Source organism: Balaenoptera ricei, chromosome 4 (genome assembly GCF_028023285.1).
Source record: "Balaenoptera ricei isolate mBalRic1 chromosome 4, mBalRic1.hap2, whole genome shotgun sequence".
In the NCBI taxonomy this organism is placed as follows: Eukaryota; Metazoa; Chordata; class Mammalia; order Artiodactyla; family Balaenopteridae; genus Balaenoptera; species Balaenoptera ricei.
Window position 1 is genome coordinate 5481065 of NC_082642.1, and position 144179 is coordinate 5625243.

The 144179-nt window shown below is 36.8% G+C and overlaps 1 long non-coding RNA gene and 1 pseudogene across 1 annotated transcript; both read right to left on the reverse strand.

Moving 5' to 3' along the window:
* Positions 1 to 23855: 23855 nt before the first annotated feature.
* Positions 23856 to 92130, reverse strand: LOC132365166 (uncharacterized). Its single transcript, XR_009503049.1, has 3 exons — positions 92000 to 92130; positions 25033 to 25118; positions 23856 to 24765 (listed from the first exon to the last, which is right to left on the reverse strand). It is a non-coding gene; the product is annotated as an uncharacterized LOC132365166 (long non-coding RNA).
* LOC132365671 (U6 spliceosomal RNA) lies at positions 24680 to 24777 on the reverse strand (annotated as a pseudogene).
* Positions 92131 to 144179: the final 52049 nt, after the last annotated feature.

The following is a 144179-nucleotide window of genomic DNA, read 5'->3' on the forward strand; positions in this document are numbered from 1 at the left end:
CATTGTTGCTGCTTGTGCCCCTGGAGTTGCTGGTGGCTTTCTGCTTCTGGTGTCCCTGATCTTGCTGGCGTTGCCACCAGGGGCACCAGCATGGTGGGTGCCTCTGTTACATGTGGGGTTGTTGGGTATGTGGGTATTGCCACCAGGGGCAGGGAGACCAGAGTCAAGGGTGCTGCTGTGGCTGAAGGGACCAGAGTCACAGTTTCTGCTGCTGCTGCTGCCCGGTTCCCTGTGGCAACTGATGCCGCTCTAGCTGGGAGGCTTGAGTCGTGTGCTACCCCTTCCCTGCTGCTCACAGGTTCTCTGGAGCTGCAGGCTCAGCCGCCGTGACCAGGGCCTGGATGATGGGCACTACTTCCACCATTCCCCCACCTCCTCTCTGTGTTCCAGTTGCCCACCTTCAGCTGTACAGCTGTGTGAATCTCTCTGGCATCCAGGTGTGTTGGGCAGAGAAACCTGTGCTGAATAGGGTTATTTTGCTAGTTGTAGATTGAAGGGGAGAGACAAAGGGAGAATCTCAGGCTGCCACGATGCTGATGTCACTCCACACACTCATGTCCCTTTGCCTAGACGAATGAAATGCTAGGAACTGAGCGAAACAGTGACTGATTCAGACTGCCGAAGCAATGACAGTGATCCATGACAGCGAGAACTATTCCTGAAGCCGAGGGACTGGCAAATGTAGTTGAAAAAAAAAATGCAGTTCCACAAATAAATAAATAAATAAATAAATATTTACACTGAAGTCTGAAGAGGCAACTTTTGATTGTGTGCAAGATCAAAAGTAGTTACCAAAAGCGCAGTTTATTAGCACTTGGAAATGGAACCAGGCCTTCCAAATGTAAATGGCAGACTGAAGATAGCTGTTTATTTCCATATATTTCTTGACTCAGAAATCACAATAAAGGATTTTAAAATGCATAAATCTGAGTATATATGGCAGTCGATGAGAGGAACCCTATATTTTGAAGCTAAAAATGCGATACACACATAGTTACTGATCTAGAAGTCTACAGAAAGTGAAACCTAAGTTTGTGATAGAATAAAGCAGAAGAGTCAAGGAGAAGTAAGCCTATCCACTATAAAAGTGAAAAGGCTTGGGAAAAGGGGGGCAGAGGCGGGGGTAGTAGTTACCATGCATAAAAGGGGGAATAATAAGTACAATTAATAAGGACTGCTTTCACCTGCTTGGATCATATAATTTGACATCCAACAATATACCAGCCTAACCTCTACTACACATGAGACTGGAGTATTCCTCCCTGGGGAAAATTACATATACTCAAGAGAAGAATCTACTAATTATGACAATCAGAGATCTCAAAATAAAGCAGGTGGCTTGCTGGCCAATCATCTAATAGAAAAGCCTGCCAGTTGACAAGGTGCTTCACTTCCAGCTCAAATACAGATTTTCCAAATAGCTTTTTCAGTGTCTTGTCTCTTTTGCCAAACCAAGCTACCGTGTGATGTCCTTTCTATAGTCACTCCCCTACCTCCTTATCTGTTTGATGGACCCTCATAATGCTTCAGGACTCAGCTCAAATGACAAACCTTTCGTGGTTTCTCAGAGAATAAGCACATCATCCCCCTCTCCCTCATGCTGTATTATGCATTATGACACCTTATTGCTTTCATTACTTGGATCTAGGTATGTCTGTCTCCTCCTCATTTGGCCATGGATCTTTCAAAGATAGGGACTATATTCTTTTCAGGTCTGTATTCCCAACCTCTATCCTAGTGCCTGGAACAAAGAAGGAATGTATCTTAAACTATTTTTAATGTTAGGTAGGTACAGTGAGAATTTATACTAGCTAACTTAAAAGAATTCTCTCTGAAACCTGAGACACTATGATCATAAAACAAAAATTTAATTTCCCAAGAGATTATCAAGACTGTGTAAAATGGAATGTGAACATTATAATGGTATAATTGAGAAAGTGGGAACCTGTTGGGAACAGAACTGGTATAATGTACAATATAAAAAATATTGAATAAAATTCAATTGTTTCCTCAAAATACTTATTTTTTATTCTCTATTCATATCTTTTTTTCTTCATGAGTCCCTTTACATTTAGAGACCATGTAATTTTGTTCTGTATATATGATGGGTATTATACATATGGCTACAACTCTAAGTCTTTTATAAACCAGGCAGTGTCCTGTGTTCACTGGCTAGCCATTCCTTGTGTTTGGAGTTGAGGATTTTGAGAACAGTGTTAGGAACCACTGTCTATTGGGAAACTTTTGTGACTAACTTTGGGGAACTCTTGGGGTTTATGAGCTGTGTTTCTAAAGCTTGATCTTTAACACACAGAGGTCTCAAGGAATTGTTGGAATAGAATTAATGCTATTTTCCTTATTATAACTGGTAAGGCTACACAACATTTCTTCCTAGCTACATAACCCCATTGATTTTTCTCAATCATTATGCTTATTCTGGGGATAATTCAACTCCATAAAATTATGTAGGCCTATTAGAAAAAAGTGGGTATAAATATAATACATGTAAATGAACCATATTTCATTTAACTGGGAACTTCATGAGGGCAGGAATCGTATCTATTGTGTTACTCACTGTTTTTCTAACATCTAATATAATACAGAGTAATACAGAGTAGGTGCTTAGTAAATATTTGCTAAATAAGTGAAACACATAATCATGGTAAGCATTTCATTATCTCCTCAGATATAATTTTTACAATGCTCTTCTAAATTTTGAACCAATTCAATAGTTTTGATTATTGTATGAATTTTTAAAAACCTTCCATAATCAGAACAATGTGGTATTGGTTAAAGAATAGACAAATCAAGAGAATTTGATTTGAGAGAATTTCAGAATTTGATAAGAGAGAATCCAGAAATAGACCCACATATATATAGTCAACTGATCTCTGACAAAGGAGCAAAGGCAATAATAACTGTCTTTTCAACAAACGGTGCTAGAACTGGACATCCATTTGCACAACAGCAAGAAAAAAATGAATCTAGACACAGACCTTATACCCTTCACAAAAATTTACTCAAAATGGATCATAGACCTAAATGTAAAATGCAAAACTATAAAACTTCTAGAACATAGCATAAGAGAAAACCTAGATGACCTTGAGTGTGGTGATGAGTTAGATACAACATGAAAGGCAGGATCCATGAAAGAAAGTACTGATATACTGGACTTCATTAAAATTATAAATTTCTGCTCTATGGGGGAAAAAAAAAAAGGCCAAGAGAATGAAAAGACAAGCCACAGACTGGGAAAAAGATATTTTTAAAGGACCCATTTGATAAAGGACTGTTATCCAAAATACACAAAGAGCTCTTAAAACTCAACAATAAGAAAATAAACAACCTGATTTAAAAATGGGCCAAAGACCTTAACAGACACCTCACTAAAGAAGGTACACAGATGGCAAATAAGCATATGAAAAGATGCCCCACATCACATGTCATCAGGGAAATGAAAATTAAAGCAATAGTGATATACACTACACACTTATTAGAATGGCCCAAAATCCAGAATACTGACAACACCAAATGCTGGCAAGGATATGGAGCAATGGGAACTCTCATTCATTGCTGGTGGGAGTGCAAAATGATACAGCCACTTTGGAAGACAGTTTGGCAATTTCTTAAATAACTAAATATTCTCTTACCATGTAATCCAGCAATTGTGCTTCCTGGTATTTACCCTAGCGAGTTGGAAATCTATGTCCATACAAAAACCTACACACAAATATTTGCAGTAGCTTTATTTATGACTGTCAAAACTTGAAAGCAACCAAGATGTACTTCAGAAAGTGGTATATCCAGACAATGGAATATTATTCAGTGCTAAAAAGAATGAGCTTTCAAGCCATGAAAACACATGGAGAAAATTTAAATGCATAATACTAAGTGAAAGAAGCCAGTCATATTGTATGATTCCAACTATGAACATACTGGAAAAAGCAAAACTGTGGAGGCGATTAAAAGATCAGTGATTGCCAGGAGTTAAGGGAGGAGCACAGAGGATTTCTAGGGCAGTGAAAATTCTCTGTATGATACTATAAAGGTAAATACATGTTATTGTATATTTGTACAAACCCATAGAATGTACAACACCAAGAATGAGCCCTAATGTGAATAAAACACCTAATTCTCTTTCTGCAGGTCTGTTTTTGGACATTCTATTTGTTTAATTTGTCTTTCTTTTTATTCAGGTATGATTGCCATACTACTTATTGAGGCAATATAAGATGTTTTAATTGTCTGACATGGTAATGCATTTCTCCTGCATTACTTTTCTTTTTTCAGAGCAATTCTTAGGACTCAGAATTTTTTTTTTACAGCTGCCTAGAAATTCATTGTATGGATATACTTAATTTATTCAACCAATCCCCCTTTTACAGACACTCGTTTATGCTTTTTTGATTTTACAGACAATGCTGCATGAATATAATTTTACAGATATTCAAGTATTCCCAAACAATAAATTTAAATAGATAATTATTAAGTAAATGTTTATTTTTCCATATGAACTTTAACATCACCTTAAGTAGTTGAAAATATTAGTGTTTTATTGGGATTTTTCTAAGTTTATAAATTACAGAGAATTGACATTTATGATATTGATTCTTCTTATCCAAGAATAAGGCATGCCTTTCCATTTATTTGAATCACTTTTGTATATATGCTTCATAAGTATTTTAAAGTTTCCTTCTCATGACACACATTTCTTATCAAGTTTATTCCTAAGCATTTTGTTATTTTTGTTATTTTAGTGAGGTATTTTCTTTCATTATATCTCCTAAGTGACAGTTGATTATATTGTTAAAAAACAAAATTCAACTGAGTAAATTTGAAGATCTAATTTGGTTTTATTCAATGATTTGTGAATCAGGCAGCATCCCATCTAGCAAGTAGAAAGGAGCTCCAAAGAGCTGCAGAAAAAGAAAGTTTTTATAGAAAGAAGTAGGCAGGGACAAGGAAAAAAGTGAATTATCTCATCTTTCTTTGGGAGGTGGAAGGGGTCTATCAGGCAGATTACCTCAGTACTGCCAACCAGGAAATTCTAGACTGGCTGGTTAAGATTACATTCCCTGGGCGAGATTGAAACTGCAATTAGGTTAGGTATTAAATTTCAGTTTGGTGATGTGGGCTGAGCACAAGTCACTCCATTTTGAGCCTATTGTCTCTTTTTAAACAATGTATAAAAAGCTGCTGATTTTTGTGTTTTGTTTATGTACTATGCTTCCTTATGAAATTCTCTTATGTTTATGGGAATTTTCCAATCAATTCTCTTGGGATTTCTAAGAATTCAATCATATCATCTGTAAATAGTGATAGTTCCTTCTCCTCTCCAGTGTTTATACCTCTAACTTCTTTCCTTTGTCTAATTGCATTGTGTGGTACCTTCAGGACAATCACACAAATAATAGTGGTGATTGAGGATGTACCTGACTTGAGTAAAGACAGACTTATTTTATCTGCTCATATTTATTCATATCTATTTGTATTATTCTATTCATATTCCATAATCCATTTTCATCAGGAATGGCTGTAAACTTTTATTTTAAAATGTCTTTTCAGTGCCTGTGGAGATTTTTATATGATTTTGTCCTTAGATGTAATAATATGGAGAATTATATTAATAAATTTCTTAATATTAAAACATTCTTGCATTTATGTGATAAACTTCTTTTGCACATAATATATTTTTCTTTACTGAGCTGATGGATTCCAGTTGGTAAAATTTTATTTAGGATTTTTTTCATTTTATTCATTAGTGGGCTGAATTTCTTTCTTCCTTTCTCCCTTCATTCCATCCTTTTCTCCTTCCTTCCTTCTTTTCTTCTTTCCTTTTTCAATCTTTTCTAGTTTTGACTTTAATCTTGCTTTCTCAAAAATAATTGGGAATTTTCCCTTCTTTTTCTCTGCAACAACATGGATTTATCTGTTATTTAAAACTTTGGTTAAACTATCTGTGTCTTGTGTTTTTGTGGGGAAAGTTAGTTGCTTAACTTTATTTCTTCTATGGATATTTGTTTAGATTTTATATATATTCTGGAATCAGTTTTAGTAAATTGTTTTTTCTTAGAATATTGTCTATTTAACCCAAATTTGTGAACCTTATTTCCATGGATTGGACCAAATAACTTTCTCATGGTTTTTAAATTTCCTCTCTTTAACTGGTTATTAATGGGCAGCATATTTTTTTTCATTTTTCCTATGTTAGGTTAGCTAATAATTTATATATCTTGTTGTTATTTTTATCTTTTGTGAAACAATTTTGTGGTTTACTTTTTAATTTTATAATTCTATTTATCTTTTGAAAAATTTTCTTCCTTTCTTTTATTTTACTTATTGTTCTTTTTCCAAATTCTTGAATTGCTTGCTAAATTTGTTTTATTCCTTCTTATTTATTGGTATGTGTGTGTATATATATATATATTTATAATAGTTTGTTTTTATGTCTATAATATGCTTCAGTAATTTTCTTCTGAACTCTGCCTTAGTATGTCATCAGTTTAGATATGCAGTGTTTTCATTATAAGTTCTTTTAGATCATCTTTATTTTTCTTTTTTATTTCTTTTTTACCTAGAGTTATTTTTAAAAGGTGTTTTAATGTTACTGTTTTTGAAAAATTTTATTGCAGTGAGGTCAGAAAGTGTTGCCTGTATCCTGGGTCATTTTTACTTTCTGAAATTTATAGATTTTTTTTTTTGAAGCCAATATGTAGCCAATGTCCCTGAAAGTTTCATGAGCACTTCAAAGGAAGATGTATTCTCTATTTTTGGCAGAATTGAAATATAATATTTATATATACTTTATTAATTATGTTATTTAGATAATCTATGTATTTACTTATGTTTGTCCATTTGCTTTGTTATGTTCTGAGAGAGTAAAATTAAAGTCTCATAGTAATATTTATTTCTATTTCTCTTTACATTTACTCTGATTTTTCCTATATATATTGATGCTATGTTATTTGGTTCATATGATTTTTAACTATTTTAAGTATAACATATTTACAGAAAAGTGTTATTAATCATATGTGTACACTTTGATGAATTATTTCTAAATGAACATACTTGAGTGACCACCACCAAAATAAATATTTAGAATATTTCCAAACAAGGCTGGCTAGCCAATTTTTTTTAAAAATTGAAGTTTAGTAACTTTACTGGGTAAGACATGTTTCAGTGTTGACCATGTAGGAGTTCAGAATACGCCACCCCAAAATATGACTCTAGGAAACCAGAATATGCCTCTTTGGCATAAGGATTATTTTGAGCTGATTATTTGAAAAAGAGCAGACACAAGAGAAGCTCTGAAAACAGAGTAGGTTACCATTTTTGTAAGGGAAATTTACATTTATAAATTTACGTTCTCCTCTTGTAAGAGTGTCTCTCTCTCTGTACCAGGGAGAGAAGGATGACTTTAAATTACAAGAGACTCGTGTCAGTGGAGAAGGCAAGGGCTTAAATCTGCATAATAAGCCTTATTCTGGTTTACCGTGCTTTCCCTGGTCACCTTCCCCTAACTTACCTCCTCCACACCCTTCTTTCTTTGTTTTTGCTGAGATGGTATTTAAACCCCAATTCTAAGCCACCTTTTTGAGTTACTCATTCTCTGGGTTTTCCCATATGTATATATAGGAGATATACATGTTAATACCTTTCTGTCTGTTTTTCTCTTGTTAATTTGTCTGTTACAGGGTCCCCAGCCTAGAACGTAGAAGGGTAGAGGGAAAAGGATTTTTTCCTCCCCTTCAACCATTTTGGCTCAGTGTTCTCTGGCACCTCACTCTTACAATCTCACATCAGAGAACTTGGCTTGAAGTATATCTTTTAAATCGGCTCTGTTTTATTCTTTTGTTCTTCTACTTTTACGTATTACAATTACGTATATGTTGGATCTCTTGCTGTCTTCTGCATTATTTTCTTTCTAATTCCTTTTAGCTCTCTATTTCCGTTTTATTCAGCTCATTTTTTTTTCCATTTCTACCTTTTTGCCCCTTGCTTTGTTTTCTGGATATTTTCCAACTCTTTGCTTTCCTTCTAATTTTGCCTTCATTTCTGTTACAATTTTTTCTTCTTCTTTTCTTAAATCTGTCAGACTATATTTCTAATCCTCTTGTAGTTTTTATCATTTCTTTTCTGAGTTCTTTTATTTTTTGCTTAAGGCCTTCTTTCATTAAGGAATTAATGTATTAAGTTTCTAATACAATTCATGGTGAAATATATGATCATAATTTTCATCTTCTTTGTTGATTTTTTTTTTTTTTTGGTAAATGGTTTTTGTTGTTACCAAATTTTGCTGCCATATCCATTATCTCTATCTTAAAGTATCTTTGTGTCAGTTTTTTGTTAGTTTCTTCTTAATTCACTCATCACTGAATAAATTGGGTTGTCATGGTCTGTTCAAGTTACTATAACAAAAATACAGTAAACTGGGTTGCTTATAAACTGTAGACATTTATTTCTGGAGGCTCGGAAGTCCAAGATCAAAGTGCTGGCAGATGAGGTCTTGTGAGGGCTACTTCATAGACAGCTGTCTTTTTGCTATATCCTCACATGGCAGAAGGGATGAGGGAGCTCTGTGGAGTTTCTTTCAAATGAAGCTATTTGTTCCAATTATGAGGGCTCTGCCCTCATGACCTAAGGTCCCAAAGACCTCACCTCCTATTACCACCACTTTGGGGGGTAGGATTTCTACATATGAATTTTGGAGGGACACATTCAGTCTATAGCAGAGGTTCTCCCTGGATTTGCTGAGTATGTTTGGGGATGTAGAGAGGGGAATGCATAATGTTCCAGGTCAGGTCGTTATCAGAGCACAAAGGTTCTGTGGTGCACCATTGCCATGACCATGACTTTTGTTAACAACTGAACTTCAGAACTCAGTGCTAGGGCAGGAAATTATGTTACATTTTGCCAAGGGCATAAATTTGCAAATTCATTTGTTAGTCTGTCCTCTGCTTTCTCAGTATGTCTTAAAGTATGGAAAAACATGTTTGGTCTCTGTGTGCTACACATAAAAGTGTGTGTGGGTGTTGGTGTGGGTGTACATATGGGTATGTGTGTATGTGTGTGTGCACTCATGTACTTCAGCATGTAGTGGCAGGACAGAAAATGCAACTGTGCCAATTTGGTTGGTTAATCCTCCATACCAATTAGAATGAAGCATATAAATAACTGATTGAAATTGAAAAACCGCAGATGCAAAGGCAATATTAGACAAATACTTATCCTCTGTCCTCCCCCGTAGCTCATATGTCAGTGGTTGCAGCACTTAAGATGGGCACACTGAGCTTTGAAGTATTCAAATATAGAGTACTCACCAGAGAATAATCACAAGTGGCTGGAAGTGAATGAATAGAAGACAGAATAGCTTTATTTATTTCTGACTTAAGTAGTGATAAAATGACTATATTTGATTTTAGGGCTAGTGGTTCCAACTAAATTTTTTCTCATTAGGTTTCACTAGGAAAACAAAACAAAGAAAAATCTTACTCAAAACAATAGCTTTTAAAATGTAATACAAATTTTTTGACTAATGCATAACACAGAGTCCAATTTTAGTCAGCTAACTTTACCTGAGATTATATTAATTGTTAAACATTGTATGGAGTGGCTTAGGATCACAAATATATAAGTATAGTGTCCTTTCTTCCTGACCTCATAATTTACTAAAGCCCATGAACTGTAATCTAAAAATAACTTGGTTGAAAGATGAATATGGGTGAAGGAGAGATTAATCCTGACAAGGGAATCAGAGAAGACTAGTGTTGGGAAATGTGGGTAGGGAAGGTAGGATTTGCAAAGCAGAGTTAAAGGGGGAAAGATCTCAAGTGATCCTTGGGTTGGAGTCTGCTGGGGGTCCTGGGAGCACATAGTATGCTCAAAGAACATGTCTTCAGGTGATGGCTTATAGCATGGGGTACATCTTTATAAGCAGATTCAGAATTTTTGAACTTTAAATGATCATAATGCTCATTAAGATTATTTTGCAAACGAAGAAACAGTGCAAGAGAAATTAATGGATTCCCTGAATGTCTCAGGGTTATCAGAGACTGTGCTGGGACTGAAAACATGAACTTCTGCTCAGTGTTTTTCCCAGTATACACACTCCCTCTAGAAGACAGTGGTCAGACTGAAGAAGGCTTTGAATGCCGGGGAAGGAATATGGAAAGGATCTGGGATGATTAGATCTATAATTAGAATATATTGGAGAGAAGAGGAGGTAGATAAAGGAATCAGTTAGGCAAAATCTGGGTTATCATAAGAAAAGTGTACCTCAGTTCCATTTTGTGGTCTCACACTGCCCTGGGTAGATGGCATATTTGCTAGAATGCTTTCTACCCTTCTGTTTTAAGGAACTGTATGGGCATGCAGGATAATAGAAGTACTTATGGCTGTATTTCCTGTGTGGGGCCTTAGCATGAATAAAAGAATGAATACCTGCCCATCTAATATGAAGATATGGCTTTGCCCTCCTGAATTACCCTGACCATGTCATGTATATGGCTTCCACTCTTAGCTCATTTGTCCAGCAGGTTACTCCTCCCAAGGCCACCCTTTTGAAAGGAAATAGTAATCTAAAACAAATGAGTATTTTATGCAGGCATAAAATCAACACATAATTTAATAATCAGACTGAAACTCATTGCTATGGATTTCATTCAGTATCAGCATATAAGTACAGCCTTTCATATTTTATCACTTTTTTCTCCTCCATCAACAGCTGAATATGTTTCAAGTTCATCTTTTGTACAAGCAATCAATTCTCAGAAAAACTAGCTGTCAAGCCTACAGCTTGAAGAAAATAAAAAGAGAAGAATATCAATAAGCTTCCTGCTGCTTTGTCCTTTATAAATGGTCAGATTTATGCCTGCTACCTATTTTCTGAAGCTAAGCAGTTGGCTTCCAGGAGGGAATAAAGCCCATGAACCATCTACTTTAAAGATCTTGGCATTTACCTCTAGGACTAGTTAATTAGCTCTTTGGGTTTTCTCGTTTGAATTAAAGACAAATTAGAATAAAGAGGAAAAAATACATTCAATGGCCTTATGTTTCTGATTTTATTATTGCTTCAGTCTTGCTTGGTGTTGTTGGCTTGAAGTCAAACAGCCAGAAAGCAGAATGCACAGTTGAGATGATAGAGTGACCATAAGAAGTATAATTACTTCATAATTGGGTTTTTACATTCACTGCTATTTACCATGCACCAGAATTGTTACAGTTCAAAAGTAGTAAAAATAATGTCCATAGTTAGGAGCTTTTCGATGAGATGCATATGTAATTTTCTAATGGTGGGAGCTCTTTGGTGATGCCAGCCACAGTGAATTTAGCAATAATTACAATAACTTTGCATTACAGTCAAACAGTTACCTTTGGGAACTGATGAAAGCCCATAATCCACTTTATTTCTGTTACAGTCATGCTCTCAGTAAAAGCTTTTAAAGAGTTACCAAGAAATATACTCTCACTGAACGATCAAAATTTTGAGGCTTCAGAGAGCATATAGTTTAGTCAACACCTAATCTGAAAGTAAGTAACATCTTTTTGAAGTTTTATAAGCCTGAAAATGTGAATACCACTTAAGTTATTGATTTCTCAGTAAATTAAATAAAGGAAAACAGAAGATACCGTGACTGCATTATCTTCATCCGGACAGTTTAAGGCAGCAGGCCTCAGCCTTTTTGGCACCAGGGACTAGTTTTGTGGAAGACAATTCTTCCACGGACCGGGGTGGGTGGGGGGGTGATGGTATTGGGATGATTCAAGCGCGTTACATTTATTGTGCACTTTATTTCTATTATTATCACATTGTAATGTATAATGAAATAATTATACAACTCACCATAATGAAGAGTCATTGGGAACCCTGAGCTTGTTTTCCTGCAACTAGATGGTCCCATCTGAGGGTGATGGGAGACAGTGACACCCGAAGTGTGTTGCTTATGTCCAGTCTACTCCGTAAGATGCGGCTTAATTGTCACTTGCTACTCACTGATAGGGTTTTGATATGAGTCTGCAAGCAATTGATTTATTATGGTCTCTGTGCAGTCAAACCTCTCTGCTAATGGTAATCTGTGTTTGCAGCCACTCCCCAGTGCTGGCATCACTGCCTCAGCTCCACCTCAGATCATCAGGCATTAGATTCTCATAAGGAGCTCGCAACCTAGATCCCTCGCATGCGCAGTTCACAGTAGGGTTCATGCTCCTATGAGAATCTAATGCCACCGCCGATCTGACAGGAGGTGGAGCTCAGGCGGTAATGCGAGCGTTGGGGAGCAGCTGTAAATACAGATGAAGCTTCGCTTGCTTGCCCACTGTTCACCTCCTGCTGTGTGGCCCGGTTCCTAACAGACCACGGACTGGTACCCCTGGTTTAAGGCATTCAGTATGTAAATCAGATATCTCCATAGCAGCTGCTTGCTGTAGTGGATCACTCATTGAGAAAAGATAGGGAAATACGCATAATCATACATTGAGAGAGTTCAATACCATCTTTAGCAAGTCAAATACACCTTTCACAAATATTCCTATTTACTAAGAAGATCATATACTACTTACTCTAAGGAAGTAGATTCTGAGTAGGAAGAATAATGAAAGCCACATGATTGCTTCTCTTTAATTCTCTATTACGTTCCCCATTTGCAGAAAATCTCTCTCACCTTGATTAAGTAGTTTAATTTTCCAAGTCTGCATCTCTCTTTGTGCAGAGCAGGAGAGTAATACTGTTTATGTACAGGAGTAGAGCCAGGAGAGAGTGGACAGTTCAAAAGATGGCTGCTATGATTGCACTAGAACATCAGTTAAAGGTTCCAGTCCTGGGACCCAATAATACAGAAGCAAGTGGTCTCTTGCCACTCTTGATATCAATTTTATGATTCATAATTTAGTTTTACCATGGGTTAGGTGGAGAGCATTAACTTTCTAATCAACCTTTGCACCTAAGCCAAGAAGTTTGATTTTTGCAATTGTTTTGAACATAAAAATAATTACTTCGCAGGAACTAGCAAACTACATCAAGTCCAGCTTTAGCTGGACTAAATCTGTTTTACATTTTTAAAGGATTGCAAACAAAGCAAACAAGGAATATGCCACCAAGACTATGTAGGCTTGCAAACCCTAAAATGTTTACTATCTGACTCTTTACAAAGTTTGTTTACCCCTGCTCTATGGGCTTATACAGCTTTCTAGGATCCTTGAATGAGAAGTACTGAATAATGTATTTTTATTGTTTATTATTTCAAGTCTCTATTGTAAATTACTTTCCTCTCCTCCAGCCTTTCAGCATTTGCAACCAGGGTTATATCCATTCATGCTTCAAGGATGCTATGTTTGTTAAAGTATAAAGGCAGCTCATTGTACGTCAACTGTTGTAAGATTTAAGACACTCATCATACTGTCTCTTGTAGTTTGGAGCTATGAGATTTGTATGTATATCTCTTCTTTAGATGCTCAACATTAGAGTCAGTTAATTACTGGAGCAACAGTTTGACCAAGGATAAAAAAAGTACATGGTGTTAGAGGGTCTGATTTGTACTCCAGCTTTCTGCTCAGATGTGTCACCTTGGCCAGTGTAGCCAAGTTCTCTCAGCTGTGGTTTACACACTAGCCATACCGTCTAGTAGCACCTTCCAGAATTGTGTGACTTAAATTAAGAACTCATAGTTAAAAGCATTTTCCTCAGTTTCTAATGCGAGGACTCTCAACAGTTATCAGTGGACTCTGAATCTGAGGTCAGAACAATGAATGTACATTCACGGATTTAACTCCAAGTTGGACCATAAAATAGTAATACCTATAAAGTAATATACAGTAAGGAATTGATTCATTTTTTTCCATTCAGGTTAATCTGTACCATTTTCCTTATACCCCTTGCATTGGCTGAATTTTTTAGAGATGACAGATTTTATGACTTAGATGTGATTGTCTATATTCTGAACTAAGAGAATCTTTACCTCGAAAAGTTACTTATGTAAATGAGCCCAGTTATTAGGCACATTATTTTCAACTGAGAAACAAATTTATGAAGTGAATATTTAAGGGGACATATCAATGAATATTTGTGCAAATATATTGTTGATGTAGGGTTAATGAGTATCTCAGGAGGATCTATTTCTTCATATATATATTTCTCCATATATATATGTGTGTATATATATATGTTATTTTTTTTTTAACATGGCTTCATTTGGAAACATGCCCAGTAGCATGGTAGCTGTGATTGCTAGTGGCTTCCCAATATCTATTATCTCCCTTTCTTGTTAGTAACAGAATCCTTATTTTTAACCTTGGCACATTGCTACCCACTACACTTGCAGCTAGATATGATTATGGGACTAAGTTCTAATCAATGGGATGGTTGCAGAAAAGTTGAGTGCAGACTTCTAGGTAATCTCCTACAAGAGAATGGCTGTATCCTTCTTCTTTCTTTCCTCCATCGTGCTTCCTGGAATGAAGATATAGATGGCTGGAGCTCTAGCAGGCATATTGGAACATAAGGATGAGGATCACACCAAAGAAAAGGGAGTTCAGGGAACTACAAGGTCCCTGAGTTTCTGATGTTTTGAAAGTTTCCACAAAACCTATACTATCTCCCTCCAGACTTACTTTATGTGAGATGGAAGTTAACTTATATCTTTTTAGTTGCTATTATGTGTTTTATTTTCTGCCATAGATAGTAGAATCCAATCATATCTAATATAGATACCAACAGATTTTATTCGTTCATGGTAAAAGAGAAACATCCATTTATTAAAAATGGGGGAGCTTATTGATTCTATAGCAAGGATCATGAATATGTATTTAAATTTGCATCTTGAAATTGTCTTCAAACACATCAAACCTACCACTAAATAAATAATTGTAAGATATGTGTGTGAATATATATATATAATATATATAATGACAAGGAAATATATATATATACATATATATGTATATATATAAAATCACTAGGATACAACCTTCTCTAGACCAGTGTAACAAACAACTTGAAGTTCCAGTATTGCATCAGGTCTTGGGCAGAACTGATTAGCCAATCAGAGATCTTATGTCTGTGAAGCAAAAATAAACATCATCTAGGTACATTTCTTTAGCACAAACCAAATTTACTATAGAAAGAGGAAATTCTGCCAAAAATATGTGGATTATATTCTTTTGAAAGAAAAATTATGTTTCCTGTTCTATTTGTATCTTGTTCCTTCATTTTCAACAGCACTTGTCAGGTGGTACTAATTCATTAATTTCTATCAATGAATAAAACTGCTATTTAACAATCAATGTATGTCTTCTACAAGTGATAAGGTGTAGTTGTGCCTCTGCAAATAAAACACCTTCACTGACCATATCATAATTTTAAATGTTTGTTAACTGTGAGTTTTCACAAATTGACTAGGTGGAAAAATGTTAGACTCATATGTGAAATAAGAAAAAATACACATGCATGTAGAAAAATGCCCAGCAATTTTTCATTTTTGAAAGTAATAATAGATTAAAAGCACAGATTACTTATAAACATATTAAAATAACTAACTGCCCTACAATTAACTCAAAGTATAAGCATTAGTCTCCTAAAATAGTAAGCAACTCTTCTTTAAATATCAGGTAACGGAAGGATAGAAAACTTAAAGTCACAGTAAGTAGATACTAGAGGTAGGATAAGAATCCGTATTTCTTTATTTCCAAACTGGTGCTCCCTTGGACATGCTGTAAGGCATTTTAAAGATGATGAATTATGGATGGACGTCACGCTGTTGTTGACTCTTCTGAGCGAGAGATTTAAAATTTAATTCTAGCTTGTATAAAAGTTTTGGAATTAATTGTAGACATCTGCCACTTTCCTTGCTCTGTCCTTTAGCAGAAGAGATTATCACTAACCTTCTGTCGTTCGTGTTGCTATCACATTCTGCCTCCCACTGGGCTCCACTGCTCACTCATCAGAGCACATATATTACCTTCCTCCTGCCCAGAGGTGGCAAATAATATGGAGTCAAATCAAACTCAAGGAAATAAGAACCCTGAAGTTTTAATGATACAGCTGGTTTTGGTATTTTAAATTCTCTGGTTCATTAATAAAAACCCTGCACTTGCTGCTACTATCCTAAAGCCGATAAATACTGGAAAAGTGCAAACACTTTTTTGAAATATCAATATTATCTACTAAATAAATTATTTACTAAGTAACCAATAATATTAAACCATGGAAAATGGAAAGAGAGAGAAGTTACTGGACAAAAATAAGTCACAGTGGAACTGTTCTGGCCAACTGGTTTGGGCCAAACTCAGAAAAAAGCACTAAGGAAGTAATTTTATAAAGAGGAATGATGATCTGGACAACTCCTGGTATTTGTTTCTACCAGTAAAACCTTCTAGAATAAAGTCACATGATAGATGGCATCCAGTGGGAGATTGTAGCTACAAAGGGGGAGGAACAGAAGGCCAAGTTTTGGTTTTCTCTTTGCATCATCTCCCCATCCTCCTACAAAACTTCGTAATTGCATTCAGCCCTTTCTTGACTCCATTTCATTGTCACTATTTCTGTGTCTCTAGGCAATATATTTTCTTTTCTCAATGAGAAATAAAACTGTATTTGCTGCTTTGTTTTCAGATGGCCAATGTTATTAACCATGTGTTACTAGATGATGAGTGCTTAAGGTGAAGAGATTGTGTAGGTTATTGATTAGTGGAAGAAAAATAAAATGAGCTAATTGAGTGGTATTTGGAAAATCTGTCAGGATCTGCCTCCATGGAATGGCATAAAAAAACCAAAAGCTGGTAAGAGTTCACAAGTAAACGGGAGTCGAGTACTAACAGTTTGACATATATGATGACAGTGGGTGGAAAAAAAACAAAAGGACTGATCCAAGAGGAAAAGTAATGTTACTGTTAATTATAAATCATGCACAGACACTTCATTCAGGAAAAACTGTACCATAGGACACAGCTACAATCGTTGTTATTACAAGTGTGTCTTTGTGCATTCATATCAGTCTTAGGAAGAGACAAAAAGCTGATTGTGAGAACGGAATAGGAGCCAAGTTTTATGACAGAGTTCCAGAGAGGGAAATTTGTTAATGCCTTCTGGCAAGATAGAGAGGGTTCAGAAGGCAAAGTGTTTCTTAAAGAAGAAAGTGGAGAACTCAGAAAGGAAAAGTTGAATGACAACTTCACCTCCTTGGTCTTCAGAAATTACGTACAATTGCTGACCTCAGAGTACTAGAGGAAGCAAAACTCAGACCTACATCCCGGAGAAGCAAGTATAAAGCTCAGAATGTTTAGGAGAATTACTGGCCAAAGAGTCTGGAGAGATGGGAGAATGAGAGTAACAGTATTGAGTGCAGGTCACATAGAGTAAAGCCTTGGCCCCAGCATTCAGACATTGCAGAGTTGTAGGGAGTTCCTGGTTTTCTGTGTCATTCACATAATTAATACTTGTTGCATTTTTAGTCTACTTTCCTCCAGTTGTATTCTAACGGGTAGAAGTGGCAACTGCCCACTGTAGCGCCTCTTCGGAGATTGCTTGGGGTCTTCAAGTTCAGTGAAGCACTGGACTTTCCATCACATAACTCAGACTCTTGAGGAATATCAACACCATGATTACTATCATCAAGTATGAATAAGTCATACTCTCCAAACTCAGGAGTATAAGAAATATGATATTCTTTCTTTTCTAAAGCTCCACTTAATTTTTTTTATTTCAATTGCCTCTTTTGTCTGACTGGCAGGGGGAGAGAGGAACAAAACTCAGACTATAAACTTAATGTTGCAAGGTGTCCTTCACTCTCATTTATCCACAAGTCTGTGATATTTGCAATGCTTAGGTGGCTGGGGTGCAGGGAGTCCATTCAGCCACTGGTTACCCATAGGTCCTTGGTTACTCTGCCCCAATCTTCTTGTTACTCACCCCATCCTTGGTTACCCTGCTCCAAAATTGGTTAAATTAACTCATAAAGACCTTCACATACCTCAGTTCCCTGCCATTTCTGTGCCACTGCTGAGGGCATAGGCATCTTTGCCAAAGTTGCCTATGGTCCTACCTGCCCTAGCACATACCCAATCACTCCTCTCTCAAGTCAGGTTACTTTCTGTTGGCATTGAACCAAAGGGCACCAGACATGTTTGGTCTGAAGAGCCATCAAACTCTTATATCTCACCCCTCCTTTTTCCCACTCCAACTCTACCGTATTTTTTCAGATAACCACTAATCCTCTTAAAAGTTGTTCTAGAGTAGTAAACAGCATAATCTACTGAATGGTTTTGGCTGTGCTCCAGGTGCAAAGAAAACATAAGTTGGCAAACTGCTTGAAATAGGGTGGGGGAGGGGAGGGGAAGATAGGAAGAAAAACAACAAATTAACATCATGAAATATTATTTAGCTTCATGTTTATTTTTTAGATATCAGATAGTCCAATAAGAAGCATGATTTGTGTTTGCCTAAATCATTGTCATTACTCAAGCATCACTGGGCTGACAACCCAATGACTTACTTCCCTTTCAAATGCCAATGTTAAAGATACTTTAAAACACTTAAGTAGGTGGTTGTTACTGATCGCAATAAGCATTTTGCTGTAGATTGAAACATATCATGAGATTCAAAAGAGAAGAAAGAAAAAACTTACTGCAGGATTCCTCCAGGATTTATTGTTTTCATGCAACTTGGAGGTCTCTGGTAATGATGAATTTATGATCCATATTACATATTTTAAAATAATCTGCAGCTCCCTGAATACATTTAATCTCAAACATATTTCCTTTCGGTTATATGATAGATGAAAATTTCAGAATCTTTTTGTTGAGTTTACATCTTATGCTTCAGGATGTTTTGGCTGGGTGACTTGATATTTGAGGAATTTTTTCTGTGAAATAGCATGTTGAATTTTAAAGTGAAAAAATGAATAAAGAATGCCATTCTTGCTCCCCTAGAATCCACCAAAATGGGATTTGATTAATTTTCTTTGTTAATTTTGTCTATTTCCTGAAGTTGTCTTTTTTAGTGAAAGCTCTACTCCAGTTAAGAGCTTCGTATCTATTGAGAATGTGAAATCTTACTCAGATATGCAAAAAGATATGTTCAAGAATGTTTGCCAAAATTGTTTACAGTAATAAAGAGTTGAAAATAATTTAAAAGTCATCTTGAAGAAGAGACAAATAAAATGTTATATGACAGTGATAGAATACAAGTTAACAGAATTAGCAAAACCTATCTATCATGAATAAATTTCAAAAACATAAGTTTGAGTTATAAATTAAGCTAAGTGAGATGTAACATAATGCCATTTATGCAAATTAAAAATACCATACCATTCATGGACATGTACATGAGTGTGTATACATGTCTATATATGTATTTATAAATATACATTATGTATTATATATGTGCGTTATACACATGTACACATTTGTGAGATATATATCACACACATATATAGACACATAATTATTATATATGTATAATAACTAATCTATACACATATATGTGATATATATCACATAATACACAATGTATATTTTTTATAAACATATATACAGATATATACATTATATATGTATACATATATATATATATGTAGAAGAACCCATAATAAAAGCATTTATCTGTTGAGAGAAAAGATCGAAATTAGATTAGGAATGTGAGCCTAAGGGGAAATTAATAAAATTAAAAATTAAATTAAATATGGGCAATGCATAGACTCCTTCAAGTCAGATGTCAAATTCAAATGTCACCTTTCTCAATGAGGCTTACTTTGTCCACTCCAACTCCTGATCCCCTTAATTTGCTTTCATTACTCTTTTCTCATATCATCTAACATGATGACCAATTAGAATCTTGGCAGAAAGCAAAATATCTCAGATGACAGAAACAGAATATCTCAAGAGACTAATGAAAGGACTGATTGCGGAATTGTGGTCAAGGTTAAGAGAACTGATAAGGAATGCTGAGACACCTAGAGACCTGAAGACGGAGCAGAGGGCGAAAGTGGTTTATTGGAATCCAGAGAGAGTTAGAGCCTTGCAAGAGGAAGACACCCAAGAGGAGGTGTAGCTGGGCAGGGACACAGCTTTTGCCAGAAATGCAGCCCAAAGTAGGGAGGAAGTGGGGAAGAAGTAACCTGACATACATGTCACATTGGCCCAACTCAACCAGAAGCCAACTGGCAAGGGAGCCTGGGTGCTGTTCATAGGGCAGAGAATGGATTTGGGGAGGAGTGGGGAAAACAGAATAACCAGGATATGTCATATAAAAATATTTAATAAATAGAAAATAAATGAATAAATTTATAATAAAATGTGTTTATATTATACATTTTTTAATTTATTATCTGTCTCTCCCTGCTAGAATATAAGTTCCAAGAGGCAAGGATCATTGTTTTATTCACTGATGTATCCCAAGTGCCTAGTGAGTGCCAGGTATGAATAGGTCATCAATAAATAATTGTTAAATGAATGGTATGCCACTAATTAAGGATTATGTTTAATATACTTCTTGGAACCTGAGATAGAATAAGAAAAGATGATTAGTTTTGGGTCAATTAGACCTCAGAAAATAGTGATTTTTATAATTATGGGGAAATTTTTCTGCGTTGAATCAATTAATTTTTATATTTTATAGTTAGATGCAGCACAAATGGAGTTAATAAATTACCTTAAGATTCCAGACTAATACATCTGTACCTAAATCTTACAGATATGTGAAAGGCTGAGCTTCCTGCATATCCAGATCCTGTCTTCTGCAGACAACCCTATGTAAAGAATAGGCATTGGAGCAAGTCCTTGTCAGTGATTTCAGCGATCATAGAGACTAAATTCAAACGAAAGCATACAAAGGTTATGCTGTAGGAAAACACTTCAGAATGATTCCTCCATATCTTGAGGTCAGCTAACAACCCATCAGTTCACTGGCCACCCCTCATTTCCCTTCCTTTTTTAGCTAGTCAGCATTCATCTCTAGTAAACTTCCAAGTTCTTAGGAAGTGTTAACGACCAAGAATTATTTTAGAGGATTGCCTCTTATGAAAGATGTTCCTGACATGAATTCCCATCCCAAGGGCAGATGATGTCCAAACCCCTTATAATATGTCCTTGGTGGTTACTGTTCTAAACACTCAGATACCACAAGAATCAGATTATGCTGCTTGAAGCATGGCTTTACGTACTTAATATTACAATGAAGTATTTTGCCTAGCACCTTAATAAACTAAACTGCATGAGGCCTTAATGAGGTGAAATGTGTCCAGTGACTTTCAACTCTGGTCTTGAAAGCTTTTAAGTACTAAAATAATTTGCATATTGTCTCATCCGCTCATATTTGAACAGTTTATTGAGTAACGGGATAATTTTAGATTGCTCGGAAAAAATGTCAACTTAATCGTTGAGGGAAAGGCGATGGGATTGCTGTCTGTGGTGGTTTTTATAGACGGTCTTAGAATTCCTTGACAGTCCTCCCATTGAGAGATGGAGGCTCTGTTTCTCCCTTTGGTCCTGTGTTCTGTGACTGTTTGACAAATAGAGGACAGCATAAGTGACACTGTGCCAGCTTCTGGCTCCAAAGACTTAAGAAACTGGTAGCTCCTACTACCTGAGTTTTGGGCTAGTAGTGGCCCTTCACACCCAGCCACCCTCCTCTGAGGAAGCCTACCAGGCACATGGGAGAGGCCACGTGCACACATTCTAGCTGACAACCCTAGCTAAGGTCCTGGCCAACAGCCAGCATCAACCCCCAGACATATGAGTGAATGAGACTTCGGATGATTCCAACACCCAGCCATTGAGTCATTCTAACCTTTCAGCCACCAGAGCTGGCAGTGCATGAGCTCTGACCAAATTGCAGACTCATGAGCAACATGAGTAATTGTTGTTTTTGTCCAACGATTTTGGGGTAGTTTGTTCCACAGCAATAGATAATCAGAGCACTATTCCAGCTTCTCGATGGCTACAGAAATCTTACTCAGCATATCTCCCACTTGTGGATATCGGAATATTAAGTTAGAAAAGTTTTGCTCTGTGTCCTTCAGTATACAAACTGAAAGAAGCTGTACATTTCTTTTTAGATTAATAAATTTCAGGTTTGGTTAATCGAAGCATTTTGTGAATTAACATACTTAAGATAAAATGAGAGCAAAATTATCTAAAATGCTTTTCTGAACCATTGACCTGGTCTAAAGAGAATCTAAGGATTTTTAAGAATCCATATTTTCAGCCATTCTAAAACCATCTTCCTCCTTCTTTCTCAGAGAGAAACCTTTCATTCACTCAGCTCCCTCCACACCCACCTTGGCCTGCATAGACTGCCACTTTAATAACCATCTGGTTTTCTTCAAGTACCATCACCATATTTTCTTTCTTCACATCCCACTTCTAAAAAGTATGTTTGTCTTGTATCCATGTCTGCTTTGTTAGTTCCCAGTCAGTACTCATTTCTGGCTTGATGCCAAAGTTGATTAGCTAAAATCATTTAATTTAGTAAAGATTGTTCATTGTCAGGAAGACTAGGTTTTTCTAGCATCTTGACATTAGAATATCTAGTATTTATTTAGGTTAAGTATTTGCTGTCTGGCTTTTCTGTATTTACTTCAGTTTCTTCTCTGTTTGTAGCTTTCCTGGACTTACAGAAACCAAGAAAATTAAAATAAGGGCCTAATTAATGAAAGCAGATCAAATCATCAAGGTGTATAATTTGTTATGACAAGTTCTAACCTCTTTTGTACACAAAATTCTAAAAAATGAAAGGGAACTAGCAAACATTTCAGTTTTCAGCTAAGTACTTATTGTCCTTGGAAGAAAAAATTGAATATGTGAGTCTATACTGAATTATTTTCATACTTGACATTTTTATTTTTATTTTATTTTTAAAATTTATTTATTGAAGTATAGTTTGATTTACGATGTGTTAATTTCTGCTATACAGCAAAATGATTCAGTTATACATAGATATATTCTTTTCCATTATGGTTTATTACACAACACTGAATATAGTTCCCTGTGCTATACAGTAGGACCTTGTTGTTTATCCACTCTATATATGCTAGTTTGCATCTGCTAATCCCAGACTCCCAATTCATCCCTCCCCACCCTCCATTCCGGCAACCACAAGTCTGTTCTCTGTATTTGTGAGTCTGTTTCTGCTTCATAGATAAGTTCATTTGTGTCATATTTTAGATTCCACATATAAGTGATATCATATGGTATTTGTCTTTATCTGACTTACTTCTCTTAATATGATAATCTTTAGGTCCATCCATGTTGCTGCAAATGGCATTATTTCATTCTTTTTTATGGCTGGGTAGTATTCCTTTGTGTGTGTGTGTGTGTGTGTGTGTGTGTGTGTGTGTATATATATGTATGTATATATATATATATATATATATATATATATATATACACCATATCTTTATCCATTTATCTGATGATGAACATTTAGGTTGTTTCCACGTCTTTGGTATTGTGAGTAGTGCTGCTATGAACATAGGGGGTGCGTGTATCATTTCAAATTATAGTTTTGTCCAGATATATGTTCAGGAGTGGGATTGCAGGATCATATAGTAACTCTATTTTTAGTTTTTTGAAGAACCTCCATGATGTTTTCCATAGTGGCTGCACCAATTTACATTCCCACCAACAGTGTAAGAGGGTTCCCTTTTCTCCAAACCGTCTCCAGCATTTGTTATTTGTAGACTTTTTTTTTAATTTTAATTTTTAATTTTTTTAACATCTTTATTAGAGTATAATTGTTTTACAATGGTGTGTCAGTTTCTGCTTTATAACAAAGTGAATCAGTTATACATATACATATGTCTCCATATCTCTTCCCTCTTTCATCTCCCTCCCTCCCACCCTCCCTATCCCACCCCTCTAGGTGGTCACAAAGCACAGAGCTGATCTCCCTGTGCTATGCAGCTGCTTCCCACTAGCTATCTATTTTACGTTTGGTAGTGTATATATCTCCATGCCACTCTCTCACTTTGTCCCAGCTTACCCTTCCCCCTCCCCGTATCCTCAAGTCCATTCTCTAGTAGGTCTGCATCTTTATTCCCGTCTTGCCGCTAGGTTTTTCTGACCATTTTCTTTTTTTTTTAAATGTTTTTATTTTATTTCATTTTTTTTTTTTTGTAGACTTTTTAATGATGGCCATTCTGACTGGTGTGAGGTGGTACCTCATTGTAGTTTTGATTTGCATTTCTCTAATAATTAACAATGATGAGTATCTTTTCATGTGCCTATTGGCCATCTGTATATCTTCTTTGGAGAAATGTCTATTTAGGTCTTCTGCCCATTTTTTGATTGGGTTATTTTTTGTTGTTGTTGTTATTGAGTTGTATGAGCTGTTTGTATATTTTGGAAATTAAGCCCTTGTCAATCGCATCATTTGCAAATATTTTCTGCCAGTCTGTAAGTTGTCTTTTCGTTTTGTTTATGGTTTCCTTTGCTGTGCAAAAGCTTATAAGTTTGATTAGGTCCCATTTGTTTATTTTTGCTTTTATTTCTATTGCCTTGGGAGACTGACCTAAGAAAACATTGGTACGGTTTATGTCCAAGAATGTTTTGCCTATGTTCTCTTCTAGGAGTTTTATGGTGTCATGTCTTAAATTTGTCTTTAAGCCATTTTGAGTTTATTTTTGTGCATGGTGTGAGGGTTTGTTCTAACTTCATTGATTTACGTGCGGCTGTCCCAACTTTCCCAACACCAAAAAATATGGAATGCTTCACAAATTTGTGTGTCATCCTTGCGCAGGGGCCATTCTTCTCTGTATCGTTCCAATTTTAGTGTATGTGCTGCGAAAGCAAGCATGGCATTTATATTTTTAGATGTTTGTAATGGGTTACTTAATTTAAAAACATCAATTTAAGTCAATTATGTAAATAATTTGCATGCTATATTCTTTTCTAAAATTTTGTTTACTCTTTTTAAAAAAATCCAAAAACATATTTTAGAAAGTCCAAACAATAAAAAAGCATGATTTTAACAGAAAAAGTTCTTCTGATCCACTAACTCCCACCTCCCCCATGGAATACTTTCCAATTTGTCATTCTTATTCCTACCTGGTGCCCAGGAAAACACCTGCCAAATTTGGTCTTCACTGTGGGAAAATTCATGAATCATTTTTACATCACTCCTTTGACAGTTCCTAATAAAACAGACATGACAATTAGAATCAATCTGAAGAAGTTTATTTTAGAATTACATACTTTGTAATCCATAAAGCTAAGTGTCATCTCTGAAGGCGGAATTGAATCTGTGTCTTTCCTAATGTAATAGTCCACAGAATGATTTTTTTTAGATTTGTTTTGCAGTAAGCTTGAAAATATTTTTAAATATAAATTATGTCTTCATATTCATTATCTTAAATTGTCTAAAAAATTTATTTCGAAGAAATGAGCACAATTTTACACGATAAAATGGGGCCTCAAAAATTTAAGCAAATCTTCAAAATATGTAAATAAAAAGTAGAAATGACAAGAACCCAGAGCTTCATTGCTCTCCTAAGACTGCACTGCTGAGCTGACAGCGATTAAGTAAAAGTTATCATTGGACAACTCAGGTAACTGCAGTGTAAATAACATTGCTCCCATTCTGTCTGTTGTAATTAAAAGCTGCTTGTTATTCACAGAGTAAAACCTGTGCCCTATTGAACTCTTCTCCCAAAGAAATAAGAGACAAATTGAAGGATCACCTAAATTCACATTTTTGTCACAAGTAACTTCCGTTGTAATTTAACCCATAAACTTACATTTCAGGTTTTCCAATAGGTGATATAAAAAAGAAAAAAAAATTTACCAGAATGACATTTTTATCACAACTGAAACTTGATGTGATTCCTATAATCTTATCAGCTCTTAGAGCATCTCTTAAAGGACCAGAGGCCTTATTCTTAGTTGAGTGTACACCATCTTGCAGGGGAAAACACTGGGCCATGGTGTATTGTACTTGTTTGCTTAGCAAACTTTTATCGAGTACCTGTTATATGACAGGCACTGTTACAGGCACTGAGGATACAGCAGGCAACAAACTAGATCTAGCCTCAGCTCTCATGAAGGGAAGCAGATAGTGCAGGAGTCCCCAGCCCCCAGGCCTTGGACTGGTACGGTCTGCAGCCTGTTAGGACCCGGGAAGCACAGCAGGAGGTGAGCAGCGGGTGAGCGAGTGAAGCTTCATCTGCCGCTCCCCGGCGCTCACATCACCACCTGAACCATCCTCCCGCCCTCCCATCCGTGGAAAAATTGTCTTCCATGAAAGCGGCCCCTGGTGCCAAAAAGGCTGGGGACCGTTGAGATAGTGGACATCCAAATCAACAAACATGATAATCATAGGTAGTAAGATAATTATGGATATGAATAAATATGGATAGTCAGGAAATAGGGTGATGACTTAGGGTGGGACGGACTTGGATGTGGATATATTGGGGAAGACCTCTCTGGAAGTGAGAGCAGAACAATGTTCTGGAGGAGGGGGAGCCCCAGCCCTGAAAAGAGTAGTGGGGAGCACGCAGGCAGAGCTAATCCAGACCTTATATTGGACACACGAATGTTCCGTAATCATCTCAGAGTCCACATCTTTAAATTTGAGTGCATTGTTTTTCTTTCCATTTTCCAGAAACTAGTTTTCTTTGCCAACTATCTCATGTTCTGTCATCAATCCTCTAATTCACTTACAGAGAACAGAAGGAGTTGATCAATATACTGATGGCAGCAAACTGCCCTGGTTTGCTGGTTAGCTCGGAGGTAAATTCAGTTACTGAAAATTAACTTTCCCTAGCAAAAAAGCGTAAAGGAACTACAGAGAAAATTATTGGTAGAATAGACTTTCTGGCTACTGTTACAGAAGGAACTGATCAGGTTGGGACTCAAGAGAAAGATAATCTAAATCAGACAGAATTAGGATGTCAAAAGAAGATTATCTAGGTTATTAACAAAGACCATGCAATAAGGTGTTTTAGAATAATCTTATACTGGCACAAAAACAGAAATGTAGATCAATGGAACAGGATAGAAAGCCCAGAGATAAACCTACGCACCTATGGTCAACTAATCTATGACAAAGGAGGCAAGGATATACAATGGAGAAAAGACAGTCTCTTCAATAAGTGGTGCTGGGAAAACTGGACAGCTACATGTAAAAGAATGAAATTAGAACACTCCCTAACACCATTCACTAAAATAAACTCAAAATGGATTAGAGACCTAAATGTTAGACTGGACACTATAAAACTCTTAGAGGAAAACACAGGAAGAACACTCTTTGACATAAATCACAGCAAGAGCTTTTTTGAACCACCTCCTAGAGTAATGGAAATAAAAACAAAAATAAACAAATGGGACCTAATGAAACTTAAAAGCTTTTGCAAAGCAAAGGAAACTACAATCAAGATGAAAAGACAACCCTCAGAATGGGAGAAAATATTTGCAAATGAATCAACGGACAAAGGATTTATCTCCAAAATGTATAAACAGCTCATGCAGCTCAATATTAAAAAAACAACAGCCCAATCAAAAAATGGGCAGAAGACTTAAATAGACATTTCTCCAAAGAAGACATACAGATGGCCAAGAAGCACATGAAAAGATGCTCAACATCACTAATTATTAGAGAAATGCAAATCAAAACTACAATGAGTTTTCACCTCACACCAATTAGAATGGGCATCATCAGAAAATCAACAGACAACAAATGCTGGAGAGAGTGTGGGGAAAAGGGAACCCTCTTGCACTGTTGGTGGGAATGTAAATTGATACAGCCATTATGGAGAACAGTATGGAGGTTCCTTAAAAAACTAAAAATAGAATTACCATATGACCCAGCAATCCCACTACTGGGCACATACCCAGAGAAAACCATAATTCAAAAAGACACATGCACCCCAATGTTCATTGCAGCACTGTTTACAATAGCCAGGTCATGGAAGCAACCTAAATGCCCATCGACAGACGAATGGATAAAGAAGATGTGGTACATATATACAATGGCATATTACTCAGCCATAAAAAGGAACGAAATTGGGTCACTTGTAGAGACGTGGATGGATCTAGAGACTGTCATACAGAGTGAAGTAAATCAGAAAAGGAAAAACAAATATCATATATTAACACATATATGTGGAACCTAGAAAAATGGTACAGATGAACTGGTTTGCAGGGCAGAAATAGAGACACAGATGTAGAGAACAAACGTATGGACACCAAGGGGGGAAAGTGGCAGGGGAGGGGTGGTGGTGGGATGAATTGGGAGATTGGGATTGACATATATACACTAATATGTATGAAATAGATAACTAATAAGAAAAACAAAAAATAAAAAAGAATAATCTTAGACCCATAATACAAGTTAAGCTATCATATATATTTCTAGTTATATTTACATGTATTATGTGAAATTAATAATTGCTAAGTTAATATACAAATGAAATTGTCCATTAAGAAACCTGTACGCAGTTTATACATGGTGTTGATTTAGGTTTTTTCTTGTTTTTTTAAAATTTATTTTCTTTATTTCATATAAAGTGTAAGTCATATCTTAAAGCTTGATGATAAAAATTCAATTTAAAAATTTTAGATGGATTCGGTACTGTTGTGAGCCCAATATTCCATGGATCCCACCATCCATGATGCTAATTTTGACCCTCTGCTTAAGTTATGAAATTCTGAATGTAATCTGTGTGATTTCTAAGGTATTTTTAAAAATCTAATTTTTCATACACCTAATGATTTTAATACCAATTGTTAATTCTTGCCTGACCCAGTATTTTCATCAGGGTTTGTGAAAGTTTTGCTTCTAACATATTATTCCTTCTACATATATTAGTTGTCCTTCTTTTTTTCCTTCCTTTCACAAATAGTATCTTTCATCATCTCTCCCTAGAATTAGAAAGCAGCATCGTTTCTTCTAGGGAACATTCCTAGACCACCAGGTTGGGCTAAGTGTCCCGTATCTAAACTCTCTTAGCCCTCTACACAAAGCCATTTACTAGTCCCTTACCAAAGCATATCAAGATGAGGCTGCAAGCACTTCAAAGGCAGGGCCAGAGTATTATCATTCATTGTGTGTATAATGTTCCTGACGCCTTGTGGGAGCTTAGTACATGATAACCTGAAACAAACTACTTTCACTCAGCTAGCAATGCAGTCTCTGTTTCTACGTTCTAAAGAGAAATATGTGTTCACTGAGACTTCCTAGAAGAAAACTTGGAAGAATTCCTTTAAAATCATGGAGTGGGGAAGGCCTGTCTGAAGTATGGCTCAAAATTCAGAAGACAGGAAAGAAAAGATTGATGGATTTTATGCCACACACACACACACACACACACACACTAACTTTTACATTACAATAAATGGGAAGCAGCCGCATAGCACAGGGAGATCAGCTCTGTGCTTTGTGACCACCTAGAGGGGTGGGATAGGGAGGGTGGGAGGGAGACGCAAGAGGGAGGAGATATGGGGATATATGTATATGTATAGCTGGTTCACTTTGTTATAAAGCAGAAACTAACACACCATTGTAAAGCAATTATACTCCAATAAAGATGTTTAAAAAAAAAACCCTGGGGAAAATATTTGCATCTCATACTCCAGACAAAAAATGAATTTCCCTAGTTTATGAAGCAGTCCTAGAAAGTGAAAAGAAAAGATCTATGAATACAATAGGAAATAGGCAAAAGACATGGACAGACAGTTCACAGAACATAAAATTCAAATGGCCCTCAATCTTACAAAAAGATCTTCAAAAAAGCATTTACCGATAAAAAGAGAAATATGAAATTCACACTGCAGTCTCATTTCTTACCTATCAGATTGGCAAAAATCCACAAATCTGAGAACATACTCTATTGTCACATTGGTGGAGAAAGGATTTCTATATATTCCTGGTAGAAATGCAAAATGGTACAACCTCTATAGAAGGAAAACTGGCAATATTTACTAGATCTGAAGACGTATCTACCTTTGACTCAGTCATCTCACTTCTGGGAGTTTATTCCATAAATATATCTACACATGTATGGAACCAGTTACATAAATTACAGCACATCCACACAATGGACTATTATGCAACCACAAGAAAGAATGCTGAGGACCTCTAGTGATTGATACAGGATGATCTCCAGGATAGACTGCTAATGAAAAGAGTAGGGTGTGAGTATAAAGAGTGTAAGAGGGAGGAAAGGACTATATATATTCATATTTTCTTGTGTTAAAGAATCATGCAAGGACAAACAGGAAGGTAATAAAATCATTACCTAGAATGAGTAGAGGAAAGAATGAGAAGAAAAGGCAGTGACAGAGGCAAGATTTCTCTGTGTGTACTTTATTGTTTTGACTTGTGAATCATTCATGTAAATGTAACTATTAAAAATTATTTGTTAAAAAAGCACAGCCTTTCCAAAAAGAACAGGGCTATGAATATTAGTTTTGTGTATACACCTTCTATTTATTTTTATTCAGATAAGATTACAGTTATATATGCAGAAATAAATGTCACAATATATGAATGTACAAAGAAGAGAGCTTGATATAGCGGGAAAAGCATAATTTTAGAACCAGAGGGATCAGGATTCAAATTATAGCTCTACCATATAATTAGGGATTTGATCTTGGTTTCTTTCATTTATTTTCTTCTTCTTTAAAATGAGGCTAATGATGTCAGCCTTCTAAAACTCTTGTAAGGGTCAATTGAAAGAAGGTGTGTAAGAGTCCAAGTACATCATCTAGCTCACCATTCACACAGCTAACAGATGTAGGGTCTGGAATTTGACCAAGCTGTCTGCTTTTTAGAAGCTCTCTTCCTTGCATACACTAACATACCGTGACAGTTATGAATCAAGAATAATTCTCTTCTCTTCTGGTCATCCTAACCACTCCTTGGAAATTTAGCCAAGATCTTACTTCATGAAGATTTCTAGGGATTCTATTTCATTTATGGTTAGTACTACAAACTTTATGAGTTTCATGTTTTATATATTCATTTTTTGTCTCCTAAGAACCCTAGATTTTAAAAATTCTTTCCTGCATTTTAAAACAATAACTAAGCACATAATAAATGCTCAATAAAATTTTGTTGGTCTTGTTTTGTTTCTATATGTGACAGAAAGCCTAAATGTTAGGTAGCAAAGCCTAATCTAAGTCTAGAGTACCAATTGTTTCAGTTTTTGATCTGTACAACCTTTAATTAATGCCTTTTTGCAGACTGCTAAATGCATTTCTCTTATATCTAATACTTGCAGGTGTTAAGATTATTTTTAGGGCTTCCCTGGTGGTGCAGTGGTTGAGAATCTGCCTGCCAATGCAGGGGACACGGGTTCGAGCCCTGGTCTGGGAAGATCCCACATGCCGCGGAGCAACTAGGCCCGTGAGCCACAGCTACTGAGCCTGCACGTCTGGAACCTGTGCCTCGCAACAAGAGAGGCCGCGATAGTGAGAGGCCCGCGCACCGCGATGAAGAGTGGCCCCCGCTTGCCGCAACTAGAGAAAGCCCTCGCACAGAAACGAAGACCAAACACAGCCATAAATAAATAAATAAATAAATAATTTAAAAAAAAAAAAGATTATTTTTAATGAAAAAGTAGTGTGCTCAGGAATAAAATAAGATAATAATAATAAAATAATAATAATAAAAATAAGAAATGCTTAGATTTGGGGAATTCCCTGGTGGTCCAGTAGTTAGGACTGTGTGCTTTCACTGCCGAGTTCGCGGGTTCAGTCCCTGGTCAGGGAACTTAGATCCTGCAAGCCACGTGGCGTGGCCAAAAAAATAAAGAAAAAAAAAGAAGAAGAAGAAATGCGTATACTTGGAGCACAATATCATTTAAATATTTTCCATTCTGGTGTTTTATAATATTATTATAAGTCAGGTTATAACACCATCAAAACTGACATTTAATTATAAATATGGCAATCTCATAATTTTTCACTTGGCTACTCTTTCTTAAGAAATTATTTTTTAATAGACTTTATTTTTTAGAGTAGTTTTAGGTTCACAGAAAAATGGAGTGGAAGATACACAGACTTCCCACATGCCCTTTACCCCAATATAAGATACATAGATTTCCGTATTATAAACACCCTCCCATCAGAGTTGGTACATTTTTTACAAGTGATGAACCTACATTGACATATTGTAATCACCCAAAGTCTATAGTTTACATTAGGATTCACTCTTGGTTCTGTACATTTTGTGGATTTGAGCAAATCTATAATGACATGTATCCACCTTTTTAGTACAATACAGAGTATTTTCACTGACCTAAAAATTCTCTGTGCTCCTGTTATTCGGCCTTTCCTGTCTCCTAATCCCTGAAAATCACTGATCTTTTTATTGTCTCCATGGTTTTGCCTTTTGTAGAAGGTCACACAGTAGGAATCATACACTATGTAGGCTTTTCAGATTGGCTTCTTCCACTTAGTATTATGCATTTAAATGTCTTCCATGTCTTTTCATGGCTTGATAGCTCATTTCTTTTTAGCACTGAATAATATTTCATTGTCTGGATGTACCACAGTTTATTTACCCATTCAGCTACTGAAGGACATCTTGGTTGCTTCCAAGCTTTGGCAATTATGAATAAAGCTGCTATAGACATCCATGTGCAGGTTTTTGTGTGAATGTAAGTTTTAGTTTCATTTGGGTATATACCAAAGAGTGCAATTGTTGGATCATATGGTAAGAGTATGTTTAATTTTGTAAGAAACCACCAAACTGCCTTCCAAATAGCTTTATCATCTTATATTTCACCAGCAATGAGTGGGAGTTCTTGTTACTCCATACTCATTAGTCTCATTGTTCTCACCAGCCTTGTGGTGTTGCTAGTGTCCAGATTTTGGCCATCTAATAGGTGTGTAGTGGTATCTCACTGTTGTTTTAATATGCATTTCCCTGATGACATATGACGTGGAGCATCTTTTCATGTTTATTTACTATTTGTGTATCTTCTTTGGTGAGGTGTCTGTTAGGGTCTTTGGCCCACTTTTTGGTCAGGTTGTTTGTTTTCTTATTGTTGAATTTTAAGAGTTCTTTGTATATATATGTGTGTGTGTGTATATATATATATATTTTTTTTTTTTTTTTTTTTTTTTAATTTCTTGGCCAAGCCACGTGGCACATGGGATCTTAGTTCCTCAATCAGGGATCACACCTGCGCCCCCTGCATAGGAAGTGCAGAGTCTTAACCACTGGACCACCACGGAAGTCCAAGAGTTCTTTATATATTTTGGATAACATTCCTTTGTCAGATGTATCTTTTGCAAATATTTTTTTCCCAGTCTGTGGCTTGTCTTTTCATTCTCTTGACATTTTCTTTCACAGAGCAGAAATTTTTAATTTTAATGAACTTCAGCTTATCAATTCTTTTTTTCATGGATTGTGCCTGTGGTGTCCTATCTATTTTTTTTTTTTGCTGCATTGGGTCTTCATTGCTGCGTGCGGGCTTTCTCTAGTTGCGGCGAGTGGAGGCTACTCTTTGTTGCGGTGCGTGGGCTTCTCATTGCAGTGGCTTCTCTTGGTGCGGGGCACAGGCTCTAGGCTCATGGGCTTCAGTTGTTGCAGCACGCAGGCTCAGTAGTTGCAGCGTGCGGGCTCTAGGGCGAGTGGGCTTCAGTAGTTGTGGGCTCAGTAGTTGTGGCTCATGGGCTCTAGAGCACAGGCTCAGTAGTTGTGGCACATGGGCTTAGTTGCTCCGCGGCATGTGGGATCTTCCTGGGCCAGGGATCCAACTTGTGTCCCCTGCATTGGCAGGCGGATTCTTAACCACTGCGCCACCAGGCAAGTCCCTTGGTGTTCTATCTAAAAAGTCATTGCCAAACCCAAGATAATCTAGATTTTCTCCTAGTTTTATAGTTTCACATTTTACATTAGACCTGTGATCCATTTGGAGTAAATTTTATGAATGGTGTTAGGCCTATGTCTAGATTCCTTTTTTTTTTTTTTCTGCATGTAGATGTGCAGCTGTTCCAGCACCATTTGTTGAAAACAGTGTCTTTGCTTCATTGCCTTGCCTTTGCTCCTTTGTCAAAGATCGGTTGACTATATTTATGTGGGTTTATTTCTGGGCTTTCAGTTCTGTTCCATTGATTGATTTGTCTGTTCTTTTGCCAATACCACACTGTCTTGATTACTGCATTTGATTACTCTTTAGCATGCATTTATTATGTTTTAGCATTTGTCATTCTAATTTATCTGAAGAAATACTTAGCCATGTTGCTGAAAATAGCATATCATCAAAACTAAGTCAGAGGGGTGGGTAGATCCCTTGATGTCTATGAAATTTCCACATCTTACATGTAATTTTCATTCTCACTGTTCCATATTTCTTGACTGGCATTTCAGTGCTATTATAACATTTTCCTTCTTACCTTGGAAAAATTGGGGTTTTGTTTCCGTTGTTTCTGATAGCATAAAATTATAGTTTAATTGAAAAAACACCTAAGAAACAATTTAAAATATAAAATTAATACCAATTTTGTATAAAAATCTAATTATTTATTTTTGTTTGATTGATGGAGCCTCAAATCAGGTTGAAAAGTGACAAGTGACCATGGGGCCCAAGCTTAAAGTCACATCTCAGAACTCTTTTATTTTCTTCTTTTTAATAACACTCTCATACGGCAAACGTCTAAATGTCTTGTGTCTTTCAACACGGAGAACTGACAATATCTAGATTGTCTTTTATATTTGAAGCTAATTTTTTAATTAAAATAAAAACTTCCAGGTAATTTAGTCTATTAATAAACATAATAGTTATATTTATTAAGGATTTACCATGTTCAGGATTCTGTGCTAAACTTTGCTCTATATAACTTCGATTAAATTTCATAGCAACATAATACCTTATGAGATAGGTGCTATTATTATCTTCATTTTAGAGATGAGATATTTAATGTGCAGAGAGGTTAGAAAGCTTGTTTAAAATCTCCCACATTTATGCCTTGGTGGTACAGTGGTGAGCATATTTGCCTTCCAAGCTCTCTCACATTTAACGAGTGATGGAGCAGACATAGTCAGACTGGCTCTGGGGCCTGTAATCCAGTCACCTAACTACCCTGACTGTGAAGAAGTTGCACATATTTTGGGGTTAGAGAAATCAAAATCCATTTTTGTGCTTTCAGTGGAGACAATATAGTATCTTTAGCTTCTGAAATTTCTTATTTCTGAATTTGGTACTTTACAGTGTTTATTTTTCTGTGAGTCAAAGCAGAAAGTATAGTCAATTAAAAGTAAAGTCATTGGGACAAATTAGGTAACACATATATAGTATTTTGACTCATTCAAATTATTTTTTGTTGATGGCATAGTTAGTGTAACAACACTGAAGAAAAATTACTACATTTCACTTAAATTACTAAATAGAGATTTTAATCTATTGAATAAATTAATATGCCTTCCAGTTATAAAAATTACTGTTTTTCTTTTTTTAAAAACATTTCATGCCAAGGGTTGATAAAAGTAACATGGGAAAGATTTCTATGTAGAATTTGACTATAAACTTTGACATGAACTGACTTTACTGAAGTAAAATGGAATCTGTCTCTTTCTTTTCCCCCATGTCAATGATATTTCTAGGAGCAATTTGAACTTAAATGTCTCTTAAAGTGTACATATTGTGAAATTATCAGGAATTTGGAACTAAAAAGTCTATTTTAAATTTAAATAATTGTTTTATTATACATATTTTAAAAAAGAAGTTTTGTGTAGAGAATAAAGAAACAAGCAATCATGACCTTTATTAATAGTCAATACTCTTCCAAAAGTAATTCTTATATTAATAAATAAGTGAATGAATTGCAAGTTATGCTAGACTTTATATACATTATACCCGCTGTATGTAGGCACATTTCAGTGCAGGAGCTACTATGGTTTTCAAGACAAGTAATGTCCCTTCTTTTTTTTTTTTTTTTTTTTAAATAAATTTATTTATTTTATTTATTTATTTTTGGCTGCATTGGGTCTTTGTTGCTGCACACGGGCTTTTCTCTAGTTGCGGCGAGCAGGGTCTACTCTTCATTGCGGTGCGTGGGTTTCTCATTGCGGTGGCTTCTCTTGTTGTGGAATACGGGCTCTAGGTGTGCGGGCTTCAGTAGTTGTGGCACGTGGGGTCAGTAGTTGTGGCTCACGGGCTCTAGAGCACAGGCTCAGTAGTTGTGGCACACGGGCTTAGCTGCTCCGCGGCATGTGGGATCTTCCCAGACCAGGGCTCGAACCCGTATCTCCTGCATTGGCAGGCGGATTCTTAACCACTGCGCCACCATGGAAGCCCCTGTCCCTTCTTTTATGGAACTTATTTTCTATTTGAAGTAGCGGTGTGGGTGTTATGTCTGGTATTTACTAATAAACAAATAAGTTTTATGGACTGAATATGTTCCCCTAAAATTCATATGTTAAAATCCTAACCCCAGTAACTCAGAGTGTGACTGTATTTGGAGATAGTCTTTAAAGAGATAATTAAGTTAAAATGAACTCACTAGGTTGGGCCCTAACCCAATGTGACTGGTGTCCTTATAAGGAGGGAAGAGTAGAACACAGACATATACAGAAGGAAAACCATGTGAGAAGGCAGGCATTTACAAGCCAAGGAGAGAGGACTCAGAAGAAACCAACCCTACTCACACTTTTACCTCCAATTCTGGCCCCCAAAATTGTGAGGAAACAAATTTTTGTTGTTTAAGCTATCCAGTCTATGGTACTTTGTTATGGCAGCCCTAGCAATCTAATATACTAAGCAAGTACTATAAGATCAAATAGAATGTGATAGGATAGAGAGTGATGGAGAGGTTACCTTGGATTGGATACCCAGAGAATGTTTCTGTAAGGAGGAGATATTTAAACTGAGATCCCAGCGATAAGAAGGAGTCAGTCATATGATGCCCAGAGAAGAGAGCGCCCAGCGAAGGGAACAAACAGCGCAAAGTTTCTGTGGTTCAAAGAACCACAAGAAAGCATGTATGAATTAGATCTAATAGAAAATGATACTAAATGAGGTTGGATTCCTAAGCCAACATCAGATGATGTAAGGCTTAGACACCAGGGAGAGGAGTTTGGTTTGATGTTATTTTAAGTGCAGTGGATGGTCATGGGAGGGTGTGAATCATAGAAGTGATATGATTGGATACTCATTTTAAAAAGATGACACTGGTTGCTGGGTGAAGGATGGATTTAGGGGTCAAGAGCAAATGAAAGGAAGCCAGTTAGATGGCTACCCTGGTCATCCAGGCAAGAGATCAGGTAGCTTGTGCTGTCTGGCTGGTTGTTGTGCAGATGGAAAGGACTGGTTATATCAATGGTGTGTTTTCTAGTCGGAGACCACAGTTCTTACTGCCGGACTGTAATTGTGGTGAGGAAGAGACGGATCAATAACTTTTGGGTTAAGTAACTTGATGGTGAGATTGGGAAGGATCAGGAAGGAGTAGATTTGGGAGAAAATCAAGAATTCTGTTTTGGCTGTGTTACTTTTTGGAGATCTCAATTTGGCAGCTGGAAATATGAGCCTGAGTTTCCGGAGTGTGTCAGGGCTGGTGATAAGAAGTTGGAAGTCGCTGGTATAGAGCTGGTATTTATAGCCCAGGGATTGAATGCACTCACCCAGAGAGAGTGCGTAATAGGGAAGAGAAGATGTCTTTTCTCACCAAGGGGCAGTCATCTGGAATGGTCACTGTGGACAGAACTCAGGGTAGGCTTTAACATATGTTTCAAAGTAAATGGTACATTTAGGGCTTCTGTGGACAACATGTCTGATCTAGGTAGAAGGACAGTGTCATGTACTCCCAGCCCCTCACTGAGATGTAGCAAAACATCCGTTTAAAAAATCAACTTAAGATACTTATATCTTCATATAGTTTTTATTCCAAACCCTCTCAATACACTCAGAACTCTCTTCTTAATGCTTTTCTGCTGCTTCTTGTGCCCATCCCTCACATGAAATTTCAAGAGATCTTTGAGGAAAATGGAAGTCTGACCTAGTAAGTTAACAACTTACATCCTGCCTCCTCTTAATAGTATCCAGCCCAGTCCAACTTGCTCCCTTCTGGAGGAGGATAAACAGGGGCTGAAATAAAATGGAGTTAGTTATAATGACCCATTGAATTGAGGGTGGAAAATAATGATCTGTGACTCACATTAGCCCTTTGAAATTGTCAGAAGATCAAATGAAATTCAGAATATGGTCTTGACAACAGAAGTGGCTTAAGCAAAAGATATTTTTATCATTACACATTCAACAACTTCATTTGTTCATTTATTCATTTGCTCATTCAACATTTAAGAACCAACTATATTTTAAGCACTCTTTTGCCACCCAAGGTGGTATGGGAACATAACAAAGCCTCAGTCAATCAGATGCTTCTATCTGAAGCAAATGAAGCTGGTGGCTTCCTGTTGAGATGGCTCCTGCAAAAAGACAGTTATTTTGCTTGTTCTTTATGATTCTCTGATAACTATCCTAATTCTTATTCAATTCTCAAATCTTGGTCTCCAGCTTGTCATTGACTCCATGAGCCTTTGCTAAACTTCTTATAAAAATCTCTTCTGCTTAAGAGAACCAGGGTCAATTTCTGTCATTTGCAAACAAGAGTTCTGGTTGCTGTACGTCTCATAGTTGGCAAACTTCAAAGGGTAACATCAGACTTTCAAAGACTAAATGTATATACATTTCAAATGGCTACATATCAAGAATTACTATCCAAGTCTCACATGGATTGTAGAATGAAGGACTGTTTTCTCCATGAAACCCTTTACTGATTCAAGAATAGGTGGAAGACGAGCTCTGCTTAATATTCAATCATTTCTTTGGTTAGCTCTATTTTACTGAATCTTAAAACAGCAAATTATTTCTTGCTATCCATCTTGCATAGTTGAAGAATGGAAATTTGGGCTGAGGGATGGGGACAAGTAGAACTAATTGCTAGGTCAAGCAAAGTAAATCAGACGCAATGACTAAGCGCTATTTTAGAAACTCTCTCCAGAACCTTGGGGTTACAGAGCTAATGCCAAAGAGAATAAAACATCGAACACTTCCAATTTGATGACCAAGAAATGAAAACACTTGGGGGAGTCTATTCACAAGTTCAGGATATTTCTAGTTCTCATCTTCAGGGTAGACTTTGGGCTTTAAAAGCCAGAAGTGATAGCAAGTCATCCTAAAGTGTGCAGAAATGGAAGCATGATGAAGCATGAGCACCCGGTTTTCTTGTTAGCCTTCTGGGTGGAAAAGATAAGAAAACCAGTAAAAAGATGACGGTATCTTTTTTCCGGCAGCCATGGGCACCTCAGTTTTTTACTCTTAAGAGAAATGCCACAAGAAGACATTTATTTAAGAGGGGAAAAGAAATGTTGTTTGTAACTTTCACTGGAAGTTACAAATAAAAGTTCTACCTTGCAACTTGACCTGCATGTTAGAAATGTCTGACTATTGCACACATTTAGACCCATAAAAGCCATATATTTATGTATCATTTTATTCTTTTATATCCACAAAATTAAATCTGAAATATGAGGAAACTCTCGAAGGAGTCAGTAAAGTTAATATTATCTCCATAGATTGAAAATTATGGAAAGACTGATTTGGTAAAATTGTACAGTATCCTTACCGGGCTGCCACTATTCGTTTGTTTCCTAAAGCATTAAATTGCCCATTTTGTTTTTTAAGGGAGAAATGATTTTTAAAATTATTAACTGGAATTTCAAAATGGATTTGTATATATTGTATTGAATTATATATTATAGGTTAATATATATCAATTAAATTATCAATGGACTCTACTTCACACTGTCATAGGTCTGGATTTACCAAGAGAAGAATATATTGAGTGCTAAATTTTAAAGAAAGCTTAGAGAAGAGATGCTATCAGCTCTTGTAATAATAATAACAATAACAGCTAGTATTTATCAAATATTTAATATGGATTATATCATTTAATCCCTTTAACAGTCTAGGAGACTGGTACTATGATTCCCATTTTATAGTTGAGATAACCAAATCCCAGACAAACTAAGTAAATTGTCTAAATTGTCCAAAGTTATGCAGCTTGTAAGTAGATGAGTGGATAATTTGAACCTGAGTAGCTTAACCCCATCATCTGTACTCTTGATCATTATTGCCTTTACCAGATAAAGAGTATATCAATCAATAAAGGCACGTTCTATTTACTAGACAGAAGGGATGGATTTTAATGAGCCATTTTGTATTTGAGATAATATAACCTGAAAGGTTTGTAAATAATTGTGCACCACCATGTGCTACTGTAGTGAAAATAATTTCATGCTCTCACCTCAGAAGGCTTGGATTTCATTTTTCAACCTGCCACTTGATGTGGGTAGCCAAGGGCAAGTCAGACAAGTTCACCAGTTGCTGCTGTATAAAGTAGATGTAGTTCATCATCATCATTTTCCTTGTTTCTTATAGTATATGAAAAAATATTTTTAAACTATAAAATACTATATTATGACTTTAAGATTAATGTTTAATTTTTATTAAGAAACACAGACCCCAAGAAAGATAATGTGAAAAGGAATATGGCTGAATAAAGAAACATACTCTTAAAACTATTTGTTTTCAAAGATTCCAACTTTCCTCTTGACAGTGTTATTTTCTCACTGTCAGTAAGATTTACAAAAGTTATTTACAGTAGAAATGGCATTCATTGAACTGTTTGTTATCTGTGCCTGGAAGTCAACCAAAAAAAAGACAGCTGGGGAGGGTACTAGTGCTTACAGGCTGGTTAGTGATATCTTTTGAGAATGGTTGCCCAGTTGCATTATTCAGGTAACTCGTGTCCCAAGAGAATGAACTGCCAGTTTCATTTTCACATTAATTATTTGATAAAGGGATGGGGGAATTGGAGGTAAAGGGAGAAGAAGAGATAAGAAAGATGAGAAGTGATTTTGTAGAAATCAGGAGTAGAGAGCCTAGGAAGAGGGTTGATGAACCAAATTGAAAAAGACCTCCATGTTGCTGAGAAACAGAGAAAGGGGTAGATCAGATAGCAGGTATACAAAAATGGTAAGGTGAAGCTAACATATAAATTTGAAAACTTAAATCAAAATTGCATGATTGGCGAAGAGGCTGGAAGTGATGGGGCATCATAAATAATATGAGTGGTACTTCATCTAGCAGGGTCTTCCCATAAAACTGAGTAGCTATTGTGTGGGCAGGAAGTGTCAGCTTTAAGGTTTGAGAGATCTGGGGGGGTGTGGAATATTGAAGGGAAAAATATTATGACTCATTAACTTTTGTTGGCATTGTAAATCCCTAAGGAAACATTTTCTGCATGAGAACTAACAGCCTATTTCTCCCTTCCCACTTTATCCTAAAATACACTTTATCTCAACTTCAAAAAGTGTATGATACATATATATATATGTACACACACATATGTGCACACATACATACATGCATATACACACATATTCATCTAAGATTTCAGAGTTCATTGGGTTATATACTCATCTAGGATTATATTTTTTATAATGGAGAATGCAAGTTCTGTGAGTATAGAAACAGATTGTCTTGTTCACCGATATATGCCGAATGTCAGGCAAATAATCTTGTAAATAAAAGATGCCCTATAAATATTGGCTAAGTGAGTGAATGTCATTCATTCTTGGTTTCATAGCAAATCCTCTAATTTTCTGAGGTGGTCATCGAAATCCCAATTTCATCATGGAAGGCCTAATTTTGAACTGTAAACTTCCCTGGGAATAATGAAAAATAAACATTTAATTTATGAAGAGAAAAATCTTAATACTTAATAATACTCTTTACTCATGTAAGTAGGGTATAGTTTTATTATAATCTATATGATAGAATGTCAGAGCATTCCACTATTGAGAAAATGTTTTTATCTACTCAGACTATATAGGGGTTGTTGTGTTAATTTTCAAACAAATTTCTTTGTGAACAAAAGGATTACTGGAAGCCATTGCCTTTTACAAATTGACAATATGGAAATCTCAGTTAAATAAAGATATAAAAGAACACCAACTTTTAGAAACTAATACTGAAATGTCATTGATGTCAGTTTAGCACTGGTGGAAGATATTAAAAGCTTCTCAAAACTGACATTTTTAATCAAAGTAATATTTGTAATAATAGTTCCTCTGTGATCATGGCAATCACTTGTGTTATTCAAAATCTATTTTTTTACATCCATACAGTGGTAGAGCTCTAAAGGTGGGTGGTGTAGGCAGCACACAGACAGTGTGAACTGAAGGTCACCGAAAGGGCTGTGTCCCCAAATCCATCCACATTGTCAGTAATATGGTGTTAAGTTTGTAGAGAACTCGCTAATATTGTTTGAATATATTATTCTGTTAGTCTTATCTCCAGCACACCAAATATGTGGAGTATATAACACCAGATGCTTGAACAATTTAAGTGACTTGCTCAAGGCCATATAGCTAATAAATAATGGTTCTGGGGCCAAACCTAAGCCTTCTTACTGATAATCTAATGTTCCTTTCACTGTGACACAGTCACTCTTGGCACCTAAACATCCTGTACTAGGGACTTTCCTTTAGGTTAAGCACAATGGTGTTTCCAGAATATCCTTGTTAAAATTTAAGTTTACTTGAGAGATGTGTAATGAAATAAGCCAAAAAGAAGCATAAAACTTTGGAAAGAAAAATCAGAAGTCTAATGGGATAAGAGGCAAAAATAGGTCAATCTTGAAAAAGTAGATTTTTTTAAAATTAGAAAGTTCACAAACAGAGCACTGCTGCGGTTGGAGAAATCTGGACCATCCAGGTAACACCACAGGAGGCGCTGAATACTGGCACATAGGTCTAGAAAGCAGAAAACCTCTGGGGACTGTCCCTGGGAGCTGAAGGAACTGGAATAGGAATTGGGTCTGAGGAAGGATTGGGTCTGGCTGAGGCCAGAGAGCAACATAGACTTGTTTTTGATAAGAAAGTAACTCACATATATTTTTATCAAGACAAGTGATTTGCTTTGAAAAGAGATACCTTCTCTTCAGGCAATAAAAAAGTTTTCTAAAGTTCTAATTTTCAGATGTCATACATTTTTAAAACTCAAATTATTATTTGCTAGATAATGGGACACTTCCATCAAAGTCATGCATTAAGGAATAAAAAGGAAGGAGCGCCATACCTCCCTGTCCTCTGCTCTTCAAGGTGCACACAGGTCTGCACACAAAAGGCGTATGTATTCCTTGGGAAAAACCCACACCTGCCGTCCTTTCATGCCCGAGGTCTTCAAGTGCTCCATGGGGGGCTCCTTGCTGCCTACGGCCTAGTGTTTACAGACCTGGTCATCAGTGGAAAGTGTTGTAGTCCACGCCCAGGGGTGCCCGAAAAGGGATCTGAGACTCAAAGTTGACACACGAAGCCTTCCTACACAGTCACCTCAGGCAACCAAGTACTTGTTCAGAAAAGCCAAATAAAGAGCTAAAATTTAGTGCTTTTTAACATGGTCATTTTACCTTCGTTTTATGGCTTGATATCAAAACCTCTTTCCATTAAGATACTAACAGTTGATTAAAAGCCCAGATTAGGTTTTGCTAAAAGAAAATCTAAGTTAATGTCAAGCTCTCTTGGTTTTCTTGTGTTGTTATTTTCAGGAAACTCTCTTGAGACAGAAAGTATTAAGATGGTGAATGAGCTGTTTAGTGAGGGGAAGCTCGGGCTGTTTAATGAAACGGCTTTTATGTATGTAAAGTTTTTTTGAAGGCTGCCTGATTAAAAAAAGCAGGGTTTGTGCCTTAATTCTAGCTGCAGATTTTAATTTTTGTTTCTTTTTAAAACCAATTTTCAAATCATCTCAGCAAATTTCCAACATTTTATAAGATACTAAGACCAATTTGTTTGAAGACAGAGACTTTATTTGATTTTTTTCGAAGTTTGAACCTTTTATTTTTCTCACATATTTTCTTGAGCAACTTGTAGAGAGAAATTTAGTTAATGAGGAAGAGGATGGGATGGAGAACTGTCTGTAACATGGAATTGACATTCATTTAACATATATTTATTGAGCACCTGTAGTATGTCAGGCTGTTCTAAGAGGTAAGGATACATTAGTGAAAAAAAAAAAAATCAAAACAGAAATCTCCACCCTTGTGGGTCTTGCTTTCTAGCTGGGGGAGACAGAGAGTAAGGAATAAATAGAGAATGCCAGAAGGTGGTAAATGCTATGGAGAAAAATAAAACCTGAAAGGGAGTAGGAAGTGTCAGGGTATGGTGTAGGTTGCAATTATGAACAGGACTGTAGAGGAAAGCCACACCGAGAAAGGCATATTTGAGCAAAGACTTAAAAGAGATAAAGGAACAGTTATGTGGGAATCTAGGGGAGGAGGTTTCCAAAGAGAGGAAACAGCTGGTGCAGAGAATGAGGCAAGAGAATGCCTGCCGAGTTCCAGGAATAGCAAGGCAACCTGTGTAGCTGAAGTGGAATGATCCAGGGGGAGAGAGGTAGGAGATAATGTCAAAGAAGTGATGGATGGCTCAGACCACATAGGGCCCTCAATGCCATTGCAAAGTTTTGCTGCTGAACGAAAGGGGGGAACGTTACAGGGTTTTGAAAAGAGAACTGCCAATGCCTTTACTTACAGGTTTAACCACTCCACTCTGGCTGCTGTGTTGAGAACAGACTGTATGGGAGCAGGGAGACCAAATCGGAAGTCATTGCAGTAATCCAGGGAGGCAATGACCCTGGTATGAAAATAGGGAGAAGTGGTCGGATTCTGGATACATTCTGAGGAGAGAGGCAACGAGATTTGCTTAGGAAGTGACTGAGATGTCTGAAGTAAAGAGAACAATCCAGGATGACTCCAAGGTTTTGGCCTGAGCAACTAGAAGGGAATAGCTGCCACATACCAACCTGAGAAGGACTGTTGGGCGGAGAGATCAAGTGCTCAACTTGGACCCATCAAGTTGAGATGCCTGTTAGATATCCTAGTGTAGATCTCCAGCAGGAGGTGACTGTGGGAATTGGATGTTCCAGGGAGATGTCTATGGTGGGGATTTGGGACACATTTAGGGATTGCCTAGCTATCAGAAAGTATTATCAATAAAACAACACAACCGGATGAGATCATATAGAGAGTGAGTGAGAGAGAAGACCCAAGATCACGTCCTGAGCCGTAAGACACTCTGATATTAAGAAGCTGGGGACAAGAATGGAAACCAGGACTTTATCCTGAGATAGAACAACCAGAGACGAGTGAGGGAGGAAGAAAACAGGAGGGCGGGGTGTCCTAGAGGCCAAGTGAAGAAAGGAGGAAGGAGGGATCGGCTTTGGAAATGCTGCTGATAGGTTAAGTAAAATGGGCCCTGAGCATTGGATTCGGCACTGTGAGTTTACTTTTGGGGTTAGAGCCAAGTTCCTTTTTCTTTGGCTTTGGCTCAGTGTGTTTTTCGGCAGGGTGTCTTGCTTTCTGAAGCCAGGTCTGACTCACCCTGGAAATAGAGCTTGCAAAATCTGGCCTAGGGCCAGGTCATGTGCTTATTTTCCCTGCCTCTTCAGCTTCTAAAAGCAGCCGATCTCTCTGATAGGGTTAGGCCAAAACTCTCATCTCTCTGGTGGGTGGTAGCAGAGAAGAGGCCCAAAAGAATTGAATCCCATTCTCCCAGAGCATTTCCATTGTGGTTTACTTAGTATGCAGACTCCCAGAGAATATAAAGGACCTGAGTCATTACACTTAAGAGCAACAGAGTAGGTGGCCCACAGGTTATTTATTCAAGAAAAATGAAAAAGATGAAAAAAAGTGTGTCACAAACTTGGAATTTAAATCATAATGTTGCACATCATTTATTATGATATAGGTATCTGAACACCCAATCTCATCTCTTAGCTCATAAATCAGGTATTGCAATGCCTCTACGTTCCCAGAATGATAAAAATATGTAAACTATGGTTAAAAAGCACTTGAAAGATATGAAGCAATTTAGTACTTTAAAAATAAAATTCCCTCAGGAAAATAAAATGCTGTTTTCATCACAGTACAATCAGATAACTGAAATCTAATAAATAGTTTGTAGACTGATTTAGAGAAGGCTTTTATAGATTTTGACTAAAGAATAAGCTCGGGAGATGCAGGTCACAAATTGTTCTATTATATTTTTCTTTTTGTACGAGTTTTTCTAATTAAGGGTTTACTTCGTGTAGGATTTTAATAAGGGAAAATGAATATAAATAAATAAATTTCAATAAGCTTGTTTGAATTTCACAAATATACTATATACTGAAGATCTAATAATCAGAATACAAATTTGTTTTTCATTTGTCTATTGCTACATAATAAATCACCCCCAGATTTAAAGGCCTAAAGCTACAACTTTTCTTTTTAATCTTTACAAATCTCTTGGTTAACTGGGTGAAGCTGGGTGGTCGATTGCATTCGGCTGAGTGGTTCTTCTGTTCCATGGGATGTTGGCTAGGGCCCCAGTCATCAGGATACTTGGCTGGGCGGGAGTACAGGTTGGCTCACTAACTCGGCTGGCAGTGGTGCTGGCTTTTGCTGGGAGCTCAGCTGAGACCGTAGAGTGTCTTGGTTCCTCTCCAAGTGTTTTGGGATTCCAAGAGGCAGAAAGTAAAAACTCAGTGCCTTTAAGACCTAGGCTTGGAAACTTAAGAATGGCATTTCCGCTGCATTCTATTGGTCAAAACCAGGTACAAAGTTAGCTCAGATTCAAGGGGAAAGGAAATTAGCACCATCTCTTGATATAGGAGTGGCCTATGCATCCAAGAAGGGAAGAAATGGTTGAGGACCATCTTTGGAGATGAGCTACCACAGTTTGTCCTCTGGCCTCAACAGTTCATAACCCTGTCATGTGCAAAATACCCTCATTCTTCCCTAAAACCCCCAAAGCCTCATCCCATTATGACAGTGCTCAAAGGCCAGGATGATTTAGTCCTGTCATCTAAATCAGATCCAGGCATGGATGGGGCTCCTCAGGTGCAGTTTCTCAGGTACAGAGACCTTTAAAAGACAAAGTATATGTCATCCACATTCCTAATGTGCAGGGATGATATTGGATAGCATAATTGCAATAGACACCCCTGTTCAAAAAGGGAGCAAGTAGGTGAACCCTAGAAGTCATCAGTCCATGGCTGGGCACATGTTGCCATTTCCTCTGACACCAGGGAATTTCTGCTCCCTGGGAGTGAATTCCATGGTTCTGTGGTTCTTAGATCCCGAAATCACCCACATTTAGAGATGAATAGCTTTCTCAGCCTGCTTTCTACCCACAGGAATTAGGGGTCCACAGGCCTTTTTAAATTTTAAACTGCCTCTGTAGTATTTGGTCCAAGCTTGTATAATTCATTTTAAAATGGTGTGGGTTTTCCATGCATCAAATTATAATCTACTCCATTAGACAAAAATAACACCTATAAATTTCTTCCAGACAGGCCCCTCCCTACCTTGGGCTGTGGGAAAGTACCTTAAATATTTTTTAAAATCCCTTTTAGTGTAGTGGAAAGGGTATAAGAATCATGTCTTTATGATTCCTGGAGTCCCAATTTTTAAATTGAGAGGGTCTATGAGACATGTCTTTAAGCTTCTTAGATGTTCTGTAGTCTAGCTCAGAGGGTCTACAAAGTGCTCCATTACATTTTTCTGAGGACCCAACATGTAAGAACAACCATACCCCTGAACTGATTTTGACCCTCAGGCTATGTTTTACTGGCAGTGCCCTGGCATTGCCTCCAGGTTTTAATTTGCTTTGAGTATATTTTGTGAACTGGGATTTTAGGATTGACAAAGAGCTTTATTATCCAAACCAGTAATTCTGGGTTTGGAAATGTTTTATCTATTCTTATCTTACCGTACACAGTTAAAAGTAAACATTCAGCACTTTCAAAATACTGCCTGGAAATGTTCTTAGCCATATTTACAATTTCATTAAGAATGTTGCCAAACTTTCTGCCACTACATAACTTTCTGGAATCTCTTTTTTCCCTCTAGTTTAATAATAATGCCCTCACTGTCCAGCCACCATTTACAATCTCCTTGAGGCTGTTCTGGCCTCTGCTGGCTACTAGTCCTAATGTCAATGTCACATGTTTTAGGATTTTGTTATGGCAACACCCTACTGCTAGGTATCAATTTAAATTTTGGTTATAATGGTACCCCTAATGAAAATGCAGAGCATTTGGAAAAACACTTATCTTAAAAATACTAAGTGCCAAGAGATCCAAAATTGACAAATTTGCTAATGCTTCTCCATGCCTACCTATATCAGAGTTAGTCTTTTAGCAACAACATACACTAGTTACATAACCAGCTGTGAATTTTTGTCCACTGGTGAACTGCCTATAAAGTTAGTAAGCCAATATCAAGGTATCAAAAACTTGGTTTTAGGGACTTTTTAAAGATTGTTTTCTGTTAAAGACACTGCCTCCTCCTCTATTCTCCCACACACTTATGCCCCCAAATGTGAAACTATGATGACTTTTTTTCTGTCCTCCAGCTAATTAACTATCATGTTTTCTAGATTCTACCTTTACAGTCTCTCTCCTCATCATGCCATCTACTCCATGACTTTGACCTGAGTCCAGATTCAGGTCTCCTCATCTCTCACCTGGTCCAGTTCAATAGCCTCCTCATTTCTGGTCCTTTGCTCCCCTTACTTCCCCTCCTGACCATTCATTTAATAAAGTATGAGACATGCTATGAAGCATACGCACTAGGACAGGCTGTAGACACTCATACGTGAACTAAATATGGTACTTTCTTGAGAAACTCAACCCTGTTGACAAAGGAATTTTTGTTAAGCACAGATTGAGTCACTTTATTCACAATTCAAGACCAATGGAAAAAAATCAGTTTCTGCTTCTGGCTCCAATCCAGGATTCCGTGTTGCATTCACTTGTACAGCCCCTCAGTGTACTCCAATCTGTGATAGTTCCTCAGTCTTCCTTCGTCTTTCATGATCTTTACACTTTTGATCAATACTCATCAGCTATTTCAAAGAATTTCTCTCAATTTTTTTTTTTGTCTGATGTTTTCTCATGATGAAATTTAAGTTTTGCATCTGTGGCAAGAACACCACAAATGCCATCTTATGTCCTTCTCGGTTCATAATATCAGGGGGTACATGATGTTGATATGTCTTAATTACCAGAGATGCTAACTTTGATCACTTGGTTAAAGTGTCTGCTAAGGTTCTCCACTGTGAAGTTACTATCTCTCCCTTTACAATTTAAAAATACCTTGGAAGGGATTTTTGGGGGATTATATTAATATACTATTTCTCCTCAAAATTTCACCCACTGATTTTAACATCCTCAGTGGATCTTGCCTGCAACAGTCTATGATGTTTGCCTAATGCTGCTTTTGTATATCCTTCATTCCCTCTACATTTATTAATCAGAATTATTCTGTAAGGAAAAGCTGCCTCATTTTGCCCATTTATTTATTTATTCAAACATATATTGATGTAAGCATGGACTTATGGATATTTATTTTATGAATGACAGTCAAATACTATATTTATTTTGTTGTTCAAATTTCAATAGTCACCTTTTTAAGGAAGCTTTCTTCTTGAATTACTCCAAATGGATATTATCTCTCTTGCCTCTGAACCTGCAGGTCATATCATTTGCAGCCCTTTTATGTTGCACTCTACTTTTTGCCTTATGTTACAGATATTTATGAATACTCCCGTTCTCATAACCCCCATCTCCATTTCATGTGCTGGTTTATTGAGGATAGAGATGACTTATCACTAACCTTCTATTTCTTCTACAGTCAATATAACTGTAGCACATTGTAGGAAATCAGTAAATATAGGTGGAATTAAATTCAACTGGCTAACGTATTTTTGGCCAGAACATAACTTAGCAACCCAAGAGCCTAACACTGTGTCTCACTTGTTTTTACACCCGCTTTTTATCTAAAGGTTTCTTTGTCTTAGAATTCTTAAATGTTTTATTATTTATATCCCAATCTCTCAATGTTCTAGAATATTTGTGTTTCCAAAAAAAGCCTCTCTTTAAAATACTTTAAATTGTTAGAGAAGGATGGGAATTCTAGCAGGAACACAAAAGTTCAAAACAATGAAAAACAAAACCAAAAACTAAATTAAGTACAGATAAAGACATGGGATTAGTGGGGAAAGCAACTAAGACATGGGCCACTAAAAGAATTAGACATAGGCATTAAAACAATGACTAGAGAGCTAATTTCTATGTAGCTAGAACAATTGGGGTCTGAAATATGGAATTTGGATTCTCTCAATTTTTGATTTGGTTCTCTTGACTCATTGACTTATGAGGGACTCTATCACATTAAGGGTGAGAATTATGTCCAGGTCATAATATATAATGTGTGTATGTATGTGTGAGAGAGAGGGGTGGGTGTATGTGTGTGTACACACATATACATGCAGAGATTATTCTTCGTGCATCTGTGTCATTAGTCTTACAGAAGACTATTAAATGTCTTAATAAATATGTGTTAAATATTTGTTAAGAGCAAGATTTGAGCTATTCGTGTTGAGAAAATACAAATAACTTGCCCTCCATGTAGTTCTCTAATTTCAGTCATTTATGTACTATTTTAAAAATACAGAGCTGGTTACTGACACCTGGGATATGAACCCAGACAGTCTAACCCCAGAGACTAACCATTGATTCTAAACTGCCTCTTAGTATGTATTAAAATGATGTGTTCCTTAAGAACTGTAAAAATCATTTTGTGTAACACTAGTGGGCACATTTATATTTTGTGATTCCCTAGAAACTGGATGAAGTATATAAGTGACAATGGTAGTACAAAGTGTTATATACTATGAGAATGGTTGGTACAATGAATCACTACAGGAGATAAGAGAAGAAAAAGAGTATGTCCAGCTGGGCAAAGTGAAAAGATTTAGTGGAGGAGGTGGCATTAGAATACTTGATTTGTGTGTGTAGAGATGGGCATGAGAGGAGACATCCTAGCTTCAGGGAGAAGCACAAACTATGCATGAAATGCAGCAAGTGTTGATAGATAATTTTGTTGGAGCACACATTGTACAAGTGGGAGTGAAGAGAAGTAAAGCTGGAATAGTACTAGATGAAAGCATTAAAGGATCTTCCATTTGAGGATGATTTACTGTGCTAAGAAAAGTAAATGAAGCATCTGGACAGATGCCCCCAAACCTAGAAATGTACTCCTCAAAGTGTTTTGAGTTGGCAACATGCTTTAGATTTATAGATTGAGAGTTGTATTGATCAAGATATTTATTCAAATACAAGAAAATTTAAGTCAGAATTTGGGTAAACTACCACCAGGTGGTAGCAGATATGCTGATTTCTTAGTCCAGATGACTTGATTTAAGCCAGAAACATACGTGTGTGAGAGCCAGTTCATAATTCTCAGTTATTCCAGGATCTCATGTGTGTAGAGGTTTGTCTGCAGAGCGTATAATTACGTCATGTAATTACTATGTTTATGTAAAATAATTTACTTCTAACAGTACAGCTGCATTCCCATTTTCAGAAACAATACAATGTGTTTCTTTGCAAGACATTTTATTCTTAGAAGTAGAATGTACAGGGATATACGCTAACTCAGTGGGATGGTTGGAAATTGCTATTTCAAATATTATTTCAAACAAATTAGAAAATATGTGTTTATCTGAAAGTCTTGTGGTTGAAGTAGTGAGGCCAGAAAATGGGTTAATTAAGATTGAGAGAGATTGGGGAGAGGCCCAAATTTGGCTTTTTCACAGATAGTGGGTGGAATCTAAGGGGCTTCAGATCATAGGCAGATCTGCCTCCAAGACCCAGCTAATGTCTTCTCCTTTTATCATCTAATTTAATCCTCCCAACAGCCCTATGAAATAGAAAGTACTGTCTCTATTTAAATATAATAAGACTGTGGCTCAAAAAGCTAAGCAATTACCTAATTTATTTGCACAAGTAAAAGATCTGGAATTTGAACCCTCATCTGGTTTCCCTCTCAGTGCCCTTTCTTCTCAGTACCCAAGAGATACATGATCCACCTACTTCAGAAACCCACTGGCCTTTGCCCTCATCAAAGCAGGAAAGGAGGTAATGACAGTTTTTTAATTCTGGTTAATTAATCATTGCATTTCCCCAACATTTTATTATGAAAAATTCAAACATACAAAAAGTCAAAAAAATTTCACAGGATGCCCTTCATATAGCTACAACCTAGATTCTACAGTTTGCATTTTACCCTGCTTTCTTTATCACATATCTGTCCATCTATTCATCCCATTATTTTATCATTATCCCAATTTTATATGCATTTCATAGTAAATTGAAGACATGAGTACAACTGCACCCCATTACTTCAGCATGCATATCGTTAACTGAATTTCAATATTGGTTTATAGATTTATTAAAAATTTGAGATAAACATACAGTGAAATACACTGATCTTAAGTGTATCATTCAATAATTTCAGACAAATGCATACAGCTATGCAACCTGAATTTCTCTCCAGATACAGAACATTGCTCTCAGACCAGAAAGTTCTCACATGTCCTTTCCCGATCAAGTTCCATCCCCTCCACCCCTTTTAGGATACTATCATTCTGTTTTTTGGATGGTTGATAGTTTATTTAACTATAGATTAATGTTGCCTGTTATAGAATTTTATATAAATGGAATGAAACAGTATGACCGTATGTACTCTTTTCTATAAGGGTTCTGTCACAGCAGCATAATGTATTTTGAGAGTAATTCATTTTGCTCTATGTATCAGTAGTTTATTCCTTTTTATTCCTGATGATGGACAGCTGGACTGTTTTTTATTTTTTATATTTGAATTTTATTTTATTTTTTTATACAGCAGGTTCTTATTAGTGGACTCTTGGTTTTTTATCTGTTATGGAATAAAGCAGCTGTGAATATTCTTGTACCAATTTTTCATTTCTTTTGGTGTAACTACTGGTCACAGGGTAAGTATAGGTTTAGTTTTACAAGCAACTGCCAAAACTTTTTCCAAAATATTTGTACCATTTTATACTCCCATTAACACTGTATGAGAGTTCTGGTTGCTCTACATTATTACCAACACTTGGTGTTATCAATCTTTTAAATTCTTTCCTTCTGGAGGATTTGTATTGTTTTCTCATTGGGGAAGAGAGCCATGTGCGCAGTCAGCCTTGGTTGGGCCCTCTGTTCCTTTTGAGTCAACTTCCATTATGAGCTTTCCCCATATTGTTTTGTCACAGTTTGTAAATATTCCTCAAGTTCCTCGTTCATATTTTTTCTGCTTCTCCATAACATTTTTGCTTTTCCTGAATTCTCTGACTTTATTTTATTTCTACTAACTAGCTCTGATAATGCCTCCTCTTTCATTGCAATAGATTTTTCCTTTTGACTAATATGACTCTATTTAATTGTTGAGTTTTTTTATCGTTTGCAGTCAAATCAGAGGATCCATTTATGCAAGCTCTTTGTAGCCCAAGTTGGACAGTAATTAAGTAAGGAATTCTGCCAGACTTTGCAGAAGAATTTCAGGCTCAAAGTTTTTAAGTTATGTAGGCATGAATTGCTTTTATTTGCAATGAACTTCTTGGGCCTGGGTAGAAGTAGGATAGTTTTATGGTGAAGTTGTGATTGGTGGTTGCTTAATCAGAGGACTTTGGTAATATGTGGAAAACTGGTAAATCAAAGGGTAAAAGGCAATGAGCAGTAGGTTTTGTTTGTTTGTTTTAATTTGGCAAGACTTAAATGAACAGAAGAGCAAAACCTAGGGATTGCCTATTTTTTGGGGGGAGGGGGCGGGATTGCCTATATTAAGCGTTGTTGGTTAATCCCACTGTACTTGTAACTCACTGTGAGTGACAGAGGTTCCTTATTTTTTACCTGTTTGATACCTATGAGAGGGAAAACCTGCTGGAAGACTTCTTGGAGGGCATTATTGAAGTTTAAATATTACTTTAAAAAAGTCATTACTGATAAGTTGCAATAATTTATACTCTGCCAGTGATTAACATGGTTTAACTGATTCCAAAAGGGCAGGTCCCCTGCTAGAATAAGCATTGTTTAAATGACATTTAAAGGCGATTTCATGAAATGGACTTTAAATTTAGGAATTCTCAAAGAAGGTAGTAGCATAAATTCATTTCTATTTTCATTAGGTAGACATTTCTCAACAACTTATGCTTGTGTTCATATTCATTAAAAAAAGAAAAAAGAAGAAACGTGAAAACTTCTTGGTCTAAAATTCTAGCCTGAAGTCAAGAGAAAATCTCACTAGCTAAAGAAAAAAGAAATAAACTAGAATTGAATGGCATGGGCAATATAAGTATAAAGCAAGGAGATAACAGTAAATGGAGCCACAAAACAATTCTTTGGATATCAGAGCAATCTTTTTCACTTTTTAGCTGTATGTTCTTGGGCAAGATTTTTAAATTCTCTAAGCTTCATAAGGTGATTTTAAAAACTAAATAAAATAACAGTTTACAAAAATTTCTAAATTCTTTTACCAGTCTTGAAGAATAACATTACCTTTCCCCCACCCCAACTTCTAGATGAGAAAACTGATGTTGTTACTTATTCAAGGATGTACAGATAAGTTATTAATGAAGCTGGAACTATTGGTGAAGCTGTTTCAACACAGATATAGACAAATTCCCAAAGCCATTATCCTTTGCATATAAATCACCTACCGGTTCCTTGGAAATTAGTAATTGCTTAGTAATTATGAGTCTCCCAGGCAGGAGGGGGAGGGGGGGAGAGAGACGGAGAGAGGAAGGGGAGAAACATATAAGCTGGAAATATCTAAAAATGGGATTACTATGTACTATATTGAGGTACTTGAAATGCTCTCAGGTTCTCTTTTATAAAATAAAATTACTGTAGACCAGGAATTCTACACTTAAAGTCCACTAAATCCATGGGGCCTGGAAAGAAGTTGAACTGTGATGCAGACCTGACAAAGCATCAAGTGAATATTGCCCATCAGGGTGTCCTGTGTTGAGCTGAAATGACTGAGCATGTCCACCCCTGTCTCTTTCAGTCCCCAGGGGTGGGCTGCCCTGGGAAGGGCCGACCAGAGGCAAAGCAACTCCTTGCAATTGAGGCAGAGGCAGAAAGAGGTGGACAGGTGAAAGCTATTGACTGCATGGCTTGTGACTGGTGAGTAAATCCCAGGGCAGGATTTAAAAAAAGAGAAGAAAAGGGCTGAGAATAAATTATCTGAAAGTGGGATTAATATCTCACTACACTGAGATGAGAGAAAGTTTCTCTTCCAAGTTCTTCTGTATATAAAAAATATGTTTTGGAAACTAGATCTTGGTGATACATCTTGGTGACACATTACCACATTTTTGCTGTGTAATATTACATTGTATGGATATAGCTTGACAATAAGTCTTGGTTTCTGATAGTTTAAGTCTACACTTTTATACTTTTTCAAAATTGCCTTGGCTGTTTTTAATTTTTTGCATCTCCATATGAATTGTGGTGTTACTGGTTGCCAGAAGCTAGTACCTAGGAAGGGCTGTCCATCAGGAAGGGTGCAAAGCTGATGAACATAATGAGCTGGATTCCATCAGGCGAAGAGCTGAGATATCATGCACTTAACTTCTTTCACTGATCTCTAGCACAACTTAAATTTTCTCATTGGCTTGCATTAGCAGATTCATTACAGCAGGATTTGGTTTGCATGGTGAATATTTTTAAGTTTTTGTAGTATTGCTATAACGTATAGGATTATTCAGAGAGTGAGAGTTTGCATACCAAAGGAAACCTGTATTCCATATGATTAATACACGCGCGCACACACACACACACGCGCTTCTATCTCTGAATTTTTATTTTGTGAGTTACTTACTGTATTGGGAATATAGTAAGATGGTGTTTAGTAATATACATTTTATATTATTTCTGGTAATGTAGCTTTGGTGGAAACTGTGAACAGAAGCCTACACAACCCAAAACAATAATGAATGTGGTTAGCCATTTCATGTTCCAGTGCCTACATCTAAACATGTACTGAGGAAAGTAAATGATAGTGCAGACTTCCTTTCTACAGTGTCATTTCCAGTTAGGGAATGAATGTAATTACATTTAATTGAGTTGAGGCACATTATTACACTGACGCATGCCTCTCTTGATTGTAAATAAGAAATCTGTGGTATTTTATAACAGTGGAAAAATGCTTTCAATCTGCATGGAGTAAAAATTAGTATGGGAACCAATGTATGTCTCGTCCCAATTATAGAAAGTTAGGAAGGCTTTTTGGTATTATTAGAAGGCACTTCTGACATTTGATTAGCAGAGGTCAGGTAAGTAAAAAAATGCATGTAATATACAGAGAAATCTGTGTAGACAAATGATATGAGGGGAAATGTGGCAGAGTAAAAGAAAAGTGGTTAGAGATACTGAAGACCTGAATCTTAGCTCCAAAATCATGGCCCACTAGTTATATTTGGAGAAGGTACCCAGTTATTTTATCAGTGAAACGAAGCTGGTGAAAGTGTATCTTGAAGATCTTGTCCCACAAAGCTCTGCACAATTCATACTTTAAGGAGATTATGACCTGAGAAATATATTAATGTTATTGCCAATCACTTGTTACTCAAAAATACATTCTTTGAGGGAATATGTAGATGTCGTATGATAATTGTGTTTTTGCTACGATACCCAACTTTTCCATTTTTTGACATTGTTTTTCACATCATCATCTTATTCTTTCCTATTCTTGATTACATCAGTTGCATTTTCACTTTAAATACACATTGATATACAAAGTTCATGCCCTACATAAACTCAGCAATTGTGATTTTTTCATATGAAGGATGGGATATAAATTACTAAACTAGAGGCAGATTGTCAGCATTCTATCAGGTTCCAGATTTAGTGGCTCGACACACTTAATTTATCAACTTTGATAATCACAGAGCATAAGGAGAGGGATTAACGGATTAATCTGATTGCTTCGTTTTGCTCAGTGCTGTGATAGGCACATGTTTAACAATGTTCCTTCCATCTCCCATTTGCAACTAATGATTCTACAGCTCTGTGTTGACCTTTGGTTCCAATTCTAATTTTGGAAGTGACTGGCTTTAAAGCCATGTTGAAAAGAATTCTGAGGCCTCCTCTGGGCTTGGTAGGAAAGAGCAAAGTAATCAATAAATGATAACTGCTTTCCGCATGGAAGAAGCTGTGGCCACACATGTGCCGCAGGCTGGCCGTCCCTGCTGCCTTTACTGCTTCATGAATCACAGTGAATATAATGATTTTGAAGTGGAAAATTTAATTGCATAAATCATTGGAAAAGAAATCATTATCATTTGTTGGATATTCTACATTTCATATAAATTATATTAACAATCTTTGGCCCCTCCCCTTCTTGTTCTGCCATCAGGCTGGAGTGGGACAAAAATTTATAATGATGGTAACACTGTATTTACCACTCTCTCATTGAGGAGAGCCCACCATGACTTAATTTAGTAGTGTGACTTTGTAGTAAAGTCTTAGCCTGATGCAATTCACATATTCCATTTTCTTCTCAACAGGGCTAGTGTCCCCAAAATCTCATTCTTTTCTAAATACAAAAAAAATCCCACAAAATTTTAAATAGCATTTAGTATTTCTTTAATGTCTCTAAGCACCAAATGCTCCCTGGGTGCGTTAAATGATGCTTCAGAAGCAAAGTTGCCAAGATACACAGGTGCTAAAGAGTTAGGATTCTCTCTGCTAAAGTAAAAAGATCCAATTTCATTGGGCTTAGTAAATACACATATGCTCTGAGACACAAAATTTGCGTTTCAAACCACTCATTCCCCAGTTCAAAGATTATCTTTGTTTTCCAACAGCTAAAGTAGAACATATCAAGAGGCTACTTTTCCTCAAGAATAAAAAAGTATGGGAAAAAGTACTAAGAAAGCACACCAACATGCAAGCAAATCACAATGATGATAAAAAGCAAAATATAAGGAGATACAACAGTATGTTTTACCTAATGGCTTACTCTGAGCCTCTTGTGGGTTTTACAAAAGACTCATCATATCCTCAAGGTGTTTATGGTATTACTAGGTATATAAAATGTATGCCCTGAATTATGGAAATATAATTAAAGACAGAATTACCAGCAAGTAAATGAGGAAGAGAAGAAATGATCTATAATTGATATTTTACAAAGAAATAGAAGTCGCTATGAAGACTTGCAAATAATTTTTAAATAATGATGTGTTAAAAATCTCATAGAGTTTTCAGGGATTTACTAATGAAGACCTTTCCACATGTGTAGTACATGTTTTGGAAATAAAACTTATGTTCACAGTATGACTTCACCAACTAATAGTTCTTTGACCTTGATTACATTACTTAAGTTTCTAAGCTATTACTTCATTTTTAAAATGGACATATAATAGTACTCAAAATCTTAGAGATTTATGTACATTAAAAGAGATACTTAATACAATGAACATTTATTGAATGTCTACTATATGCAAAACACTCTTTTGAGAGCTATGTAAAGCAACACCACCAAAAAGGTTAAATCCTGCCCTCATGGAGAGAATATTCCAATGGGAACTTCATTAACTTATCCATTCATTTAACAAACATTCATTAAATGCATATCATGTTTCAAGAACTCTGTCTGCTTTTGTGGTGTTTATTTGGGAGGCACACAATACACAAAGAAACACAAATGCTTATGGATAAGGGCTAAGAAGGAAAGAACAGGATCTATGGGAGAAAAACAAGGGGGCAGCAACTTTCGTTTGAGTGGTAAGGAATGGCTTTTGTAATAAGGTAACATTTAGACTAATTCATTAAAATGTAAGAAGGATTAAGCCTTGAAAAAGAGAAAGGAAGAGATTTGCAGCAGAAGGAAGAACATGTTTAAAAGGTCCTAAATTGAGAACGAGCTTGGTGCATTTCAGGACCTGAAAGAAGGCCAGTGTGTCTCAGTGAGTTTTTGACTGAGTGAGTGAGCGAGTGAATGGAAAAATGGAGAGATAGGCAGAGGCCAGATCTTGTATATAATTGCTGTGCCATGGTTAGAGTTTGGCTTTTATTCAAAGTGCCATTGTAGCCACTTAAAGGTTTCAAGAAAGGGAGTGATGTGATCCAATTTCAAATTTACATTCTGGCTGCTGTATGGAGAATGGATTGAGGGGGATCACATTTGGCACCAAAGAGAATAAGAGTTTATTGCAGAAATTCGGGTAAAGAGTCATGACTTATATTTGGGGGGTGGTGGTCGATTCAGAAAGAAAAGAATGGGTTTGAAATATTTTTTGGAAATCGAATTAAGTGGTAGAGAGTACAGGAGAATTGATAGATGATGCAGAGTCAGATCTAAAAAATGGCATCCAGGTTTCTGGCTTGAACAACAGGGTGAATCATTCCACTTGAAGCGCATACAAGATAAAATGCTTGGCATAATATCTGACATGTTAGGTGTTCAATAAATGTTAGCTCTAAACAGGTAATTGATGGTATGTACCTTGAGAAACCAATCCTTTTTACAAACTTTACTTTACTTGACAGTGTAGCACAGAAGTCTAGAAACTTGCTCTTCAAAGTGAGGTAAAACAGCAGCACCAGCAGCACCTAGGAATGTGTGAAACTCTTAGAGTCTCAGGTCCTTTCCCCGATGTAAAGAACTAGAGTCTGTGTTTTTAAAAGATGCTCAGGCGATTCAACACTCAAGTTTGAGAAGTACTGGTCTAGTGCAGGGAACATGAAACTACGGTCTGCAGGCCAAATCTGACCCACTGCCTGTTTTTGTAAACAAAGTTTTATTGGAACACAGCCGTGCTGTGCTCATTCATTACTGCTTTTGCACTACAGTGGCAGAGGTGAGTAGTCATGACAGAGGCTGCATGGCCTGCAAAAACTACAATATTACTATTTGGCCTTTTATAGAAAAACCCAACCTGCCAACCCTGCCAACCCTGGTCTAGTAGATAGATTCTGGTCTAGTAGATAGATTCTGATGCAATGAAGATTTGAATGCTGGCTCTTGCATTTACTAGATGTATACTATTCAACAAACTACATAACTAATCTGTGCCTTAGTTTCATTTCTAAAATGAGGACAATAGCAGTATTTACCTTAAAAAATGGCTCTTATAAAGGAGAAAAAATATAACACTAGTAAATTGTCTGGAATATGTAAAACATTCAATAAATATTAGTTGTTATTTTCACTTGGTATACAATTTAGCTTACTCATAAGAATGTGTAATGTTTAACGGTGAAAGAGGCCTTAATGAAACATTAATTTGAAAAGCCAACTGGCATTTGTCATACAGACAGTGCTTTTTGGAGATTTGCTGTGATTTTTAATGGAGCCATTGGGTGGAGGCAGAATATGGAGCAATTAATGAAACTCAGTTTTCATGTCCTATTGATATCTGGACAAGATAGTTTTCCAGATCAAGTGTCAGCAAACTACAGCCTGTGAGTAAATGCAGCTTGTTGCCTGTTTTGTATGGTTCTCAAGCTGAAAATGGTTTTTACATTTTTAAAAGGTTGTAAAACAAAGCAAAATAACAGACTAGATGATAGAGATGAGTTGGGGCCCACATGGCCTGAAATATTTACTATCTGGCCCTTTACAGAAAAAGTTTGCCAACTCCTGTCTAGATAAAAGAAAGTACTTTCTCTTTTATATTTTAAACTTACTGGATTAAAGAATTAAGCACAGAGTTAAAAACCCAAGTTTGTTATGTGAGCCTATTATTTTTTTGGAGTTATTCCATTTATGAAATTTGTTTTTGTCTTTTTCATGGTAACCATCTTGCTTGCCAAATACCTGTATCTCTGTTTCAAACTGTACCATTTCTTTTAACCACTACTGTAGAGAGCAAATCCACAGCTAGTGAAGTCATTTATCTATTATGCAAATTGTTTGCAGTGTAGGAGGCTAGCAGGTTTTTACTTTTCTTAGTTTTCATTACCTAGTTGGCCCCAACTTGGGATTTACCAAACCTAGAAAGAATTCCTAAAGCAACTTTTCAATAGACTCAAGAGAAGGCAGGCAGGCAGGAAGAATTGAAGGAAGGAAAGAGAAAGCAGTGGTCACTTTAAGACTACTTCCTTATCGCTTCAGCCAGGTCTCCCCCAAACCCACCTACTTTCACAATGACCTCTTTTTCAGTCTCTCAGAGTTTCGGGTTCAGTTCAGGTAAGGCTCACGCAAGGGTAGTTTGCTTGAGTCTCAGAGGACTAGCTAAAAGCTGTTGTGACAATAAATGAATCCACAATCTTTTCCAAGATACCCACAGGCATTTCAGCTATAGATCTACAGGAGCTCACTTGCACATCAGGCATTTTCTTTTTTCTTACAGCATGTGGTTTGTAGCTTACTTGAGGGCATTCTATCAGTAAAGCTATGCGTGGCTAATTTCCTAAATTAGTTGTCTTTAACAAGTATCTGCAAATGTGGAAAGAATGACTTGTAAAGAAACATATTTCTAAGACTAACTTGTGATAAATATCATGTAAACTATCTGGAGTTCTTGAACAGTATTCCAAATATCTCAATAATTGAAAACATTTAGCAAATAGGTCTAAGGTTTCCAGGTGGTATTCTAATCAAATATATAATAAGCTTATTTAGAAAATTTCCCCTCTGTTTTTTACAAATTGCCTGGTAATACACTTGAGATAATACATGTACCATTTTGTCTCAGAGTATAATAGTATAAATAATGAGTAAAATACAAGGGGAGGGAGATTTTAGCTTATGAGAAAGAACTTCTAGAACTGCATTGTCTAACATGGTAACCACCAGCCACATGTGGTTATGGAACACTTGAATGTAGCTAGTTAAACTGAGGAACTAAATTTTTTTAAAATTTTTATTTTATATTGGAGTATAGTTGACTTACAATGTTGTGTTAGTTTCAGGTGTGCAGCAAAGTGATTCAGTTATACATATATCCTTTTTCAGATTTTTTTTCCCATTTAAGTTATTACAGAATATTGAGTAGAGTTCACTGTGCTATACAGTAGGTCCTTGTTGATTATCTATTTTATATATAGTAGTATATATCTGTTAATCCCAACCTCTTAATTTATCCTTCCCCCCCCACCTTTCCCCTTTGGTAATGATAAGTTTATTTTCTCAGTTTGTATGTTTCTGTTTTGTAAATAAGTTCATTTGTATCATTTTTTTTGATTACTCATACAAGTGGTATCATATGATATTTGTCTTCTCTGTCTGACTTACTTCATTTAATGAAAATCTCTAGGGCCATCCATGTTGCTGCAAATGGCATTACTTCATTCTTTTTATGGCTGAGTAATATTCCATTGTATATATGTACCACATCTTCTTTATCTATTCCTCTCTCAAAGGACATTTACGTTTCTTCCATGTCTTGGCTATTGTAAATAGTGTTGCAGTTAACATTGGGGTACATGTATATTTTTGAATTATGGTTTACTCCAGATATATGCCCAGGAGTGGGATTGCTGGATTATATGGTAGCTCTATTTTTAATTTTTTAAGGAACCTCCATACTGTTCTCCATAGTGGCTGTACCAACTTATATTCCCGCCAACAGTGTAGGAGGGTTCCCTTTTCTCCACACCATCTCCAGTATTATTGTTTGTAGACTTTTTGATGATGGCCATTCTGACCAGTGTGAGGTGATACCTCATTGTGGTTTTGATTTTCATTTCTTTAATAATTAGTGAAGTTGAGTATCTTTTCATGTGCTTTTTGGCCATCTGTATGTCTTCTTTGGAGAAATGGCTATTTAGATCTTCCGCCCATTTTTTGATACAGTTGTTTGTTTTTTTGATATTGAGCTGCATGAGCTGTTTGTATATTTTGGATATTAATCCCTTGTCAGTCACGTTATTTCCTGGGAACCTGAGCCAGCTGAATACTTAAGTCCTTCTCAAACCTACCTCAGTCCTGTTTCATTCAACCAACGAATCATTCATTCATTCATTCATTCATCCTTTTAGCATGCATTTATCAGTCATCTATTGTGTGTCATGCACTTTGCTAAGTATTGGCCCCTGATATCAAGATGGAAGTAAAAACTAATTTAATATAAATAATAAATGTTATAATTGGTGTACAGGCATACCTCATTATGCTTTAGTTTTTTTATTGTGCTTTGCAGATACTGTGTTTACAAATTGAATGTTTGTGGCAACCTAGCATTGTCAGATGATGTTTAGCATTTTTTAGCAATAAAGAAGTTTTTAATGTATGTACATGGTTTTTTAAGATGTAATGCTATTGCAGTCTTAATAGACTACAGTCTAGTATAAGCATAACTTTTACATGCCTTGGGAAACAAAAAATTTATATGACTAGCTTTATTGTGATATTTGCTTTACTGCTGTGGTCTGGAACTGAGCCTGCAATATCTCTGAGGTCTACCTGTATATAAACCACAGTGTTAAGAATGTCAGAGAAGAAGCACCAAGGTCTTTTTTTGAGGAATTGTCATTTGAGCTCATACTTGTAGGTTAAGTAGGAGTTTTACAGATGTCAAGGAAAGAGGAGGGAATGTTTGAAAGAAAGAAAAGCAGATGCACAAATGGTAGAAGAGGACTACCACCAGAATATTTGTGGGACTGAATGTCCAGTGTTTCTTTTACTTAGACAGCAGAAGGGCGGGAGATGAAGCTGGATAAGAGAAAGGATTGTATCATGAAGGGTCTAACACACCATTTAAAGGACTTCAGATTTTACTTTGTGGGCAACAAAGTCACCGACAATTCTAAACGTGGTTTTATTTTTATTTTTTAAACTTATTTTATTGAATTATAGTTGATTTACAGTGTTGTGTTAGTTTCTGCCATACAGCTAAGTGATTCAGTTATACATATATATACATTCTTTTTCATATTCTTTTCTGTTATTATTTATCACAGGATATTGAATATAGTTCCCTGTGCTATACAGTAGGACCTTGTTGTTTATCCATTCTATATATAATAGCTAAACATGATTTTATAAATTTGATTACAAAAAATTATGTTTCGGAAACATCATTTTGTTGATTCTGAGAATAAATAAGAAGTGCTTTTGGCTAGAGGTAGAGAGTCTGGTAAGCTATTGCAATGGTTCTGGCAAGAAATGATAAGAGCCTAAGCAAGAGCGGATAACTGCTGAGGGACCAAGGGAGCGTTGGGTAAGTCTAGACTTCCAGCTTGGAGAGGTGGATATATACAGGTGCCCTTTACCAGGGCACATAAAGGAGACAGAGAATTGGAGAAATAATAACTCGGTTTTGGGTATTTGAGATTGAAATACCTATGGGAAGTCCAGGTAGAAAAGTCTGTATGTTATGTTATCAAATAAACCAAATAAAAATGCAGAGAAAAGCATATGAATAACTTTAAAACTTTAACCATCAGAAGAAAAAAAACAAACAAACAGTATGATTTTATCTCAGAACAAATGGTCTTAAAAGTATATATTGTGAAAATAAACTCAAAATGGATTAGAGACCTAAATGTAAGACCAGACACTATAAAACTCATAGAGGAAAACATAGGAAGAACACTCTTTGACATAAATCACAGCAAGATCTTTTTTGATCCACCTCCTAGAGTAATGGAAATAAAAACAAAAATAAACAAATGAGACCTAATGAAACTTCAAAGCTTTTGCACAGCAAAGGAAACCATAAACAAGACGAAAAGACAACCCTCAGAATGGGAGAAAATATTTGCAAACGAATCAACGGACAAAGGATTAATCTCCAAAATATATAAACAGCTCATGCAGCTCAATATTGAAAAAACAAACAACCCAATCCAAAAATGGGCAGAAGACCTAAATAGACATTTCTCCAAAGAAGACATACAGATGGCCAAGAGGCACATGAAAAGCTGCTCAACATCACTAATTATCAGAGAAATACAAATCAAAACTACAATGAGGTATCTCCTCACTCCAGTTAGAATGGGCATCATCAGAAAATCTACAAACAACAAATGCTGGAGAGGGTGTGGGGAAAAGGGAACCCTCTTGCACTGTTGGTGGGAATGTAAACTGATACAGCCACTATGGAGAACAGTATGGAGGTTCCTTAAAAAACTAAAAATAGAATTACCATATGACCCAGCAATCCCACTACTGGGCATATATCCAGAGAAAACCATAATTCAAAAAGACACATGCACCCCAATGTTCATTGCAGCACTATTTACAATAGCCAGGTCATGGAAGCAACTGAAATGCCCATTGACAGATGAATGGATAAAGAAGATGTGGTACATATATACAATGGCATATTACTCAGCCATAAAAAGGAACGAAATTGGGTCATTTGTTGAGACGTGGATGGATCTAGAGACTGTCATACAGAGTGAGGTAAGTCAGAAAGAGAAAAACAAATATCGTATATTAACGCATATATGTGGAATCTAGAAAAATTGTACAGATGAACCGGTTTTCAGGGCAGAAATTGAGACACAGATGTAGAGAACAAACGTATGGACACCAAGGGGGGAAAGCGGCGGGGGGATGGGGGGGTGGTGTGATGAATTGGGAGATTGGGATTGACATGTATACACTGATGTGTGTAAAATTGATGACTAATACGAACCTGCTGTATAAAAAATAAATAAAATAAAATTCAAGAAAAAAAAAGTATATTGTTTACTTTGTCTTGCTTTGCAATCAAGGAAGTTTAAGTGAAGATTTAATCTAATTAATGTTCTGTTAAAACAACTGCAGAGAAAGTTAGTTATATAATAAGAAAAGATTGGCAGCACCCTAAATGAGCTATATTAGGGCAATGGTCAGGTAAATAGCAACATGTACCATCTTTGGAACATTACATAGGCATGGAAATTATATTTTGGAGACTATTTAATCAGTAAAATAGTCATGATATGATGACAAGTAAAAAAGCAGGATACAAAACTGTGTAAACAGTACAATCCTAATTTTGCCAAAAATATATGTACCTAGGAGTGGGATTACAGGTAATTTTGATTATCCCCTTGCTTTCTTTTATTAAATGTTTTACTCTGAAAATTAATCAAAAACATTAGAGAATAAATAGTTCATATAAAAGAAGTATTCAATTCCACTGAATTTAAAAATTATATTATTGAGTTATAGGTCAAAATAAAACTGAAATCCATTCAACAACCTCATTTTGGATGTGAATATGTCATATTTTCACTTCCTGTTACTATTATCTTGGAAGCAGAAGAGTTCACCTATTTATGCAAATTAATAAAATGCTATTTGCAAATTATAGGATTACCAAAAATTAAGGAAACCTTTAACTTTATCATTCAAACTAGGACAATTTTGAGAACGAAAGGGTCACTAATAATAATTATTCTGGACAACAGGTACAAATCTGGACATATGGTCACACATTCACTTGGATTAAAATTTAAGGCCTTATATTGTGAATAAAATGTTGACTTTTAGCATTATTTCATTTCCTTTTTTGTAAGAGTAAACATTTCAAGGATAACATGTATGAATGAGCTAAATCACACAGTGGCATGTATAGGCAGCTCTTTTTGACAATAATTTGCTCACTCGGTAGATTGTAAAATTCAGGTTTGAAAGTAACTCATTCATCCTTGATGGGCTGATATAATGGGAGGAGAAAGAAAAAGGGTAAAAATCCATCTGTTTCAAAAATGATTTATGTAAATCAACTATAATTCAATAAAAAGATATTAAATCAATAAAAAATGATTTGTGTCATTTAGGCTTTTCTGAAATTTATAAACTTCCATTTGAAACTGAAAGGCAGTGTGTAGTGCATTATACTCTGACCTTTAACACATTTTATCTTCTTGTTTATCTCCTAAACACTAAGATGGAAAAATTTTTTTAAGAAAATCATTCACAAATTTTAATATCTGATGCTCTACAGTTGCTGTATTACAAATGACATAAAATTTCACAAGAATTGATGTGACTAAGTAGAAATTCATAAAGTCATTTAAATAGTTAAGATTTGTATCAACTTCTGTAACTACTGAAAAAAAGGTCTGGATGGGGAAAGCACTTTCATAAACAGATGAGTATACTAAATGCTACAGGATGCATGAAAAGGATCATGTCTCCTCTTAGTTAATTAACACTATTATAAAGAGGTGATAAAGGAAAAAAAAACCCAACAGTCCGTAAAATCATACACTTACATTTATGCACAGTACTTTTGATTCTTGGATAGAACCAAAATCATAAGCTTCTTAGCAGCTTTCATAGTTACATGTAGCTAATAATATATTAAGTGCATCGTATGATTTGCTTTTACCAAAGTATCTTGAAAATTATGGCAAACAAGCTTATTAAATATTACTTTGAATTTTAGAATGAAGTTTTGGTGGTACTGGGACTAATGGGTAGAGGAAAACTATTGTTTATTTATCTTTTATGCTGTACCATAAAGGGAGACAGGCACTCAAAAATCCTTATTTCTGTTAAACGTTACAAAAATATGAGGGTCAGCTTTATGTATGAGAAACCTGAGAATTAATGTATTTAAGCGTTACTGCCAAGGACTAAAACTAAGTATTTCAAGCCTAAGGTATACATATGCTTAAAAAAAAGCATTAGAGACAGAAGAAGCCCCAAGCTGGTGGAGTAGGAAGACGCTGAGCTCACCTCTTCCAACAGGTACACCAAAATCACAACTGTTTACAGAACTATCTATGAGAATGACCTGAAAACTAGCAGAAAGGATTTTCTAAAGTTAAAAATATAAAGAAGGAGCCACATCAAGATAAGTAGGAGGGGCAGAGACACATTATAGGCAAGACCTACGCCCCCAGTTGGCAACCCCCAAACGGGAGGAATATCACAGTTGTAGAGGTGCTCTCCAAGGAGCCAGGGGTCTAAGCCCCACATCGGGCTTCCCAGCCTGGGGGACCTGCACCAGGAAGATACACCTCCAACATCTGGCTTTAAAAACCTGCAGGCTTGTGATCGGGAGAGCTGGAGGACTATAGGAAAGAGACTCCACTCTTTTTTTTAACTGAAGTATAGCTGATTTATAATATTATATAGTTTCAGGTGTACAATATAGTGGTTCAATATTATTATAGATTATACTCTACAAAAAGTTATTATAAAATATTTGGCTAATTCCCTGTGCTGTACATTACATCCTCTCCAAGAAATGCTTTTGGGAAAACTGAACAGCTACATGCAAAAGAATCAAACTGGACTACTCTCACATCATGCACAAAAATAAATTCAAAATGGATTAAAGACTTAAGTGTAAGAAGACTCCTGGAAGAAAACCTAGGCAGTATGTTTTCTGACAGTGGTCTTAGCAATACATTTTTGGATCTGTCTTCTCAAGCAAGGGAAACAAAAGCAAAAATAAACAAATGAGACTACATCAAACTAAAAAACTTCTCACAGTGAAGGAAACCATCAACAAAATGAAAGAGAGCCTACTGAATGGGAGAAGATATTTGCAAATGGTGTATCTAATAAGGGATTAATATCCAAAGTATACAAAGAACTCATGCAATTCAACATCAAAAAAACAAACAACTCAATTTAAAAATGGGCAGAAGACCTGGATAGATTTTTTTCAAAGAAGACATAAAGATGGCCAACAGGATGTGGAGAAAAGGGAACCCTTGTGCACTGTTGGTGTGAATGTAAATTAGTGCAGCCACATACTTTTGGAAAAAAGTATGGAGGTTCGTCAAAAAATTAAAAATAGAAATACCATATGATCCAGAAATTTCATTTTAGGGTATTTACCCAAAGAGAACAAAAACACTAATTCAAAAAGATATGTGCACCCCAATGTTTATAGCAGCATTGTTTATAATAGCCAAGATATGGAAGCAACCGAAGTATCTATCTATCTATCATCTATCTATCTATCTATCTATCTGTATATATATACATATATACACACACACAAATGCAATATTACTCAGCCATAAAGAAAAATGAAATCTTTCCATTTGTGACAACATGGATGGATCTAGAGGGTATGTTATCATGCTAAGTGAAATAAGATAAAGACGCATACCATATAATATTACTTATATGTGGTATCTAGAAAACAAACCAAACCAAACCAAAACAGACTCATAGATACAGAGAACAAACGAGTGGTTGCCAGAGGGGAGGGACGCAGGGGGTTGGGCATAATAGGTGCAAGGGATTAAGAGGTACAAACTTCCAGTTATAAAATACAGAAGCCACAGGAATATGGTCAGTAACAGCATAATAACTTCGTATGGGGACAGAGGGTTACTAGACTTACCATGGTGATCATTTGGTAATGTGTATAAATGTTGAGTCACTATGTTGTATACCTGACACAAACATAATATTGTACATCAACTATATTTGAATAAAAACACCGTAAATTGTCAGTTAAAGTATGTGTAAGTAAATTTGTAGGATAAACATAACTCACCTTTGAAATATCTTATGGGTCCATATATCCCTAATCTCTATAAAGATCTCTATGCAGTTAAAAGTTTAAAATAAGATTGTTTTTTAACAGTAGAAATAAGTTTATGGTAGCTTGGGGAATAACATTATTCTATCCACTTTGATAATGATCTTCCTAACTGAATATCCATTCAAAAGCCCCTATAAAGAATTAAACAGATTTAAACACCACGTGAAAGCATGAAAACCAGTTTTGTGTTATTTTTATAATTCATAAATAGTTTAATTTTTAAAGGTGCCCTGGGATGTTAACAGAGAGACAGTTCATGTGGCCAGGACATCATGGTGTGACTGGAAAAGAGGGGCAGTTTGGTGGAGGGTGGAGAGCAGTGAGAGAGGGCACATGGATTTGAATCCACATTTTGCTATAACCCGTTTTCTGACTTCAAATGGATCCTTGGTGGCCTCGCTCCTTCCTGTAGACGATTTCTGACTTCCCACCCCCATAAAGTCTAAACTTCGAAGGAAGGAACTCACAAATTAAAATGATAACCAAGTACATTGGAAAGTCCCTGAAGGTGATAATGACAGTAGTGATGATATTGTTATAATGCTTTTTAAGGTTCACCAGAGCTTTGAAAGTAAAATATTCTATGGTTTCTTCCCAGAATTGTTATGAGATGGTAACTAGTACTTAGTAAGCTGGTCTGCAATTCCATCCACTAGAGGACAGTAGTAAATGTGCACAAGCATATTTTAAAAAGCCATAGTGTGACTCATTTGAAATAAAACCTATCTTGCAGAAAGATGCTATGCAAAGAAGCACATAAAAAAACAGGGTCAATATTTTGAATAAAGCCACAATATTAGAGGGTTATAGAAATTTCTGGTCTAGTAAATATTTGAATATTTACTAGTGCATAAATGGGCAATTTCTCCAGGACCAGCTCCTCTGTAAGAAGTCAGCTGTGTTGAAAGACCCCTGGAGTCATCATCAAACATGCAGCTGTGCCTGCAATGGCAGTGAGGTGAGCCGTGGACAGCCTGGGGCTGCTCCCAGCCCAAGACAGGCTCGAATCTCCTCGGGGCGTACCACATACTTTTTTTTGTCTCTACAGCCCAGCCCAGCATTTTGTGTGCAATAAGTGCCTAATCAAAGCTTGTTCTTCAACCCTAGCCATCTCTGGACTTGGTTCCCTGTTTTGCCACTTCTCAGATTTTTGATTTTTGGCAAGTCACTTAACTTCTCTGACTCAGCTGGTTTGGGTTTTGTGGATTCAAGAATTTCTGAGGACCCTTTAACATCCACAGTTATGAACTTAGCAATCTCATCTTTTGAGATATTTTATGTATTTCCTTGCTGCCCTTCCCTGCCTGAAAACAAGTCAGGCGTTTAATTATGCTTCTTAACATATTTTCATCTCAGATTATTTCTTTTTCTGATATAAAGTTTCTGAATAGGTAAAGTAAGTTCAGTGGCAGGTAGACTGCCTAAATGTGTACCTATGAGTATATGTCTTAATCTTTCTGAGACTCACATTCTTTTTTTTTTTTTTTTAATTTATTTATTTATTTTTGGCGGTGTTGGGTCTTCGTTTCTGTGCGAGGGCCTTCTCTAGTTGCGGCGAGCGGGGGTCAGTCTTCATCGCGGTGCGCAGACCTCTCACTGTCACGGCCTCTCCTGTTGCAGAGCACAGGCTCCAGACGCACAGGCTCAGTAGTTGTGGCTCACGGGCCCAGTTGCTCCGCGGCATGTGGGATCCTCCCAGACCAGGGCTCGAACCCGTGTCCCCTGCACTGGCAGGCAGATTCCCAACCACTGCGCCACCAGGGAAGCCCCTCACATTCTTAAATAGCAAATGGGGATACTATCCCTCTTAGAGTGTTGCTAAAGATTAAAATGAGATATGATATTTAAAGCACAACAGTAGGTCTTCAGTTGACTTCTCACAAATATTGGTTCTCTACTCTTCTCTGACAGATCTAATAGTCTATGATTATGTTATCTTCTTTTCATTTATAGGTAGGAATTTATAGAGAATTCTATTAAAATAGACAGTTTTTAGTACATGGTGGGTCATACAGTGTCTTTTGTAATATAATTACCAAATGTAGAAATGTCTTAATATCATAAGACACAAGTAAGCAATAGCGCCCCTTCTCAAGAAAAAAATCATTATAGTAGAATTCTAAATTTTCTAAGATGACTGGAATAAATCATCATGTGCCCTGTGTATTGGCCAAATTTGATAACAATAATTTTATTGATGAATCTGTAATTAAAGATAAATGTTCTGCGTTTTTGATTATATGTGATTGAAACAAACTCTTCTTTTTATAACATGCTTAGTCACTGTGTAACTTCCTGCGCATTTAAGTGTTCATTTTGTTAGAATTAGCATGTATTGTCATCCTTACTCCCAATGTTATGGGATGAAAACAACTCCAGCGTCTGAATCATTCATCCATTAGTGACGGTGAAATAAACCCATAGCTGAAATAGAATTAAGAAATTAAGTGTTTTAATTTCAACAAAGGCAAAATGACAGATTGGTTTTGGAATAGCTGTTGGCAAAGCATAGATATAACGCCTGTGACCAATATAAACAGGACATTTATTGTTTTCTGACTTTATAAGTAAGCGGGGTTTGTGAAAATCTCAGTTCTTCTTGCTCCATCATGAGAAATGCAGAGATGATTGGACAACTGGGGCTTCTGCTTCCTGCTAAGAGCCTACTTTCTGTAAGAATCAAATAGCGTCAATAGACCTTGAAAGGCCCATGGAATGGGGCATTCACTCAAAGTACAGAAACACAGAGATTTTTTTCCTTTACCCAAAAGTCGCTCTGTGTTTCTAGGCTCTCTCTGTCTCTCTCAGTTTTATTCAAGGTTTTTTTCTAGAATGGATTCTTCTTGGATGTAAATGACTGTAAAACATTTTTCAAGGAAATGTCTTTTTGGGTAAATGCAGTCACACCATAATAGAGGACACGGACTGTGTTTGACTTGAGCCAAAGAAAAGAACTTCCCTAGATGCTCTTATATAAACCAGGTGCATAAACAGAGTGCACTGTGACAAATCTACAAATTCTTGAGGGGCTCAAAATACAAGCTAGATGCTGAAAGACCAAGATACAAATGCTAAAGTGAGGAATAGTCTTTCCTGTTGGGGAGGTCTATTAGCAAGAATCTCTAAAATAGAAGACACGATTTCTCTCTTGACAATTCCCTAATATTTCCAGAGCCAAATACTTTATAGCTTGGTCTACCAGTGCGTCACAATCATGCCCTACCCAAACAGTACACCTTTGTCCTTGTTACTACTAGTGCCGTCCGTACCCACATTCCATCCCCACCCACACTCACCATTTCCAACACTTCCTTCCCTGAGCCTTTGTTTGGCTGCTTCCTCTGCCAGAAATGTCTTTCTTCCTCTTCTGGTGAACTGGGACCCAACCCTCAAGACTAGCTCAAATGTCAATTCCGAAACCAGTAGCTTTCTGGGAATCTCTTCTCCCTACCCCCAAGCAGAATTAAGTTCTTCCCTCTGTACTCCTTTAACCCTGGCATTTGCCTACACAAACGTGGCACTGGACACATCGCATTACTACAAAATATATATGGTATCGCCAGTGCCATTGGTTTTATACCTTCCTGCATGTGTTCATCTCCTCTACTAGCCAGTGAGTTCTTTGCTTACGCACCCTCACAATCCAGGGCCTGGGACATAGTAACCATAAATCATATATTCTCAACAGAATTATTAAAATCCATGCCATTCATGTGCACAAAAGTCTAAAGTCTTCAGAGTTTCTACCAATCTGTAGTTTAAAAAAACAGGAAAGAGGACTGTATCACCTTTGCATATATTTGTTCTTTGAGTATTTGTTTATTTACTGATGAGTCATCAAGGTACTTTTAACATTCAAAATTGAGTTTATTGAACTTGGCAAAGTGATAAATTCATTTATTTCCTTCTATTTCCCAAGCTAATGGAGTGTTTGTTTTATTTTAAACTCCTTTTTGAAGGAGTAGACATTTATACACACAGACAGTTTGTTGACTATCAAGTGTTGTTTAGATTTAGGTTCGAGACCCGCAGCTTGTGGGGAATGGAGATGCACAAGGGTCCAACGGAAACATATAAGTTAAATTTAAAGTAGCTTGAAAGTCTGCCTTCTGTCGGTAGATCATAGATTCATATGAATTGTGAAGTGATATAATTTAATGTTAGAAAATACCAGGGTTTTCTTCTCTATAATTAGAATGACTTGGAAGTGGAGTGGGTTGGAGAATATTTAGAAAAGAGACAGGGAAGATAAAATTGTTGAGAGAAAGTCAGCTTGGCCGGATGGTTAGATGTGGGAATTAGAATCAGAAAGAGGAAAATCCCATCCAACAAATATGTATAGACATTGGCAACGGGGTCCTAGAAACAAGTAACTACATTAATAATTAACTAACATATTAAATTAACATTAAAAGGCCTAAGAAATGGTTGAGATTTTGACACCCACCTCAGGGAAATTGCTCCATTCTTGCAAAAGAGAGGTGTCAATCTTTTTGTAGAAGTGGCTCATTTCTTAGGTTCAATGGGAGCACCTGCCCTGACCGGAAAGGGCCTCTTCAGTCATTCCTTATTTTAGGAACAGGAGTTACTGGGCATTTCAGCCAGAAGGGACAGTCAGAACAAAGTCTCATTGTGATGATCAGTGAGTGGTTCAGTGTCCTAGAGGGTAGTGCTAGAAGAAGGGCTTGGTTGAGATGAAGCTGGAGAGGCAGAAAGGGCCAGGCCCCGGGGCTTGATTTGGTACATAAAGACAAAGGGATTTGGGGGAAATACCTGCAGTGACTCAGCTTCCTGACACGGTCCACTGTGCAGAGAGATGGGATGGTTGTGGACATGTGCTTTCTTTTCCAAAAAATGTTAGAGTGTTATTTTCTGGATTTCTCTAGTTGTCAAAATTTGACAGAGATAATCTTCTGAAAGCATTTTATCTCTGTTCTCATAAAATGTTTATAAATGTATATAACTGTGTTTCAGGTCTTCCAGTGTGAGAATACCACAAGGAGCTTTCTGGCAATTGTAAGGAGCTGTGCCACAGCTGTGTGCAATAAAGGGGGTGTGGTTTATAGGGCATGCAAAGCTATCCAAGAAATAAGATTCTGCTTAACAGGTTTAGACACAAATCTTAGCTGCACAAATGGCTAAATGTACTTGGTTATGACAGGTACAAAGAGTCATTTTGAGTCAGTGAGGTCACCAACTTCAGTGCAAAAAAGGCTGAGAGTCAGTTTTAGCTATTGGCTGTTATGTTTATGAAATGCACCCCAGACTGGGCAAGATGCTAGCTTTCACTTGCCTTGGTAATACTTAAATAACATGAGAGAATGTGGGATACCACTTCTTCCAGTAGCTCCAGTTAAGTCTTTCTGTAATGATAGGTTTCTACTGAAATAATAAGCTTAACCACATTTGCTCACAAAAGCCCCATTCTTAATGGGTCAAAACTATAAATGGTACAAACAGCAAAAGCAATCATTTGTTAATCCATAAATCTGTTATCTGGATGTAATTTCCATTGTCCTTCATTCAGTTCTTAAAACAGTGAAAACATAAATATAGATCCTCAGTTTCTTTCCTTCCTTCCTGCTTCCTGCCCAACACACACACACACACACACACACACACACACACACACAGAGATATGCAAATACACACACACAAAAAGGTGGGGAAAGATAGTCCTTCCAGAAATATTTCTGATGGCACATTAAAAAGGGAGTACCTTTGGCTTTTAGACAGACATACCTTTTCCAGATTACAGATTCTTCCCAGACAGGTTTAGACACAAAAACTCAGCCACCAACTGATTGCAGTAGGTAAAATTAGGTCTCTGAATGTGTTAGCTTGGTGTTTTAGAATTCTTAACCTAGATGTACTTTTATATACATATATATATATATATATATATATATATATGTCATTTATTTGGTGTGACAGAAATTTTGATACCAAAATATTATAGGGAAGCATTAAATAATCACATATGAAAATGCATTCTAAGAATATAGTAATTAATAAGGTGTGTTTCTCACATTTAGTGTGTACATATACATAAAGACAAAAGCTTGGTATGGGCTATTATTAAATCCTAGGATGGTTCGGACACTCTTACCTTGCTCTGAAAAAAAAAAAAATGAGTGTTTATAACCATGGAAATGGTTCTTCATCTAAAGGGAAAGTGGGGAGATGGCTCAACTAACAATAAAGAACTTAAAAGTATTTTTATTTAAACTTCAATTCATTGGCAATCATTATTCTTTAACTCAATTGTGACAACAATCAGTGTTGCTAGGTCAGCAGCTAATTCCAGGTTTCTCTGCTCACTTTATGGCTTCATCCTTGCTTGTAACAGATGATGTGTTGGGTTGACCACTGGACAAGTCGTCCATTGCCATATTGGAGGAGAACTTGCCAACTCTACAGAAATTATAAACTTGAAACAAGAAGAGAAACTTTATTGGTTACCAGGGCCCTAGTACAGTATGTATTCATCTCCCCCTACCTTTGTTTGGGGAAACCTCCTATCTTACATTTCAGGCCATGTGGTTTGGGTGAGGTTTTCCTTACCCTTAGCTTCAGGGGTGAGTTTTGTGTTGGTTTAAGCCAATCATCCTTTCACATCCCTTTGACTAGAGTAATTGACTTGGGGATTTACTTGCAACTTAATTTGGGCAATGAGCAAACCCAAAACATTTGTTTATCTGTTAACAGAGAAAAATTCCATTTTCTGGACTTGAAGCTGAAAAAAAGTATTAATCCTGAGGCAATAATAGCCATCTAGAAACCAGGAGGGGAAACCTTACTTCAGAGTGAAGACAGTGCATTAAAAAAAGCCAAGTCCAGAGAAGTAGAGAATCAGGCTTCAGTTACTTCATTGAAGCCCCTGAATTAAGGCTTATCTAAAGCCAGTCCTTACTCTTGGACTTCTCATTACAGCAATCAATAGGTTCCTTACACGTTTTGGCCAGTCTGGTTGGGTTTTAAGTTGCTTGCTATGTTAAGAATCCTGTCTAGATATAGCATATCACCTTATTATTGAAGCACCAGCTTAGACTTTTACCTTCTTGTTGTAACTCCATTAGGATGATAGCAAGTAAAATCATGCCCCGACAGCTGTCAATGACATCAAAGAGTAGATCTCATCTCTATTGATATTTCTGATTATATATGTATGTATGCATGTGTGTATATATGTGTGTGCATATATACATATATCAAAACAAAGTTCTTTTTGGTGGATTAATTAATGTCTTTTTGATTACACAGCAAGAAATTGGGTTTGCTAATTCTGCGTCCAGTAATCCATAAAGCGTGCATTACAACCATGTAGCTTGAAAGAGGAAAATAGCTTTAGGAATATCTGGATCTAATATCTTAAGGATTAAGCAGTGTTAGGAGAGGAAAGCCATGCTGATTAATAGAGACCCCTCTAGTGGCCATAAACAGGTACACAGAGGGAATCATAATCATGTTTTCTCATCTGTACTGCTCCAACATTTTGCCTCCTCTCATACCCTGCAGCTGAAATTGTCTCATTGCGTCCAAGTAAGCTCAAATAAAGTTGGATGATGAAGAACTGCAGCCCAGAGGCAAGTAGCAGTCATGTGCATTGGGTTGTAGTTTGAAAGCTGACAGGCTTAAAGTGGCTCATAATATGCCAGAAAAGAGATGGGGTCAGCTATTTACTGTGTAATGTTCAATGGCATTATGAAAAATCTACTAAAGGAAATGTGACACCTTGTTAAGTCCCAGCAGCAGAGGCTGGGAGAGACAGTGTCAGTTATGCAATGTTTTACTGCATGAATATGAAGTTTATTTCAAAGATCCTCTCCATACCTATTAACCAATATTGAGAGTACAAGTGTTATATGAGCTTCTCAAAGGTATTCTACATTTTGTATTTGTACAAAAAGGCTTCTGATACATCTGCTTAGAAATGTAGCAATTAAACCCAGATAGTAGAAAGTAATAATAAAGATAATAATGAAAAATAGATAATGCTGTATTTCAGTATTTGTCCCTTCATCATATTATGTGACACAAAGTATCATAAGTCATCTGAGAGTATTCTAGTGTCCCTTGAAATCTATTAGCAATTAACTGAAATAATTTAAATTTGCTAGACTGGAAACTGGGGTAGAGTGAAAGAAAAAGAAGCAAATAATAATAAATACTTATACAGATTCATTTTAAAGATAATCTTGAGTTTCTGAAAGTAGAATAAATATTGATAAGAAACAAAAATAGATTTAAGGCTCGCTCAAGGCAATCTAAATGTAATAGTAATTTGAAATGTTTTATTTGATGGAAATCTTTCAAGATGAATTTTACTACATCGTGCGGTTCTGATAACAGGTTGGCAGACGTGGCCTTTTGAGTGCAATGTGACCAGGCACTTTTCTAGGTACTGTGGATACATCAGAGAATAAACATAAGGACACTATCCCTGACCTCATGAAGCTTACATTCTAGTATGGGGAAACAGGAAATAAACATGAGAAAAAACTGCATTACATAGTATATAGTATCGACAGAAGATGTTAAGTGCTATAAAAATACAATAGGGTTGAGCTGCTGGAGCAGGGGATTCATTTAAATAAGGTGGATAGTGACACTTCAGCAAAGACTTGAAAGAAGTAAAGAAAGGAACCACATAGATATCTGGTGGAAGACCACTACAGATACAGAAAACAGCAGTGCAGAGATTCTGAAGAAGAAATGTACCCAGTGTGTTTGAAGAATAGGAAGGAGGTCTGTGTGTCTCGTGCAGAGTAAAAACGGGTACAGTAGTAGGTGATGGGATCAGACAGGTGTGAGATGGAGTCTTATAAGGATTTAGATTTTTTTAAATTGAGGTATAATTGACATATAACATTATATTAGTTTCTTCAATATCTTGTAAGAACCTATAATGGAAAAGAATCTGAAAGAGAACACATGTATATATATATATAAAAAACTGAATCACTTTGCCGTACACCTGAAACATTGTAAATCAACTATACTTCAATAAAAAAATTCAAAATTTAAAAATGTTTAAAAAATTAAGTAAACATTATATTAGTTTCAAGTGTATAAAGACTAATTATTTCTGTATATTGAGAAATGATCACCACAATATGTCTGGTTAACATCCATCACCATATATAGTTACAGAATTTTTTTCCCTGTGATGAAAATAACTGGAAACGTGTACCGTCTGACACCCTTCACCTATTTCACCCACCTCCACACCCCACTCTCTGCCTCTGGTCACCATCGATCTGTTCTCTGTATCTATGAGTTTGGGTTTGTTTGTTTTGTTTTGTTTTCAATTCCACAAAAAAGGAGGTCATACGGTATTTGTCTTTCTCTGTCTGACTTAATTCTCCTAGCATAATGCCCTCTGGATTCATCCATGTTGTTGCACATGACAAGATTTCATTCTTTTTTATGGCTGAATAATATTCCATTGCATATATATATATATATATATATATATATATATATATATATATATATATAGTCACATTTTCTTATTTTCTTTATCCATTCATCTATTGGTAGACAGGTTGCTTTCATATCTTGGCTGTTGTAAATAGTGCTACAATGAACATGGGGGTGCATATATCTTTTCATATTAGTGTTTTTGTTTTCTTCAGATAGATACCCAAAAGTGGAATTGCTGGATCATATGGTAGTTGTATTTTTTTTTTGGCCGCACTGCCTGGCATGTGGGATCTTAGTTCCCTGATCAGGGATCAAACCCTCATCCCCGCCCCCCGCCGCAGTGGAAGTGCAGAGACTTAACCACTGGACTGCCAGGCAAGTCCCGGTAGTTCTATTTTTAATTTTTTTGAGGAACCTCCACACTGTTTTCCATAGTTGCACCCAGGATTTAGATTTTTAATGCATGTGAAATAAGCCTTAAGGGAGTTTTGAGCAGAAGAGTGACATGACCTAACTCAGTGTTTTAACAGTGTCAATCTGGCTATGTTGAGAAGAGACCGTAAGAAGAAAAAGGTAGAAACAGGAGTGTCAGTTATTGCAATAATCCACGCAAGAGGTGGTGTGATTTAGTTCATGGTGTTAATATCGGAGGTGGTGACAGGTAATTCTAGATATGCTTAGAAGGTAGAGCCATAGGGATTCTGATACATGACAATAAAGGATGGAAGGCAAAGAAAGGAGACAAGAATTATTACACGGTTTTTGACCTGAGTAATGCAAGTTTGGAGAGGTCATTTCCTGAGGTATTAAGACTGTATGTGGAGTGAGTTTGGGAGGAGTTAGATGAATCTGGAGTTCAGAGAGATCTTGACTGAGAGGTCAGTTTTGGAGGCACCTATTTAAAGCCATGAGACTGAATGCATAATGGCACATAGATAAACGAAGTTTCTATTTTAAGCAATTTGCCAGTCTAAATATCTAGAAAAACTTCTTCTGGTGTAGAACACCTAAAATGCTAGATAAAACATAATAAACTTTAAATAAGTCTGAGCTCTAGTAATGAAAACAATCAGAACCAGCAAAGAATAAAGAACGGTTGCACAGTGGTAAGCCGAATCTAAAGTTTCTTTTGACCTGAGGGCATCTCTCAGTTCCTGAGGGCTCAGAGCCAGGCTTTTAACTAGCCACACATGTTTAGGACTGGAAACTAAGCTGCAAGCCCCTAGAATATGGTGGACAAATAAGAGATACTTTAGTATAACAGAAAACTTGAAATAACTTTCTTAGAGAGTGCATTAGGATAAATCAACCCACCAGTGGAAAGGAAATATCCCCCTAAGGGGGATAGCCGGGATGGGGGGTGGGGGGAGGGATAAATTAGGAGTTTGGGATTAACATACACACTACTATATACAAAATAGATAAACAACAAGGACCTACTGCTATACTCAGTAGGAACTATACTCAATTTATTGTAATAATCTATAATGGAAAAGAATCTGAAAAAAAATGTATAACTGAATCACGTAGCTATACAATTGAAACTAACACAACATTGTAAATTAACTATACTTCAACAAAAATATTTTAAAAATACAGTAACCATCTTACATTAAAAAAAAGAGAGAGAGAAAGGAAATAGTCTTAGACTCGGCACGGGTGGAGGCATGGATTTATGTTTAGGGGACAGAATTAAAACTTCTTGTGTGGCCCACAAAACCCTCAGTCTGAAAGTTAAGTTTCTAACATAGTTCTGGGTTGTTGGTGACATCAGGGATAAAGCAAAATCAGAAGCAGTTCCTCTCTGAAGGAGATGATTTTATTACTTACCTGTGTAAGATATTTCTTTCTCTCTGGCTCTTTCCCCTCTCCCACTTTTATCAGGACATTCTTTCCATTGCCTCTCTTGTCCTTTATCTTATTTCATTTCTATTCTCAGCAGTTTTCCTCAGTGTCGCAGTCTACTTTGGGAGAGAACCCTAGCGGGCCAGGTTTCAGAGATCACAGAAACTAGACTGCTCCAGTCCCTTGCAGTTCCACAGCAAGCTCTTACATCCACCTGCCACCAGAGTGGGTAAAACCCATCAAGGTTTTAGCAGCAGCTCCTGAACTGACCCATTGCACTTTGTGAATATCTGTTGGCTGTTTTATAGTTCCTGTGTTCTTAGACACTGGGTTGCTTCACATTACTTCCTCCTGCAGAGTATGTGGATCTTAGGGATGTTGAAGGATTGTCCCTACTCACTTGTAGTTTTTACTTCATGAGGATAACTTGTCTCCTAGTTATTCTAAATATTGTCTTTCATTCTTTGGTTTTGCTTTCAATTTTCTCTGTTTTTATATGGGGCTTTGGGTTGCATCAGAAACTATGCCCACCACAATTGCTATCTTCTGGAATCTCCATAATACATTTAAAAAAAAAAAAAAAGGAAATAGAAGAAAAGACTCAGCTTTTATAAACATATATGAATATATATTTATGTATACATACATATATGCAAATATATGTAAATATATACAAATATACATACACAAAAAATCAAGACAGTTCTTAGAATAATGGTACATGAAGAAAGAGCAAGCAGAGATTGTTAAATAGTAAAATGCATTACTGGAAATAATTATAATGTGCAATGATCAGGCCAGCCTCAGGAAAAATTGTCAACAGTAATAGGTTTTCTTTGGTGCTGAGCACCTCCTGATTCTGTGGTCAATGCCCTCTTCTGGCTTGCCACACCTAGCATCCCAGTAACCTATGTTTTGTGCCCATCTATGGCCTATCAATATCTTTTTAATCCTTATTTCGCATTCAACCATAATTCAATGTTAAGAATGTTAACTAGTATTTTTGGAAAGAACAGTAGACTAAGTGGAAATCTCAGTTTAGCCATTAATTGACTGGATCAGCTTTGACAAATCAATTTATCTCTCTGTTATATATATATGTGTGTGTATATATATTAATTATAGATAAATTATATATATATAATTATAGATAAATTATAATAAAAATAAAGAAAAAATGAAATCCAGAGCTTGTAATTCATTAATAAAAAGATAAGCATGAAGCACATACATATAGAATAGAAACATGAGAGACATGTGACCCATTCATCCCATGTCCTTTTTTACCTGGTTATAAAACTCAATTCTAAACTCTTAACAACCAGGGTGAAAAAAGTACATTCATGGCTCTGTGTGCTTCACTCACCTGTGATGCTCTTTTACAGCTAGAGTCTTCTCCTGCCATGAGATAGGCATCTCTGGCCTCCCTGCCAAAAATAGGGTTCCTGACCGCCCCCTTCTACCATATCTTTCTTAGCTACTTGTTTCGTTTATAGAATTTATCACCTTTCCAATTATTTTATATGTCTGTGCATTTGCTTTTGGTCTGTCCTCTTTAGTAGACCGTAAGGCCCATGATGAAAAACATTATGTCTGTTATTTTCAGTAATCTGTGCCCAGTGCCCAGCGCAGTTCCTGGAGCACACTAGGCTCCCAGGTATTTTATAAATCTTAATGCAAAAGAAAAAAGTGAATGAATGGAACACTTGGTCAAAACTCTGCAGGGGACTAGTCTGTGACATTTGAAAATGGGCGTTAGGGTCAGAAGATAAGTGTTGTGCAACAAGAATAATGTCTCTAAATTTAAGACAAAGAATAGATAGTATCAAGAAAACATAAAGCTAGCTAGGAAAGCACACTATATAGTTAGACAGAACATGGGAACTATTACTAAATAGGAAAACAGACCTTTCAAACAGATAACTCGACCAAGTTATTGGTTAAGTAAAAATAAGCTGATAAAATATGACATTATTTGAAATAAATTTTATTATTTAAACAGTTAATGGCATTGTGAAACAAGGTAAAACTGGAAAAAATAAGTTAGAGTTGAAATTTACTGGGATGTGTCACAGTAAAAGAGACACTGAAGGAAAGATATAAAAATTCATTTCTAGTGAAGAATATGAAAGGTGCTACGTGGAATGCCAGTAAAAGAATCATGGCTGCAAGCACTAAAAACGTGATCATAATGAGTAATGGAAATGTCACCTGAGACAGTAGGAGAAGTTCTTACTCAAGTAATGAGTTTGAGTAGAAATTAGAAGCTAATGACTTCTTGTATAGTTCTCTAGTTCAAATATCAACAAAATTATTGAAAAGTATTCCATGACCATAGCACATATGTCAGACCATATACCTGATAGAATATGCTTTATGAAAATATTAGAAACAGTTGTTCAAATTCAGGCAAAATGGATTGACAATGTGGGTAGTGCAATTTCAAAGGACAGGATAACTAAGAGGAGGACAGAGGAGAGATGGAATGTCACATGCTGGCCTTAGGGATGGTAACAGTGGTTAATTCTTCCTCATAGGGGCAGCTTATGCTCTGGAATCAAACAAACAGACAGACAATAAGAAAGTGCAACCAAACAGCAAGACAATTAAAATTCTTCACAACGGGAGTCTGAATCCAGCTCCTGCTTGATCCATCATTTCCCTGACTTTCAACCATTTTCCTGTGTCATGAAGAAATAGAGAAATAAAGCCCAGAAATTTCTCTCAAGGATGCAAAATGCATGCTTCTCTAGTCTCTGTGAGAGTCAATATCTTTTTTTTTTAAACATCTTTATTGGAGTATAATTGCTTTACAATGTTGTGTTAGTTTCTGCTTTATAACAAAGTGAATCAGCTATACATATACATATATCCCCATATCTCCTCCCTCTTGCATCTCCCTCCCACCCTCCCTATTCCACCCCTCTAGGTGGTCACAAAGCACCGAGCTGATCTCCCTGTGCTATGCGGCTGCTTCCCACTAGCTATCTATTTTACATTTGGTAGTGTATATATGTCAATGCTACTCTCTCATTTCGTCCCAGCTTACCCTTCCCTCTCCCCATGTCCTCAAGTCCATTCTCTACATCTGCGTCTTTATTCCTGTCCTGCCCCTCGGTTCATCAGAACCATTTTTTTTTTTTTCGATTCCATATATATGTGTTAGCATACGGTATTTATTTTTCTCTTTCTGACTTACTTCACTCTGTATGACAGACTCTAGGTCCATCCACCTCACTACAAATAGTTCAATTTTGTTTCTTTTTATGACTGAGTAATATTCCATTGTATATACGTGCCACATCTTCTTTATCCATTCATCTGTCGATGGACACTTAGGTTGCGTCCATGTCCTGGCTATTGTAAATAGTGGTTCAATGAACATTGTGGTACATGACTCTTTTTGAATTATGGTTTTCTCTGGGTATATGCCCAGTAGTGGGATTGCTGGGACGTATGGTAGTTCTATTTTTAGTTTTATAAGGAACCTCCATACTGTTCTCCATAGTGGTTGTATCAATTTACATTCCCACCAACAGTGCAAGAGGGTTCCCTTTTCTCCACACCTTCTCCAGCATTTATTGTTTGTAGATTTTTTCTTTTAATTTCTTTTTAATACATTTGTTTATGTATTTCTTTTTGGCCGCATTTGGTCTTTGTTGCTACACGCAGGCTTTCTCTAGTTGTGGCGAGTGGGGACTACTCTTTGTTGCGGTGCACAGGCTTCTCATTGCGGTGGCTTCTCTTGTTGTGGAGCACGGGCTCTAGGTGCGCGGGCTTCGGTAGTTGTGGCTCACAGGCTCTAGCATGCAGGCTCAGTAGTTGTGGCACACGGGCTCAGTTGCTCCGCAGCATATGGGATCTTCCCGGACCAGGGCTTGAACCCGTGTCCCCTGCATTTACAGGCGGATTCTTAACCACTGTGCCACCAGGGAAGTCCCATTTGTAGATTTTTTGATGATGGCCATTCTGACCGGTGTGAGGTAATACCTCATTGTAGTTTTGATTTGCATTTCTCTGATGATTAGTGATGTTCAGCATCCTTTCATGTGTTTGTTGGCAATCTGTATATCTTCTTTGGAGAAATGTCTGTTTAGGTCTTCTGTCCATTTTTGGATTGGGTTGCTTGTTTTTTGATATTGAGCTGCATGAGCTGCTTGTATATACTGGAGATTAATCCTTTGTCAGTTGCTTCATTTGCAAATATTTTCTCCCATTCTGAGGGTTGTCTTTTCATCTTGTTTATGGTTTCCTTTGCTGTGCAAAAGCTTTTAAGTTTCATTAGGTCCCATTTGTTTATTTTTGTGTTTATTTGCATTTCTCTAGGAGGTGGATCAAAAAGGATCTTGCTGTGATTACGTCATAGAGTGTTCTGCCTATGTTTTCCTCTATGAGTTTTATAGTGTCTGGCCTTGCATTTAGGTCTTTAATCCCTTTTGAGTTTATTTTTGTGTATGGTGTTAGGAAGTTCTAGTTTCATTCTTTTACATGTAGCTATCCAGTTTTCCCAGCACCACTTATTGAAGAGGCTGTCTTTTCTCCATTGTATATTCTTGCCTCCTTTGTCAAAGATAAGGTGACCATATGTGCATGGGTTTATCTCTGGGCTTTCTATCCTGTTCCATTGATCTATATTTCTGTCTTTGTGCCAGTACCATACTGTCTTGATTACTGTAGTTTTGTAGTATAGTCTGAAGTCAGGGAGCCTGATTCCTCCAGCTCCGTTTTCCTTTCTCAAGATTGCTTTGCCTATTCAGGGTCTTTTGTGTTTCCATACAAACTGTGAAATTTTTTGTTCTAGTTCTGTGAAAAATGCCATTGGTAGTTTGATAGGGATTGCGTTGAATCTGTAGATTGCTTTGGGTAGTATAGTCATTTTCATAATGCTGATTCTTCCAATCGAAGAACATGGTATATCTCTCCATCTGTTTGTATCGTCTTTAATTTCTTTCATCAGTGTCTTATAGTTTTCTGCATACAGGTCTTTTGTCTCCTTAGGTAGGTTTATTCCTAGGTATTTTATTCATTTTGTTGCAATGGTAAATGGGAGTGACAAACAAATGTTTTTTAGAGCATGTCACATTCTCTGAATTGGAGCCTTAGGATAAGTTCTTACAGAGTGAATCAAGAGTTTAAAAAGTTTGCAATAAATCAATAATCTTCTTTCTTTTAAAGTTAGGAGAATTTCCCTTAATACGATATCATTGTACTTCTGAATTTAGGAATATATTTATTAAAGTCCTTATTGAGTACCAGTTATTACCAAGAACTAGGTGCTGTGGTTAACTGAACTACAGATCTGCAGCCTCTACCCTCAAGCTCACAGCCTAGTTGATGTGGAGATTGGGGTGGGGACAGAACACTGTGGTAAAGGCCATGCCATTAAGCTCTGCCTAAGTTACCTTTGTGGCAGTGAGGGCTCCCAGAGGAAGAGATATTTGATCTGTGTCTTCGAGGATGAATAGGGATTCACCAAGAAGACAGAGGCAGAAGACATTCCAGGTTAAAGGAACAGCAGTTGGCATGATGCACACATGAAGTATGCCAGCAGATTGGAAAATTATGAGGTTTGCTATAATTCAAATAAATGTGCCCAAAAAGATACCATGCTTAGAAAGATCATTGTTGTGGCTGTTTAGAGGAAGTATTAGAAGAGAGGAGAAAGTGGAGTTTATTGGTTGAGAGTTATTTTAATAGCCCAGGTGAAATATGATGAGTGTCTGAACTGAGGTCATTGCAATAGGGATGAAGAAGGGAAGTGAATAGGAAAGAGGGAGTACTCAGAAAGTAGACTCCTAGGTTTTATTTGGTAAACAGAGTAGATGGTGGTTCTAAAGCCAGGATGTAAGTTATAGGAGACACAACAACTTTGGGAGATTATTTTCCTCTGCATACCTGAGTTTCAGTCACCTAAAGACCACCCAATCAATAGTTGGTTATTGATATCTGGAGTACAGGAGAGATATCTGAGCTAAATCTTTGGGAGTCATGGTTGTGTAGATTGAGAATCAAAAAATCAAATGTCTACAGGTTACAGCTACTAAGTAGACAAAGTAAATGAGTAAAGTGGATGATAAGGAAAGGTGAGAACTGTCATGAGCTGGAGAGAGCATGCCCCGCCTATGGGACACAGCTGCTACTCAGTTCTAATAGGTTACTGATGTGGGACTCTGGGGGAACAGTGCTGGCAGCTTTTTTAGAAAGAGAAATCAGAAACCCGGATTTTAATATGGGCTTTCCGAATCTCAAACTAGTTTAAGATTAAAAAAAAAAACAAAACAACTTTGTGAGCCAAAACAAATTAGTTGACTGGCCAGATTAAATCAATGGATACCTCTGTTGTAGATGGTAATGCGAACTGTAAACATGAATGAAATTCCTAAGAAAAATGTAGTCTACAGTGAGAAAAGGAGAACCTCAGAATGAAACTCATAAAAACCTGAGGCTCAAGAGACAGCCTTGAACCAGGTACTGCACAATATAACTCATATTTTTAGTGGTGAAAGAGTAAAACTAACATTTTATTTCGCAGCATAAAGATGTGTCCCATTAGAAATCCATGAGTACCAACTTAAAATAAGCACTCAATTGTGGGCAGTCCTATTACATTTCTTTCATCAGCTCACCCTCATCCATCCCAGACATCATTTAAAATCTTTTCCACTATCTTAAAATCTCTGACCATCACAACTAACTCCAACCATACCCTCTTTCAGCTGGTGACCCCATCTCATAGTTTCCATAGAAAGTGGAAACTGTGAGATAGGATCCTGTGTTTAGTTTCAGGGATATGAGAAATTTTTCTCTTCTGCTGCTCTAGCCTGTTCTATTCCCTCCAGCTTCTCATGAATCTTACACTCTCAGTGCCTTCTATGATATATTCAGATACCCCATCTTAGTCTCTCCGTAGGTTTTTAAACACATCCAGGCCTCTCCCATTAACAAGAATAAAAAACAAAACAACCACTCCCAGGCCCACAAGTTTCTCCAGCTTACTCTATCTTTCTTCCCTTTTATAGTCCAGCTTTGTGAAAGAATCATATACACACCCTTGTCTCCAGTTCCTTTTCTACACTCACTCCTTAGACTATCTGATCTAGTTTCTGTTTCAGATAGTCTGGTAGACTCTCTCTTGTTAAGGTCACCACACTACTAAATCCATTGAAAGTTTTCAGCCCTCACCTTTCTTGTCCTCTTAACATCATTTGACCCTGCTGGCCACTCCACTCTTCATGACCTACGTTACCCTGGCTTCTGTGATATCTGGCTCTCCTGGGCTTCCTCCTACTCCTTCTTCAGATCACATCTTATTCTTCACTTCCCCTGGGAAAACCCTGCCTTTACTGGTTCAAATCTCACTATTGTATGCTCTCTGAGGGCAATAAAACTCTCCTTTGTAACATTTTTCACTGTGAAATTTTATATTTTTCTGTGTGCTCTCCCCACTTGTAAGCTGAAGATAGGTAGGAAGCATGCTAGATTTTCTCATCATCGTATGCGTTGTACCTGGACAGAGTCCTGGGGCTCAATAACTATGCTTCTAAGGAATGAATGACTAAATAACTGAAAATGAGTGAATTTAAAGCCTGAAACTACAGACCATAGAGGCTGCCTCAGTTGCCTAGCACATTATTTCATATTTGGATCATTTTCATTTTTATTAATTAAACCACAAATTTCAGAAGTTTAAGAAGGGTTATTTCAATCTATTTAATTTTGGGATTATTTTTAGTTTTTATTCTTCAACTCACACTTAGTCTATAATATAACCTTTAAGTAGAGTGACACAAAATGAATAAGAGTTTGTCTCTACTCTTAAAAGGCGTAATTTTTTCCTCTTCATATATATTAAAATTTAAATTGGAAATAAAATGTAAATATCTATTCATTCAAACAGCTGCAAATACAGAGAGAATAACAATAAGAATGAAAAAGAACAAAATAGTTGGAAGTCTTTAAAATCTCATTGAAATTATATAAAAAGGCTTTTATTTCACCCCAAATATTTTTACATTATTAAATATGTTCATGTAAAGGATCTGTATCTAGAGAGATATATAAAGGATCTATGTTTAGAAACTGGTATGAATGAACACTTTCAGTATGGGAAATGGACCAAATATTATTGCTTATGATCATCAGCTATATTCATTCAACAAGGCTTTATTGAGCACTTGCCATTAGTTAAGGTAAGCTAAGCCAAGTCTTCATGACCAACTGAACGTGAGATTGAGCATAGGGGAGAGGAAGAGATCAAAGGGCACAGAGATTTCTAGATGTGTTGACTGCAGGCAGGATGAACAGGAATTATTTCTGGAAGTTTTGAATTTGGGCTGCTGATGTGTAACTAAATTAAAACATGTTGACAATATGCCTACAGTGAAAAGTAAAGAGTTCTTGCTTATAAATATCATTTTGGTAATAACTGACACATCAATGATGGTTGAAGGTCAGGGAGTAGTCAGTGGTGCTGGATGTCAGGGAGAGGTCAAGCCATATGATAAATGAAAAACGCTTTGAGATTTCCTAATTAAATATAGATGAGAGTCTAGTAGATAGATTTGGAGATTATAAAACAGAGGATTTTCTCAGAACTGAATGTGTCAAATCAACTCAATCCATGTCAGACAGCCCTGTGTTCAAATCCCAGGTTTGTCACCTTCGATATAGGACATTGGTCAAATTTACTGAACCTCTAAAAGCCTCAGAGTTTCTCATGTGTAAAGTGGAGATAAGAATATCTGCCCCCTCTAATGTTTGGGGAAGAATTAAATACGATGCTTGGTACAATGTCTTTCACATAGTAAGTGTCAAATATATAGCATTGATGAGGAGGAGAAGGACAATGGTGACAACCATCCTATGTTTATGAGGGCCAGGACAAGTAAAAAGAAAGAAGGAGACTTTGATTCAACATAGGGATGACATTTTGAAAGACCAAGTCATCTAGATGGAGAGGTGAACTGTAGGAAGGGTAAATTTCACATCACTGGAAGGAAGGACCAGATGGTCATTTGACAGCAAGCTGACAATGAGGTTTGAAGCATGAGATAAAGGTCGACATTCTAGTTCTATGATTCTATTATAGCTCTATATTCTATATAGTTCTATGATTCTGTTAGTTTCCCAGGGAATGTGATAGATAAAGCGGGCGTAATTTGGGGGAAGATGGGAAAAGAGACAGCTTTCTTATAAGATGAATAGAATATCTGATATATTATTTCACAACAAAATCAAATGATCCCCAGCTGGACAATGACGGTTTTGTGGTCAAATGCAGAGTGGCAGCTATTACAGTTGACCCTTGAACAACACGGGGGCTCAGGGTGCCCGAACCTCTGCCCAGTGGAAAATCCGAGTATAACTTACAGTTGGCCCTCCATATCCATGTTTCCTCCATATCCAAGGCTCCGATTCTACAGATTCAAGCAACCGTGTAACACTGCAGTGTTTACTATTGAAAAAATCTAAGTATAAGTGGATCTGCTCAGTTCAAACCCAGTGTTGTTAAAGGGTCAACTGTATACTCAAACACATCCCCATGCCACTTCTGCCCACACATTGAGTTTTACTAACAGCAGCCTCATTTCTTTTACTGTAGTGTCAAAACTTTAGGAAAACAAAAAGAATTTTGTCCTCAAAACATGTTGGGACCCCAGATTTGTGGGAACCACAGTATGTATTTTCCTAAAAATAAAACCCTGGATTTTGAAAACAGGCTCTTTGGCGGGTGATCAGTAGCATTACCAAAGAATTACTCAATTAAGAAAATAATTACCTATAGAAATCTCTTAAGTGTCAACTCTCCAAAAACATTTCACTTTACTCTTAATTTTTGAACTCCACATAGGATGAAGTATTATCAATGTAGCTATTTCTGAAGACTGTTCTTTTTGTTGTTTTTAGAGCAGTGGTCTTGAGTGATGGAACCACCCCCATTTGTTCTTGTGACGGTTCATATTTACTCTTGAGTTGACTGGCTAGAACTAAAACTGTAAATTCTAGCCCTAAGCCTAAATGATATTTACAGTCCTGAACTCACTCTCACAACCTCCAACAAAGAACTAAGAGACTCTAAACACTGGGATAAGATTTAGCATGACATTATTCTTCTGAAGAAAACATTTCAGATAAATCTTCCGAGTCTCTAGGTGTCAGAGTGTATAGGATGCTTTGTGCAATAATCCCTCAGAGGAGAAACCTTGAAGGAGTCCTATTTTTCCTTATGGCATATGAAACCTGAGCATGTGAATTGTTCTTACACACACATCACTTATAAATTCTCCAGCGAAAGAACTCTTTTTAGTTTTAAACAGACCAAAGAGACCTGTTCTGGACCTGATTTTCTCCCAGGCTAGCCGACTTAGAAAGTGGATTTACAGTTCACTCACATACAAACTGAGTGCAATGTTGTATAGACGTCTCCAAGGACAACACTCTTTGTGTTCTGAATAAGAAATAAAATCACCAGGATATCCAGGGTCTTTTAGGGCTATCTCAGTCACACCCTGTATCTTGAGTTGTAATTATGAGAAATGCATCAAAGCAACTCCTCATTTGTGTACGAATGAAGAGAAGGGACAGGTCCCTTTTATACTTGCAGAGTAAATAAGGTCCGTGTAGCAACATGTTAGCAGCTTGGCATTCTTGGATTTAACAGTCATGGTTCTACCTAGTCTTGTGTGATATTATTAGACCCTGGCTGGCAATGTTTTATACTTCTGCTGAGGCATATTTTTGACTTGAACATGCTGCAAGGCCAGAAAGTTTGGATTAACTAGTGAGCAAATGGATGACTGCAATTAACTCAGCATCCACATCTCAAGACACATTTGTTGTCTTCCTTCTGGAACTTATTTACAATAACTGGAGTAAGGTTATTTTATAATAAAACCTTTGTTCACTTATGAAATCTGGTCGTGAAGTAGGAAAGGAGACGGTTGAATTTGAAATTGAGTTTAATGCATGCTCACTGTAATGGAAATATGATTGGATCACATTTTGAATTTTGTCCAAATTTTTTTCATACCTATGAATTTAGAGAATTCACAAGGCCCCATCTTCAGAAATATGGATACAAGGAGTTAACTGTATCTATAAAAAAGGTGTAAAACATGTCAAGGCACATGGAAAGGAGTTTGAGGATGAGAAATGTAATTTAATTTCTGCCTTCCAAAAAAAGTCTTCAAGGCAATGTATCCTTTTTCCAATGTTTGATCTTTTAAAAGATTTATTTGGAGGACATAAACATTATCAAAAAACCTTCTGTAGGATCATCTTAAATGTTACCCTACAGAGAGAAAATACCTAAAACAATTCCCCATTTCCGTCACTAAAACTCAGTTAAGTTTAGTAATATAAACTCATCCTGAAAATTCTTTCCTCACAAAAATTTTAGTATAAAATGTTGATATCATTTGATAAAGAATTACTTACCATTTCATAATATAGAAAATGTGATGAATGTTTCCTACTAAAGTAACTTCTGCTTTGATGTGAAATCCTTCAGTGGTTCCTCATTGCCTTCAGGATAAAGTCCATACTCCATCACGTGGCCTATGCGCCCCTTTATTGCCTTCCATTGGAGCCTCACCTCGAGCCACGCAACACAGCTCACATTTCTCCGAGCACCTGTCATACTGAACTATTGGCAGTTCCCAGACCTTCTGGGCCTTTGTTTATGATGCCTTCTCTGTCTGAAACTCTATACTCAGTCTTTTGACCTTTACAACTTGCCTCAGGAACATGTCTTCTAAAAGGCCCAAGAACTTCCCCAGTCGGCACTCAGTGTCCATCAACACCCTTTCCCAAGCACCCCGTGTTTCTGTTTATCATAGCAGTTTTAATGCTGCATCATAATTGTCTACTTGTCAATTTTCCTCATTCATTCATTCAAGCATTCCACAAATATTTAATGAATATTAACTACATGACAATCACTACTCTAGGCACTGAGGACAAACAATGAACAAAAAAACTACCAGCTATCATGGAGCTTAGCTTCTAGTAGGGGCACAAATATAATAACACATAAACATATTTATAATAAAATGCCAGGCAATCTTAAATGCTATGAAAAAAAAAAAAAAACTCAACAAGGTAAGATAAACAGGGAAAGTGGGGAAACAGATCTGGTGGGGAAAGTTGTTGCTTTTAGGAAGAAAGTGGTTTATTTTTAGAAAGATGATCTTCAGGGACCCTTTATTGAGACGGCAGGGTTTTTTGTTTGTTTGGTTTTTGTTTTTTACATAGATTTGAAGTAAGCAAGAGAGCAAGCAATGCTGGTGTTTAAATGAAGTTGTGTTCTAGTCAGAGGAAACTATGCATGCAAAGGCTGTGAAATGCAAATATTCCTGGCATATTTGGGGGAATAGCAAGGAGGGCAGAGTGGCCATTGTACATACACTGTGTTAGGGAGAGAGAGGAGTGGGAGATGGTATTAGAGAGGTGTCATGAAGTAGGACAATGGTTCTCAACAAGGCTGTACATTAGAAACAACTGGTGAGCTTTAAAAAATATAAGACAGCCCTGTCTTATCCCGAGAGTTTAACTTTAATGACTTGGAGTAGAGCCCAGACATTGGTATTTGTTCTTCTTGTTGTTTTCTATCATGTTTTTTTCCCAAGGTTTAATAAACTTTTGATTTTAGAATAAAACTTTCTAGAAAAGTAGCAAAGATAGTACAGGGAGTTCCTGCATCTCCCCACCCAGTTTCCTCTACAATGGTTGACATTTTGCATTACCATGGTACATTTGGTACAACCAAGAAACCAACATTAACTAAATAAACTCCACACTTTATTAGGATTTTACTACTTTTTCAGCTGATGTCTTTTTCTATTCTAGGACCACATCCAGGATTCCACATTACATTTAGTTATCATGATTCCAATAGTCACCTTTAGTCTGTAACAATTTCTTAGGCATTTTTTTGTTTTGTTTTTCATATCCTTGCCAGTTTTGAGGAGTACTGTTCAGGTGCTTGGTAGCGTGCCTTTGATGTTTTTCTCATGTTAGCCTGAAGTCATGGGTTTGGGGGAAGGATACTCCAGAACTGAAGTATCCTTCTCATCACATTATATCAAGTATGTGCCATCAACATGACTTAATGACTTATCACTGATGATGTACCTTTGATCATTTGGCCAAGATAGTTTCCCAGGTTATACACTGTAAAGTCTCCCCCACCCAACCTTTTCCATTATTCTACCTTTTGGGTCAGTAATTCAATAAGCACAACCCTCACTCAAGCACGGTTAGGGGGTGGATTTAAGGTTCATTTTTTGGAGGGAGGAGGCACTGATATTTTTAAACAGATCCTGTGATAATTCTAATGTGCAGCTGATGTTGGGCACTTTAGGCGGCTTTAGGATTTTGACCTACAGTCTGAATGAGATGGGAAGGCATTGAAGGAGTTTGAACAACTGAGTGATGTAATCTGACTTGTGATTTCAAAGAATTTCTCTAGCTTTTTAGTGGACTATGGGGTCAAGGACAGGAGCAATGAGATCAGTTGAGAGGTTATTACAATAATTCAGGTGAAGAGACTATGGTATTTGGGACCAGGGCTGGCTATGAGCTACCTCTACCGAAAGGGATCATGATTTCTTTATATCTTCAGACCCTAGTACATATAATAGATGTTCAATAAATATTGCATGAATGATTGTGAAACAGATGGTTTATGTATTGCTCTTTGGGAGACAGCACAGCTCAAAGGGTAGTAAGATAAGAAGTCTGGGAAGGTGCTAGAACATAACATGACCTGGATCATTTACAACCAGTTGAACAACTGAAAACTTATATTCGTTATCTATAAAATGGAAATAACAATCCTTCAGGGATCTGTTTATACTGCTAATAACCTGCCACGATTCCCCAAGCCTTACATACACCCAGTGATACAGCAGAGATAAAAGAGTGAGATCTGGGTTTCTACAGCCTTGGTTCTTATTCCAGTATTGGTACTTATTACTTTGGCCACATTATATCACTTCTGTAAGTCTCTGTTTCTTCACCTTGGAAGTGAAGATATTAGTTCCTATCTCATAGGATTGTTGCGAACATAAAAAATATATTATATTTAAAAGTGCTTAGAATGATTCCTGGCATATAATAAGCTCTCAGTGTGCAAGTTACTACTATTGCTGTATCATCTCCAGGGTATGTATTTCATGTTCTCAGAACATCTTCTCACTTAATACTACTGTGTTGGATACTCTCTATTTGCCCTCCAGATCCATACTCCATCCTGCTCTGGGCCTGGGCAGCTGACCTGTACGGGCTGTGTCAGGATGGTATCCAGTTGGAAGGCAATCACAGGCCATCACAGGATGAAAGGAGGATGATGGTAGGATATCAGTCCCCCTCAGCACACAGCAAGGTTGACACTGGCCGTGTTTTCCTGTGGAAACCCTCAGCTCCTGGCCAGAAGCCCTCTCTACAACTTTCTTTCCACTTCCAGTAATCACTTTCTTTCCTGCCCTTGAAGGCCACGGGGTGGTAAAGGGTCTCCCTTATTCCTGGCCAGGGCACTGTCCCTTTTTCCATATATGTACTCGCACTCTAGTAAATCGTCCTTTTATTGGAATCTTCAGTTACCTAGTTTGGATGTACATCGATTTCCTGTTGAAATCCTGACTAATACATCTGGAAATAGGCATCATTCCCGTTTTGCAGGTGATAATACTGAGGCTTTAAAAGACTATACTCAGGATAGTGGAAACAGCAGAAATTTCAAGCTAGATAACCATGAGTTCAAATACTGTGTAAATTTGAGCAAATTACTTGAACTCCTTTTTTTGCTGTATGAATCATGTAAACTTATTTTTAGCTCTGTGAGTTTGGACAAGTTATCTAAACTCTCTAAGGCTTAGTGTTCCCTCCTAGCACATAGGATTTCTGTATTATAAGTAATATTGCATTTAAAATAATCATCATAGTATCAGCCACAGAGTGGTTGATAAAAAATGTTAGTTTTGTGTCCCAAGAAGTCCCTACAAGTCACAGTCTTTGCTAAATTTTGGATATAGTTTGGCGATTTCTGACTCAGTATCAGTGGTCTCTTTGAAGGCCAAATTTTCTCATTTTTATTATTTTGTAAGTACATATTTGTATGTACTGTTATCAAATAAAATTCTTGTAGGCTTTCCTTTGTAATTGTTTTAGTCTCAGTTTGTTTTGTTTTTGCAAATTTAGCTATAGAATTATGCTTCCAGGCGATACTTCTACTTTGTATTTCACAGTGGTAATCTTAGACAAACCTTATGAAAACAAAATCTTCCTGTTAGCCTTCTAATTTAAAAAGTGTCTTGGCAAATTGGCCTAGTGTAGAAAGTTTTCATCAAAATGACATTTACTAATGATTATAGAAATCATTGATACCAAATCTCCCTTTTTGATAGCTTTTTCCTATTGGTGTAGTTGATAAGTGCTTATCTTACACAGCGGGACAGATTTAATTCAAAGCTGTTTCTGAAAGCTTCTCAGGAGAGGCAGAACAACTTTTCTGAACAGCATTTGGCATGAAATAACTGTTTCACATTGAGGGTTTTCACTTATTATCAGAAGTCATTTATAATCCGATTGGCAATGCAAGTGGCATTGGACGGCTTTATTGAATCTGACGTTTTGTCCAACAAGTGTATTGATTGGAATATGTCAGCTCTAGGCATATTACAGTTTTGTTACATTTAACATAACTGTCACTTGGAAATTTCATTACAGAGTGGTGCTGTGGGCCTGATCCTACCAGGAAAAAATAAATTGCTTATTAAGAAAATTTTAGGCTCTCAGACTGCCAATTCAAAAGAAGAAGTTGTCTTTTTATGTTAAAGGACCCATTCCCATGGATTTTAGAGTTGAAAAAGAGGGCAGAAAGCAAGCTAATTGGCTATCCACTTGTACCAAATATTCTTCATAACTTATTTAAACGTCCCAACAATCTTTCAAGGCAGGAATTACCTCCAGTTCACTGAGGGTCAGACAGGTAAGTATCTGACCATAATTAATCCATCTTGGAAGTGATGGATTTGGGTCTGAAGTGTAGGCTTCTCTGATTTCCAAGTCCACGCTCAGTCCATCCCCAATCCACCCCATCTAATCACCAGCTCTATGATGTCAGTGCAGAAATGTATTAGAGAATGGCTTTTTGAAATTTGTTAAAAATCTCATCTTGCTTGATATTTAGGCAATTTTCTCAACTACTAACTGCTCTCAAAGCTTTCTCTCCACATCCTATTGCTCTGTTCTCAATTTAAGGCCTCATCATCTCTTAACCAGATTGTTGTAATACCATTTTAACTTGTCTTCCTGAGTCTAATTTTGTCCACTCCAATACATTATCCATATTAATATTTTAAGCACAAAGACCTGATTATTAATCCCTATTGATACCCTTCCATGGCCCCATTTCACCAATGAGGTAAAGTCAGAATTCCTTAGTACCATGTTCAAGGCATTCCTGATTACATATTTCGCAATCAAGGTAACTTCTCATACCCTTAGTTCCAGGAATATGGTATTTCCCTAAATCCACCACACTTTTCCATGCCTCCCAGCTTGGACATGTTTCCCTCAACACTCACCCCCATCTTACCTGGAGAATGTTTATCTTTTAAGAGCTTAATCAAAAGTTACCCTTTCAATGAATTCTTCCCTGTCCTTTCTGAATGATTTTATGCCCAAATTATTATTTCTATTTGTAAGAACAACACTATACTGAAGGTTTTTTGTTTTGTTTTGTTTTTGGGGTTTTGTTGTTGTTTTCGTTTTGTTTTGTTTTGTTTTTGTCTCCTCCTAGCGAATTTTGCATTTTGTCTCCTCCTAGCAAATTTTGAGCTCTTTGCAAGCAGGGACTGTGTCTAGATGTTCAATAATTATTTGTGAACTAATAAATCTATTGAAACCTTTAGAGTTAGTTTCCTGTTTTCGAGCAAGTATCTTTAAAAATAGCAACTTCAGGGATCTAATCCATTACATTGATGCTTCAGAGACATTTCCAGCAGACCTTACTCTTGAAATCTTCTAAACGGGCCCAGGGCATGCCCGAAAAGTGACTTCTGCTCACGCTAGTAAAAGTTGGGGAGAGGGCTCAAGAAGAGAGAGAAGGAAAATGTAAGAAGCAGAGACAAGAAAAAAAAAAGCACCCAGAGCATAAGCTCAGGTGTCACACAGTTGAAAGAGGTAGAAGCTGGACAAAAATTACATATATCGCATCAGAGCAACTCAGAGATGGGTTGTGCTTTCCTGAGCATGGAGTAATCGAGGGAGGGAGTGTTATGGATTAAGAAGGCAGTAGGCTGGGCTGAAGAAGCCAAAGCAAAAGTAACAGGCTGCTGGGGCTCACAGCTGTGATCTTCCATCTCTCCATCCAGTATTGGGATGCTATATACACGCCGCTAATTATAATCAAGAGCATGTCACTCCCATCTCTCCTGACACTCCTGTAAACAGATTATTTGTGAAAGAAAAAGACAATGAATTTTGGGAGCAACAGACATCTGAAATTGACTGTACAAAACCCAAACAAAAAATCCAGACAAATAATAGTATCTTTTTTTCTTCATCAGTTAGATCTCTTGTAACAAGATTTCCTTGTCCCTGTTGACACTCTGGCAAGTAATATTGACAAGCCAAGGAATGTAAATAGCAAAATGGAAAGGAAAGAAAAGCAAGCAATGGGCATAAGCACTAGAAGGGCTAATCAGATCCTTTGTAACTGAAAGTTTACTGGAGGCACAATTTAACAATCATTAACTAATTACTTCATTCAACAGAAAATTAGATTGCCCATTTTCCTGAGCACATATGAAAGTGGTGTGAGAACTAACACTTGATGTCGTGTGACAATGTCATACCCTCAGGTGCAGTCAGAGCATCCTCTGGCCACTGACGCCTCCTAACGAGTCTTCATACCTGCAGCCTCCAAGCCTGTCTTGTCCGATACAATAGCCGCTACCACATGTGGTGATTTAAATGTAAATTAATTAAAATTATAAAACGTAAAAAGTTCAGTTTCTCTATCCCACCAGCCACATTTCAGTGGCTCAATGGCCACACGTGGCTAATATATTAAACAGTGCAGATGTAGAACATTTCCATCATTGCAGAGATTTTTATGGGAAAGCTCTACAAGCCTCCCAATTTACCCTAAACATCCCCTCTAAGTTAAGCCTACTCATGCATAGTTTTATCATATCACTTCCTGGCTTATAAACTTCTGACAGATTTCTTACTGCCACCAGGACAGTGCTTCTCAAAATTTACTGTATGTCCATATTATCTGGAGAGCTTGTTAAAATGCAGTCTCTGATTCAATAGGACTGTCGTGAGCCCACGAATCTGCATTTTAGCTCAACTCCCAGGGGATGCCGATGGTGTTCCTTCAACCATATTTTATCACCTGCATTCAAAAGTTCTCTATTCCCTCACCAGTCCCACCTGATGTCCATCAGCTTCCAGAAAGGCCCTTCTTTGTTCCAGCAGCTAAGTTTCTCAACAGTTCCTTCTGATGACATTATTCACTCGTGCCCCCTTACTAGGTTCCTCCAATTTCTTCACCTTTAAGGAGGTTGTCCCCAGCGGCTCAAGCCTGCTCAATCACCTCTATAGAGATGCCTTTCAAACTTCAGTGTACATAGGGATCATCTCAAGGGAGCTTGAGAACTTGTGCTACTCAGGCCCTACCCCAGGAGAGTCTGGTCATTAAGTTTGAGATGGGGCCCAGAACCCACCTGATTAATAGACCACAGGTGATTCTAAGTGTTTCCCTAACCAAACTCTGAGAACTATTGTCTTAGTATACTTCTCATCTACATAACTCATTTTGATACTTAAAAAACTTACAGATAACCTTATACTGATATTCAATAGCTTGTAGTGTTTTTTATTTACTGCAAAATTAAGTATAAACAATCTATTTATGTCTAGAAATGTCTAGAGCTGTGGATTTCAACCCTGAGCACATGTTGTAATCCCTTGAGGGAGATTTTAGAAACCTTCATTCAGATGTTCCCATCCCCAGAGATTCTGATTTATATGATAAGGGAATAGGCTTTGGTTATTTTTGTTTGTTTGTTTTCCAAAGCTCTGTAATTAGTTTCCTGGGGCTGCCGTAACAGAGTACTACAAATTTGGTGACTTAAGACAACAGAAATTTATTCTCTCAGGGTTCTGGAGGTTAGAAGTGTGAAATCAAGGTGTTGGCAGGGCCATGCTTCCTCTGAAGGCTCTAGGGAAGAACGTGTTGCATGCTTCTCTCCTTACTTCTGGTTGCAGGCAGTCATTGGCATTCCCAGGCTTATAGCGGCATCACTCCAATTTCTGCCTCGTTCATTGCATAGCCTTCTTTCCTGTGTCTGTGTCTCCAAATCTCATTCTTCTTATACGAACACTGGTCATGGGATTTGGGACCCAACCATATCAGGTCTGACCTCATCTTAACTCGATTCCATCCGCAAAGACTATTTCCAAATAAGGTCACATTCACGGGTATCTGGGGTTATGACTTCAACATTTCTTTTTTGTGGGAAACAATTTAACCTGCAAGCTCCCCCAAGTGATTCTAAGGCACAGCCTGGCTTTAAGAATAATGGTCTAGACTCATTGGTTCTGAAACTTGAGCATACAACACAATAACCTTGGGGGCTTGGAAATATAAGGGTTGCTGAATCCAAACCCCAAGATTTAACAGGTCTGGGTTGGGCCTGAGAATTTGCATTTTTCTAACAAGTGTGAAAACCACTGGCGTAGGGGAAAGGGAAGTAAAATGGGTGTACTGTTGACCCTTAAACAAAATGGGTTTGAACTGCATGGGTCCACTTATATGTGATAGTAAGTACTACAGCACTACACGACCCGTGATTGGTTGAATCCAGAGAATCGCAGATTCAGAGGAAGCTCATATACAAAGGGCCAAGTATAAGTAATATACAGATTTTTGATTGTGCAGAGGATTGGGACCCCCAACCCCTTTGCTGTTCAAGAGTCAACTGTATTTCTTTCCTACTCTTGGAGGAGCAGCATAGGTATCACCTGGGAGCTTAGGAGAAATGCAGAATTTTGAGCCCACCCCAGACTCCTGAATCAAAGACTGCATTTTAACAAGATTCCCAAGTAATTTGAACTTTCATTAAACTTTTAGAAGCACTGTTGTATACTATTCAAAATAAAATTGCTCTTAATTGGCTGGTTGAATTAGTTAGTAAGGGGATGGATGGATAAAGAAATAAATGAGGGAATAATAAAGCAGATTCCCCCACTGCCTATCTCCCAGGAGATAGAAAGTGGATCTTCTAAATCCTTTGATCATGAAGTTGTCTTAGCAACTGTGAAGACAGCGGCTTGTCATCATAGTGGCACCAAGGGAATCTGCCTGTTGGTTCTTCAGCAACTGAGTGTTCTCAGCTTATTTAACCTTTTACAGGCTTTAACCAAGAAATTCCATACTTTCTTCCCCCTGCCCCTTCCCAAATGACCTCATCTTAACATTTCGTGGCTTCACTATCAGCACTCTGTCATTTGTGCCAACGTCTGAAATAGGAGTCTGGCTGGAATACAGAGAAACCCAGCACAGTGTAGATTTAGTAATGAACTGGCTTTGGGCCAGAAGGGTAGCAGGTAAGTTTCAGAGTTTCAGCTGAAAAAGAAAGAAAAGCTTTTAGAAAGCTTAGAGCCAAGTCAAAACATGCCATATATGACTTTTTTTTTTTTTGGCAGATATGCCGTAAAATAAGAGTAGACCAAATTCCCTATTGATAGATTGAGTTTCTGGAAACATTGTTCTAGAGCTAAATTGCTCATGTGAGTCTCAGAAAGGAATTTCGAGTCAAGCTTTGAAAGTCCTTCTTTTTCTCTCTCCACTACTGATTTCCATTTTTCTCTTGGAGAGTTGCACTTTTTTTTTCTTTTAAGCAAGCCACATACCCAGGGAGTCACAAACACTTGTCTCTTAGAAGGCCAAAGTTTTCTTGGAAAAAGTTGTTTTTTAAAGGCCATTACCTTTCATTTCTTCTTGGAGCCACGTCACACCCACATTGAATCATTTAACAGAAAGATCGAGAGAGCTCTCATTAAGGTATGCTTTTTTAACTTGACGATTTGAGGAAGAGCTGATATTTCATTTTAATGAAATGGGCGTTGCCTGGAGAGGCACAGTGTGATTTCAGGAAGCAGTGCTGTGTGTGTGTTGTCTCTTGCAACATGGCTTGAGGAGCATTCCTTCAGTGGTCTGTTGCCTCCTCTTCCTCTTCTATAAAATAGGATTAACAAAGTTATCAATCGGTCTCCCACATGTCTATTAGATTTAAAGAGAACACGTCTCCTATCCAAGAAAAAAAATCTCTCATGTCTTTAGCCATATAATATTAGGTACATTTCTGTAATCACCACTTAATTTTATTTAATTTAAATTTTATTTTCTTTTTGGTATGAACTTATCAAATCAGTTTCTACATTCTAAACGCTCGATTAAAGCAAATAGGGTTTGTTTGGTTTTTTTTTTGTCTGAAGTCAGCCAGTTACACACATTAGCAGCTTTGGAATAAAGAACAAATTAATAACTGTAGATATCTCTTTATTTGTGCACAATGAGAAATGTTCCTCACCCAAATCCAGGATGAAAAATTCTCCTTCTTCTCGCTGTCATATTTTCTACTGGTAAATTGCTGCATCACTGTGTGTGGCAGCTGTGTTCAGCTCTCGGGCGTGCCTCTTAGAGAACTGTCAGGGGCACCCAAGGTCCCTCTGCTATTTCTAGATGACAGGAATAGAGGAGCAGCCTAACGCCATACTCTAAACAGCTGTGCACACGTGTGTGTGTGTGTGTGAGAGAGAGAGAAAGAGAGAGAGAAATTGTTTCCTTCCCCCTTGTTAAAGCCGGTGGAGACTCTGTATCTCTGCATGTTTATGCAAATCACAGATTGTACAATTTAAACATAATGTAGGGATCTTAAGAAATCATGTAATATGACGCTAAATTGTAGTGTGATAAAATGTAGATAGCCCTGGCCAGGAGTTAGGAGACTTGGGTCCTGTCTCACTGAGGTATATAAACTATAAGTCACTTTCTAAGACTAGTGTGAGAAAAAATTCGATAACTAAGATTTTCCTTCTTTCACTTTAAAAGTAAGCCACAAGCTGCAGATTAACCCTACTTTCTTTAGTTCTTATTGGAAATAGTGCAACATTCTGGTAATAATGTTTTATTGGTTTCCAGTTCTATTACCATCTTTCTCTTCCTCAAATTAGAAACAAATCTCTTTAATCCATCCTTGAAAAAGCCTTTTGTAACCCCTTAATTATTATCCATTGGAGCTAGACATAATAACACAGTAAAGGGCTGATGAACACTCAGTAAAATTGCAGATTATTTTACAGATCAAGAGTATTAGCTCTACGAGAGAAGGAGCCAGCTTAAACGCTGGAAAAGGCCTGCCTGGATTTGATTGAATACTAATAATGTGATCCTGAGCATGTTACTTAAACTCTCGGAGTATGAGTTTCTTCCTCCCTAATAGACCCTACACTATAGGGTTATTGTGAGAATGAAATGTTATAAAACACATAAAGTTTTTAGCATGGTGCTTGATATGTAGTAAATGTTTGTGAATTTGAGCTGGAATACAGTCTATAAGTGTTTGTTCAATTTATTTACTTATATTGAATTACTATCTAGTTGAATGCTTCTTAAAATGCTTGCCAGCTGGGTCCTAAAATCTCTTGATTATGCAAAAAATTACTTTTTATATTTTATTTGTTATGATGGATTTTATTAACACCAATTTGTATTTACAATATTGGGCTTTTTTAAATTGCTGTTTATTACTGACTGATTCTTTTAAATTATATGTTACACTCTTTAAACCTTTTCAGTTTCAGTAATATGTTGTCAACCTTCCTCAATCCTCCAATTCTTAGTCAGAAGATATGTCTGCTTTTAAAAAAAACAAATTCCAGAAGAAGGTCTTATTTCCAACAATAAAGCCCTCTCTTCTACAAGCTGAATGAATGTCAGAACTTAGATATGGAAAATTCATTTTTAAAGGAAAAGATACTAGAGCATTGTAAGAAAACCTTCACAGTAAGAAGATAAGGCAATTTTCTGAATTATTTATGGAGAAAATCCACTTTTTATTAAGTTATATGAAGACTCCATGTTTAAATATACTTCATCTAATGGCTTTGAATATCCAGTTTCCTTACTGAAGTTAAAAAAAAAATGCTTTGATGTTAGGGAAATTTTGCAAATGTTAGAGCAATTGAAAAGCATGTTCTCACTACCTTCTGTTTTCTTCTGCTATCCCTGTAATGTATGTCTCAAGATGTTATGGTTGATTTATCTAGAATATCTCTTAAATCTCTTAAAATCTCCAGAGGCCATTGTAGATAATAGCTGATCATGTGTTGTGAAAGTTCGTAGGTTTTATATCTTTGGAAAGAATCACATTCTTTATTTTTATCTGAACTTCAGGTTATACTTAAAAAACACTTTCTGTTACTTGGTACCTATCCTCTAAGACAGATGAAAGTTTATTACTGTCATGATAATGGTAACTGTTGAGTTATTAAACTCAAGAATAACACACGTGGATAATTAATAAGGTTTTTGACTATGGAATTTCAAAGCATTTGTTGAAATAAGAAAGAAACAACATTTCATATCTAAGAATTTATCCAGAAAATTCCTGATTCAAGTTATATCTATGATAATTTTCAGGATAGTGTGATGATTGTAGAGAAAAACTGGAAATGTCTATGACAGGAAGCTGGCTAAAGATCTACTAAACCGTGACAACCACTCATGACATAATGCCTCTAAGTAAAACTTAGAAACAGTAAAATGGGAGACTGATGGGAGAAAGACAAATGAATTTATCATTAGAAGCATAACTGCCAAAGAGACTAGATACTTGTTTTGCCTGGATAGTTTTTCTGTTTTCTAATATAAGGATTTAACGCTATAAATATCCCTCTCAACACTGATTTAGCTGCATTCCACAAATTTTGGTATGTTTTATACTCATTTTCATTCAGTTCTATGTATTTTTAAGTTTCCTTTGAGACTTCTTTTTCGACTCATGGATTGTTTAGAAGCATGTTGTTTAATTTCCAAGTGTTTGGAATTTTTTTTTTCCTGTTATTGATTTCTAGTTTGATTTCATTATTATCAGAGAGCATACTTTTTATGATTTCATTTCTTTTAAATTGGCTTGGGTTTGGTCTATGACCCAAGATATGTTCCATGTTAATGAATGTTCCATGGGCACCTGAAGAGAATGTGTATTGTGCTATTTTGGAGTGAAATAGGTATAAATGCCAGTTAGATCCTATTGGTTGATGGCGTTGTTCAAGTCTTCCTAATCTTTGCTAATTTTCTACTTAATTCTTCTATCACTAGCCAAGAGTGGGGTGTTGAAGCCCCTAACTGTAATTGTGGATTTGACTATTTCTCCTTTCAGTTCTAACAGCTTATTTTCATGTATTTTGAAGCTCTTGTTATTTAGTGCTATGTTTTCTTTGTGGATTGAGCCTTTTATCATCATGTAACATCCTTCTTTTCCCATGTAATTTCTTTGCTCTGACATCTACTGTCTGATGTTAATATAGTTTCTCTATTAACATTGGCATGGTACATCTTTTCTATTCTACTTTCAGTCTACTTACGTTGTTATGTTTAAAGTGAGTATGACTTTTTTCTTTGTCTTTAGTTTTCAGAAGTTTAATTATCACGTCTTGGCATGGAATTCTTTTATTTTATCCTATCTAAGGTTTACTCAGCTTCTTGAATCTGTATGTTCATGTCGTTTGTCAAATTTAGGAAATTTTCAGTTATTGTTTCTTCCATTGCTTTTCCAGCCCCACATTCTTTCCCCTCTCCCTCTTGGGGCTCTGATAATACAAATGTTAGATCTTTTGTTATTGTTCGACAGTCTCTAAGTGTGTGTGTGTGTGTGTGTGTGTGTTTATTTCAATCTATTTGCTCTCTGTTGTTTGGATTGAATAAGTTCTATTGATTTGTCTTTAAGTTCGTTGATTATTTCTATTGTCATCTCTATTCTACTCTTGAGCCTATCCAGTGAGATTTTGTTTAAATTTTGGTTATTGTACTCTTTTAGTTATATAATTTCCATTTTTGAAAATAAATTCTATTTCTTTGCTGAACTTTTCTATTTTTCACTTGTTTCCAGGGAGTTTGTAATTTCTTCATGGCTGCTTTAAAACCTTTTTTCAGATAGTTGCAATATCCAGTTTCTTTTAGTTTTGGCCTCAGAGATAGCATTTCTCCTGGTCTGTCCTCCAGCCACTTGGTGCTGGTGGGCTTTCAACTCAGTCTCTGCAGTGCACTGAGAAAGAGAAGCACCCACCTGGGATGCCTTCTGTCACTGAGTGGAGGGCCAGGAGCTGTCTGAAACTGTGGGTTCTGGGTTGCCTTCTGCTGTTAGGTGGAGAGCCTATCTAGATCTTCTGCTGCTGCTAGATGGAGGGGCAAGGAAGCACTGGGCTTCTTTGTCTTCTGCCAGTGAGTAGAGGGTGAGGAGATGCCTGTCTTGTCTTCTGCTGCTGGTTGGAGGGCTGGGAGTTGTCAGGTCCAGGGAGTTCTTTGTAGTGGATAGCAGATCCAGAGATGCTGACCCTGAGCTGTCTTCTGCATCTGGGTGGAGGGCCTGGAGACACAAGGCCTGCAGGGGCCACCAGTGTGAGTGAAAGGCTTCTTGCTGCCAGTGAGTATAGGATATGGAGTGGGCACATATATTTTAATACCACTGATTGAGTCATTTTTATTCTAGTTGATAAATCCTTGATTTTCTCAGTGCTATTCTTGGCTTAACCTTCTGTTAGTTAAGGTGGCATTCTATTTATGAAAGCAGTTTCTGGTCAATGGGTGTAAAGTTTCGGTTATGCTAGATGAGTAAGTTTTAGAGATCTGCGGTACCACATAGTGCCTACAGTTAACAATACAGTATCATGCACTTCAGAATTTGTTAAGAGGGTAGATCTCATGTCAGGTGTTCTTAACCCACCCACACACACATACACACACACAAGGCCAAAGGAACACAAGAACACAAGAAAAGTTTGGGAGGTGTTGGATATGTCCATTACCTTATTGTGGTGATGGTATCATGGGTCTTTGCATATGTTCAAACTCATCAAACTGTACACATTAAATAGGTGTAGGTCTTTGTATATAAATTATACCTTAATAAAGCTGTTAAAAAAGATGATTTCTGTTGAGTCTAATCTACTCCATTCTGTATTGATTCTAGTAGTTAATTAGTGTCATTTTGATGCTCTTTTACATAGTCTTAATTGCTCATTAACAATATTGGCATAATAAAAAATGAGAAAAAAATTTAAAAGAGCACAACTATTTCTAGGTATTAAACTGACAGATTAATATTAAAGACAAGAGCATTTGCTTTGGATTTCTTATAAGAATAATAGATTTAAGTGATTAGGTTTGTTGTGATGCCAAAAAGCAGAAAAATAATTGTTCCAATAAGATAGCTCTGCCAACTTTGGCTTGTTCACCCCGTGAATTAGTTTAATTATTAAGATCATTATTGGTTCCAGAAGCTTAACTTGACCAAAGGCCAAATAATATATTCAGTAAATATTAATTCAACAAATATTGGCAGATTACCTGCCACTTGATAGGTTCTAATCTGCTTTAAGAAAAATAGTCCTTTTAGTGCAATGAATTTTACTATCTATTGTTTTCCTGAATCACTCTCTCATTTGTTCCCTTGATGGAGTAACTGACCCATTTAGCCTTGGTCGAGCCCATAGAGACTATGACATCTCAATTTCTTTCCTGGTAGAAAATTGGAGTCTAGTGCCGTAGCATTGGTACCAAAGTGGCAGATATCCTGGAAGCGACCAGGAAGCCTCCCTGACAGCTGGAAGAGCTATGGGTAATAAACACGGTCAAGCCTTCCCTCTTGAGATCAATGAATTAGGGAAGCAGGAGGATGTATCACAGTAATTACTCGGCCACACCAGCATTTGTGCATTGTTATTTCATTACCATACCCCTCGGCCTCTTGAACTTTACCTAAAACAATTATTGTTTAATCTGAATTATTACTTATACAATTAATAAGATTTGTTTTTCAGAGGCAGCACCCACACTTGTACTTAAGAGAAAGTTCTGAAGGTAGCTTTAAAATACCACACATTTCTTAACATTGGGGGACCTTGTTGAATTGAAATATAGTCACCTTTAATGCATTTAAAAGCAGCCCAGATTTTTACATCTAAATGATACAGGATATTTTATATTTGTTATATAATACATTATTACACAGTATTTATATTTCAAAAAGTAGAATTGAATGGGGGTGGGGGGGGAATCACTTATCAGTCAAGACACAGATCTTACAGCTTTTACAAATCTCTCAGACTATCTGAGGCTGGAGGACTCTGGAACCCTAACATACTACTTCATTTTGTTTTCTTTTGGCTCATAAACTAAGGCTGGCATCTCTTTGGGCAGGTCTTGGAGTACTGTGCAATTAAAGCTTCACGAGGGCAACACACTGAACTTCAGACTATGACAGCCCCAGCACCCAGATGTGGCCCGTGATTGCCAGTGTCCTCTGCTTCCAAGCTGATTCTTTAGGTCCGGGTTCCAAAGAAAAATCTTGGCCCAATTAATCGCATCTATATTTCTCATTTCTTTCTTTCTCACTGCCTTCAAACTCAGCCAGTTCTGTTATATGGAGGTTGATTCCAACCACAGTAGGGAACCTGAGGCTTACTCCCTAAAAGGTCTACCCACAGAAAGCTAAGGTAAGCCATTATTGAGCTTAGGCCTTAGTGCATAATGAATGAATGGGCTAGAAATTGACAAACTTTGTGGTGTGGTACAGACTGTAGACATTGATCTTCTATTAGCATTCATCTACATAGATTACTTCTCTTTCTGTTCTCCCCTAAGATTCTTTAAGTAGGTCAGTCACTTCCCTATTGGGAGGTACTGCCAGGAACTGGGAGGATGAAATCAGCTGTTCCTGAGCCTTTGATGGACCAAAATCTAGAAAACTCAGACTTACAGGAACCAACCAGATAATTATTGCTGCTCTGGTAGTGACTCTGGCGAACCCCAAAGAACATTGCATCGACCTAAAAAGAGTTGCTGCTCCTAGGGTTTCCAACAGGCTTTATAGACTGAGGGGGTTTTCAAGATGTAGGATTCTCAGTACTAAAACTGGAGAAGTCCTGAGCAACGGGCATGAACTGGCCACCCTAGCTTCTACTCAACATAGCCAATTGTTAACTATATTTGAACTTCCTTCTTTCCGTTTTTCCTTTCTTCATTATGTAAAACCTCCTGATATTGGGAATTAATTCAGATCTAAACAATAACCTGTGGGTAAAAACACAGACCAAATTTGGCCCAGGAGCCTCCCAGTTTGTGATCTTTGTTTAAGAGATGAAGAGTGTGGACTGAGGGAGGGAGAGTCAAGTGATGACCTTGGTTTGCTTTTAGTCTGGGTCAAAAATTAACCATTATGGCTCATTTATCCATAATATCTTAACTAACACTAAGGGTTCCATATAAGCTTTAGGGCTGAAACCTAAATTAGTTATAAATTGTGTCATTTTAATCTTTTTTTTGTTTGTTTTTCGGCCCTTGTATCTGTATGTACCGTCCTTGGGAACCCACCAGAGGTATCTGTGAGAAAACGGAATTCAGAGACTCTGCTCATGCCCAAACTCTCAACACAACTAATATTCTAATTATCACAATACTCTGCATGTTCCTCTGCCCTTTCATCACAGACCTTGTCACTCTTTCTTTTTTACCATCTGGAATTTGCTTATTTCATCGGAAAAAAACACCTTTACATCCTCAGCTTTTTGTTTTTCACAGATCACCCCCTCCCCCTGCTAGACATAAATAAGTTAATAAATATAAAAATACTTGGAGCAGTGCCTAGAATGTAATAAGTGTCAATAAGCATTTTAATCATGATCATAATAATTATTAACTGAAACCTGACTCTGTCCAGAGGATACACTTTTTTTTTTTGCAATTCTCTCAAGGCAAAGCTTCCCAGTTTTCAATAATGCCTCAGCTCTCCCCAATGGGATAAAATGACTGCATTCTCCCAGCTACCTACTGCTGTTGGTAGACCATTATTTTTCTATCTTCCTGTGAAAACTCATTGTGTTTTGAGACTCTTACCATCGGCCCAAACCCTGTTTTACTCATCTTTGCAGCCTAATGGCAGTGCTACTGTCACTGAAGACTGGAGATGCCTCTGCATTTTCCTCCACCCTGAATCCTGTCAGGATCCTAACAGACTTCACGTCCACGTGAACAAGCCATCCATTACCGCTTCCTGCTTTCTGCACCTCCAGCTTTACTGAGTGCCTCTTCAATGTCATCAGTAGGGAACTCTGAAGTCCTAAATGTCAATACGCCACTCTCAGACTACAACCTCCTTTTAAAATCTCCTCCTTTACAAAAGGCACTTGAGCCTTTTCTTTGCAGTACCACCTCCTCTCTCAGCATCATCCTTCACAGAAGAAACTGAAGCTACCATGTGGAAACAGCCTTACTTTCCCTCCGTCATACCTTGAAACTGAGGTATCTGTCTCTCTACTACCTGACTCAAAGGAAGGGGAGCCATGGCACCATCTTGATCAAGCTTAACTTGCCACTTGTGTTTTTCATCTAATCCACACTGTCTAGGACATTTCCAAATCATTTATTTCCATCCTCTCATTCTGTATTAGTTCTGCATCCTTGCTTCTTGCCTGTTAATCCATTTAAGTCTCTTCTATCTCAAAAGAAAAAAGAAAAAAAAAACCCACCAGAAATGCCTCTCTAGATCCTCCAACTATTACCCCACCTCTTCTCATTCCTTCACACCCTACCTTTTCAAATGCTCTTGTCCAGCATCTTTACTTCCCATTCCCTCTAAAGCATTTTACACTTGGGCGTTTTCCACAATCACTCTAATTAACAACCCCTACTTAGTTCACTTAACATACTTGATGCCAGGAGAATCATTTTATTTTCTAATGTACTTGCTCCTAAGGAGTATTGGACTGATCGTCACTCACACTTTTTCCTCCATTGTTTTAATGTACTCCTTTTTGTTTATTTACTTATTTATTTATTTTTGGCTGCATTGGGTCTCTGTTGCTGCATACGGGCTTCCTCTAGTTGTGGCGAGTGGGGGCTACTCTTTGTTGCGGTGTGCAGGCTTCTCATCTCAGTGGCTTCTCTTGTTGCGGAGCAAGGGCTCTAGGCACGTGGGCTCCAGTAGTTGTGGCACGTGGGCTCAGTAGTTGTGGCTCACAGGGTCTAGAGCGCAGGCTCAGCAGTTGTGGCGCACGGGCTTAGTTGCTCTGTGGCCTGTGGGATCTTCCCGGACAAGGGCTCGAACCTGTGCCCCCTGCATTGGCAGGCGGATTCTTAACCACTGCACCACCAGGGAAGCCCCTCCTCCATTGTTTTATATAGAGAATTTCATGTGTGTGCACATGTTTTTGTCATTTTTCTAGCCATTCCTCAGCCTCCTTCATTGTATCCTCCATGATTTTTCCCAGTTTTACACTTCTCGTACGAACCCATATCCTTGTTGTTCTCACTCATGACCACATCACAGACTACCACCAGTGTATGATATCTCTCAGTGTATGATAACCTGTGTCTCTGACCTCTCTTCTGAATTCTTGATTCATAATATGCAGTTCCCTGTGGAAAATCTGTACCTAAATGTCCTAGAATCCTGAAAAGACAACATGTACAAAATGGACCTGGTCTTTCCCGGACTCTCATCATAGTCCTTGTAATTGTCACCAGAATTGATTTATTTTTTCTAGCCATTGACCTAAGAATCCTCTTAGAACCTTCCTCTTCCCATTTCCCCACATTTAATTAGTACTATGTTACTGTGAATCCACCAAGAAGCAGACGCCAAGACAGGATGAGATGTTCAAGAGATTATTGGGGGAAACGCCTGTGAAGGATAAAGGGAAGGGAGCAAGAGTCGATATGAAGAGCCTTTAGACTGCAAAGCAATCTCTTCCCTGTGAGGAGAAGGGGAAGGAAGATTGAGTAGGAAGACAAGAAGTTTCAAGCAGGAGAGGGGAGTGCTCAAGACAGAGTCTCTCGTTAGAGGCATTCTATATCCTACAGGAGTCTTGCATCCCATAGGAATGGCCTGCTCTGGTGCCCCAGCTGTGCTCAGTCGTTAGCTGGGAGCAGTCCGTGGGAAGCATGACCTTGTCATGAATGAAGTGGTGGACCTAGCAGGATGGATGCTGGGGCCATCGGTCAATTATACTTCACACGCTGCAGGAGATATGAGAGATGCATTTTCACAGCTGCCACTTTCCAAACCTTACCCGTTTAACCTCCTAAATATCTATCGTGCTTCTTTCTGATCCGTTCCTTTGAACATGGCCTCATCATCTTTTTTGGGGTGAAATGCTAACTGTTCTCCCTGCTACCACTCTCGTCTGCCTTCCTCTCTAGTTCATTCTCCAAGCTGCTAACAAAATGCTCCTTTTCACATGCAAATTTAATTTGGTAACTCCCAGCAACCAGATTACGGTATTTCAGTGGACACTCAGGGATAAAAGCCAAGCTTCTTAGCGTGGAAACAAAGATGTACCAAAATTCTACTGGTCCTGTATAACTGCATCTGTCAACATTACCTCTCCAGAAATGTACGGTGTAATCCACTGACTGAATTTCTAATCCCTCCAATGCATTTTCCTCAATTCCATGCCTCATGCCTTTGCACACACAGTTTCATCTGCCTAAAGTGTCCACCCTTTCACTGCCTCCCCTTGCCCCATGGCCTCATTATTAACTGCCGCATGGCTCAGAATATTCTCCTAAGCCCACAGTTCTTGTCTTGGCTGTGCAGTGGATGGAGAGCTTTGAAAACAAAACTGAGGCATGGGTACCATGCCCAAAGATTCTTATTTAGCTAGCCTGGCTTCTTTTTCTCAGCATAGCATTTTTGAGATTCATCCATGTTTTATGTATTAGTAGATTGCTTAAGTAATTACTGTGTTGGTGGTAACTAAAGAGACATGTTTGCGGTTTTTTTGAGTAATTAGTGAGTATACATGCTGTTGAGTTAGAATAGTTGCTAGATTCCTTTTGCCAATAACGCTATATTGAAAGCAGTTTGAAAATTAAGTATTTAGATGGATCATTTGAAATAAAAGTTTAGCAAATAAAATCGGTTGTTTGAATTCAACTGATTTAAAAAAAAAAACAATTGTTTCTCTGAATTATTTTTTCAAAACATTTTGGAAATTTCTGTGGAAAGGTCATGTACACAAGACAATTAAAAACTACTGATTCTATTTCCTTCACAAAGGAAAAAAACAACATTTATTTAAGAAATTTGGCTCTTAGGAGTGTCTGAATTCTTGTCCTGCATAAGAAAGATATGAGGCAGTAGACTTGGCTTTGCCTCCCGAGGGCCTGCTTTCAGCTGGAGTTGGGCATTGGAACCAAGAATAAGATGGCGAACAAGGGGACCCCCAGCAGAATGTGGGGCAGCCTGCCTCACTGAAGCATAGGTCATATGGGCCAGAGCAGAAAGGCAGAATCCAGGTATGAGTGTGTGGGAAGGGAGACCAGAGTAAGAGATCTCAGAGTGGAGGAGAGGAGAGAGCCCCTGGGGTTGTAGCTACAGGCCCTTCATAGACAGCTGTGTCTTGACTGTGAGTGGGTTGTGAACTGGGAATAGCCTCAAACTGTTTCAGCTATTCCTGTGGAAAAAAAATCAAAACAACTGAAATGGTAGCAACAACCAAACACGTAACTAAATGCCACTTTCTAGAGTGGAACAAGAGGACTCCTCATATCTGGAATGATTAGTAGACTATCAGAGAAATTTTTGAATAACAAGGGGAGACAGTCTTAAAAGCATCCAGACAGAAAATGCAAGTTACCTGCAAAAGAAAGAAACTATGCTGGCCTGAGTTTTCTCTTTTTAAAAATGAAGGGCAACAGGAATGGAGCAGCCGCAACATCATCATGAAGGAAGAGGCTGTACCTAGCACAGTTCTTGTTTATATAGGGTACCAGGAGAGATTTTTCAAATATGCAAAGATTCGAAAAACATTTCACTTACTTGTACGACCGCAAAGAAAATTACTTGAAAATATGTGTAGCCAACTGAAAGATGACTAAAATGTAAGACTTTATGAGAAAGTATGCTATAAAAGATTGATGATAAGCATCAGGGTCAGTTAAATATAGAAATAGGTCAACAAATCTATAGTAGGCCACATAGGAAAAGATCATTTATATAGGTTACATTCCCTTTTCTACAGTGTAAAAAACCAAGTCAAAACACAACAAAAAAAACCTTGCATAAAGAGCCTCCCCTGCAATGTGTCAAATGCCTTATAAAAAATTACATCCTGTCATCCAATAATCCTTTCCCAGAGCTAGCCTAAAAAACAATCTGTGATACAGACAATAGATATGCAAAGATGTTCGTCACATCATTATTTATTACAGTGAAAATCTGAACCTAAATATTCAGCAATTATAGAATGGGTACCTAATTACACATGCATTTGAAATAACTGGAGAAAAATCATAAGGCAGAGTATGGTGCGAGATAGGCAGGCATCTGTTCACAAAGGATATTGACAATGTGATGTACCTGGGCTTGCCATCTGCTGATCCAGCCTACCAGCTTCCCTGGGCAAGGCCATCCCTCTTTCACACTTAAAATCTCTACTCTGGGAAGGAGTGTGCAACAATCATTCCTGTTTTTCCTAATGGCTAATTTAAACACTGCTTGTAAAATTCTCCCCAACAATGAATTTAAATTGGTTCCAGTGTTCATTATTTTTCACCCAATTCTGTATATCCAATCCATCTAGAAGGAAATCCAAAGAGATTGTTATTGAGTTCTTCGATCACAAAATCTTCACAGGAAGGAGAGTTCCAGAAACAAGGGATTGAATTGTATTGGCACACAAGTACTTATTTATGTCCAACAAGTATTCACTGAAAATTATTTGAATATATCTGATGAAGAGAATGCTGTATCAGTAAAGTTTTGAGAAGTTCCAGAACTGGTGTGGAAAATTAAATGATTGTTCAGCAAATGTTCATTCACTGCCCAATGACCCCACTTCTTTGGGAGGAATATCTTCCCTGTACTGTTGATGATGGGTTTTGCTATGTGATTTGTTTTGGCTGATGGGGTGTTAGTGAGATGAAGTTAGCAGAGGTTTGAAATGTGCTTGTGAGATTGGATGTAGCCTTTCGACTTTTGCCATGAAAATGACACGCTTGGGTAGCCAGCCCAAGAGGAATGAGAGACCCATAGAGTAGATCTGGACCTATTCTACTGTTGGCACCAAACACAGCCAACACAGTCCAGATCAACCAAATTCCAGCAACTTGAAGATGTGTGAACAAGAAATACGTGCTTGTTGCTGTAGGTCACTGAGTTTGGGGGTGGTTTCTTATGCAGCATATAGTGGCAGTAGCAAACTGATACAGTTTTGTCTGTAAACTTGGAGACAAAGCAGTGAATTAAAAAAATATATTGTGAAAAATATTAGTACTTGTCAAAGATGAATGCAAGAAATAGAAGAATATAACGTTACTCAGGAAAAAAAATTCAAGAGTAATAAGTATATTCAGAGGCTAAGCTCATGAGATGGAAAACAGAGGAAATAAAAGAAGAGATTATTCAGAATCTTAGCGCCATGAGCAGATGAGTGGTTAAAACGCTTGTAACAAAATCCTCTAAAAGTTGGAAGGAAGTGGAGTAATACACATGGTCTATATTTTGACCAGGTTGCTTTATGTTTTTGGGTCTCTGTTTTATCTTCTGTAAAGGTGGAGAACAACAGTGGATAAGCTGTTTCAGCATTAAAGCTTAATAAGCCTTTGGGATGATTTTAAATCTCTTTAGGAAAATAAGCTTAGAAAAGTATGCAGAAATGGATGCATCAGAGATTTTAAGGAAATCAAATTTCATTATTTTGGTAACCCTGACTTCTTAAAGTCATTCCTTATTCACGTTACTAAAAAAGGACACTTAATATTATTCAACAAGAAATCAATTCAATAAATAGATAAGGTTCTAGTTTAATGTAAAAACTGATTTGAACAGATTGAGGTTTTTGAGTTAGATATATTTGATGCAATTACACCCATTTCCTTTTAAATTACTCCTCTGCTACTTGACAATGTGATATTTTAAGATATCTTTTATATATTTCTAATTTCCCATATTAAAGAAATAATTTCTCTTTCAACATTCCCTAAGTGAAAATATACCCTTTAAGACATTTTCATATTAAAAAGTTATAAAAGCAGCTGAGAAACAGAAATCTCTACCAGTTTTTATCCAAACAATCACTCAGTTACAAATTTTTATTAATTTTGTGCTATTATACAACTAAGCTTTAGGGGTAATAGAGATTCTAACAGATTCTGGAAGGTTACCTAGTTGATAAGACTGAAACCTTCTAATCTGCTGAAGAGTAGTATAAATATAAACTTGAGAAATTTATGATACAACATAAATCATATGTATTACAGCAAATATGACAAAAGTGCCTTGCATTTTAATAGCGATTTGCTTTCAAATGGGCTCCTGATGGATTGATAAGGCTTTCTCCATGTACAATTATCTTATGTGAAGAATATTTATGACAAGTGCAAAACCTCAGTGAGACAGGTCCATGCACCACTAATTGGATTTTACAAAAGCACTGATGATTTACATCGAAGTTTATTACATTCTACCCAGGTTAAAACTTAATTAACAATGATAAATAATTTTAAGAATTTAAATATTGCCCAAACCTCAAACTAAAATTCTTGTTTGATGTTTAACTGTATTTTTCATATGCTTCTAATTAACAGAAAGTATTAGAAAAGACATTGAACTCATCCAGTAATTCTTATCCATAACTTCAATCATATTCATAGGCTTGCAATACTTCTGTTTTGCTGACCTATGCATAAGAAACATGACTTTTTTTTTTTTAACATCTTTATTGGAGTATAATTGCTTTACAATGGTGTGTTAGTTTCTGCCTTATAACAAAGTGAATCAGTTATACAGAAACGTGACTTTTAATTTTTATTTTTATAAGCATAATTTTCACTCCTTAAAACCTTTGGTTAATCCCATTTACCCTTTATATTTAAAGAGGTTTCATCAGTTACAAACTATTTGGTAGTCATCATATTTCACAATTTATTTACTGTCCCGAGATGGAAAACCAGGAATAATTTTTAATCATAAATTAGAAGAAAAAAATCTTTAACAGAGTTTCATGATTTAGAATCACTTGATATTTTAAAGAGTAAAATGATTAACTTCAGTGTGGGCAATACAAATGTGATCTATGCATTCAAATAATAGGAATTATAATCGTAAAATAAAGTTTAGAAGGAAAAAAACCCATGGCTAGGCAAAGAACTACATTTCACCAAAAATCTTTCAACAAGTAAGTTTTATAATGGGGGTACAGCAGGCAGTAGTTTTTACATAGAAAAACTAAATAAAAGGCACATGAAATATGCTCTCTTCTCAAGTCTTACAGACATGAAGTTGTAGCTCTAAGGTGGGAGCACTGTGATCCACAGGAATTTAAAATGATATACCACGTGTTAGCAATGTTCAGAACATTATTTTTAAAGAAGACTAAAATTTTATTTGTTTTATTTGCAACCCTCCAGGGGATATTTGACTTCATAGAGAAATATCGCAAAGTAAGCATGGGAGAGGAAAAACAACAAGATAGATGCTATCCTCAAATGTATATTGATTACTTAGTGTTTGAGGGAGAGTGGGTGGATGAAAAAAGTGTGCACACAAGTAACTATAATAAAAGATTGAGTAAAATAAGCTACCAGAATTCCAAAAAAAAAAAAAAAAATCAATCTATTTTTTAAAAAAGGGGGGTGGGGAAGGGAGAGAGGGAGGGGAGGAGAAAGAGAGAATAGATGAATTCATTGATTATTTATTGATAGTCTCCCATGTACCAGATGTTGTGCAAGGATCTTAGCAGACCATAAAGATAAAGAAATACAATTTCTGCTCCTCAAGGTTCAAAATCCAGAAGGAAAGATAAGATATGAAACATTTCCACAGCAGTCTGTGAGTTCAAGAATGGGCAGGGACTGTATCTTATTTGTTGTGGCGTCCTAAGTGATCCAGCATCTAGTAAGGATTCAAATTCTAAGGAATCAATCAGTAATTTGCACATAGACAACTTAAAACAAAGCTAAGCATTACACTTGTTTTTTTCTTATTTAATCCTCACAACAACTCGCTGAGGGAGCAACTATCAAATGATGAAATTGAGGGTTGGAGAAGCTAGGGAAATTACCCAAAGCTACACAGCTAGTGTATGGTAGTGTGTATCCAGAATTCAGGTTTTTAATCACTTTTTTCCTTATTATTGGGTTGGCAAAAAAGTTCGTTCAGTTTCTTCCGTAACATCTTATGGAAAACCCCGAATGAACTTTTTGGCCAACCGAATATCTTATTGAGTGTTACAAGTTGTAAAAAGATATAGCTAAATTGTTGTAAGGGTTAAAGAAGGAATTATTCCAACTAGGGAAATCAGTAGAGGCATCAGAATATAGATGATTGTCCTGGGCACTGTAGGATGGAGAGAATTCTGAGGGATGGAAGCAGGATCCAGACCTGTACTATCCAGTAACCATGAGCATGTGTGAAAATTTAAATTCATTAATGTCAAATAAAATTAAGAATTCAGTTCCTTAGTTGCACTAGCCACATGCCAAGGGTTCCGTAACCACATGTGGCTTCTGGCTATCATATTGGTCAGCACAGAATTGTAGAGCATTTCCATTCTCACAGAAAGTTCTATTGGAGAGAGCTATTCTGGACAGAAGGGACTATGAAAAACAGTTTTCGCAGTGAGAAAACATCAAAGGCAGCAAGAAAGCAAAGTTCAGGTCTGTTCGAAGAAGATTAAGGTGTTGAGCTTGGTGAGAGCATAAAGTCCACATCAGTATGTAGATCATGATAAGTAAGTGCCAGATATATTTTGGATGATCTTGAATGCCAGCGAGGAGAATTTATGTGCGTGGAATGCAACAAGAAACATGGAGGATTTCTCATGAAGGAAATAATGTTATTGGATCTGTTCTGGAAGTGGTTCATAGATCTAATGAAATAGTGAGAGGCCATGGTTGAAAAACTGATCACGAGGCTGTGGAGCTTGGGATGGAAAAGCTGAAAAGGATGTGAGAAATTTAAGGTGGAACCTCTATGACTTGATATTCTGAGGAGGAAGGGAAAAAGAAGTTTGAGTAACTGGGAGAACGGCGGGGGCATGGTCAGAAATACAGAAATCAGGAGAAGGATGGGGTTTGTTTGGAAGGAAAAAAGAGTAACTGCAGTTTTGAACATGTTGAATGTAAGGTTCTTTTGAGACATTTATCCGGAAATGTCCATGAAGCACTAGGAAAATTTTCCAAATCCTTTCCTTATTTTCACAGAAAAATCAATGGCTGACCTGTGAAGATGAGACAGAGGGGGAGATCAAGGAAGTCGTCACTGGCAGGAGGACCAGTATCCAAAATGGCAGGAGTGGAGTCCAAAAAGGTGCTGAAGTCAAGAGAAGCAGGTATGAAAGTTGAAGTAAAAAGCCAAGATTTGGGGCCACGTCTAGTCTAGTTTGTCCCTTACAGCTTTGGAATATTGTGCACTTTTTTAGCCCTGTTGGTTTAACATCATTCCCCAAATAGGCTACTACTAGGAAAGTTCCTAAAAGTATCAATTTCACATTGTTTGCTACCATCTTAGATGTTTGTGATAATACAACAATACCTTTAGTGTCTATGAAGTGTTATCAGAAATTCATATAGGATTCTCCTAAATTTTTCTATGGACTTTCATACATGGTACAAACTGTTGGTATGTTTCGTTGAAGCAAAAGCCTGGTAAGAGTTATAAACTATCGATCCTATTGTTTCAAACATCACAGAGAATCACGAGGGCTCCCTTCACCTTGGTGTTAGTAGATGGAGAGTGATTCTCTTTCACAAGGATTTTCCTGTTCACCATTTAGATTTCGTTAGTGTAATCGGTAGTGGAAGGAAGAAACCAGCAATGTAATTTAAAAGAGAAAACAGAACCCAGATGATAAGATAAAGTTCTATGTATTTGTCCAGCTTCATGAGCAGAGACAGGAAGAGGTAAAGATCTTTCTATCTTTCAGAAGATATTTCAGTCTTTGTCACAAACGGAGACAAGGTACTTTTGACAACCAAGTTTTCAGGGGAAAATAGTGTAAGATAAAAAGATTGGTACTAACTCAGAATTTTGAAATTTTACACAGTGGATTCCTGAACCTAAGGAAAGTTTTCTACCAGACCTCACTCTGTATTATTGAATTTATAAATGCTGATTTTGTTCAGTGATTTAGTTGTTTTAAAAGGTTAAATGCTTGTAATTTATACACTTCCCAAGGCTGTAATTACTAAAAAGCCATTGAAACTCCTTCAGGTAGAGAATTTTTAATGAGTCGATGCATGATCCTCCTCTGAGATATCTTGGGAAGGAAGATAGGTGCAGAGGGAAGGAAGCAGGTGCAAAAGGGAAGGAAGCAGGTGCAAAAACCCACGAGAGAGGCCAACTGAGTAACCTCTAGTAGAATCAGGATTGAAATGCATACCTCCCAAATCTCAGTGGCTCAGAAAAGCAAGATGGACTTGACAGCAAATGGAAGATAATTAATAGGAAGAAGAAACGTTGATGGTGTTGAGAAGCTAGTCATTAGCTATAGCAATTAAGTGCAGTTGTCATTACTCACAAAAGGGTAAGATATTTTACACAAGCAACAATTATTCAATAAAAGATAATTTTCTCTCGTGATTATGGTTGTGTGACAGGTTGTGTGCCATAGATCAGCTAAGATAAAGTGAAAGTGAGTAATTGTCTCAGCAGCTGTATTTCAAAACACATACCTTCTACCACAAGACTAATGTTGACAGCATCTATCCAATCCCAAATATCCAAAGGAAAAGTGAACGCATTTTACTCTCATCCCAACGTGGTCTACACAATGTTAAACATACAGGTGCCTGAAAAAGGCTGTTTTTCATTTAAATAATGGAGAAACTAGAATTCTTCTACCTTTAGTATTTTGATCTGAAGTTGGGCTTTTCACTTCTTACCTTAATTCTAGCAATATAGTTAAGTGAAGACTGAAAACAAGAACTTACAGAATTGCTCTAAAGGGAACTGTATTTTTCCATTAGCACAACATGTAATTGAAAGTTTTTCTTGACTGCACATAGAGAGCTGTGAATATGCCATAAAATCAAAGGAGCAATTACGATAACAAGGTGGATTTAGTTCCATGTTGAGAGTTCATGTGTAATAATGCTTATGTAGCAAATTACAGGAAATATATTCTAAGCTTTCTACAAAAAATCCAGAAACGATTTTTGGACTTTTATAATCTATTTTACTAACTTTAAATAAGTAAATGAATTATGCATCAATTGACACATCTTGAAATGCTTATACAGTATTTTGTCTACTTTGTTGAAACGTGATTAGATAAATCAGCTTTGAGTTCCTCTGATTTATGATTTCAGCTGTTTACAAATTAAAATTCATTAGAAATGGGGCTAGTTTTTTTTTAATTAATTAATTTGTTTTTATTTTTGTCTGTGTTGGGTCTCGTTGCTGCGCATGGGCTTTCTCCAGTTGCAGCAAGCGGGGGCTACTCTTCGTTGCGGTGTGCGGGCTTCTCATTGTCGTGGCTTCCTTTGTTGCAGAGCACGGGCTCTAGAGCGCAGGCTCAGTAGTTGTGGCGCACTAGCTTAGTTGCTCCGCGGCATGTGGGATCTTCCCGGACCAGGGATCAAACCTGTGTCCGCTGCATTGGCAGGCGGATTCTTAACCACTGCGCCACCAGGGAAGCCCTGGGCCTAATTTGTATATTGTAAAATCAGATTTAACTACCTACATGCCAGCTATTATTATAGTAGTCTTGATTTTATAAAAGACTCTTGTCTGGTGGTAAAGAGAACATCATATGGAAGAAGACTGCCTGAGTTTGAATCCCTGCTCCTCTAATTATTAACAATGAAATCTTGGTCAAGTCATGCCTAATTATGCCTCTGTTTTTTCCCTCTGTAAAATGAGCATAATAAAAGTACTTACCTTACAAAGATGTTGTACCAAATGAGTTAATATATGTAAATCCATTAGAATAGTACCCATTACAAGGTAAGAGCTATAAAAGTCTCACCTTATATTATTGCAGCTCTGCCTCATATTATACACAGCTGGAGGCCAATACATGAGCAACAAACGCAGGAAAAAGATTGCAAGAAGTTAAACTTGGATACTAATAAAATAAAAATCATATAAGATATACTTTGTAAAAAAATTAAGATTTCAGGAAAGCTCTCAGCTACCAAAAGAAGCACTATATCTAATCATTCAAATAACTTATTAAGACTAATAATTCCTTCCCTCAACTATTTATTCCCTAAAAACCTTTTCTTTAAGTTTTTAAAATTTTCACACTTAAAATTCATGAAGACTAAGTTAAGCTGACTTACTTGAGGGTTTCTATTATATTATAAAACCAGTCATATGAAGAATAAAAAAGAGTACTTTATTTTATTTTTTTTTAATTTATTTATTATTTATTTATTATTTATTTTTGGCTGTGTTGGGTCCTCGTTTCTGTGCGAGGGCTTTCATCTAGTTGCGGCAAGCGGGGGCCACTCCTCATCGCAGTGCGCGGGCCTCTCACTATCGCGGCCTCTCTTGTTGCGGAGCACAGGCTCCAGACGCGCAGGCTCAGTAGTTGTGGCGCACGGGCTTAGTTGCTCCGCGGCATGTGGGATCCTCCCAGACCAGGGCTCGAACCCGTGTCCCCTGCACTGGCAGGCAGATTCTCAACCACTGCGCCACCAGGGAAGCCCAAAAAGAGTACTTTAAATAAAGCAGTGGATAACATCCAAACTTTTAATTAACTGTGATAATTGGGAAAATGTATCCTGGATAATTAATGTTCACAGAAAACTCTAAAAGCTCATTTTATTTTTAAGTCTCTTCTGTTTCCAAGTTTTTAATTTATTTTTGGTTGGAACTGCAAACTAAAAACGAAGATACAGCTACTTCTCTGTTTTATACTTTTCTACCATGATTTTTATTAGCAAAGATAGAAATGGCCAGGAAGTAAAGCTATGTGAGGTTTCGATGGTCTGTAATGATTGAATGATCTCCGAAATACATTCAAATTGGCTTCTGAAAACAAAGTTTGGGCTGATACAGACCTTAGTGTGAGTGTTGGCTGTGCCATTTAACAACTATTTCATTTTGCACAAATTATTTAAACATTGTCAGCCTCAGTTTCCTCCTATGTCAAACAAAGATAATAGTATTTATTTCTTACGATTGAGATTTAAATTAGATGATACATAAAAATACATAGTACATTTCTTGGCATAAATAGTTCAATAATTGTGAGCTGCTATGGTGGTGGTGATGATGATGGTAATGATGGCTTTGGTTTTGCTCCACTAACGCTTTGATCTTTAATCACTGATAGGTTTCCCTATTCTAATGTTTATTTCTATTTCTCTAAGTCTTCCTTCTCCTTTACAGGACCTTTCTCTATGTACCTCTTTTAAGTAAATATTCCTCAAAGATCTGCCTGGTTTCTATTCAACTTCTCACAATGCAATCTCTCCCAAGATATCTAAAATTCTTTACTTCTTTAGATATTTTTTTCAGGTGGTTCAAAGGCCCTCTCTCTGGCCCTGACTTGTCTCCTGAGTTCCTCATCTGATTGGCAAACTTTGCAGAGATGTCCCACCATTATTGCAACCAGTGTTGTGCTGGTAAAGGCTCTCAAAAAAGATTCTTTGTAAGCATTTGCTAATTTCTATAGTGTAAACACTCTCGTTATGACCTCTTTCGAGCTACTATCTTAACATCATTGAATGCACACTTGGGAGAAGATCTGCATGCTGGCTCCAACACAGCACTGGACTTTCCCCAACTTGTAATGCCCCAAATCAAATTCATCATCTTTGCTCCAGTCCTAGTTAATAGCACTTTATTCACCAATTTATCCAGGCTAGAAACATCAGTCAGCCTTAATGGAATATGAGGTATTCCTCAGTTGTCTTTTGCATACCCCTGTGGCTTAGCTCGTGCTGCCGGCTTAGACTGGACTGTCTCACATACTCACTGTGGAAACTCTTCTTCAAGTCTGAGCTCAAACACTGAATCCTTTGACAAGCCTTCCTCACTTGACTCTCCAATTAGAAGTAGTCATTTTTTTCCTCTGTAATCACACTAAGCGTTTTTTTCTTTAAGTAGAAACATCTAGAGTTGGTTCATTAAAAGTAAACCCAGATTTCTCAAGGTGAGTAAAGAAAGAAGAGCTTCACCTGTAGGGTGTGAAGATGGATCTGAAGTTCTGAGCTCTGATTTGCAGTCGTTCACCTTCCTCTCAGGAGAATTTCATATGGGTTACAGCCAGCAGTGTGGGGACCTCAACAGGGATCCTTTCCCTTTAAACGTCTCAGTCTGAAGATAGATTTCTTACTTTTTTCCTTAATTCTGTCAACACAGTCCAACCAAGACTGGAACTTTAAAACAAAGCATTCAAACAAACTCAAGAGAAACAGGAAGGAAACAAAGGGCAATCAGACCATGTGGCTCACTCCAACATGAAGTTTTAAGCTTATAAATAAAGCTAATCTTTCAAAAGCTTTCATTTATTTTTATTTTTTGTTATGCTAATTATAGTCTTCACCAAATACAGTATAAACTTCTATCTGCTACGACAGTGTTTTACTTATCTCTAAATTGCTCATGCTGTAGCACTGTGTTATGTATAATACCTAACTCAACAGTTTGTGAGCACAATTCATGAATGCATGACATGAGAACTTTGATTTCAAAGTTTAGCTTGAGAAGACTGTGACAGGTAACAATATTAATATACCACTACGATGTGAACGTCCATATGTAAACTTTTGTGACCTTGTTTGACCTTAACTGGCATATAATAAATAATTTTATTTTTGCTTCTTTCTATGTTTCTTCTGAAGAAAAAAGAATAGATAAATGTACACTATTCAAAACACACACTAATCTATTAAAGGGAGGCAACTTTTACCCTTTCTTTGTCCTTCCAGAAACACTGAGAGCTATGACTTTGTTTTCCCATCCTTAACTTGCAGGCAATTGCTTCTGAAGAATCCAACCTCAGATTGACATTAGGATTGTGGAAGAAGTATTTGTCCTTTGAACTTTATTTCAAAATATCTGAAAACGTAGATGGTATATTTTTCTTAACTGCAGAGCCTTGAACTTCTGGGACAAAAGAGGAAGAGAGTTGTAGCAAAGACTGTGATTAATCCTTAACCTAGAAGACAAACTGTCCAGACATGGATGTATGTGCTAGTTTAGCTCGTTCAGACTTGCTACTCGTTGCATAAACACTCCCATTCTGTCCATCAGACCCACCCATCTCTCTCGTAGGAACCAGTGAATCATGCTGAATCCTGAATAGGCCATTGTGATCTTTACCTTTTCAAGGTCTATCTATTGCTTTTGCCTCTGATCACCTTTTCTTTGCCTCCTGCCTGTTTGCCTGACATGACTGTCTACCGGGCATCTGGATAGCGAAATAGGTTTAGAAGGAGATTTGGAATGGAGTGGTCTTTGGAAATCATTAGGCAAGAATTCAGGAGACCTGGTTTGGTTTTAGTTCTAACTGCTTTTGAGTAGCTATTGACCTTGAATAAACCCCATTATGTTTCTGGATATAATTTATAAAATTATTGAACTGTAATAAATAGTATTCATGAATTTGTACTGTTCTCATATGTTAAGGTTCTATGTAGGTTGCTTTTTTAAAAAATAGACTTTTAGTGATATATACAATGCACTAATAAGCACAGAGGTAGATATAGTTCAATAACAAGAAGTTAACAGGATCAAAACAGTTGATAGGGGAGGAGAGGAAAATAGGGAAGAAGATATAGACTTAGGTACAGTGATGGGTAGCCTTGCCTTCCAGATTTGTCATGTAAAATTAATTTTGCACAAAGGAAATGGTTTTAAGGGGCAGAATGTGCTGATAATTTATAGTGTTACTTAGTTATAGACATTGGTTGGTTGCTATTTTACACTGATAATGTCTGCTTCAGTGTTTTACTTTTAGTCTGTGTCTTTTGCTTCACTTTTTATTTATAATTTTTCTTTACAATTTAAAAAATTAAAACATACAGTGAAGAAAAAGTATAAAATAACAATTATACTCATTACCCAGAATCATTTTGTCACACTTTTGGAATTCTAATGTTTATTTTTATTATTTGTACATGATGTATGTATTAGGTTGTGTTGTTTCAGAAGAAGATCCTAAGGCAATAATTTGAGTGCAAATAGTTTATTTGAGTGGAGCAGGGGACACCAGCAGGGCAGCTGGATAGTGGGAGAAGGGAAAGCAGTTAAGAAAGACTACTTTGGTCAACCCATTTCTATGGTGGGTAACTGGAATTCATCCCTTGGAAAGACTCTGGGAAATGGTAAAAAGACACAGGTCGCAATGATCCCGCTGAAGTTCAAGGGGGCTGGTTTTAGGGCTACTGGGAGTGGATGTTAATCTCTCAGTACCTCTGGGTCATTTTCCTTGTATAGAGGGGCTACGGTAGCCTTCCACAGTTAACCAGAGATGGCACTTGGGCACAGAAATGTGATAATGGTAGTAGGGAGTCAGCTGGAGCACACAGAAGTGTTAGACAGATATGGGTGGAGTACAGACGATGCCTATTATATCACCAAATTTTTTAGGTAAATCAATTAATTTTTTTATAAAGATGAAACGTGTTTACCTTAAGCAAGTTAGAAAAGTTAAAATGATATAAATATTTAAAAATCATTCTAAATTTGACCATCTGGTAGTAGTCATCAATATGTTTAGGTGAACACCATTCCCGTTAAATAAGTAAGTGTGTGTGTGTGTGTGTGTGTGTGTGTGTGTGTGTGTATCTGTGTGCGTGTACACATATGTGTGTAGAGAGAGAAATTCAGTGAATTCTTCATTTCAGGAAAAATTTTTTATATAGACTGAAAGAAAAATGCACAATGTAAGAGTTGCAAGGTAAGTTTCATTCTGGGACCTAACTGAAGACTATAGCCTGGGAGACAGCCCCTCAGGTAGCTCTGAGGAACTACTCCAGAGAGGTAACGGAGGTGCCAGGATGTATATGAATTTTCTGCTGGAAAAAAAATCATGCAGTCGAATATCAAAAGATCACTCCTAATCACAAAGAACAGACATCTCAAGTTAATGATTTTAGTGCTTTTCTAAGTATGGAAAGATGCAAGAATCTGGGGTCATTGAAATTTTCCTTCGATATGCATCTTAACTATCTAGGGGCCAGTATATCCAAAGCACAGAAGACCTCCTGTTTTTCTTCATTGTGTATTCCCCTCAGGCTACACTTGTCAGTAGGTAGGTGACTGCAGTGTCTTGTGGCTTGATTCTTGTAGAACTGGAATAGCAGGCAGCATTCTTTTCTTTACAGATAAATCTGCTTTTCTTTGGTCAGATTCCTTATTTAAGGAGTGCTATATAGTCATATGTTGGTTTTATTTGTCTTCATTATCTGTTAGCCATCCTATGATAGCTTAAAAATTTTTTTTGCCTCTTTCCTATGCATTTATTAAAATTATCTCAAACTTTTCTTCTACATCAGCATTTCAATTTTTAATGGTTTATTTTTTACTTTGCCTTTTTTAATTTACTTATTTCTGTGATTATGTTCATAGCAGTCTTTTATTTTCTTAAATCTACACGTCCCCTTTTCCTCTATTTTTATTGCTATACCATTTAACAACTATTTCATTTTGCACAAATTATTTAAACATTGTCAGCCTCAGTTTCCTCCTATGTCAAATAAAGATAATAGTATTTATTTCTTACGATTGAGATTTAAATTAGATGATACATAAAAATACATAGTACATTTCTTGGCATAAATAGTTCAATAATTGTGAGCTGCTATGTTGGTGATGATGATGATGGTAATGATGGCTTTGGTTCTGCTCCACTAGCACTTTGATCTTTAATCACTGATAGGTTTCCCTATTCTAATGTTTATTTCTATTTCTCTAAGTCTTCTTTCTCCTTTACAGGACCTTTCTCTATGTACCTCTTTTAAGTAAATATTCCTCAAAGATCTGTCTGGTTTCTATTCAACTTCTTACAATGCTATCTCTCCCAAGATATCTAAAATTCTTTATATCTTTAGATATTTTTTTCAGGTGGTTATTGCTTATTTATTTTATACATAGTAGTTTGTACCTCTCAATCTCCTACCCCTCTCTTTCCCCTCCTCCTTCCCTCTCTCTACTGGTAAACACTAGTTTGGTCTCTATATCTGTAAGTCTGTTTCTGTTATATTCATTTGTTTGTTTTATATTTTAAGTTCCACATATAAGTGATAACATAGAGTATTTGTCTTTCTCTGTCTGACTTACTTACTAAGTATAATACCATCTAGGTCTATCCACATTCCAAATGGCAGAATTTCATTCTTTTTTATGGCTGAGTAGTATTCCATTGTATGTGTACACTACATCTTCTTTTTTCATTCATCTGTTGATGGACACTTAGGTTGCTTCCATATCTTGGTTATTGTAAATAATGCTGCTATGAACATTGGGGTGAATGTATCCTTTTGAATTACTGTTTTCAGATTTATTCTTGAATGATACTAATAAATTATATAATTACAAATTTTAAAAATTCTTACAATACATGGAAAGAATTCTTGTATTGGAGAAGTTAAACTATCTGGGCATTATGATAATTTCCAGTTAATTTATTTTATAATTCTAAATAAGTATATTGTGATATAAAATATGTAACTTAGAAATAGGACAATCAAAGATGATCCCTAAGAATACTATCAACTCGATAAACATAGAAGTAAACTAAAGGTATCTGTATCAGTCAAAATCCATAGCAGGTGGAAAAAAATAATTGAATAATATTTAATATAATAGTTAACAAAAAGACAAGGGAACAAGGGATTATGAGGCACCTTGACTCAGGGACTAGGAACAGTGGGATAGTGTTACCACCTCTAAATTGGAATGGGCAAGAGAAGGAAGGCTTACAGACCAGGTGTTGGCCATGTGAAGAGACCGCACCTTACAGGGAGGAAAACATTCACAACTGAAACCTTGGAAACGGGGAGGAAGAGACTCTGATCCTTTTCTCTTTCCAACTTCTAATCTCCTACCAGTGCCTCCCATTGAACAAACCCACAGAAAACCAGAGGGCGGGAAGCCAGTGTTGAAAAGAGGAGAGGTTGATCTCCTGGGACTTAGTAAGGCAGGAAAGAGTGGGGAATGGATCTGGAGGGACAAATGGAGGCCAGCCAGGACAACATCCTACCCTGATTCTGTCTTTATAGATCATTTAAAGAACAGGAATGAGCTCTTTAGCTATAGAAGTAAGGGCCGTAATTTTTTTCATTTACATAAACTTACAAAGCCAATCATGTACAATTTGTAAAATGAAATTGTTTCATGCATGTTCTACATACGTAGGCACTCACATGCAGAGTTGTTCCTACTACTTTCACAGCTAACGTTTCTTGAGTGCCACATGCAAGGAACTTTTCCAACGGCTTTATGTGCATTTACTCATTTACTCCCTAGTAGTAGATACTATCATCCCCATTTTGCAGGTGAGGAAACAGAAGCTCAGCTAGGTTGCCTCAGGTTAATAACATGAAGTGGGATTCTAAGCTGGGGTGCTAACTCAAGCGTCTGGCACCAGAGCAGTTCACCCTAACTACCATCCCTACAAGAGGTCTGTGCTGTGAGCACACAGACTCATCAGCTGCTTAATTTTGGAGTCCCCTGAGTTTTCGTGTCATTTTTATTACACTTGAGTAATAACTACTCAGTTGGCAAAGTAACTTAATCTGAAAGAAATGACCCACTTCCCAAACTCTGCACATGAAGTCTGAGAATCAGATTCCAAGATGTTCTGTGTCAGAAGGGAACTTAGCCAATCCTCTCTTTAGTTGTGACCAGACCAGTCCCCTCTCTAACCTCATTAGCATCTTGCTGATTCATTTACTAGAACAGATGTAACTCCTGATTTGTAAGCTTAAAAACCATCCTCCTGAAATACTGCACAGCTCCTGAACGGTGGCACTATGAAGATATTTTGCATCAGATCTGATTCTAATAGCAATGTGTGGCAACTCTGTCACAGGGAAAGAAATCTAACTAAGTTTCTTCTTATGAAATGGAATAAAGAACTGGAGATTTTTGTAAAAGAAGTAATGATTTCAGTAGCTTCCGAGAGTAAAACTAGGAATTAATACAATCACATAGAATTTCTCTCTTTAAATTGAAGGTCAATTTGGGAAATAGTTAACCCAGGCTGCCATAACAAAATACCATAGATTACATGGCTTAAACAACAGAAATACATTTTCTCACAGTTCTAGAAGCTGGAAGTTCAAGATCAGGGTGCGTGGTTGGTTCTGAAGAGAGTTCTCTTTCTGTCTAGCAGATGGTCACCTTCTCACTATGTGCTCACATGGCCTTTCCTCAGTGTGTGCCTGTTCTTGAAAAGAGAGAAAGATCTCTTCCTCTTCTCATCAGGTCAACAATTCTATCCAATTAGAACCCCATCCTTACAGAATTCATTTAACTTTAATTACTTCCTGAAAGCCCTATCTCCAAATATTGTCACACTGGAGGTTAGGGCTTCAACATATGAATCTGGGGGGACACATTCAGTCCATAGCAGGGAACTACTTTTTTCCTGACTAGATTAGTAAAATAAAATTATTCTGGACTTTATTCAAGAATAATTTTATCACAGCACATTTATACTTAAAATAGAAATAATAACCCAAGAAAGTTTATTAAAAAATAAACCAGCAATTACTGCTTTATGAATTTCTAAATGTAGGCCATAACATAGAATTCTATTAGCATTCTTAGCTGACTTCAAATAAAACTGATGTCATATAGTTTCTAAAATAGATTGGACATGAAATTGAAAAGATAATCAATATTTCCCTTAACGTTGCCTCCTTCCCCAGTCAATGTAAATGCAGATGACTATGGTAATTGGGGTGAGTGGGAAGAGGTGAAGATTATATTGTGTCCCTTCCTTTGGAGCTTCTGTTCTATTTGCTTAGGGCAGTGAATCAGGGCCGCCGTTAATTGAGGGAAAAAATGATATGTTAGCGCATTTGTGTCAAAAAGGCTTAAGGTTCAGATAAATACAATCAACCCACAATTCCCACCATCCCTCAAATGAGTTACTTCATTTGTCCACCTATAAGAGGCTTGGTGGTGTTCTTGTATTACTTATTTCCACTCTGAGTTCCTTTAGATATGGCACTTAACCGGATTTCTTAGGAACACTAATATCTGGGAGGAATAGGGTACAGTGGTTTAGGGGCATAATTGCTCCGGGTCCTATACAATTCCGAAGACAGCCATACTACCTCAGAAGGCTGGTTAGTGAAGAGATTTATGAGCATGGATAGTTGAGATACATTTTTACATGACAAACTATGCCTTTCACTTAACAACTTATATAACTTTATGCAACCATCTAGACTTCAATTTACTTATTTATAATATAGGTCTAATAATAGTATCTAATAGCATTATGGTATTATAAATATGTATATATGATGTATATTTATATCCACGTATGTATGTGGATATGTATGTATGTATGTATTTTCCCTATCTAGAGGGAAAGATCCTTTCAATTGGGACTGCTTAATAAGTGTTGGTTGTTCTTATTTCTTTTGAGTTGGGGTTATAATTTCTGTTTAAATCTCTTTAGGTAGATATTTTTATCACTGGTCCAATTTAATTAAATTTCTATGTATTTTTGAAGGGCAAAAGCAAGAATAATTTTGAAGTTATAGAAGAAAGTATAAAATTAATTTATAAAATTGGATTGGGCTGGCAAATGAGCCAAGGTTGCAATATATGTCTTATCTGGCTCTGATTTCTTTAATGAGTAAAAGTGACCTTTTTGGAACATAAGACTGAATCTGAAAGAAAATCACATGCTTTCAACTACAATACTGAAAATAAACTTATAATACTAAAATAAATCATCCCATTTTCTATTTAACAATGCACTTGATCACCAAGATGTTTTCCCCTTTTTTAAATGGAGAAAGAATATGCTACATGACCATATGAATACTAATAAAACCCCAGTGACAGTCTGAGCTGTCATCACTGTCAGGCGGTCAGATAAAATGCTTTACAGTGCCCCTTGGATTACCTATTTAAACAATGTGATATGTACACCAACGATGTACATGTCCAATACTGAAGGATTGCCATTGGTTGTAAAAGCAAATTCAAAATTATGATTTTAAAACAATCACAAACTGACAGAAAAGTTGGAGGTAACAGTATAGGAAACTTTTTATTTTCCTGAACCATTTAGGACAAGTTGCCAACTTGATATCCAGTTACCCCAGAATACTATGACGTATTGATATATTTCTTACAAACAAGGACCTTTTCCTATACAACTATAATACAACCAGTGAAATCAAGAAATTACCACAAAAACATTACTAACATTTAATCCTCAGACCCCATTTAACTTTCACCAGTTGTCCCGATAATGACCTTTATAGTAAAAGGATCTGGCTTAGAATTACAGGGTACATTCCGTTGTCAGGTCCTTTTACTCTCCATTTCCTGGAACAATCACCTATCTTTCTTTGACCATCACGATCTTGACACTTGAAATTTAAAGGCCAGCTATTTTGTAGAACATTCTCTTGTTTTGTAGAATGTTTGGGTTTGTCTGATATTTCCTCGTGTTTAGATTCAGATTGTACATCTTTGGCAGGAATATCACAGGAGCAATGCTGTGTTCTTCTTGTTGCAGATGGCACACAATTTTGATTAGTTCCATTACCAAAGAAGTTCACTAAATTAAGGTGCAGTCTGCAAAGCTTCTCCACTATAAAGTTAGTTTTCATTTTAGTAATCAATAAGTGTTGTGTGGGCTGGTGCTTTGAAACTGGGTTACTATCTTATTCCTCATCGAACTTTGAACTTGTTCATTTATTTATTTGTATCTGAATGGACTCATGGTTTTCTATATTATTCAGTGGGTTATAGTTCTTTGCCATTTTTATTTATTTTGGTATCTGTATTGATCCTGATTGGGCCATGCAGGGACAACCACTCCTATGGACACCCTCGTCACTCTCCTTAAGCTTTTACACACCACGCCCAGCTGCCCATCTGCACAGATGCCCTCTCAGTCCGCTGGGGCTCTGGCACCCCGATCGGGACCACTGCAACTCCCTCAGACTGGCATGGATGGCTGCCTCACTCTGTTCCGCCTAATGACTTTAGGAAGGAAAGTGTGAAGGGAGTGGAGGGAAGGAGAGGGAAAATGAGCCAGAGTTACAATTTTATAATAAGTTGTGTAGCTTCAAAATTCTGCAACTTAAAAAAAATTTTTTTTTTCTCTGATACTTTCTCAATTTCATATAAGGAAACCATCAAGTCACCCTCAGGCAATTCAAATCTCTATTTGAGCATAGTGGTCAGATATTTATTTAAGATTTCTTTTAAATAAGTCTCAGTGCTTGTCAATGGCTGCCTCCTGAGTCTGCATTAAAGAACATTGAGGGAGGAGCTAGTCCTTTGAAGGAGAGAAGACTAATGATGGATTTCTGAAAGGCTTCTTTCAGAAGCTTTACAAGTATGCAATTTAAAGTGTCTGTTCACTAAAGAAAATAATAGAGCATGGAATATATGAAAGATCATTTTGATTATGGGTGAAAAAACATTCCCTTTTAAGGATATAGAACTGTTACGGTGAAACTGACTTGGGACCTGTACATTTTCTGCTGTTCAAATGTAAACTTTAACCCCAATCTGACCTCAGTGAGGTGTATACTGTTGAAGAAATCTGTCTACACACTTGGAGAAAATGTCCAGACAGGAGGGAGCCCAGCTGAGTGAACTCAGCTTTCTAAAAGCTCCCACTGCCTGAATGATCTGTAGTGCTACCTGGTATTCAAAACCTGTACTACCTTGTGATATCTCTTCTACTGTTGTTTCATATGAATTCTCCTGCATGTAAACATTTTATATGTTTCTGCTTTGCTTCATCAGCTAGGCTGTAAACAACCTGATTATGCAGATGATACATTTAATGAATTTTTCCTGGATATCATCCAAAATAGCAGTAGGTGTGTAACTGTTTGTAGAATGAATCAATGAATCAATGGTCCAACCCATCAATTAATTAACTCAAGTACCTGGCACTAACCATACTTTAAATACATTTTTCCACCCTAAAAGTCCATGGGTTTGGGTTTTCAAGAGAGAAAAAAAATCTCTTGCTTTTAATGATCCCATTTTCATTGTTATAGATTCTGTAACTTAAAAGAAAAAAACAGTTGTCTCCTGTATTTTCCCAATGTCGTTTAAGAAAATCATCATGATGTTCTTAGGCAATTCATCCCTCTACTTGCACATATGATCAGAAATTGCTAGAGCGGGTGAGAGATTTCCCCATATTTGTAAAAAACTCAAGGAACAATTTTAAAATGGAATAGTCCTACTCTGCCCCAAGGAAAATGCTTCAACATCATCAGATATCTGGTACCGTTAAAGGAAGAGCATTACCGATGTCTTGAGGCAAATACATAGCTTCCCCAATCACAGAGTTTGTCTGTTTTTTCAACTTGCTTTAGGTATACCAGTTATCTTTAACAAGGAGTTCAACAAATCTTAAGTGTATTGTTAATTTCATTGGCAACAAATAGAACATCTCTCCACAACATGAGTTAGGTATACCTTTCAGTGTCAGCAAATGCCATTTTGAGACAATGCTATATTTCTCCTCCTGAAGACTAGCACTTTACACACATTTGGAAGGTGTTAATGATAAGCAGTAATATGGCATCTCTTAGATACAGCCTGAAGAAGGCGAGTATTTTACATAAAAATATTGAAAGTATAACAACAAATATTTTGTGCTGCTTCTTTCTAAACGTACTGTTTTACTACCAGTGTATACTAAAAACAGTAACTGCACCAGATGATGACTTGAGGATTTAATATAAGAAAACAGAAATTACACCCCCATCACTTCCCTGCTTAGACCCTCTAAGCCTCTTACCAGGGTCTACCAGGCCAGGCGTTACGTGGCCCTCCCAGCCCACCACTCCCTGAGCTCGTCTCTTACTACTCACTCCTCTGTTTCTTTACCTGTTCCAGCCCCTGGGAGAGCCAAGCTAGTTTCTGCTTTTGTGCCTGTTCTTTCACTCTTCTCTCTGCTTGGAACTGCTGGTAACCCAAAGTACCACTTGGTAGGTGTGAAAAGAGTTTTTTGTGTCAGCTCCTTCCATCTCAAATAAATATGCACTATAACTAAACAGTAAAACAGTGTGTTTTCTCTGCAAATGTCACTTCCAAAAAAGTCCCCTCAAACTTCTTCCAACCAGATTGCTGCCTCTTTATAGGAATTCTGGAATCTACTGTCTAAAAGGTCTTCTCCTATTTCTCAGCGGAGCTGGCTCCGCATCATTCAAGGCTCAGGTCAAATGCCAGCCCTTCCGAGAGGCATAATCTCATGTTCTTCTTCCCCACTCTTGTCCCTCTTTCCTCACTGTGTTCTATACTGTTTTTATTTTCTTCATAGCATGTGTAACTTTCTGAGATGAATTTATCTTCGTTGGTGTCTACTCATCATTTCTATTTTTGCAGTAGACTGTAAACACAATGGGAGCAGGAATTGTGTCTGTTTCTTTGCCTACTATATCCCCAGCTCTCAGTGGTGCCTGATACACAGTAGGCACTCAAAATCTATCTATTGAATGCAGAAAAAATTATTTCTTTGCTTGAGAAAATTGGATACTTGGCCCAATTCTGAACCAGATGACTCTAGCAATTATATTTAGCAATCATATGACAATTTCAACTGCCCTCTCACCAGTATTTCTTCAGAATATTTAAATCTTGCTCTATTTATAACAAGACACTTTTAAATAAAAACAAATGAGTAGGCTGGAAAACACAAAATTATATTTATTAGAGCTCCACTTTTGGACCCAATTAATCAAAAGAGGAAGTCAATCAATTCCCCATCCCCTTTTTCAGGCTTGGTGAACAGCTCCACCATTCACCCCATTCATTGCTCAAGCTAGACATATGGGAGTCATGTGCGGTCTCCCTCATGCCCTCCATCTTCAATGAGTTCTATTGCTCATGCCTCCTATTAATATTTTCTGGTCATTCACAAGGGCACCCACTCAAAAATTCTGGTCTCGTCATGTCTCAACTAGTGTGCACTCAATATATTTTGTTGAATTTGAAATATTCCCTATTTGGGCTTTAAAAGCCAAAATTTTCATACTTTAAAATGTAGTTTAAATTTCTCATCTTTTTGCAATATTTTTAAAGGAAGAGTCGTAGTGAAAAATCAAAGACAATTCTAGATATCATTGGTAAAAATGTACAAACCTTTAGGCAAATAGATGTCAAGTATAACTTAATTTTTAAGAAAAATGCAGTTTTTTTATCCAAAAGGTCAAAGAGATCTCTGAGAGACATTAGTGTTCAAAGAATTTGAACTGTTTTTCTAAATGGTATCAAATATAATTGCAAAAAAAGTTTAATTTAAGCTTTTATTTGTTATAGATTTGGAAACTGTGAAGTTTCTTCAGTTTTGTACTGAAGAACATATTCTGCTGTTAGAGAGCAATGTAGTATTTTAAGAATTGTTGTCTAATATTCCTAAAACAAACAGTTGAAAGAGAAAATTACTTGAGGGTACTTTTCATGACAAAGGCAGACTTAATTTTAAGTAATATTGGAAGAAATAATAGTAGCAATATGGAGCTAAATGCACTATGGGAAATTGTTCAAGTGGTGTAATTAGGCAGTTCCATAGTATTATCACTTGCATATAATTAGGATCAACACTAGTTTCACTCCAAATTTTGTTTTAAAGCAATTTTGAAACTTCTAGATATTTGTGGTATTAAATATTATCATTATTTTTATTTACTTGCTCTTTTGGCAGATCAAAAGAGATTCATGAACACTTCTGATGTGAATTAAATACATAGAAGATAAGGAACTACTTGAAATACTTTACAGATTTACATTAAAATGAGCTTAAAAAATCCACTGTTGTCATTTCAATTTTTTTTTTTTTTTTGAAATTTACAAGGAGAGTTTACTTTTTAAATTGCTAAACGCCTAATAAGGTGAAAGTTTTCTTATTATGGAGAAAAACTTCAATACAAGATTAATACTACTTTCAGCAATTGATTTTAAAACTGAGGAGATGCGAAAAGAAACACAACAATCTACAAGTTAAGATTTGCTGTGCCATATAATGGAATTTGACAAGGCTGAAAAGATTTCAAGTCCTAATGAGGACTATATGAACGCTAACAGGAATACCATGGGGAATGGCTGCGCTTGCCAGAATTGGATTTGGAAGCAGCAGGAATAATATATCCTGGCAACCAGGGTCTGCCTGTTCTTTTAGAATTTGAGATTTGAACAACAGCAGTATAAACAAAGACATACTCAACAACATCACACTTCAGAATCAATACATTGTGCTACTTGACCTTTCAGGGCCACTGGTTCTGTTGACCCGTCCCTGAGAACTCAGTGTTTCTTAATATTTCATTCTTGACCCTCTGCCCTCTGGCTTACTTCCCCTCCTCTCTAATCCTCTCCTTATTGCTCAGCCCATCTCTTGTTCCCTCGAAACTCATTCTCTTTCCTCATTTACCCCTGCTTGTAACTACTTCTTTATGGGTTTCTTAGATGCTGTTATTTCCTCCTTCCCTTTGCTTCCCTGGATAGTCTATCCTGGTCTCCTGAGTCCTTTAAGTTTGACTCCAAGCCTCTCAAGTTTCCCTCTCCCTGCAGCTGATTCCATTGACCATCTCAGGCAGCCTCTGCCCAATTCCACTTCCTAGGTTCCCAGCCTCACTCTCCAGCATCACTATTCATTGAGCACTTACTAAGTGCCAGGCAGTTGTACAGAGTTTCAAATAAATGACCTCATTCATACCTCACAAGAACCCAATGAGATAGGTATCACTCACTCTATTTTTGGATGAGAAAACTGAGGCTCGGAAAGGTTAAGTATCTTGCCCAATTTCTCACGCTTAATAATTGTCTGTGCTAGGATTTGAACCCAATTGAGTCTCACTCTTAAACACCATAGACTATTAGCCTCCAATTTGTTAAGCATTCATATTACAAGACTTGCACTGACCTTATGCTGTGATTTTCTTCATTCTCACCTCACTCAAAAAGCATAGTTTCCATCTTGTACTGGTGTCTGGGTTCCTCTCTATCTGAGTTTCTGCATTGTAACTCCTCTTCCTCTTAGCCTGGCCAAGGGAGACCAGGGAAATTCGGGAAAGAGAATGACATGTAAAGTCTAGCCTTTCTTTGCACTTTCCATGTGTTTGATGAGCAGAGTCCTGTCTTGTAATGACATTTCAGGGTATGGAAACCCAGGTATGAACTGACAGGTGTTGCCTCACAAATCAGCCTAGTAAAGTGGACAGACTATCTGCCTGATGCAAAACTGACTGGTAAATTGGGGAGAGGTCAATGTTAGACTCTCGGAAGGGACAGCTTCAGTCTTGGCACAAATGTCCCCACAGAGCTTTGTGACAGAATATGGCAACATGGCAGCATGGATTTTGTTACAACACCCTCTTCTTCCCGACCTTCCCTAACTCTCTCCTGATCTAGTCAGTTGGTGTCTCACGAGCTGGTTTCTCCTTTTGTGTCATGTCTTAGTTCGGACCTTACCCACACTCCTGGCTAGGTCCCTCCCTCTGGTTTCCTCTTCATCTATCACTCCCATTGCACGCTTGACGTCACCATTCCAGTCCAACCCTGGCTGGCTGTCCTCACAGGTACCATGAGTTAAAACCTAGCCATCCCACAGATAATTTGCCTGCAATTGTGACAATCAACCTCGCTAGGCATTCCACATGACCTGCCCTCCCCCCATCTTCCTCACCCATGGACAACTCTTTTAGCCCTCAGCCTCCTAGCCTACCCTCCACCCTAAGGTTAACAGGCCAATCTGTTAGAAGAAGACAGGCCTCTCTTCACCAGCCCTTGAAATGTATTTGCTAGCATCTTCCCTGCCATCTCCTCATTTGCACACATCTCCTTAGCCATGGTTTCCTTCTCATGCTTTTCTCATGATGTTCTCATCACTTACAAATCTATCTAGCTTTGAGTAACTGTTTTAAAATCTTTTTCCTACTCTGAGTCTTGCTGCTCTGAAAAGAGATTCCTGGGTATGCTTCTCTCTTGCTATAGCTTCTGACCAAAACAAACAAACAAATAAACCCCACAGTGTCATCTCTAATTTCTCAATTGCACACATTCTTTCTCTTTCTTTAAAATGAACTTTGTACCGACAAAGGTGGCTACCTGTAACAATCGCGGCAATCACGATATAAAACGTCACAATCTTCAGCCCCAGAATTCCCTTACGCAGCTTTGCCTCCGTTCCCTTAGACCCGCACAGTTCTGGCCGTAGGCAATTACTGGTCTGTTCTAGAACGTAATCTTGCGTCTGGCTTCTTTTTCTCAGCATAGCATTTTTGAGATTCATCAATGTTGTATTCGTGGATTGCTCCCTTTTGTTGCCAAATAGGCTCTGTCACAATTTGTTTTGTCATTCATCTGTTGATGGATATTTGAGCTATTTCCGGGTTTGACGATTCTCATTCTCTCTCTTTTTATTTAATTTAACTTTTATTTTAAGGTAACTGTAGATTCACATGCAGTTATTAAGAAATAATACAGAGAGAGCCCACGTACCTTTTACCCAGTTTCCCCTAAGGGCAACATTTCTATCACTGCAAGAATCCCTCACATTACCATTGTATAGTTATATTCATTTCCCAACTTCCCTCTTTAACCCCTGGCAACTAGTCATCTGATTTTCTTATCTCAGGAATTAGATAAATGGACTAATACAGCATCTGACCTTTTGAGGATTTTTGTTTGTTTGTTTGTTTTACTCAGTCTGTTTCTATGGAGATTCTTCCAGGACATTGGCTGTATAAATAGTTTTTTTCCCTTTTTCTTGTTGAGTAGTATTCCATGAGATAGTTTGTACCACAATTTGTTTAACTAATCACCCACTGAAAGATACCTGGGTTGTTTTCAATTTTTGTCTATTATGAATAAAATGTGTATAACATTTTTGTACAGGTTTTGCTGTGAATATGGGTTTTCATTTTTCTAGAAAAAATGTCCAGTGGACAATTTCTGGGTCATATGGTAGTTGCCTGTTTAGTTTTTTAAAGAAATTGCCAGACTGCTTTTCAGAGTGGTTGTATCATTTTACATTGCCACCATCAATGTATGAGTGATCCAGTTTCACCATATCCTTACTGGTATTTGGTGTTGTCACTATTTTTTATTTTAGCCATTTTGATAGGTATGTACTGTTATCTCATTGTGGTTTTAACTTGCACTTCCCTAGTGGCTAATGATGTTGAATGTACATTTTGTGCTTATTTGCTGTTTCTACATCCTTATATTTTTGCCCACTTTCTGCTTGGATTATTTGTGTTTTTACTATTGAGGTTTTTTTTGTTTGTTTTTTTCTTTTTTTAAAGGTCAAGTCTTGTATTTATTTTATTTTTATTTTTGGCTGTGTTGGGTCTTCATTGCTGCGCGCAGGGGCCACTCTTCGTTTCAGTGTGCAGGCTTCTCATAGCAGTGGCTTCTCTTTCTGCAGAGCACAGGCTCTAGGTGCGCGGGCCTCAGTAGCTGTGGCACACAGGCTCTAGAGCGCAGGCTCAGTAGCTGTAGCGCACGGCCTTAGTTGCTCCGCAGCATGTGGGATCTTCCCGGACCAGGGCTCGAACCCGTGTCCCCTGCATTGGCAGGCGGATTCCCAAGCACTGTGCCACCAGGGAAGTCCCTACTATTGAGTTTTGAGAGTTCCATTTCTTGTTCTTTGTCAGATATGAGGTTTGCAAACATTTTCTCCCAAGCACGTCTTTCATCTTCTTAACGGGATCTTTTACAGAGCAAACATTTTAAGATTGGTGAAATCCAATTTATCAATTTTTCCTTTATGGATCATGCTTTTGATGTCATCTAGAACTCTTTTCCTAGTCCTAGATCTTTAAGATTTTCTCCTGTGATTTTTCTAAGTTTCATAGTTATATGTTTTACATTTAAGCTCTTGCTCCATTTTGAGTGAATTTTTCTATAAGGAATGAGGTTTACAGTGATGGCTTCTCCTTTTGTTCTTTCCTTCTTTCCTTCCTTTATCCCTCCCTCTTTCTTTCTTTCTTTCTTTCTTTCTTTCTTTCTTTCTTTCTTTTCTTTCTTTCTTTCTTTCTTTCTTCCATCTTGGTCATAGATGTCCAACTGTTTTAGCACCATTTGTTGAAAATATTATCTTTTATCCATTTAATTGTTTTGGTACCTTGGCCAGAAAGCAACTGGATATTTTTCTCTGGATCTATGTCATTGTTCTCTATTCTATTGCATTAATCTATGTGTTTATTCCTATGCCAGTAGCAAACAGATTATTATAACTATATAAGTTTTGAAATCAGGTAGTTTTGATTTCTCCCACCTTATTCTTCTTTCTCATAAATGTCTTAGCTATTCTAGTTCCTTTGCCTTTCTACTTAAATTTTTCGGATAATCTTGTCTATATCTACAAAAAGTCTTGCTGGAATCTCAATAAAAATTGTGTTAAACCTATATATCAGTTTGGGGAGTACTGATACCTTTATTATATTGAGTCTTCTAATCCATTAACATGTTATGTCTCTTCATTAATTTAGCTTATTGATTTCTTTCATCAACATTGTATAGTTTTAAGCATACAAGTCCTGTACATGTTTTGATAGATTTCATTTCATTTTTGAGCTATTATAAATGGTATTGTATTTTTAATTTCAACATTCATGTGTTCATTGTTAATATATAGAAATACAATTGATATTTGTTTGTTTGTTATGTCCTGTGACCTTGCTGAACTCACTTAATAGAATCAGGACTTTTATTTTGGAGATTTCTAGGGTTTTCTACAGGGCAGCTGTATCATCTGCAAATAGTGAGGCAGTTTTATTACTTCCTTTCCAATCTGTATATCTTTTATTTGCTTTTCTCACCTTATTACACTGACTAGAACTTCAAGTCCTATGTTGAATAAGAGGGATAAAAGCAGAACTGTTTGCCTTGTTCTCAATCTTGGGGGAAAATCATTCAGTCTTTCACCATTAAGTATAATGTTAGCTGTAGTTTTTGTTTGCTTGTTTGTTTTGTTTTATGTTGTTTTGTTTTTAAAGATGCTCTTTATCACGTTGAGGAAATTCCTCTCGTTTCCTGTTTCACTGAGAATTTTTATCATGAATAAATGTTATATTTTATCAAATACTTTTTCATCAATGATATGATCATGTGATCTTCTTTAGTCTGTTAATTTAATGATTATATAGATGGATTTTTAAATATTAAATCAGCCTTGCATCACAGGTCCCACTTGGTCATGAAAATTCTTTTTATATATTCTTGTATTCTATTTGCTAATATCTTGTTAAGAATTTTTGTGACTATATTCATCAGGGATATTAGTCTATAGTTTATTTTTTATTTTTATTTTTTATTTTTTGGTGCTCTTTGTCTCATTTTGGTATCAGGGTAATACTAGTTTCATATAATAAATTGGTAAGTGTTCCCTCTTTTGTTTTCTGGAAGAAATTGGGTAGAATTGGTGTAAATTTTCTTTAAACATTGGTTCAATTCTCCAATGAAACCTACTAAGCCTGGAGGTTTTTTTTTTTTTTTTTGCGGGGGGAGGGTGGGGTTTAAGTTACAAATTCACTTTCATTCATAGTTTCAGGACTACTCAAATTGGGTGAGTTGGATAAAGTAGTATTTTTGGAGGAATTTTATGTAATGTCAGTTTTTTTTTCCTTTTCTTTTTGGCTCTTCTTATTCTAGATTCTTGAGATGGGAGCTTAGATTATTGATTTGAGGTTTTATCCCCTTTTCTAATTAATACTATAAATTTAATGCTATAAATTCCCCTCTTACTACTGGTTTAGCACCAATTTTGCCTTGTTCCCCATCTTAGGGAGGGAAACATTTAGTCTTTCACCACTGAATATGATGTTAGCTGTAATTTTAAAGAAAATATGCTCTTTACTTGTGTTCCACAAATTTTGATATTTTACATTTTCATTTTAATTCAGTTCAATCTATTTTTTTTATTTCCCTTGAGACTTCTTCATGACCCAAAGGTTATTTATGGGTTATTTGTAAGTGTATTTTTTAGTTTCTAAGTGCTTGGATTTGTTATCTTTCTCTAATTTATTTCTAGTTTGTGTCCACTGTGGTCAGAGAACACATTTTATATAATGTCAATTCCTTTAAATTTTTTGAGGTTTGTTCTATAGCTCAAGATGTGTGTGCTTGCAAAGAGTGTATGTTCTGCTATTGTTGGGTGGAGTGTTCTATAAATGTCAATTGGATCCTCTTGTTGATAGTGTTGTTAAGTTCTATATCCTTGCTGATATTTGGTCTAGTATTTTATCAGTTGTTGAAAGAGGAATGTTGAAGTCTCCAACCATATTTTTTGATTTGTCTATTTCTCCTTTCAGTTCTATCAGTTTTTGCCTCACACATTTTGCAATATATACATATACACACACACACACACGCACACACATATATATGTTTAAGATTGCTATGTCTTCTTGGTGGACTGACCCTTTTATCATTATAAAACACCCCTTGCTGTCTCTGATAATTTTCTTTGCTCTGAAGTGTAATTTATCTGTAATTACTATAGTTACTCCTATGTTTCTTTAATTAGTGTTTATATGACATATCTACATTCTTTTACTTTCAATCTGCTGTATTGTTATATTTGAAGTGAGTTTCTTATGGAAAGAATAAAGTTGGGTCATGTTTTTAAATCCAGTCTGCCAATCTGTGCATTTTACTTGGTATATTTAGACCTATTTACGTTTATTGATATGTTAGTATTTAAATCATTTTATTTTTGGTTTTCTGTTTATTCTCCGTGTTTTTTTGTTTCTGTTTTCTTTTCTTTGCCTTTCCATGGGTTACTTGAATGTGTTTTTAGAATTCCATTTTTGTTTTATCTACATTGTTTTTGAGTGCATTGCTTTGTATAACTACTTTTTATTTGTAGCTCTAGCTATTACTTTATATGACATAACTTTTCCTATTTACTGTTGCCATTATTTTACCAGTTCAGCTTAAGGGTAGAAACCTTAACTCTCCTTTATCCTACCTCATTTATAATTATCTTAAATATTTTCTCTACATATATTTAGAACCAAATCAAATAGTATTATAATATTGCTTCAATCATCAAACAATTTAGAAAACTGGAAAGGAGGAAAAATACATATATATGTTTTATATTGAAATATGGTTGATTTACAATTTTGTTTTCGTTTCAGGTGGACAGCAAAGTGATTCAGTTATACATATATATGTATAACTGAATATAT